Source organism: Sciurus carolinensis, chromosome 17 (assembly GCF_902686445.1).
Source record: "Sciurus carolinensis chromosome 17, mSciCar1.2, whole genome shotgun sequence".
NCBI lineage: Eukaryota > Metazoa > Chordata > Mammalia > Rodentia > Sciuridae > Sciurus > Sciurus carolinensis.
Genome location: NC_062229.1, coordinates 25749719 through 25874947, shown reverse-complemented (window position 1 = coordinate 25874947; position 125229 = coordinate 25749719). Strand labels below are relative to the sequence as shown.

Genomic DNA, 125229 nt, shown 5'->3' with positions numbered 1-125229 from the left:
GCCAGAAGCTTACAGCTACCCTGCCACATGGGCTCATGGAGCCATGGATGCACTTGCAGGCCAGGTGCAGCACAGTTGAGCCTGAGGTGTGAAACAAAGGGAAGGGGAGGGAGGAGGCTGCACCTTGCAGGGGTTGGGGATAGGGTGGGGAGGAGTGTTGGGCCTGAGGCCAGATAGGGGAAGAGTAGAGACATGTGGGTTAAGATGCAGCAGCTTGGAGGAGTGGCTCAGGTGAAGGGAAGGGTAGGAAGGGAAAAGGCAGCTTCCTCTGGGACCCGGGTCCTACCCAGCTGCTCTCTCTGGCCTTGGGTTAGAGGGGTACGAACAAGGCAGTCCTGAGGGCAAGATTGTTCTTCCAGACCTCATGGCAAGGAACAGGGGCGTCTGGGATAGCCCTACTCCTCACCTCCAATCAGGACAAATCCCTAACCTGTTGTCTGACTGGGATGCAATGAGGCCTGCAAACTTTCACGACCATTATAGGGCTACCTGATTGCACAGGCCTGTCATTTTTCTGCTGGAGTCAGGGTAAGCATGGATAAAAGAAACCCAAGCCTTACGTGGTTGATGGGGAGAACATTTTTACTTCCACAGTTCAATGTGAGTGCAGTTCCTGCTGACTGCCTTACACTTGGGCCACCATGTCCTTGAGAGGGACTGCAGAACTGCTGCTCCTTCTAGAGCCTTGTCCTTTGGTGGAAGCTTAAGAGAATAAAAAGCAGAGGCCTTGACTGATGAGGGGATAAGAAAGAGGTCGTGGAGGAGAATGTGAAGGCGTAACTCAGGTCCCGAGGAGTAGCATCTGTTTAGAATCTGGTCTAAGGGGTCGTGGTGCTGAGGAAGGAGAAATGAATCTGTGACCCCTTGGGCTAGAGAGAATGTCTCAGGAAACGGGTAACTCTGGCAAAGTCTAGACCCCTCCTGATAACACTGCCATGATCTTTCTAAGGAGCAGGATGAATGTCCTGTGGGTTTTCCACTTGGCCCAGCCCTACCCTGGGTCCCAGTGCTTACTGAGCCTCCCTTGAGAGGACCCCTCCCTCCCCTCCTGAAACTGGAGGTTGCTATGACTTGAAATGGTACCATACCCACTGCCTTCTATAAAGGAAGGCAGTAGTTTTCTGTGGCTTTATAGGTTCCCCTGCAGTTCCTGGCAGAAGTGCTATTGGACCATGTCTCAGCAGGAAAACAAATTAATAACTGCTATTTTATTTATTTATTTATTTTTGAGACAGGGTCTCATGTTGCCCAGGCTGGCTTCAAATTCCTGGGTTCAAGCATTCTTGCTTCAGCTTCCTGACAAACTGGGACTATAGGTGCATGCTACCACACCCAGCTATAGCTGTTTTATTTCACATGGCAGTTACCAAGCACTTACTGTGTATGACTGATGTGCTTTACTCATTTAACCCACACAACACCCCAAGGTAGATTGTCAGTTTACAGATAGGACCAATAAGGCAGAGGTTAGGAAGATGGCCCACAGGTAGGCATTAAGTGGTGGAAAAGGGGCTGGAACAGGCAGAGTGAGTGACTGCAGAGTCTGGCCTCTGGGCACCCAGTCCACCACAGGGATGGACTTGGCAGTACTTTCAAGAGGGTGAGGAGAGGGTCAGCCCTCAGTGGGAAAGGGGGCAGTAAGTGTCATTGGGGCAACAGTTAAAACATTTAGGTATCCCTGGTTTGGAGAGGGTCCTAGAACAATGTAGCTTAAATAGCTAAGATTTGTCAGAGGGCCTTTCGTCCAGGCCAAAGTATCTTGTCCCCTAGCCACGTGATATAAATAACTGACTGGTCCCCAGCAGTGGGAACAGTGCATCCACTCTCATGGCTTGGAAACCCTCATCACGAACATCAATCACCTATGCTCTCTAGTCTCAGGCTCACCAGTTTGTTTTCTTATGTAGTAGTATTGGTTTAAGATTAAGCTACGAAAGATGGTGGAATGAGACAGACATTACCCTATGTATATGTATGATTACATGAATTGTATGAATCAACATCGTGTGCAACCATAGAAACGAAAAGTTGTACCCCATTTGTGTACAATGGATCAAAATGAAGTCTGTAAAAAATTTTTTTAAAATTTAGTCTGAGAATAAGAAATAACAGTGGCACATGAAGGTAGAAATTTGTAATTCTGAAAAGTTCAAAGGTAACCCGGAGTTGGCCTGGTAGCTCTGCTGCCCAGATTCCTCAGAGAAACAAGCTTCTTCAAGCTCACCACCCTGCCAAACCTTAGATATGACACTTCACATTGTTTGAGATGGTGGGTGCTGGGGACTGAAGTGTCTCTTCCCTCAATTCATGTGTTGAAGCCCTAATCCCCAATGTGATGTTATCTGGAGACAAGGCCTTTGGAATGAATTTTGGGTTAGTTGAGATAATGAGAGAAAGAACCTCATGATGGAAAGAGTGTTTTCATGAGAAAAAACACAGAGAACTTGCTTTCCTCCTTCCTTTGTGTCTCTGTTTCCCTGCCAAGTAAGAACACAGGCAGAAGGTGGCCATCTCCAAGCCCGGAAAGCAAATCAGCCAGCTTCTTTATCTTGGACTCCCAGCCTCCACAACTACGAGAAAATACACTCCCAATATTTAAGTGTTGGGTTAAACGCTAATCAGTGCCTGGAAAGCTTGCAGTGACATAAGAAGGCCTCCAAAAGAATGCGGTAACCAGGGAAATGGGGACGGGGAGCTGGCCACTTCCCTTACTTCCAATCCTTGGGAAAGAAAGAGATTGACCTAGAAATGTAGGAATGTACTCATAAAATGTCTGAAGAAAGTTCACCTGAACAACGGACATGCCACCTATCCTGTATGTATTCCCTCAGCTTATAGGCAGAGTGGCCCTCCGTGGCACCCCAGCCTGCCACCACTAAGGAGTGAGTAAGTAATAAAATGTCTAAAACCTGAGCGGGGGTTGTGGCTCAGTAGTAGAGCACTCACCTAGCAAGTGTGAGGCCATTGGTTTGATCTTCAACACCACATAAAAATAAAGGTATTGTGTCTACCTACAACTAAAAATTGAAAAAAAAAAACCTAAATCCTCTCTGTTGAGTCCTCCATGTCCTTTCTTTGGGATTGGAAAACACTTTGGGGCCTTTGCAGCCCTGGGATTGAACGGTAAGCATCCTAGCCTATTTTGTTGTGACATCCCAGGTTAACTAAGAGAGTGGGCTAGATTTCTGAATTCCTGAAGAGACCACCAAAATTACCACTTTGTTACCAGACAGGGCTCTGAGATACCTCCAAAGACAAGGGGATCGCAACTGGACCCCAGGCAGGTTTGTTTCGTTTTAAGCCTAGGGCCTTGTCCTTGGTAGGCAAGCACTCTACTACTGAATTTGTTTTTGTTTTTTTTTGTTTTTGGCACCAGGGATTGAACTGAGATGCACTCAAGCACTTAGCCACATCCCCAGCCCTTGTTATTTTTTATTTTGAGATGGACTCGCTGAGTTGGTTGAGGCTGACTTTGAACTCAGGATCCTTCTGCCTCAGTCTCCAGTGCTTCTGGAATTAAAGGCATGTGCTACTGCATCTGGCCCCAGGCAGGTTCTTGATGTTTGCCACAGAAAAGAATTTCAGGACATGTCAGTAATCAAGGTGCAAAAGAAGATGTTAAGGACAAAAAAGGGGTATATAAAAATAGAGTGTGGGTATCCTTGAAAGGGAGAGATGCATGATGAGCTCTAAATCCATGTTTGTATGTACTTTTTCACTATACATACTTTTCTACATGGGACCCAAGAGGCATAGTGCCTTTGTGCAGACAAATAGTTCTGACACTTGTTCAGATCATTTACCTTTTACTTGCACCCAGCAGTTAAATTCCTTCCCTCTCTACATGTACCCAGTAGTTAGCAACACATGCACTTACTCTGTAATTTCTTGCCATAGGATGTGTTTGCAGTCTATAGGTTACTTATTTATGCCAGAACTTTGTGAGCTTTTCCTTTCCTGCAGGATTCTAAAGTTTATTATGTATATTTCCCTTTCTTCCCACTTGCCTATTTCAAATTGATCTGGCGAAGTCAAGTATTTTGCTTTCTACTGTGACAGTCTTAGATCTAGAAGGGTAGATCAAAGGCAGGATACTTTTAAGCTTTGGTGGAGAAGTCTGGTTTAAACCAGATTTTTCAGTGAAGAAATCTTGTTACTAAAATCAAATGTCTGTGCTACCCCACCATTTAACGAAAAGATGTAGGAGACAGGTGCTGGCAGAAGAATCAGTTATATTCAAAACTGGCCCTACACAAGGCCCTGGGTTCGATCCCTAGCACCCAAAAAAAAAAAAAAAAAAAAAACTGGCCCTGAAAAAGGGAGGCACCTTTTCACAAAGTCAAATCTCTATCTTAGGACCTTTATAGAAGAGGAAAGGGGTACAGTGAGCAATGGGCAGGAAATCCGAATGCTGGGGAAGGTCTTCCTCTTTAGAGACTCAAGTCTCCTTTTTTGTACTCCCCAGAACATCAAAATGGGCCTCCTGTAATTTTTTTCAGAGAGACATCATGTTTCTTCAATTCATATGCTTTGCATTTTTGTTGTTGTTGGTTGGTTGGTTTTGGTTTTGGTTTTGATACCAGGAATTTGAACTGAGGGGCACTCAACCACTGAGCTACATCCCCAACCCTTGCATTTATTGAGTGGCACAATAAATGCAGTTTACCACAGAACCAAAGAAAAGAAGTGGCATTACAGAAGCCTCCCAGAATTTAGAATACTAGGAGAAAGGAAAGCCTCATTGAAGGATTAGGCAGTGGGTTGTTAAAGGTCTAGGAGGAAGAGACGAAAATAATTCTGTTAAGGACAACTTGTAAGGAGCTGGTCTGTTACATTCTGGTTAGGACTGAAGGATTGATCATGACTGGGATTGGGTAAAAGTTTGTGATACAGTAATTTAGGATTGGTGGATACAACAAGGTAAAGATTTTAAATCATCCCTTAAAAAAACTGATTGATGAGCCCAGTTGAATGAATTACTCTTCTGAGAAGGGACATCTTTATCTTGACTGGATATAGTGGAGTAGTCTCAACTATGAATTTAGGTAAATGAATTTCCAGGAATTTCTTGAATTGAATAATAAAGTGATCTGAAATTTTTCTTCCAATACCAGAATTTGCTGAAACAGTAAAACTGTATTTTTGAATGTTAAGTTTTCAAGTATTAAATGGTAAAATCATATTAATATAGACAAAAGGTTGTGTGACTATAGCCAGGAGGTTGACAGACTTTTTCTGTAAAGAGCCAAATATTTAAATATATTCAATATAATAATACATATAAATTATAAATAATACATGTAAAGGGACTGGGGATAGAACTCACTTGGTAGAGTGCTTGCCTTGCATACATAAGGCCCTGGGTTCAATCCCTAGCACCAAAATACATTTGTGTGCACGAGTGTGTGTGTGTGTGTGTGTGTGTGTGTGTGTGTAAAAATTATAACAACAGAAAAAATTTTCCATAACATGTTGTCGATGAAATTTAAACTGTAATAGCAATTAGTATGCCTTTGTTATACAAGTCTTCCAATAAAAATAATGGAATTCTTTTTTGGAATAACATTTCACTTAATTGGGATTGAAAGCTAATGTTCTAATTTGGCTCTGGAATGCCCCCAAAGACTCATGTGTTGAAGCCTTGGTCTCCAGCTAGTAGTAGAAACTTTAGGAGGAAGTAGGTCACTTAGGGTGTGACCTCAAAGAGTATAGTGGAATCCCAGCCCCTTCTTCTGTCTCTGCTTTGTCTCTCTTTTCCAGCTACCATGATGTAAGCACCCTGTTCTGCCATGTGCACCCCTCCATGATGTTCTGCCTCACCATAGGCAACCATGGACTGAAACCTCTGAAACTGAGTCAAAATAAATTCTTCCTCCTTTAAGTTGTTTTTCTTAGGTGTTTTTGTCACAACAATAGTAAACTTCCTAACACTGCTGGTTATTTACTGTCATCAAAAGCCAATGCAAATATTTTCTGTAAGTTCTGATTTGTAATGAGATTTTTTTTTTACCTAATTCATCTTTGAAAAGATCTTTTTAAAAAGAACATGTAAGGCCAGATACAAATTAAAAATTAATTTTCCCTGTTGAAAATAAGAGATTTTTCTCCCTTCCTTATTCTCAAGGTATTTAACTTAGTAAACCTGTAATTGGAAGTACTTTCTCATTTTTTTGAAATATATATAAATCATATATATATTTATATATATTTTTATATTATATATATATATATACAATATATATATATATATATATATAAATTTGAAGACCAGGTAGAGATTTTGACAGTTGGCCTTTTGTCAGCTCTAAAAACCAGCAATGCTTTTCTCATGAACCTTGGAGCTATCTCTTTGAAATGCAATTATCAAGAGAGATTGTACCTCACTCACCCACTTTCTTCTAGCAGGTGATAGCTTAACTTTGATGGGTGCTTCACTTTGTGTGGCAAAACTATTTCAGTCATAAGAAGATGAGCCTGGGCACTGTGGCACATTCCTGTAATTCCAGGTACTTGGGAGGCTGAGTCAGTAGGATCGCAGGTTCAAGCCAGCCCAGGCAACTTAGCAAGACTCTTTCTTCTTCTTTTGTGGGGGTTGTGGGTACCAGGGATTGAACTCAGGTACAGTTGACCACTGAGCCATATCCCTAGCACTATTTTGTATTTTATTTAGAGACAGGGTTTCACTGAGTTGCTCAGTGCCTCACCATTGCTGAGGCTGGCTTTGAACTTTCAATCCTCCTGCCTCATTTTCCTGAGACACTGAGATTACAGATGTGTGACACCACATCCGACCAAGACTCTTAAAACTAAATTTAAAATGGTCTGGGCATGTAGATCATTGAGAGAGTGCTTGCCTAGCATATGCAAGGCCCTGGGTTCTATCCCTAGTACTGCCAAAATAGAGAAGATTTTTCTTCTGGATAAAGCCAATTAGCTAACATAGATCATAGATCACCTTAATTAGCATGATAAAGTTAGGATGAACTATGTGTGACAAAAGATGCTATAAGTTCTTTGATTTGAAGAATAATTATTTATCTTAAAAACATTTGTTAGACATAATCTCTACTTGGTTATATAAGGGGATGACATTTCTTTGTCTTTGCAATCTCTTAGTGGATTGCCCATGGTGTGCATTACATTTTTGTTTAATGCCTATTCAATAATAAATGTATTTTCTTTCCCTTCTGCTTCTGAGGAGGGAATTTCTGGATTGGGAGAAGGTTTTGTTTTTGATTATATTTCCCCAACAAAGTTTAGGTAGAAGGTCCTCAATTGTCACTTATATGGATTTGGAAATATAATAATTTCCTTTGTTCTTGCATGGAAGTATGGTCTGAAGACCTCGTCTGCAACTGTGGAATTTGGCTTATAAGCTTTGATTTGCCAATCCCCTGATGTAAGCAAATGCTGAATTTATTTATTTTCCAGGCAAGGAAATATATAATAGAGAAATTCTTTGAGCATCCTGAGGAGTTTTTTTGTTAGAAAAGTGGAAGTTCATAATGGTTATGCTAATTAAGCACTGATGCTTATACTCTGGATGAGTCTGAATGAGTTCATAAATCTGTATACAATCTCATTGTTCATTGGTCAGAAAAATTTTTCATTGAGATGGGTGGATTTTTGTGTTGGTATACTGCAATTGCTTTAATATCCTAGTAATTTATCAACTTTGACCAGAAGATGATTACAGGTGATGTTTATCAGTTTCATTCCCAGTGAAGCACAATAGTCAATATTGTGTTAATATGACCTAGGGGAGTACTATTAAAAGTGGAAAGTTTAGAGAAGGTTTTTATCTTCCAAAAATTGAAAGCCCCACTCAAAATAGCATAATCAAGAAGGAAATGTTTGGGCTGGGATTACTGGATAACCAAAGGTGGATTGGCTTCTGAATTGGCTCAGGCTCTGCTTTGCTTTGAATTCTTGGCTTCACCCTCTTATATGTATTCCCTTCATCTCCACAAAAAGAGCAAGATGGTGACAGTGTTCTGGTTCTTATAGCCAATAATAACTTGGTCTGCTACAAGAGAGAACTGCTTTTTGGGTGTTCATTCAGAATGCTGAACATCCTTGCCATAAACCTCCTTTCTCTCTCCCAAGCACAAAATGCGATATATGTTCTGGAAAGATTGCAAAAATGGCTACACATTCTTCACACCTCTGTGTGTACTACTATTCGCAGTGAGACTTGTAGCTCTTTACAGTAAGTAGTTGTTATGGTTTGACTATGAGGTGTCATCCAAAAGCTTCTGTGTTGATGCAGAATTGTTCAGAGGTTCATCCTAGTTTGAATGGACTAACTAGGTGATAACTTTGGGCAGGTGGGATGAAGCTGGAGTAGGTGGGTCACCGGGGACGTGACCGGGAATGGTGCATCTTCCCTGCAACCCCTTCCTGTCTTTGCTTCCTGGCCACCATGAGGTGAACAGCATTTCTCCCCTTGTCCTTCCACCTGCTCTTCTGTCTCACCTTGGGCCCAGAGTAATGGACTCAGCTGACTATGGACTAAATCTCTGAAACAATGAGCCAAAATAAACTTTACTCCTCTAAGTTGCCTTTAGTCACAATTGGTCTTTTGGTCACAGTGACAAAAAGTAACATAGTACTAGACTCTATTTCTCTACCCCTTGAACATAGGCTCAGTATGTGAGTTGTGTTGGTCAGGGAACTCTTCGCAAACTAGTTGCAAGCAGAGGCTGAAAAAATGCCCATTGGGGCTTCCTCTCTTCTGCCACTCTTGGAACTCTGAGGCTACCTACCAAATTACAGAAGCCCAGGATGGATTGCTGGAGGATGAAGGACCACATGAAGCGAGACAAGCCTTCCCAACTGAGGAATCCCCCCAACCAACCAGACTACCAGAGATAAGACATGTGATCCAGGCCATCTCATCCTAAACAACCCATCCTAAGACACCCACCCCAGATTAGAAAACATACCCCTTACATGACTCACTGAATTATTAGAAGCAAAAGTGTTCATTGTTTTAATCCACTAAGTCTTGGAGTGGCTTATCAAAAAGCAAAGCTAACTGTCAAAAACCCATTCCTCAGACAGTCATATGCAAGAGGAGTTGTACTATTCTTATGTGAATCAAGAGATTTTTTTTTTTTTTGGTGTTCTATGGTGTTCATGGCTGAATGGAAGAGGTGCAAATACCAAAACAAATGAGGTTCCAATAGAAAGTAAAAGGGGAGGAAATGTATGCTGAGTTTGGTAACTGAAAACATCTACTAAATATACTGTACATCGAGCTTTATGTTGCTTCTTTTTTTTTTTTTTTTTGGGTGCTGGGGATCAAACCCAGGGCCTTATGCTTACAAGGCAAACACTCTACCGACTGAGCTATTTCCCCAGCCCTATGTTGCTTCTTTATAAATATAACGAGGGGGTGGCGGGGGAAGGGAAGAATGAAGGAACTTTGGGTGGTGTTGAGGAAAATGGGGTGGAAGGGGGCAGGGGACAGAAAGATAGAATGAAACAGACAGTATTACCCTATGTATGTATGATTACATGAATGGTGTGAATCTACATTGTGTACAACCATAGAAATGAAAAGTTGTACCCCATTTGTGTACAATGACTCAAAATGCAGTCTGTAAAAATAAAAAAAAATTTAATCAAAAAAAGGAAAACTAAATTACCTTAGAAAACCCTTTCATAGGAAGTATAATCCTTTTCTTTTTCTTTTTCTTTTTTTTTTTTTTTTTTTTTTTTTGCGGTGCTGGGGATTGAACCCAGGGCCTCGTGCTTGCTATAATACTTTTTTTTTTTTTTTTTAACAATTAGTGTATCATGCAGGCTGCTTTGGGAGGGCAACTGAGTTACCAAAATTTGTATTCCACTACAACAGTGTTGGTAAACCTTTTCTGTAAAGGGTCAGATAATAAATATTTTAGTTTTGGGAAGCCATTTGATTTCTGTAGCAACTACTCACCACTGTCATTGCAGCGTAGGAGTACCATAGACAGAAAGTGAATGCACAGTCATGGTTTATTCCAACAAAATTATATTTTATAAGGCAAGCAGTGGAAAAATAAAATAGAATAAAAGAATTTTTAAAAAGAAGCAGTGGAGCTGGGTGCAGTGGTGCACATCTATAATCCCAGGGGTTTGGGAGGCTGAGGCAGGAGGATTGCGAGTTCAAAGCCAGCCTCAGCAAAAGCGAGGTGCTAAGCACTCAGTGAGACCCTGTCTCTTAATAAAATATAAAATAGGGCTGGGAATGTGGCTCAGTGGTTGAGCCCATATCCGGAACCAAAAAAACCAAAAAACAAAACAAAACAAAAACAAGCAGTGGGCTGGATTTGGCTTCCAGGCCATAATTTTCTAATCCTTCAACTAGAGAGAAGCAACATGTAGTGTTGAATAGTGTGTATTTCATGGAGTCAGGTGTCATTTGATGATGTAGACCTTTGCACTGTACATTGCACATTAACATTGAGTTTCCAGCAGTTGCGTTCCTGGGAGAGAAGAAATGATGTTCTACATTGAACACTACATGTAATCTTATGTGGGAAGACATGGGTATGAATAGCTGCTTAGTTTTTAGAGACAAACTTGTAACGCTTGTTTTATTCAGTTTTTTTCCTAGCTGTGACCAAAACACCTGAAAAGAACAACTTAGATAAAGAGCTTTCTGTGGGCTCAGTTTCAGAGTTCTCAAACCACAGAGTGCCCCCTTCATTGCTTTGGGTCAAAGATGAGGCAGCACATCATGGTGAAAGGATGCCGCAGAGGGACTCTCCCCTGGTGGCAGCAAGGAAGAAGAGAGAGGGGAAAGGGACCACAGAAAGGATTCACCCTTCCAGGGCACACCCCTTGTGACCCACTTCCTCCAGGTACACCCCACCGGCCTACAGTTATCACCCAGTAAATCCACACAAACTAGGGTAAACTGATTAGGTTACAGATCTCCAAAGACAACCATTTCACCTCAGAATATCACTGCATTAACAGGAGCTTTTGGAGGACACCTCATATCCAAACCATAACAACTCAGTGCCCTGTTTTCTTTACATAACCTTCTTAAGGGAGTAAATTTAGGTGCATTTTTGCTTCATATAGAGAAGCAATATGTATCTTTGTGAAGTGTATAGTATTTACAAGTTTTGTGGGAAGAAGGCCAAGTTATCAAGAATTTTATTTCACAGAAGCAATTCTACTCAGTGCATTGTGTTCAGTTTTGCCCAGAAAAGTAGTAGATTAAGCAAATTTTAGGGTAGAAGCAAAAAAAAAAAGTTTCAAAAAATGCATTGAAGTAGTTATGAGATAACTTAAAACTTGACTTAATTCCTTAAATTTCCGTTTATTTTTTAAATTGTGTATTAAGGTTGGGGTGGCTCACCATGTCTTTTATAATGCTTAGGACCTCAAAACATTTTAATCTAACTCTGACTGTATATGGTGTCATTTTTTTGGAGAACAGAGCTGAGTTACTAGCAAGGGTTTATAACTTTAGATGAGTAATATATATTCTCAAATGTATTCTTTATGTAATCTGCTTTGGTGAAAAACTAAGTTTCCAAAAATTGTATCTAACAGAAGAGGGAAACTGACATCAATAATAGCTGGTTAGAGTTTCACAGGGATCAATGGATCTATCACAGTTGTGGTTGGGTGGAATGTTACAGGTGTATATCTTCATAATAATGTACTTATGTATATGTGTGTATTTACCTGGTCATTAGCTAGGAGGATACAGCTGAAATAACTTATAAGGAGTGATAACGGAATGTGAGTACCCGTGAAGGCAACAACCAAGGCGGTCACATCAGGATTAGCATTGGGTTTTAAAGAAGCAATATGTGTTGGATGGCTACGGTGGGGGAGAGTAGGTAGAAGATAGGGAGAACATGCCAGAAGGCAAATCCTGGAAAAAACAAGGGTCAGGAACAGGATAGGGATTTCAGGGGGCCAAGGGAAATTCAATGTTAGAGCAGAATATGTATAATAAATGTATAAAGAAATGTTGCTTTGAGGTCATTTTTTCTAGGTCCAGATTCAGGGTTTGTCTTTTATTCTAACATACCAGGATCATTCACAATTCTTGATTGGGTGTGTGTGTGTGTGTGTGTGTGTGTGTGTGTGTGTGCGCGCGCGCTGGGGTGCTGGTAATTTGAACCTAGCGCCACGCATGCTAGGCCAGCCCTTTGGGAGCGCTATTTTAAGCAGGTAAAGTATGCTGCTTAAAATAGTTCGATGCTGAGATAGCCCATTCCAATTCCTACTCAGCATCATCCTTTCCATCCCTGACACCGTCCTTTGATCTTTTTTTTTTCCCCCCCCGGTGGTGCTGAAGATCAAATCCAGGGTCTCTGCATGCGAGGCAAGCACTTTACCACTGAGCTATATCCCCAGCCCCTTAAAACCGCCCTTTACAATTTTCCTGAGGGATGTGTTCCAGCCCGCCTTAATCTTTGGAGAGACATCACGAACGTGGCTGGGCTTGGAGGGAAACAAGCTGACCTTGCAGGCTAGGCTTTGAGAGCGCACTGGCTACAGGACACCATAGAGATGATCCTCCCAGTTCCTAGAAAGGCAGTCGTCGAGGTGCGAGTCAGCTGCTAACGCACTACCGACCGCGCCACGGCTCTTCCGGTCCCAGAGGGGAAAGCCTGTGTCCTGGACCTCCATGCACCCCTGGGACCGTAGACACCGCCCAGCGGGGAGTCCCGGGATCTCACGGTGAGCGGGATGGGTCCAGAGAGGGGAACGGAGCGGTCCCGGCGCGCCTTGGCTGGGGGCGGCGGGCCGGAGCTTGTGTGGAGAGTCTCTTGCGGCCTCGGCCCCCCTCCCCGGATTGCTGCCTGAGCGTGCCGCCTGGAACCAGGGGCTCCCAGGGCATCTCGGCCGGGCCCCGCCTACAGTCGGACCACTAGCACTACAAACCCTAGAGCCCAACTCAGAGTCCGACACAGAGGATAAACTTAAGAAGATGACAGTGAATGGACGAATGGAGTAAATGAACCCCCAGCCTATCCTATAGCTAAGAAACCTGGGTAGGGACCGTATTAATAGTGTGAAACGCACAAAGTGGGGAATGTCAGGACCTAAGTTCTAATTCTGCAGGGTTCAGAGACTGTCTCTTGATCTCGGAAGTTGAACTGTCTAGTAGTCGGGGCCCTGTTTTCTTTACCAGGTTCAGTTGACAGCACCTTGTGTGACAGTTGTATGCAAATGTTTGTTTTCCAACGAAATGTACTATTCATTATCGCCAAACATTTCACGGAATTCAGGGGCAAGGAATAATCAGATTACTCACAACTGGCATTGTAGCCTCCTCAAAGGAAAGATGCTTCCAACTTAGTACTGGAAGTTATGTATATGAGTGGGATTGAGTAATATTTTATTTTTTGGTTCTTTTTTAAATGGGTGCATTGTAATTACACTTGGATGCTATTTTAAACCACATTTATTTAGCACTGTATACTAGCCACTGTTTGAACCAGTTGTTCTAATTTATTTGATCTTCACAATTGCATATTATCTGTAATTTTTTAAGTAAAGAAAAGAGGTACAGAGAGAAGAGGTTATTTGCTCAAGGAGCAATGTTGCTACTAAGGGACACAAGGTTGAAAAGGCAGATGCAATGTGATGCTACAGCTGTGTGTTATTTAGGGCCAACAGGCAGACCAAAAAGGGTTTCCAAGACTTGTACTTTTCACTGTGGTCTTATTGAAGGAATTGCAGTTTAAAATCCTGCACCTGCCTTTCTTAGACCACTTCAGCTAATTATTGAAGGCTAAGGAGGTGGCAGTGAGGAAGCAGTTTAAAAGGTATGAGGAGGAAGCCACCTCCCTATTAGGTTAGCAAGATGAAGTTATTAAGATCTTTTTCTTTTTGCCCTTTATTATAACACCCATCTCCCTCTAGATCTGCAGACAGATCGTTTTAAAATCTTAAAATCACTAACAATCAGATTACTCCACAATAGGCACTCAGGGTAGCATCTGTACTTTCCTTTATTAGTAATCTTTAGACTGGGTGTAAGCCAACTGTGGGCCATGGGCCAAATTTGACCTGCCATATTTTTTGGTAAAACTTTTATTGAAACACAGCCAAGCTCATTTATTTACATGTGGTCTACTTCTGTTTTAAAATTACAAAGCAATGTTGAAATTGTAACAGAGAGATGGTTTAGTTGATGAAGCCTAATATACTTTATGGCCCTTTACAGAAAAAATTTCCTGCCCCCTTACATGGACAAACTAGTAACAGCCCAGATGATCCATGGTTAGAGAAGAAGGGTCATCACCAAGACATCTTTCCTTCTCTGTAGGTTTTTTAATCAAAATAACATCCAACCCCTTTTGGGTGCATACTGTGTCACAGATATTTTTATGAATGCTTTACATAAATTAATTCCTTTAGTCCATGATTCACAAAATTTTGGAGTTGGAATGACTTAATGGAAATGATACAATTTTTCATTTCTTTTTGGTTAAGAAGCTTATCAGGTAGGCCCACATGGCAGGGTAGTTTCCTGACTCCCAGTCCAGTCCACTTTCATCTTATTCTGAATGGAAGACCACTACCACATCCATTGAATCTGATATATATATATTTTTTAATTTTTTTTTTTTTTGTCCTTTGGTGCTGAAACCCATGTTTTAAAAATAACTTTTCTGACTATAAAAGTAAGACATGTTTATGTTTACTGAAGGAAAAATCAAGTATATACAAGAGTATGAAGTTACAAAGTAAAGTGATTTGTTTACTGTCCTGGAGATAAGTATGTTAATTTTGGTGGATTTTCTTTCTGATTTTTAAATGTGTATATTTTGTTAAGTTGGTCTGTTAATATTAGTTTGTTTATTCAGAGCTTACTTAGAATATGTGTATATATTTTTTGTGTTGGAGTTTTACATTCATTTGTTTCAACAAAATGTGTTTTCTCATGACTATTCTTTGAAAATATGATTTTTTAGTTTAATAATTTATCATTTATATTCTGTCAATGTTTATTTGTTTTTTAAAATTATAGTAACAATATAATCTTTGCACAAAAATCTTGGAGACCTTCTGATTTTATTTTTTTGCTTTTTTTCATTTGATTATAGATATTATTTATTCCTATAGGACAATGTTCAAATATTACAAAAAGATCAACTTTAAAGCAAAAATTTACTGCAAATTTACACCTCAGGAATGATCACAGATAACAATTTGATATAAATTCTCATTTAAGTTAGGATTTTTTTTCAAAAGTAAAGTAAAATATAGACAACCGAGGCATTTGGCAAAATTATTATTTTTTTATTAAAATATTTTTTATTTTTACAGACACATTTTGATTCATCGTACACAAATGGGGTACAATTTTTCATTTCTATGGTTGTACACAATGTTGATTCACACCATTCATGTAATCATACATATATAGGGTAATACTGTGTTTCATTCTGTTTTTCCATCCCCACCCCTTCCCACCCCTTTTTCCTCTTCACCATCCAAAGTTCCTTCATTTTTCTCTTCCCCACATCACCCCCCCTCATTATATATGGTCATTCACTTATCAGAGAAAATATTCGGCCTTTGGTTTTTTGGGCTTGGCCTATTTCACTTAGCATGATATTTTCCAACTTCGTCCATTTACCAGCAAATGCCATAATTTTATTCTTCTTTATGACTGAGTAATATTTCATTGTGTATATATACCACAATTTCTTTATCCAATTGTCAGTTGAAGGGCATCTAGGTTGGTTCCACAATCTATTGTGAATTGAGCTGCTATGAACATTGATGTGGCTGCATCACTGTAGTATGCTGATTTTAAGTCCTTTGGGTATAAACTGAGGAGTGGGATACCTGGATCAAATGGTGGGTCCATTCCAAGTTTTCTGAGGAATCTCCATACTGCTTTCCAAAGTGGCTGCACCAATTTGCAACTCCACCAACAGTGTATGAGTGTGCCTTTTCCCCCACATCCACACCAATACTTATTATTGCTTGTGTTCTTGATAATAGCCATTCTAATTGGAGTTAGATGAAATCTTAGGGTGGTTTTAACTTGCATTTCTCTAATTACTAGGGATGATGAGCACTTTTTCATATATTTGTTGATTACCTGTATATCTTCTTCTGTGAAGTGTCTGCCCTTTTCCTTAACCCATTTATTGATTGGGTTCTTTGTATTTTGGGTGTAAAGTTTTTTAAGTTCTTTATAAACTTTGGAGATGAGTGCTCTGTCTGAAGTGTGTGTGGAAAAGATTATCTTCCACGCCGTAGGCTCTCTTTTCACATTATTGATTGTTTCCTGTGCTGAGAAAAAACTTTTTAGTTTGAATCTATCCTATTTATTGATTCTTGCTTTTATTTCTTGGGCTATGGGGGTCTTGTTAAGGAAGTCTGGTCCTATGCCAAAGTGATGGAGATTCGGGCCTACTTTTTCTTCTATTTGGTGAAGGGTCTCAGGTTGAATTTGTAGATCCTTGATCCATTTCGAGTTGACTTTTGTACAGGGTGAGAGATAGGGGTTTAATTTCATTTTACTGCATATGGATTTCCAGTTTGGGGAAAATTATTTGTAATTCACTATCACCACAGTGCTTGTTTTTCCTTCTTGATCTTATTCATCATTTAACAAACATATTTCATATGTTTACTTCATATATGTTTGTTACTTCATACATGTTAAAATATGAATGTGAATAAAATCAAGAAGAAATTTTAATATCCTGCATTTTAATTTACATATTAACATAAATAGTTTTCCAAATAATCCATATTTTCATTTTAATTATTGCTGTTTCTATAATTTCGACCAAATGGAAGTACCATAATTGCTAAGCTTCAGTGTCTACCAATAGAAAAATTATTTCCAACAACACTGCAGGGGACATTTCTTTACATGCAACAAAAGTCCTTTTTTTTTGTTTCCCTCTGAGAACTTCTCTATGAGAAAATTATAATAGTAGAATTACTAGGTCAGAGAATGTAGGCATTTTTGTGATGTACTTTCATGATTTCAGTTACTCTGTGTCAAGAACTCTAGGAGGTTGGGGGCGTACGGTATTGGAGTGTATGCCTAGTGTGTGCAAGGCCCTGGGTTTGATCCTCAGTACCACCAAATCAAGCAAAAAACACTCTAAATGTTTGTGTTTAGCTTACACATCTCTCCTCTACTCCAAATATGTTTTACTTTTTCTTTGGACAGTTCAAAGCTAAATGTATCTTTTTCTCCTCAGATCAGTGTTCCCACTTCACGATAGGTCACTGTCATCATTTAAGCCACAGACTTGTGAATTATCCTTGACTTCTCTCTCTATCTCACCTCCTCCCCACAGTATTCATCCAGTCCTGGTGATTCTGTCTCATAGTCGGTCTACTACCCTTCTCACACTACCCAGACAGCCTCACTAGCCATGCACTCCCACCCTCTACCCCTTATATGCACTCTCTCTGTGCTGTGGGCAGAGGATGTTTTTATACAACAGTAGATTGAATCATATGTGTTTTCAAATGTTTTATGATTTTTCTGTTCACTTTAGTGTAAAATCCTTAAATGGTTTGCAGGATTCTGTTTGATCTGGCCTTTGCTTGCCCTCAGACTTTATGTCTGATTTCTGGTGCTTAACAGTTTAGCTGTACTATCTCTTTCATTCTTTCCAAGTATTGAGTTTTGTTCCTTTTGTATCTTCTGTTTAGTCTTAGATATAGTTTATCTTTATTCCTGTCTAGTTCCTATTTGTCTCCTTCACAGAGTCTTGGTTTACTATATTCCCTAGTACCCCATACTTCTACTTTTGTAACTCCTGTATTTGAAATTATTGATTTAACTGTCTTTGTTCAGTTATGATATAAGTTGAAGGCTGGCAAGGGCGTTGGTTGACTCTCCCTCCACCCCCCAGTGTCTAGCACTGATTACACCCAAATTCCATTCTGCTGTTTGAGTCTCTGTAGGATTGTGTGACAGCTGATAGGTGCCCTTTTTATGTTCCTCCTGTGAAGGAAAACCAGGAAAGCCTACAGAAGATCTTAAACTTTGAAAACTCAGAACTGGGATTTTTACAATTAAAGTTTTTTTCATTTTAAACTGCAGCCTATGTACTCATATTGAGCTGTGCTTGAAGAAAAATTGTTTAATTGATATGACATCTAGAAGAAAGGACAATCAGCATATTTTTAGTTTGTATCTATTAGAGTTCCCTAGGCATGATTCAGGCTCATTGACATATGGTGGAAATTGATCAGTCAGATTTAATGCATTAGGCCTTGCCATGAGGCTATTTTCCCATGCAGCTTTTGATTGTATTAGTTGACTTTTAATAAAGATTATTGTATAATGGACAAAGTGCACTAAGTGACATGAATATTTATATATTTAATTTTTGTCTTTATAATTTAAGGTAAAAAATAACATTTGGATTATTCATCAAGTTCTTGAACATTGGACAGTTCCTTGTTCTGTCTGGCCTGCCACTTTCTGAACATCTGAGAAATAGTGTTTGTGAACCTAGATGACTGCACACCAACCCTGATTTTTGCTGATGTAGTCACACTGCTATCCTGAGAAGTATTGTGTGTATTATTAGATAGTTTTCCCAAACAACAACTCTTTCTCATTTTTCTGTTTGCTGGGGAAATGATATCTTCCACCCCAACCATTTTTTTTTTTTTTTCCCAATGAGCAGGGCTGGTGGTTTTCCAAACCTGAAGTCTTTTCTAATCAAAGCAAGGAGAAGATTTACAGATATCGAATATGCAAGGAGCTGAAGAGAGAACTACTGAAATAGATACTTGTCCAGGTGAGTAGGTATAGGACAGTGTATGAGACACAGCCACTCTGTAGCAAGGCTTTGAAAATTTTAAAAGAGAAAGTGATTAAGGTTCAGGAGATAAAATTACTGTCTCTCACGGGAATGTTGGGGGTGGGTGTTGATGAGCATCTCTAGGGCCATCTTGTTCTGTGGGACTTATTAAAGCATTTGCCTTTTAAAATTCTCCCATTACCCATTTTTTGAATATACACCATCTGTTTTGCCCATTTTGGTTAATATTAGTCTCTGTGGTGTCTGTTATTTTCCATTTTCTCCCTTGCCTGCGATTGGTTTACTACATGACTGTCTTGCCCCTTCCATGAGGTTCCTCATCAGTGGAAATCATATTGTCCTAATGTAGATCTCTTGCAACTCTGACTTATTTGCCAGACTTGCATTGTTCTATGCTCATAGGCCATTATTCTATGCTCATAGATCACTCCTGAGATCTGTGAAACTTAGGGTTCCATAGCTTCAGTGACCAGCTCTGCTCTACACAAGAGATATTTATTGTGGTGGTTTCTTTTAGGTTGGAAGAACAAGCCTGTTGCAAAGCAGGGTATTTTTCAAATTGATCCACCAGGGAGAATAGCAAAGAGACTGCAAGAGGATGAACAGCAGGGTTCTATGTTGGAAGAAAAATATGCCTGTGAGGGGATAAAGGAAAACTCTTGGGAAAAGGCTCCTGGGTCACACCTTTTCCAGGAAGGAGGTTTTGGAGGAATAACTTTTGTCCACGGAGAAGCATCCCCTGAAATGTTTAGTCAAGAATATAATTTTGAGAAAAGCTTGCTTTTGACCTCTAGCCTTGTTACACATCTCAGGGTTTCTACAGAAGAGAGTCTGCATCAGTGGGAAACAAGTAATGTACACACCAGTGAGATTTCAGACCAAAGTAAGTATTTAACTCTCTCCACACAGAAAAAGTCGTGGCAATGTCAGGAATGTGGAAAAAACTTCACTCAGAGCTCATCCCTTACCCAACATCAGAGAACTCATACTGGAGAGAGACCTTATGCATGCGAAGAGTGTGGGAAAGCTTTTAGTCGCAGCTCATTCCTTGTTCAACATCAAAGAATTCACACTGGAGTGAAACCATATGGGTGTGAGCAATGTGGGAAGGCCTTTCGATGTCGATCATTTCTTACTCAGCATCAGAGAATCCACACCGGAGAGAAACCTTACAAATGTAATGAATGTGGGAATTCTTTTCGCAATCATTCACATCTCACTAAACACCAGAGAATTCACACTGGAGAAAAACCCTATACGTGTAATAGCTGTGGAAAGGCATTCAGTCAGAACATACACCTTATTCATCATCAGAGAATTCACACGGGTGAGAAACCCTACTTATGTAATGAATGTGGCTCTTCTTTTCGTGAACACTCAAATCTTATGCAACATCAGAGAATTCACACGGGGGAAAAACCACATAAGTGTGACGACTGTGGGAAAACCTTTCAAACAAAGGCGAACCTCTCTCAGCATCAGAGAATTCATACTGGAGAGAAACCCTATAAATGTAAGGAATGTGGCAAAGCCTTTTGCCAAAGCCCATCTCTTATTAAACACCAGCGAATCCATACCGGAGAAAAACCATATAAATGTAAGGAATGTGGCAAAGCTTTTACTCAGAGCACCCCACTCACTAAGCATCAGAGAATTCATACAGGGGAAAGACCCTACAAATGCAGTGAATGTGGTAAAGCCTTCATCCAGAGCATTTGCCTTATTCGGCACCAGCGAAGTCACACTGGAGAGAAACCCTATAAATGTAATGAATGTGGAAAGGGCTTTAATCAGAATACCTGCCTCACTCAGCATATGAGAATTCATACTGGGGAGAAGCCCTATAAATGTAAAGAATGTGGGAAGGCCTTTGCTCATAGCTCATCTCTTACGGAACATCATAGAACTCACACTGGCGAGAAACTCTATAAATGTAGTGAATGTGAAAAAACTTTTCGCAAGTATGCACACCTTAGTGAACACTACAGGATTCACACTGGTGAGAAGCCTTATGAATGCATTGAATGTGGAAAATTCTTCAGACACAGTTCAGTCCTTTTCAGACATCAGAAACTTCACAGTGGTGATTAATCCTGGCATTTAGCTTACGAAAGTTTCTCTAGAAATAGTGCCTAAGAACCTGGCTGGGAGGACAGGGGTGGGTAGGGAGATGAGACTGGGCTACTCTCCTCATGTGGAGGTGGGAGCCTGGAGAATGCAGAACTTACTTCAGGTGGACATCTTGGAATGCTGGGTAGAAAGGAGGACCCCATTTTTCAGATGAAGCTGGCAGATTACCACTCCTCTCCATATGACCACACCGCAAGGGCAGACGTTTATTAAACTAGCACTTGTGTTTCCGTTACCGTACCCTTCTGGCTTTGTCACCTAAGTACACTGGCTGGAAGTGGCAGCAGTTCTGAGGTAGTGCTGAGCTTTGAGTGGCTTCCAGATGTTTGTGGCAGCTGTGCATTCCATGGTAGGGAGGCTCCCTGACCTGTGGAAGCCCTATTTTGTCCTATTATGTGAAGGGGATACAGAAACAAGTGGGGGAAAAAAAAAAAGAACCTATATTCATTCATTCAGTAAATAAGGGGACATGTGGCCAGAACTGGACTGATCTGTACAGATGTCCTGGTGAAGATGACATCAGGGTGAGGAAGATCTTCCTGATGCTTTTAAACTTGTGGGTGACATGGAGCTAAGAACGAAATGGGAGATTAAAAGAATGTGTTATCTTGTGAGAAGGCAGATCTGCTCAAGGGGAAGGGCAAGGAAAGCCCAACTTCTGTCACAGATGAATACTAGCTTACTCAGGTGAGAAGTGGTCTGTGGTGGACTGCTGATGATAAGAGGCATCAGAATAGAGACCCTGCATGTGACTGAAGGAGTCATACACATAACCCTGTAGTGACCTAAAGTGTACATCTCCCTTAAAAGTTTGACCAGATCACTGGTTCACAGGGACTAGAGGACAGGGACCCACTAGGACTAACAGAAGGGACTTGGGTGTTGGCCTTAAGGACACAAAACATTAGTGAATTAGGAAGACAGCCTTTTAGGCTGGCTGGAGTTTCAGACTGCTGGCCTATTCCTTAATAGAGTGATGACATTGACATTTGTTGTGGAAATACTTTGGAAAGATATCTGAATCCCTGAAAATTGAAATAGCAGCTTGCTACTGACTCTTATTTTGAGAGATAAGATAGTTTTCCTTTTATTTCCTCGTCCCTTTGATGTTTTTAACTGCCACCCAGAAATTGAGCTCCAGAAGATTGGAGACTTTAAGCAGTATTTGAAATAGTTTCTAAGTTCTGAGGCTTATATAATTTAAAAGATATGAATATGAAAATCACCTAAAGTAAGTGAATGCTTGGTTATTTGTAACTTGGCATTTATTTTTCCAGAACATCTGTCTTGCAAGCATCAGAGCAAACCATTCATAACTGTTAAGAGAAATGTGGTATAAGGAACACATTTGCTTTTCCCTCTGTAGCGTGAAGTTTATGTTCTCAAGACCTACCACAGAGTAATTCATAAGTGAGGAAATTAATACCTTATTTGCAAAAAAAAAAAAACCTATGAAAACTTTCTAAGTATTTTATGCTTATAAATATATATATTTTACTGAAAGTAAATGTCAATGTAAATGTCATTTCTAAATGAGAAATAACACTATAGAAGTAATTGCTGGTACATAGTAAGCGTTCAATAAATATTTGGTAAATTAATATATTTTAATCAACCTTTGCCTACTACAATCTTTTTAGGAACTTTCCTGGCACGTGGATATATATAGTAATATAATAGTTATATATTACTATTTTCCAAATTATGAGTGGATAATACAGACGTGGACAGTTTTCTTCAGAAATAGTAAGACCTTAAGTATGACTAGGTGACACAGTTTCATCTCCCTGCATCTTGTGGCCACACCAGGGCCAAGGTCATGTTCATTGAGTGGAATATCTCAAGTTCTGGTGAGAAAGATTTTTCTCAAATGGAATGGATGTAACCTTGAATATTTAGTCTTTGGACTGGTATAGTCTGGCACATTTTTACTTCATTGAGAAACAGAAAGGAAAAGATCTAAATGTTTTTCTACTGTCCTCAGCCCATATTCTCACATTTACATAACTGCTCCTAATTTTATTTCAGTTGCTGGCCCTTGAATGTGCCTAGACTTTTCAGTGTGTCCCCAAACCTAAAAATTGCCCTCCCTTTCCCTTTTATTCAGTTTTCATATTAATCCAAACTCTGTTGAAATTATCTCTTAAATCTGGAAGCCAACTGCATCACTACTGCTTTGGTCTAGTTCCCTAGTTTATCTTCTAGACTATTTGTTTTTCTAAACATTCTAGCACCACAAATCCATCTTTCATATTTCTTCTGGATGATTTCTGTAGTCCTAATTGCAAGCATTATTGCTTTCTCTTAGAATAAAGTTCTAGCCCTCTAAAGAAACATCTCAGGCCCCTTATTTGGCCCAAGTCTACATCTCCATCTTCAGCTGCCATTTGTTGTCCAGTATGTCTGCTTGGTGGTGCAGATTCCTTTGATTCTGCAGCATCACCACTGGACTGGTATTTTTGCATCTACTATTTCTGTTGCCTCAGTTCCCTTCTTTGCTTTTGCTTGTCTGGAAAGTGCATTTGTCATTCATGAGTGTGCCCAGGCAGCATCTTAAAACTGCCTCTAATCTCACAATATTTATTCTGTATTTTATACTTTTCATCATTTTGTCCTATTACATGGTAATGATTTGTTTACAAATATTTCTCTTCCAACTAAACTGTATACTCTACCAGGGCCAAAGCAATGTGATATTCATTTTTGTATCCACTGTACCTGGCACTTGAAAGTTACTCAGTATCAGCAGAAAGGAGGTAATGTGAATGTATGTGTCTTTGAAGTGTTTGCCATGAGCAAAAATTCTGAACCTTTCTCCAGGATATGTATAGTTGAATTAAGTAGAGGATCCCATAATAAAAATAGTTTACAGCCGAAGAAGTTTATTACAAATGAAGCAAAATTCCATCACAAGAAAAAAATGTATGCAGTTGCAGGGACACCTAGATCAACTAAATCCATGAAATGGAAAGGTAAACAGAAACAAGAGTAAGGTGGGTCTGGCAAGAGAGCACTTGGTACTGAGAAATCCCAAAGTGGAAGTGGTTCTGGAGCTCATGGCTTCTCTAGGTTTCTGAAATGATAAAAAGTCTTGCTTATTCTTAGTGTTTTGAAGTTTAATCACTCCAGAGGATACAATGAGATGGGGCTACATCAGATCCTCTGAACAACAAAAGAAAAAATATGCAATTGGACTTTGCCAAAGCCAGGTAAGTAGTGTCCTCATTTTTTCTTTCACATTTCTCTTTATTTGTTAAACCTCTGTTTCATATACCTCTTTACTTTATCCATTAGGGAATTGGCCACTGAGGGCTCTATCCTTTTCCTTGTCTAGAGGATGGGGGGAACTCACTTTATAAGATAAGAAGTTTTTACCCTCCAAATTTGATTTTGCATTTGACCAGTCCCTACTTGCCACATAAGGCAGAACCCTAGCCTTGACTAGGTGACACAGTTTCATTTCCTTGCATCTTGTGGCCACATAGGGGCCAAGGTCATGTTTGTTAGGTGGAATATTTTTGGTGTCCTTCTCTACCATCCTTTTCCCACCTCATTAAAAGAAGTTCAGCCCAAAATGTCCTGGACTCTCTGGCTTTTGGGAAGTTAGGACTGTGGGGAGGAACCTGCTGTCTGACACCAAAGAAGTGCTGAGACTGTGACACTTGATAAAATACCAGGGGTGCCTGACAGTTCTATAGAGGGCCTTTTACCTGAGAGGATTAGTGATGGCCTCAGTCTGTGGCATCTCCACTCTTACTTGCTTATTTCCACAATCCACAGTGCTGGGGATTCGAACACGGGCCTCCAGCATGAGATTCAGGCACTCTGGGAGGTGGGCTATATGGCCTGCTCCATTCTTACTTTCTAAACGGGCTCTGTTTGGGGAGAACAGTCTGTCTGGAAATTTGAACATCTTTGCTGCATCTCATTCATTTATTCAGGTGTTAAGTACAACACCATATTCTGCACACTAGGGATATAATACAACTCCACTGTCCCGAGCTTGTGGGACTGCCTAGATCAGGTGCTCTGCCACCCATAAATTCCATCACTGGGGTACATGTGAGGATGAACCCATGAGTGCAAATATTTCTTGAATGAACATCAGGATCTGAAGTTTTGCCGAAGTTAGTGGGAATGCTACCTTTGCGGGGCGGAAAGGTCACTGAAGCCAACGCAGAACAACAGGGTCTGGAAAAGGGATTTGAGAATAATGGTAGTTAAATGCCAGGCGATCTTAGTAATTTACATGTATTAATATTACTTAATTCTCGGAACAACCTTATGAATTTTCTGCCATTATTGTTTTATAAGTGAGGAAGCAGGCACAGAAAGGTGACGTAACTAGCCCCTGTTCACACACTGAAAACCTGAGATTTAAACCCAAAGCAAAGCAGAAACCTTGTTCTTTGGCCACTTATTAACGAGCCTAGGCAGTAAGATGTTTGGGGGTTCCTGTGAGATGGCTAACTTTCCGGCGGTTGAGAATACGTCTGAGGAAAACTAGGTGAAAGCCATGAGAATCAACAAACGACAGTGACATAGGCAGATAAATGCGGCAGGACTGTAGGATAAAATGATGCAGTAAGAGCTCCCTGTGTGTCGATCCTCATTCTCTCCTCCGTTCAGCTTTCTTAAACAGGGACGCGACAAGTTGAAGTGGGTTTTCGAGCTGTTCTCCCAGCCGTGATTTCAAAGGCGGGAGAAACCACCGATACGAAACCGCCCTGGACTTCCTAGAGAGGAAATGGCGCGGTATGGTGACGTCACGCCGACGGGGCGTGTTGGAGGTCACTTCCGGCAGCTCGGGAGTGCCGGGGACTCAAGGGCTAAAAGTGCGGCGCCCGGCTGCCAGTGTTGCCCGGTGAGCAGTTTGGGATGTTCGCGCTGCGCGGGCGTCCGACCCGGCGCCTCCCTCTGACCCGGGCCGCTAATCGTAGGCGTCTCCCATCGTGACGGTGGCTGGGACATGCTCGCCGTGAGGAGGGCGGGAGGAGGCCGTTCAGAGCCCGGGGCGGGAAGCCGGATTCTGGCTTCCATCTGTACGTACTTAAGCGTGCCCACTGGAGGCAACTTCCGAGCTCTTACACTTAAAAAAAGAAAAAAAATTCCTTAAGTAAATACGATGACTTGCTTTGCCAGTTCACCGCGTTGTACGTGCGGAGTATTTGGAGTAACGAAATAGGTACTCCATGAAGACAGATTCAGTAGTGGCTTCACAGCAGTTAGCGCGTTCTGAATGCTTACGAACCGTCATTCTTCTAAATATTTCCCATATATTAACTATTCATCCCCAGAACTCTCTGATGTATTGTTATCGTCATCTTCATTTAACAGTTGAAACAAGTGGGGCACAATGCTGCACTTGTCTTCAAGTTTAGTGGAAAAGGTGTAATCAGTATTAGATTAGAAAGTATAGTAGAGACATATAAAATTATTTGAGAATGTAGAGGAGGGAGCATCTTCGAAGAGTTAAATTTTCCACGAGAAGGAATTTTTGTGGTTATTTATTTGAAAATAAAAAGTTTTTGTGTCAGATAAGAAGTGCTAGTGGATTTGAATTGAGTTTTACACTGGAAACCAGGTACCTGTCTTTTAATAGGTTGTTCTATTAGGACTTTCCTTTAGGAGAGGTTCCAACAGACTTCCCTGACTATTGGGAAGAGAGGCGTTTCTCTTTCCACAGATTTCTGCACCTGCAATTGTGGGAGGATTATGGGAAAGGAAGTTTTCCTGCTGTTGAGTCAGGCCACTTGTGTGTGTTTGTGTGTATGTGGTGGTGGGTGGCACTTTGGATTGAACCCCAGGGCACTCTACCACTGAGCTACATCCTCATCCTCAGCCCTTTTTATCTTGCTAAGTTGCTGAGGTTGACCTCCAACTATGGTCCTCCTCCTGCCTTAGCTACCCAAGTTGCTAGGGTTACAGGCATGTGCTACAGCACTGGGCTTATTCCAGCCACTCTTAAGAACTTGCCTCTTCATTGCTTGCTCAATGAGTGTTTTTCAAATAAATGAACAAGCAGCTTCAAAGATGGATTGGACGGGCTTGGTTTTAGGTATTTTTCTCTTTTCCATTTTCTTTTTAGAATCCAAAGAAATTTGGTACTATAAGCAACTTTGGATATTATCAATTTTTTAATTTTGCAGATAAGAAAAAAATCACAAGAGAGACTGAGTGACTTGCATCAGGTCATTGAACAAGTCAGAGGCAGAAGTAAGACTAAAATCCAGACCTCTTAAGCGTCAGTTGCATTCCCACTTCTCTCTACCGTAACCCCACCGTCTCTGACTTTTGAAGTCAGGTGCTTTTCCTTTGTGCTTGAGTAGCCTTTGTTCTCAGGTCTTATCTCCTGTGGAGGGATTTTTATCCAAGGATGCTTAAGTCCTTAGGAGCACCTGCTGCCTTCCTGCATTCTTTGTGCTTCTTTCGAAAGTCTACTCGCTAGCCCAACTTTTATGATTGTGGTGCTCTCCTCAGATAACAATGAAGCAAACTGCACAGAAAACCCTAGAGAACAACTTTATTTATTATGTAGAAAGCATCAATTGCTATTTGCGTGTAGATAAATATGTAGGAAAAGAACTGAAAGAATATACTCCAAATTTGATAATATCAGAGGAAGGGAATGGGTTTGTTTGGGGTAAAAGCTATAAAATGACTTTTATCTTGTACACATGTATTTTTTAAAATATTATTTTAGTTGTTAATGAGCCATTATTTAATTTATTTATATGCAGAGCTGAAAATCGAACCCAATGTCTCACACATGCTAGGCAAGTGCTCTACCACTGAGCCACAACCTCAGCCCAACATACGTATTTTTTAATTGATGCATAACATTGGGATTCGTTGTGACATTCATATATGCACTTAATTTGGTTAGTTTCATTCCTAGTATTACTCTTTTTTTATCCCCTCCCCTGATACTGTTTCTTTGCCCTTCCTTATATTTTCATGGATCCCCTTTCCCCCACTTTTTATTCCGTAGCTTTTACATTTGAGAGAATACATATAACCCTTGAATTTCTGAATCTGGCTTATTTCATTCAATAAGATGCTCTTTGGTTCGATTTTCCTTCTTTATAGCTGAATAAAACTCCAGTGTGTATATATACCACATTTAAAAAATCTGTTCATCTATTGTTAGATATCTAGGCTGATTCTATAACTGCTATAAACATGGGTGTATGTGTATCAGTATAGTATGCTAACTTTAACTCTTCCATAAATACTGGGTAGTGGTGTAGCTGGGTTATATGGTGGTTCCAAAAAATCCTAGTCTTTTGAGGAACTTCCATACTGATCTCCATAATGGTGTACTAATTTGAAGTCCCACCAACAGGGTGTAAGAGTTCCTTTTTCCCCTGCATCCTTCCTGGCATTTATTATTATTTGTATTCTTGATGATTGCCATTCTAATTGAGTGGATTGAGGGGCACCTTACCACTGAGCTGTATCCCCAGCCCATTTTGCTAAGTTGCTGAATCTGACCTTGAACTTGTGATCCTCCTGCCTCAGCTTCCTCAGTCGCTGGGATTACAGGTGTTTGCCACCACACCTGGTCTATTCATGCTATTAATTGTTTCCTTTGCTGTGCAGAAGCTTTTTAACTTAATGCCATCCCATTTACTAATTCTTGGTATTATTTCCTTAGCAGAAGTACTAATGAGGAAGTTATTGTTCTCTGCACCTATATATTAGAGTGTTTCCCAATGTTTTCTTCTAGCCTTTACAAAGTTTCTGATCTAATTCCTAGGTCTTTTATCCATTTTGAGTTGACTTTTGTGTAGGGTGTGAGACAGGGTTCTAGTTTCATTCTTGTACATATGGATATCCAGTTTTCCCAGCACCATTTAATAAAAAGCTGTCTTTTCTCCATGTTTTTGGTGGCTTTGTCAAGGATCAGATGAGTGTAGCTGTGTGGGTTTGTCTCTGTCTTACATACATATATATATATTTTTGTCTCGGTCTATTTTTATGCTAGTGTCATGCTATTTCAGTTATAAGAGCTATGTAGTATAATTTGAAATTGGGTATTGTGATGCCTCCAACATTTTTGCTCAGAATTACTTTGACTATACTGGCTTTTTTTTTTTTTTTTTCCCTTCCATATGAAGGAAACTGCAGGAACTATGGAGAGGACAACATGTGCACATGTTTGTGTGCACACACCATCACACCTCTTTTCCTGGAGAACAGTGCTGCTCTGATGACAACCATCTTAGAGAAGATACCTCCTAAGTATGAATTTGAGAGGTTTCACCTACATCTAAACCTATTTGGATAGAAACCCTTTCAATGTGTTACAGACAGCACGAGTTCCAGCCAGATTTCACACCGAATGAAAAACTGAAGGGTTAACATGCAGAAGAAATCTTCAAAATGTAGTGAGTGTGGAAAATTGTTTACTCAGAGATCTTCTCTTCTCCAGCATCAAAGGATTCACACAGGGGAGAAGCCCTATGTGTGTAGTGAATGTGGAATGTGTTTCCGCAAACAGTCAAATCTCACTCAACATCTGAGAATCCATACGGGAGAGAAGCCTTATAAATGTAATGTATGTGAGAAAGCTTTCCAAGCAAAAGCAGTCCTAGTCCAGCATCTGAGAATTCATACTGGAGAGAAACCCTATAAATGCAATGAATGTGGAAAAGCTTTTTGTCAGAGCCCATCCCTTATTAAACACCAGCGAACTCACACCGGAGAGAAACCGTATAAATGCCTGGAATGTGGCAAAGCCTTCAGTCAGAGCGTATGCCTCGCTCGTCATCAGAGAAGCCATTCTGGAGACAAGCCTTACAAGTGTAATGAATGTGGGAAAGCTTTCAATCAGAGCACGTGCCTCATGCAGCATCAGAGAGTTCATTCAGGGGAGAAGCCCTACGTGTGCACCAAGTGTGGAAAAGCCTTCACTCAGAACTCTTTTCTTGTCGAACATGAAAGAACTCACACTGGAGAGAAACTTTATAAGTGTAGTGAGTGTGAAAAAACTTTTCGCAAACAAGCACATCTCAGTGAGCATTACAGAATTCACACTGGAGAAAGACCTTACGAATGCACCGAATGTGGGAAATCCTTTCGGCACAGGTCAGCGCTTGTTCGACATCAGAGGCTTCATGCTGGAGAGTAAAACTTGGAATACAATGAACACGAAAAGATTTATATGGAAATGCCTTTTTTCTTTCTGAATTCTTGGGAGTTTAAGACTCAGTCAGCAGTTGTTGAGACTATTTTGTATTTTGAACTAGAGGTGTTGTGTCCTAAAAGTTAAGAAAATATACCTCAGAGCAAGTAGTGTGTGTGATGCCATCTCTGCCACTTAATGGATTGTGATCTTATCCTCTCCAAGCCTTAGTTTCCCCATCCTTACCCCCAAAAGAAAAATGGGGATAATTCCTAGGGTTGTCTTAAGAATAAAATGAGTTGTAGATGAGAGTTAACGGCCATTAGTTATTATACAAATGTTCTAAAAGTCTATAAAAATATCTAAGTATGCCTATTAAGAACTAGCAAATTGGCATTAGCTTTTTTTTTTCCTTTTATGTATTTAAATTTTTTTTTTTTTTTTTTTTTTTTGCAGTCCTGGGAATTGAACCCAGGGGTACTGTACCCACTGAGCTACATCCACAACCCTTTAATTTTATTTATAAGAACTTGCTAAATTGACAAGACTGACCTCAAACTAGTAATCCTTCTGCCTCAGCTTCTGAGTCACTGGGATTACAAGCATGTACCATAACACCTAGTTTGTTTATTTTTTTAAGACCATTTTTGTAATGGTCTGTTATTTCCTACTTAATCTACAGAAGTCTATTTAACTATACTAGATTTAAGTATGCCATTTATAATTTAAGACTAGTTTGTCCATGAGTATTTAACTTGTTCAGAATCAAGCAGGTAATGGCAGAATTGAATCTCAAATCTAGATCTTTGTATTCCATGTGTAGTCCTGATTCTTATAGTACCAAACTGACATACAGGTAATTTTTCCATCATTGAACTTTTTCAGTAATATGTGAGAAGTCAAGTTTGTGAAAACCATTTTTTAAAAATATTTATTTTTTTCAATTTAATGCATACTCATTGAAATACATTTATAAAATTAGAAGTGTGGAAAAATTATGTGCTTTTACTCTTGAAATATAGTCATTTTAGAATATTGATTCCAGTCTTCTCTGTTTAGCTTTTTTTCTTCCCCTTTAAAAGTAACAATGATAATTGTACTATATGTCTTGTTATTTGGTTTAACATACAGATTTAGCAATATTACCACAGACTTTATCAACTTCATTTTGATACTGCCCACTAATTCACTGACCTGTTCACAATATATTGACCTGTTCCCCTGCTCTGATACTTACATTAACCATTTTTTCTTATAATTCAGTTAATCCATTTAGTGCAATGTCTGTCACAGAGCATGTGCTCTTTTTAGCCATTAATAGTCATTTAAAAGTGAAACATTTTTGTATTTAACAATTTTCTTCATTTAAAAAAAATTTAGTTAGTTAATTGTTGGTACTGGGAATTGAATCTAGGGTTTTGTTTGTTTGTTTGTTTGTTTTTTAACCCCTGAGTTATATCCCAGCCATTTTAATTTAATTTTAATTTTTTTACTTTCAGCTGAGACTAGTGTCAAAGTTGCAATCCTCCTGCCTTGTCTTCCAAAGTGGCTGTACCATTTTGCATTCCCATTGATACTGAATCAGAGTTCCTCTTGCTCCACATCTTGTCAGCATGTAGTGGTGTATTTTAGTATTCATCTTTTTTTTTTTTTTTTTGTACAAGGGATTGAACCCAGGGGTGCTTAACCTCTGAGCTACATCCCCAGCCCTTTTTTATTTAGAGACTGGGTCTTCCTAAATTGCTTAGGGCCTCGCTAACTAGCAATCCTACCTCAGCCTCCAGAGCCACTGGGATTATAGGCATGTGCCACGGAGCCTGGCTAATCCTTTTGCTATTTCATTTACATCTTAAAGATTGTTCTTTATCAATAAAGATCTTCCCCCACCTCTGCCCAATGTCATGATCTGAATAGACCATTATTTGTTTAATTAGTTCCCTATTGATGGACACTTAACAGCTTCCTTTTATTTTTTTCTTTTTACATAGTGCTGCATATATAATAACATGCTTGTCTCTAGGCACATGGGCATATTTGTAGGATAATTCCCAGAAGTGAAATTGTTGGTTAAAAGAAGTGCGTGCCTTGGTGTTTTATAGAAAATTATGACATTCCATAGAGAATAAATCCTTTAATCATCCCCCAACAATGTGCTGGGATTTCCCAGGCAGTAAATCTGAAACTAATTTTTGGAGGACTGGGGAAGAGGCTAATTGGTAGAGCATTTGCCTGGCCTGTGTGAGGCCCTAGGTTTGATCCCTAACATTGCATTATTTTTGGAGGCCAGTGGAGATTTTTCAATCTTTTCTTTTGGCAAGTAAACACATTAAACTACTATCTGTTTTATTAATAAATCCATAAAAGTATATTTTAGCTCCAGAGAAATGAGAATCTCAGAATAAGGGACTCCTTGAGGAAAGAGGAAAAGCTGGCATCTTTCACTGACACTTCTGCCCACAGACAAGCCCGGCAGTCTGTTGGCATTCATGGGCTGTTGCCACCTCCTAGGATTCTGGCTTCTTCGGTACTGTGTTAACTTCAGTGTTAACTTTAGGAGGCTCTTCTCTCCTCTATCCAATTCCAACTTGAAACTAGGATCTTGATCCTTTCTTTAATTACCGTGGACCAGCTAAATCTTAACTGTCACATTTGACAAGGTTTTATCAGTTTCGGGGCTAAAATAATAAAAGGAAATACCGTACAATAACGTGCCCAGTTCTCATGGAATGTCCTGTGCAGTTGCTTCCCTGCCAAACCTTTGGCTTGCCTACTTGGTTGGGGCATCTTTGCTCTTTAAAACTGAGAGTGCCCTAGGTGCCCTAGATAAGCAAGATGTGGCTTTAGTGAGCAGTTGAGCCAATGTTCCTACCTTAGGCCCTGTTTTGGGTGGCCTAATTGCCTTATTCTCCCCTGGGGTCCTCCTAAGACCCTCTTAAATAGATAGGATGTACAGAAACTTTTGTTCCTCCTCCCAGCAAATGGTTCTGTCAATATTTCCTGCCTTTGCAGCACTGAAAGGCCTCTATGAAGCCCAGAGATAGAAGGAATGTGGTGGGTATTACATGCCAGAACATGGCAGAAATGAAAGGGTGCTGCTTTCTGCCATGTGGCACTTTTACCTTCAGAGTCCTTTGAAGAGGAACTCTAATAGACCTCAAACCCACTGTCCTGGGCATAGACAGGAGTGCATTCCATGTCCCTTCTGAGTTTAGCTTTCTTCTCACACCAACATGTTGTGGCTTAGTGGCCACCAGAGGAAAATCCTTGGGATTTGAAGGCACACTCACAGGAGAAAAGGACGGGCTGCTTGTGAACTTGTTTGGGAGCCAGTATGTGCTGACTGCCTCCACTTACATCTGTGCTGTCACAGGGCCCTATGGACTTGAAGAAGCCAGGGTGGCAAGAGCAACCCCAGGTCATCCTTATCAGCTTCTGAGTCCCTTTAATGTATGTAGCTCCAGGAACCGGAAACTTCTGGATACATGGGGCAATCTGACTCCTACGGAGTGGAGCACAGCTGGTGCACAGGGATGCAACCCCAGGAAACTGGGCTGGGTAAAGTACACTGAGTGAGGAGAGACACTGGATTTGGAGATGAGTCAGAGAAGGGGCCAGGAATCAGGCAAGATGTGTTATGGGTCTGTCTGACCACAGAAGTATTACAGGTAGGATCCAAGGAATGAAACCTGTGCAAGAGGAGAGGGCCAGTTCTACAATTCTTGCCCAGGAATCTGAGAGTCTGAGGGTCTGGTAAACTCATAGCTGTTAAATTTACATTGTTACATGTATCATTTGCAATAAAGGTTTCCTTAATATGATGTATTTTAAGATTTAGGCCTTTTCAACAGTTTTTCACATTTCTTTAATTTTTCATTTTATTTTTTATAGTAGTTCTAATAGTCTTACAGTGGTTCTCAAACTAGAGTGAATATCAAAATCACCTGTCAGACTTGTTGTAGAGCTTCTGATTTAGTAGGTAAAGCCCAAGAATCTGCATTTTTCAGGTTCCTAAGGGGGCTCTGATTCTGCTGGTCCAGGGTCCACTGGTCTATAAAAAGATTAAAGACAACATTCTCATTCATTCTAACTATATTTATTGTGCACCTAATATGCCAGGTATTGTTCTGGGTACTGAGGATACAGTGATGATGAGGACAAGTTCTTGCCTTGAAGATTCCCACCTCCAGGCACTAAGACATATTAAAATGTACAGTAATTACACCAGTGTAGTTATGGTACAAGAATAGAGCAATAATACAAATTAGAAAGAGGAAAGACAAAAACAACACCATGGCTTACATAACAAGTACGCATCAAAGAGAATACCGCACACTGGCTTCAGGACTAGTTGAATGATTCAGAGCAAGCCTATTTCAGGGCTCCCAATCCCACCCACGAGCATCAACTGTGATGGTCTCTCCTCCCTGCTTGTACGTAGTCCTTAGATACTTAAACTGGAGGAGACAGATATGGCACCAGATTCATGACAAGATGCTCTGAAATTCCTAATTTCAGATGGATGTGGCTGGTGAAGATGGGGTTTTAAGCCCCTAGTTTTGGGTGACTTTTACTAATGAGAAAAATTATTAGGATTAAGCAGGTTCTTGAGGAATTACCTGGAAAGCTGTAGGCTCTACAGTGCTTCTCTTCCTTCCCTGTCCCAACACTTGGAAACACCTCTTATTCAGATGGCCTTTCAAATATGAGAAGCAGGCATGGGTCTAAAATTATTGATTATTGGAAAGGAAAAAAAAGTATACCTGTTTTGATTCCAGGTGGGATAAAGTTCAAAATGTAAAAAATGAAAACAACAAGAGAATACAGGTGATTATTTTTTGATACTGGGGACTGAACCCAGGGTGTTCTACCATGGAGCTTTACCACCAGCCCTTTTACTTTTCATTTTGAGACAGGGTCTCGTTAAGTTGCTGAGGCTGGTCTTGAACTTGTGATCCTCCTGCCTTAGCCTCCTGAGTCAGTGGGATTGTGCCTGGTGAGGTGATTCTATCTGAGACAGAACAAAAGGTTCATGAATTACACAATTTACAAATTAATAAGAAAAACATGACTAAACTTATGGAAATGGACAAAAAGCTAATTCCAGAAATAACGAAGGGAAGTTAACATCTTAAAGTTTAGCATCACTGGTAGATCAAAGAAAATGCCAATTAAACTTAACCTATTAAATACCATTTGAAAACATCAAGTTGACAAAAAAATAAAAAAATAAAAAATAAAGCCTGGTGTCAACTCAAAGCTTGTGCACTGTTATTGTGGATGAGGTCAAGTGACCTCTTATGTTTGGTAAATGAATAAAATGGTAAAAAAATTTTATTTAAAAAGCAATTTGAAAGTAAACATCAATAGTTTTAAAAATATTCAAATACTTTTATCCCTTAATAAATATAAAGAAAATTTTTTAAAAAATGCTTTCAGCAATTCATTCCAAAAAAATCATCAGAAATACACTCATGTTTAACCAGTTATTTACTGTATTGCTTAGGGACAGCATTTGATTGCAGAAACCTTTAAGAGAAACCTGACAAAGGCTTAAATCAGCACAGTGTTTACTCTTCTCATGTATCATGAAGTTCGGAGGCCAGCAGTCCAAGTCTAGTGCATACCATCAAGATCCAAGCTCCTTCAGTTTTCCACTTTAATATTCAAAGAAAGTGGCTACCTTCCTTGTGCCAAAAAATTCCAGCTCTGGTACTCATAGATTTCATGTCCTCCAAGCAGCAGGAAGAGATAAGGGCAAAGGCCTGTACTTGTCAAGTCTGTTCTTTTGTATCAAAACACCCAGCATCTTTATTAAGAAGGTTTCCACTTGCATCTCTTAACTTGCCAGAGCAGAGTCACATGGCCACCCTTAGCAGGAGCTGATGTTTTGTTTTGTTTGGTACCAGGGATTGAACCCAGCTACATATCCAATATCCAGATCTTTTTATTTTGAGACAGGTCCTCGCTAAGTTACTTAGGACCTCCCTAAGTTGCTGAGGCTGGTCTTGAACTTGCAATCTTCCTGTCTCAGACCTGAGTTGCTAGGTGTGAGCTCCTGGCACCCAGCTGAGGAAGTATTTTTAACTCGGTGCATTATCATCTCCCTCACTCAAAGTGTTCTGCTAATGAGGAAGATACAATAAGGGAAATCCATTTAATTATGAAATTCATCTTAGATATTAATTATCAGATTTATGAAGTTTGATGACCTGGAAAAATGCTCACAATGTAATGTCAACAGACAGGAGGAGAGAAAACACATATAATACAATCTCAATTTTGTTTATAGAATATAATTTACATATATAAATATATACATATAGCAAGTAATAATGTTAATGCCTATAAAGTTGGCATTTCCAGTCAAAGAAGTATTGATGGATAGACACAGATTTTGTTTTATTAAATTTTTTTCTGTATTTTATAAATTTCCTATAACGAACTTATAGTATAACAGGAAAAAATGTTATTTTAAAAGACATAGGAAAAAATATTTCTTAAAAAATACCTCATATACTTTCAAAGAAGACTTAAGTCCAAAAGGCTTACACTTACTCATTTTCCTCTTCATTGTCAAAAGAAAGGAGGCTGGTGTTTTTGATTTGTTTCTGTGAGTTCTTTTTTACTGAGTCCTGCTTATTTACTTTATCTTCATTTGTCATCTTCTTTTTTGAGCTTGCTGTTAAACCTGAATATTTTTCACTTGAGGGACGCTTGACTGGTTTTCGATAGATGATTCTTCCATCAGCTGAAGCTGGTTCTTCATCTGAAGCAAAAACAAAGTTAAAGAATTTTTTTCTCATTATTTTGCCATTAGCAAAAGTCAAATGGCAAAAAACAATTTCATAATGTATTTGAGGATGTTGTTGAGTAAATTCAGTATGGTCTTCTCTATTGCTTCTAGTTATACACCCCACAAGACCAGCGTTCACTTGCAAATGCTGCACCTCTAGTCCATCAGGTTGTATTTTTCAGTATTTTGAAAAGTGGTTAGAATACAGTATTTTCCCACAAAGCAATGTAATAGATGTTAGGAAATAATAAAAATACATTATATAGCATATCACATTTCAGGCACTAATTATATAGACCTTCATTTACTTGTTTGTAAATCTAACCATTTTTTTCTTTTTTTAATAGGGCTTTTACTTAAACTCACCCCTAATCCTCAAAACAACCCAATAAGTACACTTCTCTCCATTTGACTAAGGAGGATCTTGAGGCTCAGACATGAAATAACTGGCTCAAGATGTCACATCTGGTTAAGTGTCAAAGCCAAGACTTGAACCAAGGACCAGCTCCTTCAAACAAGCCACTCTATTACATAAAATAAAGCAATTTCATACTCCAGGCTCCCTAAATGGTTAGAGAAACTGTATTGCTTTCAGATATACCTGTTTTTGCAGCCTTTATTTCTGCTTTAATTTTCATGACTTCCTCTGCTGTCAGGTCTCCCTTTTTTAAAACCACCACTTGGGGCTTTTCATCTTCTTTGTCACTGTGATCAGCATCTTCATCTGGGAGCTGAGGCTGGATTCTCTAGGAGAAAACAAAATACAACATGTAGGTTGCTGACCTTGAGCCAAATACAACTACTACCTCTGTGATCAAGTGTAATTATTAAAGTGAGAAGGGTAACTAACAACTAGATGAGGTAGGAAATAAATTTTCAAGTAACTATAAAGAGCCTAACTGTACCATACCAGGGAACAGGTTTACCTGCCAGTCACCCTGGGATGCCTATCCAGTGGGATTCATTTCCAAATTGGTAGGACCCCAGTTTGCAGTTACTTGTAACAGGGGCCTTCTGCTTTGGGTAATTCCATCATTCCTAGTCTAATCAGGGCAGTGCTGAGCTACATCAGTTCTCTTTTTTTTTTTTGTACTGGGGATTGAACCCAGGGGCATTCAACCACTGAATTACAGTCCCATCCCGTTTTTATATTTTATGTAAAGACAGAGTCTCCCTCTAAGTTTTATAGTTGCTTAGGGCCTTGCTAAGTTGCTGAGGCTGGCTTTGAACTCATGCTCCTCCTGCCTCAGCCTCCCCAGCCACTGGGATTACAGTGTGCACCCCTGTGCCCAGCCCATCAACACTTTTTACCTCTGTCTTCTCAGATTTAGAAAAAAAATAAACACTATAGAAAGCAGCAAGTAAGAAGTATTCTTTCTCCTACCTCTGCTCATTCCTTATACCATGTATCAGCTTCAGTTTCCAAGTATATACAAATATGTAGGTATATAAAACATTTGCACATACTGCATATGACTTATTTTCTTTTTTATTTAAATTATGAAATTTCTCAAACATAACATGCAGAGAATAACATAACAGGAACCATGGTCTCATTATACACAAATACTAAATGGTAACATTTTGCCAGTTGATTGAGATTTCCAAAAAAATGCCAGACACCGTAAAAGCCCCCTCTCATTTTTTTTAACTCAAAAATATCCTTACTTAATACTATGAGATATATAATTACCTGAGTTTATCAAATCACTGCCTTTGTATTTGATCATAAATGGCCATTCCATGATTTATTTGCCCAGTATCCTATAGAAATTTTTTTGGTTGTGTAGTTTTTCCCCACTATTAGAAAAACCTTGTATACATTTTTGCTCACTTTTAGAAACTTATATGTAGACAAATTCCTGGAAGTGGAAGTGTTGGGTTAAAAGATAAGCACACCGAAAGTGTCTTCAACATATTATTCGAACAGCTGATCATTCCGCTTCTCATTGAGATTTGTGTCCCTAATAGGGCAACAAAGCCATGCATGCCTTGGTCTCAGTCTATAACCACAGCTTTCTCCCATACCACTTGCTCCTGGCATTTAGACTGCAGAAGCAGTCTGCTCTGTTACCTCCTCTGTCTCTGAACAATCCCATGGCCCCTGACCAACTCCTATTCAAGCAGCCTTTAAGACTTAGATCTTTGAGAAGGGCTTACTAATCCCACCTCTTCTTTCATACACTCTGCGTGGGTCATAGGAAGCAAGTACCACACGGTGTTTTCAATGCTTTTCCTCCAGTAGGCAAGTTCTTTTGAGAGGCACTGTGTTTCATCTCTGTATCTAGAGGCACACGGCCTGGAAAAGGACTCAAGACATACTTGCTGATCTACTAATGAATGGCCAATAGATGAGTAATGCTGAACAATCTGAAATCCTGAGACGTTATTCACGAGTACATTCATCCATTTAATGTAGGTCTTAAGTGCCCAAGTCCCATTACTCAATAAGCTCATTCTCTTTAATGTTATTTATGGTAGTTCACTGATTATACATCAGGTGCTGCCTATTTTTCTCTAAAAGTTTCCAATAAGTGATCACAATCAAGTAATTAATAAGCATATTTAGCAAGGAAAGGCAAAAGTAAAATAAAATCATTTCTGATATTCATTTGACTTGAGAATCATTAATTTTGATTCTCTTTTTTAGTTGAGTGACTAGAAAACTATAGAAACAGTGTAAGGAACAGTGGCAGCAACCACTAAAGACTGTTGAAAGCCACTTCTGAATTAACTCTCAAGAAGGTGAATAAGATGATTTATCTTAATTATTACAATGTCCCACAAAAGTAGTTTCTTTTTGTTAACAGTCACTAAAATGCTGATTGCCGAACTCATTTAAGAATTGTTTGGTAATATTGTTACAATATTACTGGGTGCTGTGGCACATGCCTGTAATCCCAAGAGGTTGAGGCAGGAGGATCCCAAGTTCAAAGCCAGCCTCAGCAATGGTGAGGTGCTAAGGAACTCAGTGAGACCCTGTCTCTAAAATAAAAATACAAAATAGGGCTGGGGAATAAAAACACAAAATAGGCTCAGTGGTCGAATTCAATCCCTGGTACCACCGTGCAAAAAGATTGTTACCTTAGAGGTAACAATCAGAGTGATTGATTCTCATGACCAAAAACAAGAGATACATTTCTAGTGCTCATTCAATCCATGTCCCTTTTCTCAAAACTTACTCTGCATTACCATCATTTTTGGTCACGGGGATCAATGACTCTCTGATTGTTACCTGTATGGTTCCTTGCTGCCCATCTCCACCAGTCCTTCCATCACTTCTACATATAAACCATAACTCACCATACTCCACACCTTCACCCAAGTAGTTCCTTCCATCTCTAACTGCTGACCTACCAGTGCTCAAGACTTAATCCAAATACCACTCCTCCATGAAGCCTTGCCTGAAACAGGCAGTCATTCAACCAATATAACTGCCATTCATTAATGCCAACACAGTGCTGGGAGAATAGAGGGATTAAGATACTGATTTAGAGAGTTTGATTTAGTGAAGGAGATACAGAGGAGAGGTGCAAGTTGTTGCAATACAAAATGAGTGTTATAGACGAGATGGATAAAGTGACAAGTGGAAAAAAGGAAGAGTAACTGGGGAGTTTTTGAAAGGCTTCAGAGAGGCAATGGGCTGTGCCCACAGAGATAAGGCAGGGCAGGAAGGTGTCAAAAAAGAAAATGACACTTTAGCAATCCATCTCTTTGTCCTTTCAGAGCCTGGCACAGTGCTGAGTTTAGCGCATACTTAATGTACTGAATAACTTCATGAAAATCAATTTTATCTCCTCTATTAAGCTGCAAGTGACCTTTCTTAGTGCAAGTACTAGAGACACAGTGCTATATAAATTTGTTTTCCCACGCATCCTCTAAGCATAATGATCTGTTACTCTTGAAAGAGGGCAGGTTTGGTGTGAACTAGCTATAGAGCAAAAGCCTAAGAGGGGTCAGCGGTTGATTCCTACTGACATCCCGTCCCATCGTATTTAAGGTTTTGCTTACTTTGTTTTTAAGAATATGCTTAGTTTACAGTAACAACAAAACAAATAGATTCAGGGCGTTCCTCAAAATACGTTCCAGACCCGGGTCTTAGGATATCAAATCATTTGACCGAGGGTCTGTCCGCTTATCTGGAAAACAGGGACGACGCTATCACTCAAGCTGCTCACAGGTTCTGCAATAAGCAGGCGAGAAGAGACAGGAAAGCGATCTTTCTTAAGCGAGGACCAGGAGCTTCACCTACGTCAGGTCATTTTCAAGAAAGCAGCCGCGCTCTAAAAAAGACAGAGCTCCCTAGACGCCAGAGGTGGGAGGACCTATGGTGGGAGGACCACCAAATTGGGGTGAGGAGTCACCCTCCTGCAGGCGCCGGAAGTGGTGGACCCGGAGCGTTTCCGAGGTAAAGCAACTGCAGTGCTCACCTTGGTCTCTACGGTGGGCCCTTCCCTGTACCCGACTCGCTCCTTAAAGCGGGACAAGAACGCGGGCTCGGCGGGCCTAACGTACGACACCTGGTTCCGCTTGCTCATGGCCGATCCGGGTAGAACCCGTTCCCAGCCCCCTTCGCAGTGACCAGAAGTGACGGAACTCGCCGGTGACGTCAGAAGCCACGCCCCGACGGAGAACGAGCAGGGCGGTGTGCGTGCCGACGTCAGCGTCCGGCCGGAGCGCCAAATTCAAATTCACGCCATCTTAGGCCGGCGGGACGGCTGCGCGGCCGGAGGTGGGGTAGTCTGCTGCGCAGGTCCCAGTTCCAGGGCTGAGGGCGCTATGGCGCCGGGCTGCAAAAGTAAGTCGGGAGCCGCGGCTTGGAGACCCAGTTACCGCCCGCGATACAGACGTCGCGAGGCTGCCCGTAGGGTTCCCCGGGGTGAAGGGCAGGATAGGTCAGTGGTCATCTGGAATCTGTCGTGCACAGACAGCGAGCTGGCAGACCACTCTCACGCGCTCCTTCTGCGTATTGGCGCGTGCTGGGAGCTGGCACAGCTCTGGGTGCTCGGAAACAGCAGTGGGGAACCGGAACCCCAAGGCTAGAGCTGGCGCCCAGTTACCCGTCGGTTCTTCCGTTTCCTTCTTTCAATCCTGCTGTTCCCTTGCCGGCCTTCTCCGTGTCCGCCGAGGGCTGCCTCTCTAGGTGGGCTTGCCTGAGGGTCGGCCCTTACTCTCACTACCTTCTGTACTTTTCTGACTTTCTCAAAAGAAAGGATTTATTTATGTCCCAAACACGTCTTTCTCTTGCATGGCTTTTCCCCAGATAAGGGCATTTTAAAGCATAGATTGCAGCAATGTCTTTGCAGTAGTCCCCCTTTGCCCTGTGAATGCCTGAAAACAGGACTGTACCATAGTTCACAGTCTTTTACTATTTTTTCCTACACATGCCTATGATAAAAGTTTAATTTATGAATTAGGCACAGTAAGAGATTAACAATGAGAATAGTTATAACAGTATACTGTAATAATAGTTGTGTGAAATGTGGTCTTTCTAAAAATCTTACTGTGATGTGAGATGGTACAGTGCCTACCTGGTGAGATGAATGATCTATGCAATGTGACAGAGTTAGGCTACAAAGCTTATTTGAACACAAGCACTGTGATACCACTAGAAGGTCTCATGATAACTAAGACGTCTACTTGGGAACAGTTGGGAGGGTAGCATATGCAGTGTGGTTATGTGCTGGCTGGACGTAGTGGGATGGCATGGGATTTCATCCTGCTACGCGGAACAGCAGGCATTTCTTGCGACTTTCAAGACTTTTTCTTGTCTTTGACTCTCAGAATATTTACTATTAATGTGTCTATCTGTACACTCCTTTGGTTTTATCTTATTTGAAATCATTGAAACTCTTGGATGTGTAGGTTCTTTTCCTATGAGAGCACTTTAACTCTGAGGAAAATCAGCTGGTCATCCTGGAGCCAAATGTTAGTTTTCCCTATTGATGCCGCATTCCATATAAACGTCTGTCTCTTCTGTCTCATGGTAAGGAAGGGTTGCTGTAGCCATTAAGAGAACACAAATCATGGCAGACATCAAGTTAAGGGCCCTGGGAATTTGCTGTTTTGATGACTTCTCAACAGTTTTTATCCTTTATGTTGTTTGTCTCTGAAGCTGATAGGTTTTTGAGGGGAATGGTTAAGGCCCACAACAAGCTTTTCATACCTTACAAGCTATGATTTAAGTAAGAGAGCAGAGAAAAATCTTAATATATCTTTTAATGACTGTTAGACCATGATGTAAAGCCCAGGATTGCATTTACCCTTTATCCCTGTGCTTACCTCTGTCTCAGGGGAGTGAGAGAAGCAAGGAGACTGCTGTAATTACTCAAGTAAATGATGTTGCTGGCTTGATTATGCAGTGGTAGCAGTGGATTTGGCAAGAAGTTGTAGGATTGTAGATATGTTTTAAAGTTAAAGTCAGAGATATGCTGATAGATTGGATAGAGTGAGAAAGAATGGGTTTAGGAATGACTCTGTGGTTTTGGCCTGAACAATGGGAAGGATGGACTTGTGATTTACTGAGGTGAAGCAGAACATTTGGTGTGGCGCAGGGGAATCAGGAGCTCAGGATTGGACACATTAAATTTGAGACATTGCCTCCTGTACATGCACTTGGAGATATCAAGTAAGCAATTAGATGTTAAGTCCAGATCTGAGGAGAGCAATCCAGAGAGAACATTTAAATTTGGGAATCACAGCATATTCCCAGCTTTTAAAACTGTGGGACTGAACAGCATCACCAACTGAATGGGTTGAGATAGGATGGGCAAGAGGATCAAGGCCTCAGCCCAGGAGCTCCACACCATGTATCTGAGGAATCTGAGGAGACTGGGGAGTGTTAGCAACAGAGGAACACGTTAGAGAATGAATTTCCATAAAGTAATTGTAATCATCTTTAACGACTTATCTTTTTTCCTAGCTGAGTTACGAAATGTGACAAACTCTCTGTCTAACCAGCCAAGGTAAGAAAAAAGTCTTGTTGATGAACCTCCAAAGAATTAGCAATTTTGTAATTCTAAAAGAGGTATTTAGCATAGTAAGGGATACTTGTTTTAAAATTTAACTTAGTCCTCACCCTGCTGGAAATATGGGAGATCAAATACCTCCCCTGCCCTCTTAATTTCCAAGCTAAAATATGTGATTGATTACATAATTCTCCCTTGAAATGACTATTTTATTTTGCTAGTAAGAGGGAATAAGGGGATGGGGTTGTGGCTCAGGGGTAGAGCGTTTGCCTAGCATGTGTGAGGCAGTGGGTTTGATTCTCAGCACCACATATAAATGAATGAATAAAATAAAGGTCTATCAACATCTAAAAATATATTAAAAATAAAAAGAAGGAATAAGAGACAAGGAGTGTTTACATCCCTTTGAAATGAACTTCCTTTGAATTTATTTCCAGTAAAGGTTTGTAAGGTGCTTTTCATGAATAAACCAATAAAGGGTGTAGGTCATTGAGACTCTTATAAGAGGTAAATTTAAATGGAGTATGTCTTGGACTTTGTTGGGGAAACCCATTATAATAAACATTAGAGGCAACATGAGACTCCGATCCTTCAGTTTTCTTTTCTCCAGTAAACTTAGTTGTTACTTTTTTTTTTTTCCTTTAGTAACGAAGGTGATGCCATCAAAATTTTTGTGCGCATCCGTCCACCCGCCGAGGGCTCTCGGTCAGTTGATGGAGAGCACAGCTTGTGCTTATCTGTGCTTTCCACCACAACTCTCCGGTTGCACTCCAGCCCCGAGCCCAAAACCTTCACATTTGATTATGTTGCAGACATGGACACCACTCAGGTAATGAAAATTGGGAACTTAACTTTTCATTTGAAATGTACGAATCTTTGTTACTTGTAAGGATTTCATTTTTGATCTCATTAGTTTGATTGATTTAAGATAAGTTCAGACATGCCTTGAATTTTTCAACTCGGATTTTACTAAATAGTTTTCTTCTTTATTCATCAAATTTTGCAATAGAGTGACACAATCCTGTTTTACTTTCCTTCTCCCCTCAGTGATGGAGGTTAATGGAGGTGTACTTTTCAGGGCCACTTCAGTGATTGATAAGGATGATTAGGCACCTAGTTTAAAGATTTAGAATTACTATGATGACAATTACTGTTTTTACAGTTAAGTCCAATTTAATTAAGATCTAGTGAGCACTAGCCAATAGAACTTTCTGCATTAATGGAAATCTTTTATATCTGAGCTGTCCATTATAGTAATATCTAGCCACATGACTATTTAAGTTTAATTAAAATTAGATAGAATTTTAAGTTGGTGCCTCATGTACATTAGCTACATGAGGCTGTGTTGAGCACTTGAAATGTACCTAGCGTGTCTGATGAACTAAATTTTATTTAATTTTAATTAATTTAAACTTTAGCCATATATAGGTAATGACTGCTACTATTTTGGACATCACAGGTTTTGATTATTCTCTTATACTTATGAATGTTTTTGGTGAGCTATTTAGAGTTTAGATCTTTTATTTTTTCATCTAGGGCATTGCTAGCCAATAGAAATATAAAAGCCACATATATAATTTTAAAGTTTCTAGTAGACACATTGAAAAGTATAAAGACTCAGATAAAATTGATTTTAGAAATATATCTTATTTAACTCAATATGTCCAAAGTATGATTTCAACATGTAATGAATGTAAATTATTGAAATATTTTCCTTTTTCCCCCCATACTCAGTCTTCAAAATCTAGTGCGTGGCCAGGTGTGGTAGTGCACACATGTAATCCCTCTGACTCAGGAGGCTGAGGCAGGAGTGTTGCAAATTTGAGGCCACCCTCAGCAACTTAACAAGATCCTGTCTCATAATGGAAAATTTTAAAAAGGGCTGGGGATGTAGCTCAGCTCAGTGGTTAAGTGCCCCTGGAGTCAATCCCTAGTACCTCCCCCCACCCCCTGAAAAAAAAAAAAAATCTAGTGTGTGTCTTATACTTTTAACCCATCTCAATTTGGACTAGCAATGTTTCAGGTACTCGCTAGCCACATGTGACTCATGAACAATATAGGTTTAGGAGTTCTTGCATTGTTGATAAGACTGCTTCTACTTATATGCAAAATTCATAATAAAAACCAGATATTATTTAATATAAACTTATAAGAAAATAACTGAAGAAAACTAGGGCTATGTGTCTTATTTTATGTTAATACCAGAATAATATTCGCATGAAAAATACTATGAAAAATTTTACGTGAAATTTAGTTGTGTTTTTGAAAAAAAAATTACAAACTTAACATCACCACTTTTTAAAAATAGTACAAACTCTATTTCATAGAAATAGATGAAGTCAGAGATAGTCAAGTAGGCACTGAGTTAGCTTTCTCAGATACTGGTATTTGACCAGGCTCTGCCCTGCCCTTGATAGATGTGCACTTTATTTTTTATTTATTTATTTATTTATTTATTTATTTATTTATTTATTTATTTATTTATTTTTTGTGGTACTGGGGATTGAACTCAGGGCTTTATGCTTGTGAGGCAAGCAGTCTATCAGCTGAGCTATCTCCCCAGCCCTTAGATGTGCACTTTAAATCTAATTATATGGAAGGTTAATAGATTTTATTATGGTTGAAATGTTATCATCTTGAGATGTTTTAGACATTTCATAGACATTTTTCTACAGTGCATGTAATCTTCATGTTACATAAGTGTTAAAAAATTTAAGCACTCAGTTTTTATTGTGATATCGTAGAATATAGTTTAGGAAAAGGTTTTAATTTTTCTGAAATGTTAACATGTTTGGTACTTATGTTTGTAGGAGTCTGTATTCTCAACTGTAACTAAAAGCATTGTGGAGTCTTGTATGAGCGGCTATAATGGTACCATCTTGGCATAGTAAGTTATCGACTGTGTCCACATATAAGGGTACAATAGTACATGTTTTTACTAGCTTTTTATTAACTTTCTATTGTTGTTTTAATAAATTGCCACAAACTTGGAAGCTTAAAACCACACAAATTTATTAACCTATGTTTCTGTAAGTCAAAAGTTCAACACAGGCCAGGTACAGTGGTGCATATATATAATCCCAGAATCTCTGAGAGGCTCAAGCAGGGGAATTGCAAGTTTGAGGTCAGCCTCAGCAACTTAGAAACCCTGTCTCAAAGTAAAAAGGACTGGGATATGTCAGTGGCACTTGCCCCTACGTTCAATTCCCAGTACCAAAGAAAAAAGAAAGAAAAGTTCAGCATAGGTCTAATTGGACTAAAATCAAGGTGTTGACAAGGCCATATTCCTTCCTAGGAAGCAGTACTAGAAAATTAGTTCCTTTCTTTTCCTAGTTTCTAATACCCAGATTACTTGTCTTATAGCCCCTTTCTTTATTTTCAAAGCCAACAATGTACAATTCCTTAATTCTTTCTTAAGCACCTCTCCCCTTTTTTTTCATTGTTCTCTAGTTTTATTATTTTTCAATTTTTCCAACACATAAACTATAGCTCATTTTGAGATTTTTCAGTGCATTTCACGGCAAAAATGAAAAGGGAATCATTAAAATGGTTGGACACAAACCAATACTTTTTCTTATCATTTACAATTGGTTGAAAAATTTTTGTTATTTTCATCCTACTGATTACCCCAACAGAACACAATTTATCAGAGTACAAGCTTAAACTTCTTTTGATGATGCAACAGACACAGCCATCTACCACGGCTGATGAATAACAGGTACATGTTAGCACACTGATTGGAAGACCACATCAGAAGAATCAGAGTACGGCACCTCTCTTACAAGATTAGCTTATAGTAACAGCTGCTGATCACCATAAGCAGGTACTCAATAAATACTTGAATGAATGATGAAAACCATAATTAGACCTATTCTTTTATTTGCCAGCAATTCTTCAACCTCAATAAAATACTGATTTAAAAAAAGATTTGTACCTGAATACAACTTCCTGATATCTTTTTTCCTGATATCATTTTATTTCATACTTTCCTCAGCGTTTCAGTTTCCTTGAAAAGATAATAAAACCATACCTTACATGTGCTCAGTCACATATACATGTATAACTGAACTACTGACAAATATGAATAGGTATTTGTTTTAATTTTTGAATGAACAGAGGTAAGATAAGCAAACTTATCCAGAGGGATAGTACATAATACTTAATATTAACCTATAATTGAAAAAAAGATAGGGAAAAAAGTAACAGTTTTATTTTTCAATATTGCTATTTTCCTTAATGCCTAGTTCTTGAAAGACCAAAACCTGTAGAATCTGGACAAAATGAATACATTTTAAAAATTGTCTCTCAAGTGTAATATTTAATAAAACTAGGTATTGAAAAATGTTCTGAAATTTTTCAAATCAATGTTGTTTTCAAGTATATTAAAATGCTCAGAAGAAAAAATTCTCCATGGTTATAATTCTAATCAATTTATAAATATACTTTTTAAAAGAGTGCCAACAGAGGTGGATAATGGATAAGTTCCTCCGACACAGGCACACAGTCTTTTGAAGAAAAAGAATCACCACTATAACCTGGTGATTTTTTTTTTTTTTTTTTTTTTAATTTAACACTGATTTCAGGCATAATGGCTGAATCCACTTCTGGGTCATGCTCTTCCTCCTCTTGGTTGGTTTATAAGAGTAGTGAATACTTCAGTTGTGGATAGAAAGCAAAACACAAACTCTGAAAGAGACTTCACTTTTCACTGCAAAGGAACCAAAGTCACTGAGTTCTCACTGTCATGTGTATCCACTGCCCCTGTGCAGAAACAGGTATCCAAACAGCTTTAAGAACCAGGAAGTGGATAAAAGATTAACCATCCTAATAATTCAGGTAAAAGGTTTTCAGATGGTATTGCTCACATCACATGAACAGGTTGGTGGGAGATCCATCGTGTTTCTTTAACACTTTGGTCTTGCTGCAGTATCATAGTGCTCAAGTACGTATGTTCGTGTTTAGTTATTTTCTGTCTGCAGTCAGGAAGCAGGTCACTCAGTGCAGTGCATCCGGTCTGGGAGGGCTGGGGGTAAACAGAAGAACCTCATTTGGTCAACTCTTAAGATAATATGTCATTCTGCTGCTTGTGCTGTTGGAGTCACTTTCCAGAGGGGTTTGTGATAAACCCAGCCATCTCCCTCTTTAATAAAACATGTGGTTTCCCAGGGTGTGCCTGTTTGAGTATGGTGCCTTTCTTCTGTCCTCTGCCATTCTTCCAGTGTTCGTTTATGCTCTGCGGCCTTATCAATTTCAGACTCCCTCAGAGAGTCCATCACATTTTTCCAGTCACCTGGATTCAAATGGATCCTGCTTCTCCAGCAGTCTTAACTCCTTTCTTTGTCACAGCCAGTTTAGTCAGGTTCACGTACTTTGTCTCTCCATTGCTATAAGTGAACTTGAGAACACAATTCCATTCCCCTTGCACTCTGCATACCACAGTGTTGGTGATGTTGTGCTTTACTTCAGCTGTTACCCGATGTGGTTTACCACCATAGAATGGCTTAGTATGAGACGTAATGTGACTGAATACCCAGTTTTTGCACAGTTGACACTGACTTTGCCACCAAGTTCTACCCAAGGAACAGTCAAAATTGACGGCATTTGCACAAGGGAGAGAAAAATTATACTCTTGTCCATGCTCCAGTAGACTGGGGATACCTCCTCCAGCCATTGTCACACCTATTGACATACCTAAGAATTTACTTTTAGTCCAGATGTGCATTTACACACATCTTCCTCTCTGACATTCTACATAAAATCCTGAGACTGGAGGATGATGAGAAACCTGCTCAGCAACAACTCTGACTATGTAACAGTCTGATCCCACCTGACTGAAGGACTCCTGATAGAGAAGCAGATTTGCGACTGCCTGGGTGGAAGAGCTGCTAACGCCACTGGATGCAACCTCGCTTTTCAGCATCCTTCAGGAACAGTGAAATGTTTCTCCAATGATAGGACTGTTTGGTTTCTTAGCAATGGCTCCCTTATGACCCTCGTGAAATGAGGTAAAGTAGTACTCAACAAAGCGAGTCATTCTGTCCTCAGCTGTGTCTGTGTTAGTGATGGCTATAAATAGCTCTGGATGAGACATAAAGTCTGCATACATTTCCAGCAAGGAATGCTTCTCTAGGATAAATGTAGGTAGCACCACTCTCATTGAGTCCCTGCCCAGCTCGAGCTGTGACGAGATAAAGGATAACGCTGTGTTGCTCTTCTACAGCTCCCAGGTCATCCTCTTTGTTGCCATAGGTGGCCTCTACCTAGTCATCTGCATTTACTTCTTCAGGGTCCCTTGCTAATAGTCCAGATTCTGCAACAGACTGCTCTTCTGGGACTGCCACAGGCTTACTGTGCTCACAAGCAAATGGATGATCAGCTCCATTTTTATAGTAGTCTGATAAAGGAACCTTTGGTTCTAACCACTCAGGTGTGGTTCCTGAAGGCAATGAACCCTTCTGATGTGATGCATACTGCAACTGGAGAATATGAAAGCAACCATTGAAGCAGTTCATGGTTGCCATGGAAGTAACTTTGAGCATTAAGAGATCCTGGTCCAAGGAACTAAGAAGACCAGAGTAGGCAGGCATTTAATTTGTCTAAGTCTCTGTTGTCCATCAGCATGAGACATCATTTCTCTGACTTCCACAAGATGATCTGGAGGTAGGTGAGCTCTTTTGCTCACTGATTGCAGTTTGGAGTGTCCAACATTAAAAAAGGAATTATCATTTTGACTTGATCTCCTCTGGGGTATAGGAGAACTACCACTAGGTGCAAGTGAGAAGCTCTGCAACTTCAGAGGAGGATTATTCTTTCCATTGGCTTCAGTGTGGTGTGTACATATCTGAAGTCTGCTAACCCAATGTTGTTGCTCTTTTGCATCTGTGGCTCTCAGTCTATACTGCTCCCTAGTGGCAGCAATAACCATGAAAGTGTGTGAGTCTTCATCACTGGGTGATATAGCACCTGCAAGCTGCAAGGTACCTCTGGGTTTTTGATTTATAGACTGTTCATTCACAAGGTATTCCAATAGCCCAGCTTCATTGTTTAAAACCAAAAAAACCTGTATCGCCACGCAGTGACAAAGTTGGTGTACTTCATTAAATAGCCATGTATATATTTTCCCTTGTACTGCCAGCCTTTTGCACCGCCACCGCGGTGGCTGCTGTTGCTGCTGTTCTTGTTCAGGGTCACTGTAATAGCGGATCCTAACTCCAAAGTTCATTTGCCTTTCTTGAGAGAGAGAACAACTCCATAGAGGAGTTCTGTAGGTGCTTAAAAAATAAAAAACTAAAAAGCCACATATAATCTCAGTTGCTAAATCAGTTGGTGTCCGGAATGGGAACCATCAGCAATCCAGGAAAGCAAGATACGCATCCTCAGCAGGAGGATCCTGTCCAGCATGCTCAGAGGTTCTCGCTGCAGACTCGGGACAGAACAGGGGCTGGCGCAGGCAGCCCCGGAGGAGGGTCACCTCTCCTCGGTCCAGAGGCGAGCAGTTCAGGACCAACTTTGTCTAATGCCCCAGGCCTGGGTCCTCGAATGGGTTTCTAGGGGCAGGGGAGTCCCTCACCCCCTCTCCAGCCCAAACATGAATTCCAGGGCCGCAGCCACCGCCCAACTCACAGCCCCACAGCGGGTCACCCACCCGCTTCCCTTTAACTGTAGTGGACAAGGTTCTTGGATGTTAAGGACTTGTCTGATTAAGTTAACCCCACCTGATAATCAGGGTAGTGGGATTAAGCTCTGCCTTTTGGAGAAGAGAGTATCTATATGTTGTATTTGAAATTCTTCTGTGAGAAAGATTTGTCTCTTTCATATGGACATGTGTGTGTTTATAGTATACTTTAGGTTATAATCCTGCATTATCTTTTTTGCTCACATCGTTCAACTTGGTTTCTGTGTCCCTTTGCCACATTCCACCTTTGTGTACTTTGAGTACTTCTTTGATATGTGATATTACAAGATGTTCTGGGCTCATCTTTTATTTTTCCAGCTCTCGGCCATTATGTGTGGGTTTTTTTGGGGGGAGGATGCAGGGGACACTCATATTTAGAAAACCAAGATCTGGGTGGTAGGTGTGTTTGTTGCTATTGTAGAGTGTCTGGTTCTAGGCCTTCTCAGCAGACAGATCTAAGTAAAAGATGTATATATGCTAAATTATGTACATCTATAATTGTTTCTGTGCCTATCTATTTGTGTGTGGGTGTGTGTGTACAGGAAACATTATTTCATGCTGATGGCTGATCCTAATTCATAACAACTATTTGACTTTCCTTATGGTGAGAAACCTGGCTTCTCCTGTTTACCATTCATTTACTAACTTGTGCAACCTAGTATACAAGTTAAGTGCTTTCAGATTTGTTTGCCTATATCCCTATGAGATGAATATTTACCAAGTATAGTATTTATATACAGTTCATTTTTTATCTTTTTAAGACATAATTTCTAGTCAAAATCCATTTTCTAAACTTTTTTAGGTCAACTCCCTCCTACCCACTCACTTCTGTGCAGTTGTCTTATAATCATTAGATGCATTCCATTCTGGAGTCCTCAATATCCTGGTTAATAAGTTTTATTTGTTTACATACTTTAAAGTTCCACCTTTGTGCTTCATGTTTGCATTGGGTTTGACAAATGCATAGTGCTAGGTATTTACTGCCAGCACCAGAGTTCCTTCACCTTCAAAGTTCCTCATGTGTCCTCCTTGTAGTCAGCCACTCTCCCTCCTCCCAACTATGTCATCCAGGGTATACTCATATATTTCCATTCCTATAGTTTGCTTTTTCCAGAGTGTCCTGAGCTTCCAAAATCCTACAATATCTAACCCTTTCAATCTGGCTTCTTAATCCTAGCAAAATGCACTGAGCGTGTGTCTGTGTTGTCTGCGTTAATGGTTTATCCTTTTTTTGCTGCATAGTATTTTTGTGTATGAGTAGATGCACCAGTCTGTTTATGCATTCACCCTTTAAAGGACATCTTGCTCCTTTCTGTTTTTTAGTGCTTGTGAATAAAACTGCCACAAACATTTGAATTTGGTTTTTGTATGAATATAAGTTTTCAGATCACTTGGGTAAATACTTAGGAATGCCATTTCTGGATCGTATGGTAAGACTATGATTATCTTTATAAAAAACTGCCAAACTATATTTCAAAGTGACTGTAGCATTTTACATCTGCTCAATCATGTATATATTTGAAGTGAGTGATGATCCTGTTTTTCTGAATGTTGGCAGCCTGCAAACGTTGCAGTAGGTTTGATGTTGGAATACTAGCTTAAGCCCAGAAGGCATCATGATAGTGTAATTAGTTTTTTTCCTTTAGCAATAGACTTTCTAAATCTATGTAGAACTGGAAGATTTTAAAAGAACATAGTGATTTTTATATTCATTTTGAGCAGCTGTTAGGCTCAGGGGGGTTTTGTTTTGTTTTCGTTCTGCCTTTGTATCCTGGTTCTTCTATAACTGACTGGAAATACAAGAAAATAAAGAATATATTAAGAATTTAAAAGCCTACCACTCATTTTGCACATATATTCCACTGTGAAAATTTGCCTTTGTTTTTCATGTTCTTTTTTTCATGTAGTCAGCAGAATTAAAGTTCTCTTTTGAGCCCTGAGGCTGAAAACTATGTTCTGATATATCCTCCTCAGAAATTAAAGATTTTTTTCCATAGAATATTTGGAGTGTTGAAGTTCAAATTGAATTTGAAATAGCCATGATTACCAGAGATTATGTATCTTCACAACTCTTTCCTTTTAAGATCCTGTAAGGCACACTACTAATAATATTTAATTCATGATGTACTCATTAATAACTTAATGAAAATTGCTTTGGGTAGTTATGGGTAGAAATAAAAAGCACTTAGAAATGAGTGATTTATTTGTTGTGTGATCATACTTTCTGGTTTGCCTGGGACAGTGCCAGTTCTAGAGTAATTGTTAATAATGGGCCCTTCACTCTCAAGTGCCTTTTTGGACCATAGATTGTAGGGTTACCCTAGTTGTAGAGGCCTCAATAATATCCATTTCTCATTCTGAATTACCAAAGAACTTTACCCACTACTTCTAAAATTAGGAGGTAACAATTAGACCATACTTTTTTCTGGTGGGGGAGGCATCTAACCAAAAAGAAAATTCAATATTTTATTATTTATTCTTTATTTGCAGTACTGAGAATTAAACCCAGAGGCACTATCACTAAGCTATGTCCCCAGCCCCTTTCTTTTTCTTCTTCATCATCTGTTTTCTTCCTCCTCTTCTTCTTCTCCTTCTTCTTCTTCTTCTTCTTCTTCTTCTTCTTCTTCTTCTTCTTCTTCTTCTTCTTCTTCTTTCTTCTTCTTCTTCTTCTTTTTCTATTTCTTTTTCTTTTGCAGTTCTTGGGATTGGATCAGGGTTGTTCTACCACTGAGGTACATTCCCAGCCCTTTTTATATTTTTATTTTTGAGACAGGGTCTTGCTAATTTGCTGAGGTGGGTCTCGAACTTGCAATCCTCCTGTCTCGGCTTCCCAAGTAGCCGAGATTATAGGTTTATACTGTTATGCCTGGCAAAATTTTATATTTTTGCTGTGAATCTGAGCTGAAATCATTTGACACCATGATTGATATTTACTTTTAACATATAAGTTTTTTATTTTTAGTTTTTTGTCACTCTTGTTTCTGTTTAGTGGAATAACAAAGGAGATAGGATACTGTACACAAAATAAAACCTATATTACATAACAGTTTAAAAAATTGCCATAGTTTTAAATAAAGATGTTTAATATCTTCTTAAGACAAAGTGTTTAAGAAAGGAATTGCTACATTGTTTAGAATAGCAAAAATTGAAAATGGTTCAGTTGATTTTGGTTAAATAAATTATAAGAGTTCATATCCATTAAATACTGTGTAGCTATTAAAAACAATGGGTCAGATATCTATTTATTGACTTAGATATGTAAGATAAAATTAAGGGCAAAGCAGATTGCAGAGCGGTATGAATAACATCTCACTTTTTGCAAATGAAAATTTTGAAGGTTATGTTTATATGATCTAGAAGCATTGACCAGAAATTGATACTGGTTAGCTCTTAGTACTGGAATAGGAGGGAACAAAAGTAGATCATTTGTGCTATTTACCTAATATAATTGAGGAATAGAATAACTTTTTATGGTAAAAATTTATATGCTAGTAGGCCATATTAAAATTAGAAGGATAGTCTTCTAAATTTTGTGTGTTAAAATAATACATAAAACCTTTTTTACAGTGGGCAGACTGGCTCAGGGAAGACATTTACCATGATGGGTAAGTAAATATTACAGTCTTAATGTATGCTTTTGGTGATGACAACATGTAATACATTTTGAGGGAAGACATAATTTCTATATCTGATGTCGATCTCATAAAATTAAGGACATTCCCTAGGCCAGATGGTGAGTTCCTGAGTAGCAGAGTCCATGGCTTAATCATGGTCATGGTTATGTTCCCTAGCTCAGTGCCTAGCACAGACTAGGTGCTGGGTAAACAGTGTTTCAGGAGGACTTAATGCTATCTTATGGATTTCTATATCACCAAGATCAAGATTCCCAGTTAGGAACTACTCTGGCCCATGCCTCTGAAGGACTCCTACCCTCATCATTAGATTTGCTTGTTTTTGAAGTTCCAAAATTGAAATTTTACTGTTTGTATTCTTTTGTTTCTGTTTTTTTCCTCATTGTTTCTCTTGTTGGGTGTAGTAGTAGTTTATTTCCATTTCTGTATATTACAGTATGAATATACTACAACTTTTTTATTTGGATTTGGTCCCAGTGTGGGACCATGTAATGCTTCTCTCAACATTCCAAGTTGGGGGTGGGACATGTGTACAATTAAAAGCAAATAAATGTATAGTAATTATCCCAGAGATTATTAGTGCCATGAAGAGAAATAAAGCAGTGTGGGTGGGTAGAGAAGAGCATGGAGTGCTGTTTTAGGTGGATGGGTCAGGAACAACCTCTCAGGTCACAATTGAAATAAGAATGGGCATTGAGACTATCCAGAGAAGAAACTTCCAGGCAGAACCACTGCAAAGGTGCTAAGTTGGGTACACAGATAAGAGTGGAGTTTACCAGGACAAGGGGCTTGAAGTTGGAGCAGTAGCCTGCAACCGATTCACACAGGTGTTTGAGGGGACTTCAGATTTTGTTGTGAGATGAGAAGTCATTGGAAGGTTATTTTAAAACAGGAATTACATAATCCGATGTATAATTGGAAGAATTACTCAGGCATCAATGGAATAAAGAGGAGGAGGGGTTCAAGTGGAAGCAGGATTAGTAACTATTGCCTTGTAGGCAAGTGATGATAAAGGTGCCCAAGGATATGTTGACTATCTTTAACTATTGTTCAAAAGATGGCATAAGATTGTCTGCTCTAGTATTAGTTTCTTTGCTCACTTAATCTTTGTTATGCTTTCTATCTTTGTTATGCTTTATTTTTCTTTCCGCATTTTTATTGGTGCATTAGAGCACATAACAATAGGATGTTATGCATTTCTTAAGGTACAATTTACAAGGACCATTTAAGTATTCCAGGTGTGATTAATAAGGCCTTGCACAAGACAAGATTTTTGAATTGTTCTCTGTATTATTCCTGTGCATAGCTGGATTCCATTAATTCCTTTGGTCGGTAGGGCACACTTAACAATTTTATAGTACCTTCTAGATCTTTTTTTGCTATATGTTTTTTTTCTGGTAAATATCACTATAGCTGTTTTTCCTCTGCTTTCACACCATAACAATCAACACATAAGACTTTGGTGACTTCCAAAGGTTTAAGAATTTCTCCCTCCCAGCAAGTAAGCAATCAGGTCTGCAGCAGACACCAGCTGAGTGTCCTCTAATCCAATTCATTTCTAACACCATCTACTTGAGGATAATATCAGATCCCATAGGTTTAGGGCTCAGTCCCCAAGACTGCCTGCCTGCCTGCCCCAGTTTGTGGATTTTATTTCTGACCAACAAACTATAAACTGGAGTTCCCACAACCCCCTCCTCTGGTTTGATTAATTTCCTAGAATAACTCACAAGACTCAGGGAAACACCTTTAATCAACTTACTCTAAAGAATACTTTTTTTATTTAATTAAAAAAAATATTTTTTAGTTGTCAGTGGACCTTTATTTTACTTATTTATATGCAGTGCTGAGGAAGGTACCCAGTGCCAGGCATATGCTAGGCAAGTGCTCTACCACTGAGCGACAACCTCAGCCTAAGGATACTTTAAAGGATACAAATGATCTGATATATAGTTAGAAGAATTCATAAAGAAATACATAGGATAAAGCCCAGCAGTTCCCCAGAACGGGGGCTTATGTCCCTGTGGAGTTGGGGTGCACCACCCTCCCTGCACTTGAATGTATTCTTATTCACCTTTCTAGAAGATGTGTTGTATTCAGCTATCTGCAAACTCCCTTGAATCCAGTTCCCTTGAATCCAGTCCTCATTACATAGACTTGATTGATTAAAGCATTGGCCATTGGTGAGCAACTTAATCTTCAGCCTTCTCCCCTCTGAGCTTGAGAGGTAGGGCTGAAAGTTCCAGCTCTCTGAGCACATGGCTAGTTGCCCTGGCAACCAACCCCTCATCCTGTAGTTTTCAAAAATCACCTCATTAATGTTATGTTTAAAATTTTTTTTAATATGTATACTTTTTTAGTTGTAGATGGACACAATACCTTCATTTTATTGATTTACTTTTATGTGGTGCTGAGGATTGAACCCAGTGCCTCACACATGCTAGGCAAGCACTCTACCATTGAACTACAACCTAGCCTTCATGTGTTTTTGAAAGAACTTGGAAATAAATTCTCTTTTTACCTTTATTGTTCTAAAGCTGTTCTGGAGCTGCTTCAGGGACCAAAGACAAAGGGCCAATTCTTTGACAAAAGAGATTTTTATTGCTCTAATCACTTAGAAAATAACAAGGACCATAGGACCTGTGAACCCAGACTGTTGAACAAAACCAAGAAATATGTATCACATCTTAGCTGGAATAGTATTCCTTAAAACTCTGCTTAGGCTGGGCGCAGTGGCACATGCCTGTAATCCCAGCAACTCAGGAGGCTGAGGCAAGAGGATGGTGAGTTCAAAGCCAGGTTCAGCAACTTAGCAAGGTGCCAAGCAACTCAGTGAGACCCTATCTCTAAATAAAATACAAAAAGGGCTAGGGATGTGGCTCAGTAGTTGAGTGCCCTTGAGTTCAATCCCCGGTACTAAAACAAAACAGAACAACTGTTTGTAGGCATCCACTCATTTCTCCTCCCTCCCCTGTGTAAGGAAGTAGAGGTAAGACTCTTCACATGTATCTCTCTAATAGAAATCTTGTAAGATAATGTTGTTTGGTATTAACCCTATGTATATGTATTATTACATGAATGGTGTGAATCTACATTGTGTATAGTCATAGAAATGAAAAGTTGTACCCCATTTGTGTACAATGAATCAAAATGCAGTCTGTAAAAAGAAAAAAAATAATTAAAAAATTACAAAAAAAATATTGTTACTTTGTCTTCCTTACCAGCTTGACTCTTACTGCCCAATTTAAACAATAGTAGCTACTCCTAATATTTAGTACTTGGTGGGTTTAAAGCACTGCTCCAAGTGCTTTACTTTTATACTTTTAATTCTAACAGCTCCATGTGGTAGATATTACCATTATTACTTCCATTTTATAGTTGAGAACTCAAGTTTAGGAGAGTCTAATTAGCCTATGCTTATCATGTGGGACTGTGTCCTAGAATATAGGTCAATCTGTGAAACCAAATGTCACATGCAATAAATAAATTAGAATTAGTTGGTATTTTTTTCATATTTTAAAAATTCTTTTTAGATATACATGACAGTAGAGTGTTTTTTTTTTTAAATTTAGTTGTAGATAGACATAATACCTTTATCTTATTTAATTATGTGGTCCTGAGGATCGAACCCAGTGCCTCCCACGTGATAGATAAGCACCATACTACTGAGTCACAGCCCCAGCCCCGTATAATGTATTTTGACATTATACATACAATGGAGTATAACTTCTCACTCTTGTGGTTGTATAAGATTTAGTTGGTATTTCTGATTTTGGCACATAGCAGTTGGAAAAATTTCAAGCTTAGTGCCTAGATGGATATTTGTGTTTGTTTAGCAAACAACAGTTACTTTTAAAAATCAGATGGCAACTGCTGTGGGTCTTCAGTTCCATTGATTGATAGGTTCTAGGACCCTGTCTTTCACAGGCTTAAAAGTAATGTTCGGAGAAGTAGGAGATTGATTGTACATATTCTTATATAAATTGCTTTTCAGTGTTCCCATCTTGAAGGACTCTTGTAATAGAATGAAATTCAAACCTTTCATTTGTTTTACTTTTTTTTTTTTTTTTTAGGACCATCTGAATCTGATAATTTTTCTCACAACCTGAGGGGAGTAATTCCACGAAGTTTTGAATATTTATTTTCCTTAATTGATCGTGAAAAAGAGAAGGTAAAACTTACTTAAAAATAAAATGGTTCAATGATATGTCTAGTTTCAAGTAGTCAGCTGCTAATAATTAGTTCATGATACGTGGAGGCGTATGGATGGTGCTCAGTTCTACAATGTGGATTAGCAGGTGTGGTATTTAAAAAGCTTTCTGAACATAAAAGCCTCACACATGTTAGGCAAGCGCTCTACCACAGAGCTACAACACAGCCACTCTTCTCTTTTTTTCTTTCTTTTTCTCCTGTTTTTGGTGGTACTGTGGATTGAACCCAGGGGTATTCCACCACTGAGCCACATCTCCTGCCATTTTCATGTGTTCTCTCAGCTTTCACCAGCATCAATCTTGCAGTTGTTTGACAAGGTGTAAATTTTCTTTCATAGGCTGGGGCTGGAAAAAGTTTCCTTTGTAAATGTTCCTTTATTGAGATCTACAACGAGCAGATTTATGACCTTCTGGACTCGGCATCAGCTGGACTGCACTTACGGGAACACATCAAGAAGGGAGTGTTTGTTGTTGGTGCGGTGGAGCAGGTGGTAACTTCCGCCGCTGAAGCCTATCAGGTACCCTCCCATAGTACTTACTTGATGCTTAGTCAACAAACATGCTGTGAAAGCACCCCAATCTCAAAACAGTAAGGATGAGGTGCCAAAAATGTTTCATGCAGGTGTGATGCAAAATCTCATGAGAAGCAAAAAGAATATGGCAGTAATTAGCTAAAACAGAACTTTGAGCCACTTGATTGAGCATTATTTTGATACTCTTTATTCTAATCAAGTACTCTTTAAAAACACCCTGCAGGTGACAACTCCTTGGTGTCCCTGTTTCTTAAGTTACTCTTCCTGGGAGATGCCTGTTTAAGCTCATGGGAATGCTGGCCTTTAAGCAGCTGGCTCTTCACTTCTTACTTTCTACTTTTGCTTGCAAGTTGGGTGTCAAAAGCCAACTTCTAAACATTTGGGTCAGGTCTAACCAGCAATGGAAATTTATAAAAATCTTCTTATATTTTACAGATTTTAAGTAATTTTTATTCTGTAATATTTAAGGCATATAAAATATTGCCACATGCATGTAGTTATTAAGTTTAATTTAAAGTGAACTTGCAGGACAATTTAATACTCATATAGCACCAATATTATTCAGTTTATTTGTGTATTTCTCCCTATTCCATGACTGCTCCCCCAAATATTGTTGACTATTATTATCATTTTCTTCTGCTTTTAAACCACAAATGTATGTATGTATTAATATGTTGGTTTTGCTTCGAGTTTTAAAAAATGGTATATGGTCAACCTCCTATGAATTTTTAACTCCACATGGTTTAAGAAATGCATGTATGTTGCATTGCATTTATTTTCACTGATGTATAATATTACTAGTTTGTTCTTCCATCTTCAACAAGTCTCCTGATTCAAACTTTTTAAACTTGAGAATCGCCAGTAAAAGATAGGTTTTACATGTGACTCAGTATGTATATGGACACATACTCAAGAAATCGTGTTGGGTTTTTGATTGAATTACATTGGAGTTGTAGACCAGCTTGGAGTAATTGATACCTTTACAATATTCAGTCCATAATCAACTTTATTTCTTCTTTTACTTAGATCTTTAATGTCTTGTGATTTTAATTTTAATAATTTTCACCATAAAAGCCATATGTTCTTTATTAACTTTGTTACAGTATACCTTGGCATGATCATGTGCTTTCTTTTTCTTTTAACATGTTAACATAATATAAGTACTAGATTCAATTTTTCAACTTTTTTTTTAGTATTTTTTTCATCAACTTGAAAGAATGGGATCAATCTCTAATTTCCCTTTCCATAGGTGATTATATGCATGTTGAACTTAGATTTTCTGCCCTGAGGGGTAGGCACCCATATTCTTAAAAATATAAAGGCTGAGACTTGAAAAGGTTTAACTGACTCCAGACCACACTGCAGTAGAGCCAGAGTTGAACTCATCATGTTCATCTGACTCCGAAGTCTGCCGTTCGAACCTTCATGTATTCCTGCTTGCCAGAGGGAATAGAAAGGGAAAATAGATACTTTATTTATTTATTTATTTTTAAATATATTTTTTAGTTGTAGATGGACACAATATCTTTATTTTATTTTTATGTGGTGCTGAGGTTCGAACCCAGGGCCTCATGCGTGCCAGGCGAGCACTCTACCACTGAGCCACAACCCCAGCCCGAAAATAGATACTTTATAGGCAAAAAGAAAGAAAGAAAAGGCTGGACAACTCCTTGGGTTTAAAGGTAATTCAGAATTTTTTTACCCGCTTTGGTTCAACTTTCTTATTATCTAGGGGAAAAAAAGGGTTCAGAGAGATTTTTGTGATTTATATTAAGATAGTACAAATAGACTAGGCAAAACCCATTCTAGAAGCTATGCCTTTTGACTTCCTGTTTCTTCTTTTTCTGTGACATGGAGAAGGAAAGAAAATAACTTGACTATGTTCTTTGGTGGGCCAGTAACACTTCTCATCACACTTTACAGATTTCCCATCAATTTTGGAGACTAATGTGTATCACTTGGAATTTGTGAAAATATAATTTCTCATACAAAATTTGATAATGGAAAGACCATAGGTGTTCCCCACCTCTGTTCTAGAGGGAAAATACCTTTTGTGTAAATGTAGTGAAAGTAAATAACTAATAAATTAGTATTTTTCTTGTTAAATCACTGGTTCTCAAGTGCTCATTTTAAGTTTGTCTTAAGTGTACCTGCTGTGGCTTCTTGTAATACATTTTCCTTTTACCTAGGTGTTGTCTGGAGGATGGAGGAACAGACGTGTGGCATCGACATCAATGAACAGAGAATCCTCTAGGTCTCACGCAGTCTTTACAATCACAATAGAGTCAATGGAGAAAAGCAATGAGACCGTGAACATACGAACCTCCCTACTCAACCTGGTGGATTTAGCAGGATCCGAAAGGCAAAAGGATACCCATGCAGAAGGAATGAGGTTGAAGGTAAGAATGAAATTATGGTCTTCAATCTACATGTGAATTCTTTTTTTTAAAAATATTTATTTAGTTGTAGATGGACATAATACCTTTATTTTATTTATTTATTTTATGTGGTGCTGAGGATTGAACCCAATGCCTCACATGTGCTAGGCAAGCAGTCCACCACCGAGCAGCAACCCCAGACCATGTAAATTCTTACTGGAAGTCAGTACCACACCAAGTATTGTGAGGACTGCAAAGAAATAAGAAATTGCTCTTATCTAAAAGGAGCAGAGTTTTGTTAGATAGGGAAAGTGAATGGGAGAGGGCAAGTGACAAGAATGTTTTGATTCTTGCTAGAGGAGATAATGGTATAAGAGGTATTGTGTGCATGTACAAATACATAACAACAAATCCCACCATTATGTGTATAATGCACCAGTAAAAAATATGGAAAATATATCTGGAGAGAGAGAAGAAAAAAAAGGAGGTATTGCTTTGCTGCCATTCTAAAGTTGAAGTGTACGTCAGCAGAGGACAGAAAGAAGGGTGTGGAATGAACTGCTTGGGGAAATGTAAAAAAGAAATAGTTCTTAAGTTGTCATCTCAAACAGGGACAGGATTTGGGTAAGGAGGAAGGACCAGGGAATAATGCTGTGTGGTGTACACGCAAAATGAGTATGGCATTTGGCATTGTGGCATGGGTCAGTGGAGGGGTGGGTTAGAGAGGCAAGCAGGCCGATCACTGAGGACAGGAGTGCCAGGCCAAGTTTGTACTTGACTTTCCAAACACTGGAAATACTTAAAAGTTGTGAACGAATGAGTGATTTCATGAAGAAAGCCTATTTTATAAAAAACTTGGACCCTCTGACTTACCACTGCCAGGATAAAGAGGGGAGAGCCTAAAGAGAAAGGAGACCAGTTATATTGTTTAATATTTCAGGTGTACAGGATTGAGGACCTAGGCCTAGGCTAAGGTCTATCAATCATGCCAGAGGTTCTATGTAGTATGTATTGTCAACATGTATATAAGAATTGTAATGTGAGTATCATTAAAATATGTGTGAATTCTGTAGTTTAGGATATATATGAGCTGGGGGAGAGGTGTCATAAATGGCAGAGAAGAGATCTACTTTTTGCATTAAAAGTGAGGCTTGAGCCTCCTGAGCTCTCAGGTAGTTTCTGGCAACCTAACATGATGCATAATAAAATAACATGTTTATACAGGTGCTGCTTATAGTAGGGTTACATTGCAGTACATCTGCTGTAAGTCGAAAGTATCTTAAGTTTAAAATGCACTGACTATATCTACCTACTGAACATCCTGTTTCAGCAATAGAGTACTTGGTAGTGTGTTAGTTGTTCCTCCTCACGATCTTGAGGCCGACTGGGAGCTGTGACTTGCTGCTGGCTCCCACCGTCCTGAGAATGTTGGCTAACCTGCCAAAAGATCAAAAATTAAAAGCTTAAGTGCAGTTTCTACTGAACATGTAATGCTTTTATACCATTCTAATGCTGCAGCATGCATCAAATAGAAAACTGTGAGGGGATAATTGAGCATATTATTTTTTAGCTGAAAAGTTAGTTGTTATTAATAGTCCCCGACTTGCCTTTCCATCCAAAATTGTCACCGTACTAGATCTATTTTAATTCAGAAAGTCACTTGCATCTAAATTTTTCTTATTTTTCCCCAACACCTTAGGAAGCAGGTAACATAAACCGATCCTTGAGCTGCCTAGGCCAAGTGATTACCGCACTTGTTGATGTGGGTAATGGAAAACAGAGACATGTGTGCTACAGAGACTCCAAACTTACCTTCTTACTGCGGGTAAAGTAGATCGTTGGGTACCTGGACTCTTTTGGCTGTGCTCACTAAGATTTATAGTGGGACATCTTTCAATCTTGATGGAAAGAGTGTACCTTTTTGTTTTTATTTTTTTATTTATTTTGCTTAAAAAGATCTTGTGATTTCTCACATAAAAACATGTACCATTTATATCATTGAACAGGATTCTCTTGGTGGTAATGCCAAAACAGCCATAATTGTAAATGTTCATCCTGGATCCAGGTGTTTTGGGGAAACCCTGTCAACACTTAATTTTGCTCAAAGAGCAAAGCTGATTAAAAACAAGGTAAAATACTTGTGTGTTAAGTAAATTAGAAAAATACTTAAGTTTGAAATGTTTTTGTGATTGCCCTAATATTACTGTTGACTTTGATCTAGTTCTCTGTGAACTGTATGCAAGATTTGTTTCCTCATTTTCTTTTCCCTTTTTTTTTTTTTTTTTGTGGGGGGTGGTGGTAGTGCTGGGGATTGAACCCAGGACCTCGCACCTGCTGGGCAAGCGCTCTACCACTCAACTATGCCCCCAGCTCTTCCACTTTATTTTCTATAGCCTTACATGTCATTCAAGACATAGATCTTATGTTTGTTAATTGTTTTGGTAGTTTTTTCTTTAGGCAAAGTTTTTCCTTCGTAATTGAGTAAGAGACTAAATTTATTTGCCTAAGCAATGATGGCAGATCTGGTTACGTACGTGTGATGTATGTCATAGGCGAAAGTACGCTGTGAAAGAAATTTTTAACCTTGATAAACTTGGTCCTTCAAGTTGTCTCTACTTTCAGGGCATCTCCATTTTATTTTATATACAAGAAGTTTCTTTGATGTTGATGTTACACCTGGGGTCAGAAATCTTTTCTTGCAAAGGGTCCGATAGTCACTATTTGATGCTTTTAGACCATATGAACTCTGTTCCAACTACTCATCTTTGCCTTTGTGGTGAGAAAGCAGCCATAGATAGTGTGTAAGCAAATGGGAGCAACTAAGCTCCAGTCCAACTTCATCTACTGAAGACTCTGAACCTTGCCAGCCCCTTTTGTAGACCATTAAAAGACCAAGGAGTCCCCCACTTATTTTGAAGAAGTTGAAGACCTCTTTGGTTTCAGACAAAAGAATTGTGCTATAAATTGGTAGACTAATTTTCTTTCTCCTTCAGGGAAGGAACTGTTCATGCTAACCCCCCAAGAAGATTCCCTGATCATCTGATCATGCTTAGTCTAAATTCGTTCCCCCAGGTAGATCAGAAGAGTATAGATCTACTCCTTTGTTATATTTCTTTGGATTATGACTCCCTACTAATATGAATATTAGCAGTATGAGGAGGAAAAACTATTACAGCTTCCCGGCCCTATCTCTTGGGACTTCTAGAAGTCTGGAGAAAATAGAATCGCAGTGATAATTGAAATTATGGTGTCATTGATGTGGTGGTGATGTCAGAAGTGCCTCATAAAGAAGCTGGTCATTACAGTCAGGTGCAAATGAAAATGGCTTCTTAACACAAAAAACAACAAAACCAGGAGCTTTATATTAGTCACTATCGATGGTAAGTCCCTGACCTAGCCTACTGGTGGAAAGTGCTAGGGTATCAGCAACTTGTTTACAAATGAGCTATTTAAATCTTTCCAAATGGGTGAACTGGTCCTACATCAAGAGCAGGGGGAGCCTTGGGACTGGCAGAGTTTTTCTTCCCTGGGATATTGGGCATTTTACAACTGAGCCCTTTGACCTGGTTGGTACTCAGTTGTTGGCACTTATCACTCTGTTGGTTTTATGGGCCTTTTCTAAAATTTATTTTTTTTTTAATTAAGAAAAATTATTTTTATGGCAATTCTAGGTTCTCAGCAAAATTGAACAGAAAGTACAGAAACATCCCTGTCCCCACACACGTACCACCTTCCTCACTATTGACATCCTACATCACAGTGGGGCATTTGTTTGTGAACATTTTTAACTTTTTAGTGTCTGTCTTAAACAAGAATTTCATTAAGAAAATGAAGATACTGGGCTAGGGATGTAGCACAGTCGTAGAGTGCTTCCTCAGCATGCACGAGGCCCTCGGTTCCATCCCTGGATACACACACACAGAGGTAGAAAAGGAGGATACCATTTTTGTGGTGAGAACACAGACCTGTGAGACCAACTCTTCCTTCCAGTAGGGCTGTTAGAAAATGCAGCGTGGGGTTGCTCTGCAGAGGGTTGCTTCTGCCAAGCCAGGGGAGCTCAGGCCAGCCCTGGGGTTCATCACGTGCTTACAGGCTAGGTTTCTTCACCGTAGGGAGCTAGGACAGGGAGGGAATGGCACCAATTGAGGCATTTGCTCTTCTCTACTGGGAAGGGGCAGGTAGTCTGTCCTCCTCCAGGGGCAGGAAGTATTAGGGGAACACCTGGATCTGAAGGATGATCCAGACAGAGCCCCAGGCTGGTCAAAGAGCAGTAGTAAGTGGAAGCCTGGAGCAGAGTGGTGGGGGCAGGGGAAGACAGCCTGGCTGGTGCTGGTCCATCTCTAGCTCAAGGCATAAAGGCACAGGGAAGGATGTTTCCCACTCTGGTACACTTTGATTCTGGTGGCCTTCTGATCATTCAGATCAGATGGAAGCACAGTGTTTTCTTTTCAGTTGTCAATGAATTTTTTTTTTTTTTTTTTTTTTTTTTTTTTTTTTTTTGCGGTGCTGGGTATTGAACCCAGGGCCTTGTGCTTACGAGGCAAGCACTCTACCAACTGACCTATCTCCCCAGCCCGAACCTTTTATGTATTATATGTGGTGCTAATAATCTCACCCAGTGCTTCCCACATGCTAGGCAAGTGCCCCTCCACTGAGCCACAACCCCAGCCCCGAAGCACAGTTTTGTTTGATGTTTATTAATCCTTACCAAACAAATGTAAACACAGGACTGTACAACTCAAAACAGTGATCTCTTAACTCTTGAACAGGCAGTGGTAAATGAAGACACTCAAGGAAATGTGAGTCAGCTCCAAGCTGAAGTGAAGAGGCTCAAAGAACAACTGGCCCTGCTTACTTCTGGGCAGACACTTCCAGAAAGCCTTCTGACCAGAGGTAGGATGAATACTGCAGGACCGCAGGACCTTCCTGGGAAAGACATGTGTGGATATTAGTTCAAGAGCACCCCCCCCAGATGGGCTTCCCAGAAGTTCCCATGACTATCTTCTCTGTTCATTTAACCCTTTCCTATAGGAGCATAGTACCTTGTAATCAGATATAGGAGCCAAAGACACTGAGTTCTGTGAGATGTGGGAAGAAGGAATTAAAATAATTTTGAATAATTCATCCTTAATATGTCGAAAAAGGAGAGACTTTCATTTAGATCATTTCCAATATTCTGTCATAGCAAATGTAATCTACACATGTTTATTAAATACCATAGGAGACACTTCTTCAAAGATTACTTAGTAGAAAGTGAATTCATTTGAAATCCATAAAACAAGAGGGCAAATTAAATCTCAGTAGACACACAGCACCCTGGTACTCCCCCCAAATTTTTTAGGTCCGTTTCTAATTCTACATATCATATGTAATCTATATATTTCGACTATATAAAGAAAAACTCATTCTTCTTCAAAGAACAGCTAATATAGTAAGTAGTTTAATTTGAAATTCAGGATCCAGTGACAACAGTCTGGTTCTTTTAGATTAGTTGAGAGCATTCAAAGACTGCTAAGCTCATGTTTTGGTTCCAAAAATTTGAGAAATTCTTTTTTTGTTTTCCTTTTGTCAATTACAGATAAAGAGAAGACTGATTACATGAAGTATTTCCAGGAGGCAATGCTATTCTTTAAGAAATCTGAACAGGAAAAGAAGGTAAGAAATTGAATTAGAATAAAAGGGATTTAAGATATTTCAGGTTTTCACAACATGGTTTTTATTACCTTATTGAGTGAAACAAATAATACCAGATTAATAAAGGAAGTAAATGAAGGCTATGAAAATCTAGATTTGCCTTTAGGATTAAATTCAAATTTAGTATTCATTTCTGGGTTTATGAAAATTTAGGGGGACTGAATTCTTTTTTGTGTTTAACCAAACAATGAATTTCTTTAAGTCTCTGGTAGAAAAAATTACCCAATTAGAAGACCTCACCCTCAAAAAGGAAAAATTTATTCAATCGAATAAAATGATTGTGAAATTCCGAGAGGATCAGATCATGCGCCTGGAGAAGCTCCATAAGGAATCCCGGGGAAGTTTTCTGCCTGAGGAGCAGTCTCGCTTGCTCTCAGAATTAAGGGATGAGATCCAGACTCTGCGAGAACAAGTGAGTGCATGGCCCATTAGTATTTGCAAGAATAAAGGAAGTTCAAAGCAAATATGAGTTTGTCACCAAATACTTGTTCTTTAATACAATGGAAATTGTTTTAAATGAATTCAACGGTTTGTTTGATTTGCATAACTCCTTTTCTTTTCTTTCCCAAAATAGTTATGTCCAAAGGGAAGGGGGAAGACTTTAGTGATGTTGCTCCCCTAGCACTCAACACTAGCAGGCCAAGCAGATTTTCACCCCGTGGGCCATTGTGCTTATCCGAATCCGAAGTCTCTTTAGAGTTGAGCCTTTTGAAGTTTAGTTGTTTTTCCCCTCTCCCTTAGGAAGCAACAAAGGCATCTAGTGAAAAAACCACAGTAGTCTGTTATCAGCTCTTTGTGGCGCTTTCCAGAGGTTTTGTTTTTCTGGAATATTGAGTGTGGGACCCAGGGCCTTAGGTGAGCACCCTGCCACTGAACTGAATCCCCAGCCCTTTTCATTTTTTATTTTAAGTCAGGGACTCACTAAGTTGCCCAAACTGCCTTCAAATTTGGGATCCTCCTGCCTTAGTCTCCTGAGTTGCTGGAATTACAGGGGTGTGCCCCTGCACCTGGCCACTTTCCAGAGTTTTCAGTGTTTAAATTCATGGGTAGTTTTACTTTCATTTCTTTCACATACTTTTCTGCCCTTTGCCTTTTTCAGTTAATGTGTCTTGGTCAACAAAAGTTCTCTTTATTTTTCTGGTGTGTTGATTTAACCATTTTCTTTTGTGGAAGAGTCTGCCACATTGTATACGCCTGTGTGTATCTCCCTAGGGGCGTGGGTGAGAGTTTTAAGGAACTTAGCAGGAACAGAGGGTAGGTCATGCATATTTCAGTGTGGTCACAAATGCCCAGTAGCTTTCCATGGTGGTTGCATTAGAGTTACAACCAATATTGCATCAGTGTTCCTAAATTTTCTAATGGCTTTTTAGAGAAACGAGTTTAGTAAGAAAATGTTAAAATAAATATTGTGTTTGATTCTTCTGTGACAGATAGAGCACCATCCTGGAGTGGCAAAATATGCTATGGAAAATCATTCCCTCAGGGAAGAGAATAGAAAACTGAGATTATTAGAGCCTGTGAAAAGAGCCCAAGACATGGATGCCCAGACCATTGCAAAACTAGAGAAAGCTTTCTCTGAAATATCTGGCATAGAGAAAAATAACAAAGGTAAGAAATTATAATTGTAAGAAGGGGCTGTTTTTCTTTGTTTGGGTACTGAAGATGGAACCCTGGTGTGCTCTTCCACTGAGCGGCATCCCCAGTCCTTTCCTACTTTTTATTTTGAAACAGGGTCTCACTAAGTTGCTTGGGGCCTATCTAAGTTGCTGAGGCTGGGATTCTCCTGCCTTAGCCTCTTGAGTTGCTGGGATTACAGGTGTACGCCACCATGCCCCGCTTTAAGAGGTTGTTTTAAAGAGCATTTTTAGTGCCTTGCAGTTAGGATCTTCATTTTTAACCTCAAGACCTGATAGGCTAATTTCTCATTCACATGCTTTTTTTCTTTAATGTTATAAAAAGGAATTTACTAAACTTTTTTTTTCCCTCAAAGATCATAGTAATTTACATAGACTAATAGACATAGCAAGGAAACACTCGTTGTATTTATCTTGTCTTATTGATAAAAAAACTATTTGAATATCACTTTTTATTAAATAGAATTTTCCTGTTTAAAGTATTTGAAATTGTAACTATTTGAAATTGTAACTAATCAAACTTGAATGAATAGAGTTGAAATGTTTGTCAGTCTGGCTAAGGTTTATACAGTGTAGGTGGGTGTCAGACTCATGATCTACTAAGCAGTGTTTTGGTCCTGATATTGTGGTAACAATGAATGTATTATGAGTGACACTTTATTCCCAGGAGTTTTCTTGTACTCTATGAAAAGTGGTTTATTTGGTACTAAATCTAACAGGTTTGGCAGCTCTCGATGTGTTTGTCCTGGAATTTGATAATAAAGTTTATCTGTCCCTTTAGAATTGGTATTTTCATGGCCTTTTTAACTCAGTCTCTACCTTCCTTTTTTTAGGTTGAGGAAGTACTAATCTTTTTTATTCTGCATTCATGTAGAAGATTGTTTCCTTGCTTTTCTTTTTTAATACTTTAGTTGTAGATGAACGCAATACCTTTATTTTATTTATTTGTATGTGATGCCAAGGATGGAACCCAGTGCCTCACACGTGCTAGGCAAGCGCTGTACCACTGAGCCACAACCCCAGCCCTGTTGCCTTGCTTTTTTTTTTTTTTTAACATTTTTTTTAGATGTTGATAGACCTTTATTTTTTATTCATTTATTTATATGTGGTGCTGAGAATCAAACCCAGTGCCTCACACATGCTAGGCAAGTGCTGTACCGCTGAGCCACCACCCCAGCCCTCTCATTGCTTTTCCCTGTCTTTTGGTGCTGGGGATTGAACCCAGGACCTCATGAATGCTAAGCGTGCACTTCCACTGAGCTGCAACCACAGCCCCTTCTCTCTCTCTCTTTTTTTTTATTTTTTATTTTTTTATTTTCCTTTCCTAAGCTGTCTTCTATTCCATTATGACTTCACAGAAGAGTCACAGTATTTGAGTGGGTGGAGAAACTTAAAATCTTAGATGTAAAGTTAAGTTTTTTTTTTCACTAATTTTTCCTACAATGCCCTGTATTTTGTTGGCAACTTTGGCCTGACTTTCTACATTTGACAGATACTAATGGTGATTTCTGGGACAACTAGTGTTTTGTTGTTGTTGTTGTTTTTTGTTTTTCACATAAGAGAGTTTATTAAGCAAACAGGCAGAGTGTTTCTCTGCAGGGTAAGAGAGAAAATGAGAGGAAAAGAGAAAAAGAGAGAGAGAGGATGCACAAGAGAGTGAAAGCCAGAAGGAGAGCGGGGACCACTAGTTTATAAGCAGTTACGATTCTGCAAGCAAATTCTATACAGTATTTTCCCATGCTGGAACTCAGTGAACTCTCTAATCAGTTTTCTAAGCAGTTTTTGAAAACTCATATTTTCTACCTGGTAGATGATTTCAGGTTTTCAGCTTGCCACCCTTACTATTCATTTTTTTTCTAAATAATGCATTGACCGTTTTCAGACTGGCTACTAGCACTGATTGCTCTAAGTTCAACCGTGTGATTCTCCATCCAGTATTAACGTGCTGCATGTCAGTCATCATTAGCTCTTCTCATGGAAAAGATGTTCCCCTAGCTGTGCTTCTCCATCCTGGGGGCCTCTCTGCTGCTTGAACAGTCCCCCTCATAATTCTTTTTGACACACTGTCCCATCGTGTATCTCCTGTAGAGGTATAGACTCATATATTTGAGGGCCCACCTCCCAACCCGCTTATTTATCTATCCTCCTTGTGCCTCAGAATTGGTATGTGGCCAAGTACTTAGTAAATGTATTCTGTTATTTTTGTCTTTCAAAGACTAAGATTGTTTCTTTATTATCAGGTCAGCAAGGATTTTCTCCCAAAGCTCCAAAAGAACCATGTTCATTCACAAACACCGAGAAACTAAAAGCACAACTCCTGCAAATTCAGACAGAGCTGAATAATTCAAAGCAAGAATATGAAGAATTCAAAGAACTAACTCGGTAAAGTGTGACTACACATGTGTACTCACCTATTATAGTGTTTATTTGTGGTAGTGTTAATATCGACAATTTAATTGGGTATTTTACTTTAAATATTAAACTCATATTAGCAACTGACTTGTTTTGACACAAAGAAAAAGGGCTTTTTGTCTTTTTGTTCTTTATATCATATTTAATGAGCTAATGATATGTTTTAAGCGAAATGTTGTCAATTGAACTTGCTGAGTAAATTCTTTATTTTGTAACCAAATTTATAGTTATTAACTGAATCAAGATTTTTAGAACTTATGGGTTTGTTCGTATTCTTGATGCTCATTGTATAAAAGAAAGAGACAATCCACATTGATACGATAGCTAAGATTAATCCTATCCTAAACTATAAAGAACAGTTGTTTTCAAAATGACATATCACATATGGTATCATCATCATCATGGACTTTTTAGGCCCTTGAATTTGAGCTCTACTATTTAGTAGTCAAGTTCCTTAAATACTTGTGAGTCACTGAGCTGTATATTACCCAGCTGGAAAATGAAGGTAATCATCTGAGAGAATATTTCTCATTTAAAGAGGTAACTTACATAAAGGTATGTGAATATATAAACTGTAAAGTACTTTACAAATGTTTGACATTGCTTATTACCTAAAATACTGTTTTACAATGTCTATTAGGAAAAGGCAGCTAGAATTGGAATCAGAGCTTCAGGCTTTGCAAAAAGCAAACCTTAATCTTGAAAGCCTTTTGGATGCAACAAAAGCTTGCAAGCGTCAAGAAGTTTCTCAGCTGAATAAAATTCATGCTGAAACACTTAAGGTAGGTTATCTGAAGCAGTGGTCCCATGTTAGGTTAGTGCTTATCTCTTCTGTATTAATAATGGAGTGTGTCTGCATGGTCTATCTGCAGACACAGGTGGCATCCCTCACAAGTGATTAACCTCAGGGTCACCTTGACTGGTGTCTGATGTATACCTCCAGTGGTAGGGCCAGGGAGCAAAAAATACATTTGGAATCAGATTCTCACCTGCCATTAACCTTAGGTAGGGTTTCCTGACTTCTCAGCCTCATCTTTCTTTTCACTGAACTGAGGAGGAAGGGTTTTCTGAGTAGGAACAGATTATTGATAAAGAGTCTGGTACTTGGTAGATCTCAATAAATGGCAGCCATTGCTTAACATAACATGTGCTCACAATGTGCTGTAGAACAGATATCCGAAAGGCAAAGAACCCTGAACCGGGAGGCTGTGTTCACAAAGTACTCGTATAATTAGCACAGATGGTACTTGGAAATGATGAGGGGGAGGTTCTCTAATAACCCATTCTCATAAAAGAAAAAATGTGTGTGCATCTATGAGTAAAGAGTGAGGCAGGGATTACATAAGGAAAGTGACAATTTGATGGTGATGCTGTTGATGATAATGTTACTTTAACATATTTTAGACTTCATCCCATTTCAGAAGGGAAAAAAGAACTTTCTGTCATTTTTGGTTTTGTTTGCCTTTTTAGCTTTTGGTTTGTTTGGGTAGCTGCAAAAGAACCTATTGTATGGATATATCATGATTTTTTTAAATATAGAAAGTTCTATTTTATAGAGTTCGAATATTTTTTTCTTTAAAAAAAAAAGGTGACCTTTGAAATCTTTGCAGGAAATTAAAATACTTAAAGAATATCGTCAAGTGTTTTATAATCCTTGGTGTGGCCCCTTAGCTCAGTAGAACTGTGGAGGCAAGAGGGGCACAGCGATTCAGGTCTTTGGTGGTTGTCTGATTTTACTTTCATGAGTACTTTATGAATACAGTCTCATGGTTTGAAAGTACAAGTTAAGGTTCAAGTTCTTTGGTAGCACCATTGCCAGTCTAGTTCCAATCTGGTCCTTCACCCCATACTCCTGGAGGTAATTCAATCCTTTTTCTTGACTTTCATGTACAGCAAATATTCATGGACTGAGAAAATATGTAGAGTTGTTTTATAGTTTGTTTGTTTTGCTTTTTTCAAAAAAATCAAAGTCAGCTTGCATATGTTGTTCTACAATAGACTTTAGTTAAGTCAAAGGTATGCCCTGGATCTTTCTGTGTTAACGTGTCCAGAGTGCTACCTCACTTTAACCCTAGGCTTCCATGCTTGGGTTGTCTCAGGATGCTAGGTGGTTTCCAGGGGCGCACGTTCTCTGGGACCAGAGAAGCGTTTGTGTGGGCAGTGAGCCAGGCCTGCTGCGGCTGTCTCTGTGGGTATCACCTGTGCTCCTGGTAGAGGACCACCATCCCCCTAATCATCAGGCTATTTAACTTTTACAATCTCATGCATGAAAATCAGGATCTTGTTAAGGTTTTATTTCTCACTTCATTTCTTGTGAGGATGAATGTCTTTTCAGATGTTCATGTCCATTTGTATATCCTTTTCTGTAGGGAAAAAACTCATTTTCTATTGGTTTATCTTTTTCTTGGAATTCCTTGTAGTTTTTATATATTAATCTTTGATTTCTTACATATGCTGTCAACATATTTGGCCCTCATGTTGTCCTTCATCTTTGCATATGACTTTTTTGTTACACAGTAGCTTTACATTTTTGATGTAGCCAGGCTTATTGACCTTCTGTCTTTTGTACCTTTAATTTTGTTTTTACATTGAGATGTTTGTGTACCTGCTATATTATTTTTGAATGGGAGTAGAAAGGTTTAACTTTTTGAATAATCCATGTTTTTCTCACTAATTTGAAATTTCAACACAAATCATTCTGTTTCTGGACTTTGTATTTTTTCTCTAATTTTTTGACTATAATGTAGTCAAATGTAGCTAAAGTACTGTTTTAACAATCATACCCTATTAATAATGTAATTATGGGAAGTGTGTCTTATACATTGATTCTTTATACAAAGTTAGATATCAATTTACCAAGTTTCTTTTTTTTTTTTTTTTGTGGTGTTGGGATTGAACCCAGGCTTTGTGCTTACACGGCTAGCACTCTACCAACTGAGCTATCTCCCCAGCCCCCCAAGTTTCCTTTTTTAAAACTTTATTAGAATTGTACTTGGGACAGTATTGAATTGATTAGAATTATTTCTATTTGGTCATGTCTCTGCTGTTTCTTCATGGATACTTTTTCCTTTCTTTTGAATAGATTGCATTTTTTTCTTGATATTGGAGATTGAACCTAGTACACTTTTTTCACTCAGCTATATTTCCAGCCCTTCTTATTTTTTCATCTTGCGACAGGGTCTCACTAAGTTGCCCAGCCTAGCTTTGAACTTGCAGAGGTTCCTGCATTAACCTCTGAGTACCTGAAATTACAGGCTTTAATTTTTATCTTCTCTCTTCATAAAATTACTAAATATGCTATTTTTTTTCATGTGTGCTAATATTATTTTCCATTATCAATTTTTTTGCAGGTTATAACTACACCAACCAAGGCTTATCAACTTCGTTCTCGAACAGTACCCAAATTAAGCCCTGAAATGGGGAGCTTTGGGTGTAATTCTAGCATATTAGATAATGATATATTAAATGAGCCAGTTCCACCTGAGATGAATGAACAAGCTTTTGAGGCCATTTCTGAAGAGCTTAGAGCAGTGCAGGTAATGTTCTAGTTTTAGAAAAAGTAAGTAATTAGACATTCAGCTAAATAATTTTGTCTATCATTTTAACTCCCTATAGTTTGTAGTGTTAGTGTGGATGTGTAAAGGACACTAGCTTAGAAATCAGTCTACTCTCGTCCTTTTAATTCATTTTGCAAACTTCAGAAAATCACTCTCCATTCTCTGTGGACTTTGATTCCCTTGTATAGAATGACTGTAATTGCTAGCTTCAAGTTTCAAAACTGGTTTATGTGGCACAGAGGTTTATCTGCTAAAGAAAGTTCAGACATTTGACACAGAATCTTAGTATAGATCAAATTTTAGATAGCTTTTAATATTATTTGAAAGAACTTGTGAAATTTGATCATTTCAGAATTCTGGTTTGATAAATTAAAAAAAAATAGATTTTTTTTCCTGTTCAGTAAAACCTGGAGTGGGGCAGATCACCTTGAATCCCAATAATTTGCTCCTTTCAAGTCATTGAGGCCTTTCTAATGAGGTGCCCCCATGCAGCTCTGAGGAAGGTTTTAGAAGTCTCAAGATGGCTCTAGGTTTTAATTCTCATCACTTGATTTCTTTGGGTTTACATTATCTACTTTGATGAACCACAAGAGTAATTCTGAAACATCAGAAATCTTCAGGATAGGCTTTTGAAGTTTTCTGACTTTAAACAGATGTTTGCTATCTTTATTCCTACGAGGTTTTGAGTTTGTTCGGTTCTGGTTTCTTGTCTTTCTAACTAAAAAGAAATGGGGATGGTTTATGAATTCCATTAAAGGAGTTTTGACTGCAGTTTGTGTATTGCAGGAACAAATGAATGCTCTTCAAGTCAAGCTAGACGAGGAAGAGCATAAAAACCTAAAGCTTCAGCAGCATGTTGACAAACTGGAGCACCATTCTACACAAATGCAGGAGGTGAGCGTGGGAGCCTGGCCTCAGTCAGTGTGTGAAACAAGTGCTCAGAGTAGAGCATTATGGGACAAAAATGCCCTCACAGAGCCTTGGTCAACTTTAACTTCAAAGACTACTCAGGAACTAAGGCAGACATTCATGGTCTGAATTTGTCAGTTCCATTCTGTTTATTGAGAAGAAAACAAGATGGCCCATCCATATTTTTATAGTGATTCTGTACCTTTGTTGTCATCTTCGCTGTGGTTCCTAGAATAGCCAAAATTTTTCTGGTCAGAGACTTTAAAAAATTAGACATTAAAAAAAAAAAAAAAACAGCCTTGCAGGCTGGGGAGATAGCTCAGTTGGTAGAGTGCCTGCCTTGCAAGCACAAGGCCCTGGGTTTAATCCCCAGCACCGCAAAAAAAAAAAAAAAAAAAAAAAAAAAGCCTTTGCCAGGCATAGTGGCACACTCCTGTACTCCCAGCAACTTGGGAGTCTGGGGCAGGAGGTTTGCAAGTTTGAGGCCATCCTCCGCAATTTAGTGAGACCCTATCTCAAAATAAAAATTAATTGCTCAGTACACCCCTACTACTGTGTTCAGTCTCCAGTATCACACACAGAAACAAACAAAGCAACGAAGCTTGGTACATCCCTATAATCCAACTACTCAGGAGGATGAGGCAAGAGGATTGCAAGTTCAAGACCAGCCTGGGCAACTTAGAAGACCATGTCTCAAAATAAAAATCAGAAGGCATATGTTAAAGTGTCCCTGGGTTCAATCCCTAGTACCAAAATAATATGAATAAAAAGGAAAAGGTCTGGGGATGCTTGCCTAGCATGTGTGAGACTCTGGGTTCAATTCCAAATACTGGGACTGGGGAGCAGGGGCAAAACCAAAAACAAATTGATGATTTAGATTATGTCTTAGCTCACCAGTATTCCTTTTCCAGTAACTATATCTCTTTCCCAAAGCTTTTCTCATCAGAAAGAACTGATTGGACCAAACAGCAGGAAGAGCATCTCTCACAGTTGAATGTCCTTGAGAAGCTGCTTCAAGATACTCAGACTGAGAATGATTGTAAGTTTGAACAATTAGGAACTTTGCGATCTGAAGGAATACTGTAACCTTGTCATCTTTTTACTCATTTAAATAAATGTTGTCCTGTGTTTTGGGGTTTGGTTGTTTTATTGTTAGACAACCAGGTTTGAGTTTGCATGATAGTGGTAACAGTAATATGTCATAAAAGACCATTTTTATTACCTTTGACAAACAAATGATGCAGATATTTGCTTAGCATCTTAATTAAATCACTTAGAAAATAAAGTGTCTTGAATTTATAAGATGAATGTTTTAATATTGACAAAGCTTTATTTTTTAATTTTGGGAGTATCATTTGATTCCCAGTTATTTCACTTTACCTCTCCCTTTATTAAAGTTTACGCAGGTAGTTTCCAGTAAAGTTAACACAACAACAAAAATAGCTATTCTGGTTTTTTTGTTTGTTTGTTTGTTTTAATTTAAAAAGTTACCTAATTCATTTTTCAGTTGGAGTTTCCCTGGAAGACCAGAAGTATTTAGCCCATATTGAAAAGTTCTGGTATATCACCAAAGGATTTTCAATACTAAGATTAAGTGACTTGAAATTCGTTAGACCTCATGATGTTTCTTTCTTACCTTAAGAGATTTGATGCACATTTTACAGGATAAATCTAGAAAAGTCAAGTGACCTGCAAGTGAGGGACAGATGTTAACTCTGCTTTTTTAAAGTAGAAGTGTAGGAAGACAATGCAGTAGGGAGACAATGAAACAGAAATCTCAGGTCTCTTGGGTACCACCACTTGGTTCAATATCTGTCCTTAAAATGGTGGCATCAAATTTATTTGTGTACTTTATAAAAAATATTTGTGATGAAACCTGTTGAGGACTTGTTTTGTTTTTTAGTTTTAAAAAGTGAGGTGCATGACCTGCGAGTAGTTCTTCATTCTGCTGACAAGGAGCTTTCTTCAGTAAAACTGGAGTATAGTTCATTCAAAGAGAGTCAGGAAAAAGAATTCAACCAGCTTTCTGAAAGACATGTGCACGTACAACTTCAGCTGGACAACGTCAGGTAGAGTTGTCATGTGATGGTTTCAAGGTGCCTGATTGGCTGTCACTCAAGATGACGGGAAGTGCAGGTGTTATAGACCCAATTGAAACTGCTTCAACAAAGTAGTAATTTTTAGGAATTTATTGTAGGTGCACTGTCTTTTCTTAGACCTGGCATTTGTTCTAACCTCTGATTCACTGAATCTAATCTTGGCTTTGTTACAAACTAGTTTTGTGTAATTTTTTTCTTAAGTCACTCTACTAGTCTCATTGTCCTTTATATTTACTTATTAGAGTGGACCTACATCAAAAATGTAAAGAATACACAATATTTACCTAGGTTCTTAAATTTACCTTAAAAGTATTAAATATTTCCTAACTTTTTAAACATACTGGATACAATTTATTCCTTCTCATTGTCTCTGGTTTAACATTGAATAATTTCCCTAATTGGACTGCTTTTTCTCTATTGTGGCACTCTGACTGAAACAACACAACAGCGCTATTGTTTCTTGAATTATTTTGCTTACTTCATATATACTATTTACACCACAGACACCTATATCTATGTGTATGTTTGTGTTCATTAGTCTAGGCTTGTGTAAGTTGGCAGTGGTTTGATGATAGAATAAATTTAAGTGCAGGTAATCTGACTCATGGAAATACTGAATGTTGATATTTACCATTGCAAAAATGTTTTCCTGGTAAAGATTAGAAAATGAAAAGTTTCTTGAGAGCCAAGCCTGCCTACAGGATTCCTACGACAACCTACAAGAAGTAATGAGATTTGAAATTGACCAATTTTCAAAAAATCTCCAAAACTGCAAAAAAGAAAATGAAACTCTGAAATCTGACCTCAACGTAAGTGAAGAAGGGTGTTGGGAATTTGTGAGTGTGACCTGGGTCTGTGGCTGCTCCCTTGTGTGAAAGGCAAGGACTGTGCTGACCTCCCACTTTTTCCCTAGACCAACCTCAGGGCCTACTGCATGGAAGGTGTGCCACATGTTTGCTGGGTACACATTGCTTGTAGCAGTGTCTACAAGTCTAATGTTGTTTGTCTTCTAGAACTTGATGGAGCTTTTTGAGGCAGAAAAAGAACGCAACAACAAATTATCATTACAGTTTGAAGAAGATAAAGAAAACAGTTCTAAGTGAGTGCTGTCACTACCACATTCTTTGTCTTGTTTTTTTGTGCATGTTTGGTTGATTGCACAGAGTCGTTATGCTGGGAATGTGGCTCAGTGGTGGAACACTTGCCTAGCCTGTGTGTGGCCCTGGATTTCATCCCCAGCACCACAAAAAAAGAAAAAGACGAAAAGCTTTTTCTATTAAAATTTTCCAAAATGAATATCAGATTCTCTTGTTAAATGGCTGTATAATGAAACTTAGCAATAACTAACCATGGTGCTTTTAAATGAATTGAGACAGGTGGTAATCAGAACTCAGGACCTTTTGTAAGTAAATCACAGTATATATAATATAACTTCCAGCCATTCCCTTAATTATTGGGAGGGTGGGGGCTGGTTTTTATTTCTGTTTCTACTATTCTTTTTCTGGCTGTTCTTTTTCTTCCTGGTCTCTTACCAGAAATGCCAGTGTCTTTCTTTTTTCTCTCTAAGTTCTTTTCCTTGATAGCCTTTAGTCAGTCTCTTGGCCTCAGCCAGTGGTCTCATGATCATTCTAAGGCAGATTTGTTTCTTCAGTCAATACTTACAAAGTTCTTTTTATGAGACAGAATCTCACATGTTGGTGTACAATGGTAAATGTAGAACTTACATCTAGATAGGAGATAGACAGTTAACTTTTTCTCATTCATGCAAACATTTAGTGATATCCATTAAGCCAGGCACCATTCTGGTAGATGCCACAATGTATAGAGAGTAAAACAGTGAACAGAACATCCCTGTCCTCCTGAACTTTAGCATAGAAGAGACAGGTAATTAACAAATACTATATGTTATGTTGAGGAGTACTGAAGTAAAATAGTCATAAAACAAAAGTAAAATGGTCATAAAACAAAAATGGGCTCTTATTCAATAGTCATTGGAATGGTTCAACTTTCTGACTTCCACTGGAATATAATGACAAAGCCAAGGATGTGTTTAATAAACTACATTTGCATTGCATTTAATCTCTTCCAAACTAACAGACTCAGTTCCTGTTTCCATTGAATGAAATTGGTTAAAAAATACTTCTTCTCTTCCAGAGAAATCTTAAAAGTTCTTGAGGCTGTACGTCAGGAGAAACAGAAAGAGATGAACAAGTGTGAGCAGCAGGTAAATTTTGTGTTATTCTGACTCTAGTATTTGAAATTTGTAAGTTCCTGATATCTAAAGAAGTTTACTATAAAAATTATTTCAGCTTTAAGTATTGGAAATCAGTTAATTTTTTAGCTCTTACTTTTCTAACTCCTAAATGACTATAATCATAGATCATTTTTGTCCTCCTGATGGAGACCACAAAATCACTGCCTTTCAACACAATTTATCACTTTCATGTATTACTCTTAGTATAGACTCTATAGTATGAAAAGCAGGTATCAGATTGGTTGATTGGTTTGTATTTTAATGTATGTGTGGTTGTGATTTAATTCTTTTTTTTAAGTATTTTTTTTTCCCCCATAGATGGCAAAAGTACAGAAATTAGAAGAAAGCTTGCTTGCTACTGAAAAAGTGATCGAATCTCTGGAAAAGTCTAGAGATTCTGACAAGGTAGGTAGAGTTTATAAATGCTGACTTGACATTCCACCTTCAGAGAAGGTGGAAGCTTCGATGTCCATGTTCATTTAGGCCTTGTGTATCTTCCAAGGGTGCTTACAGAATGAGGTCTCCCATTTAAGTTAATTTTTCAAGTAATTTCAAGAGCAAACTACTCTGTTGCTTTGAATAGAGCATGTGTTTGTAAAACACATTCTGCTGATATAATTGTGACCCTTTCTCATTAATTCTAAGTTCCAGGATACAAATTCTCAAATCCCTTGGTGCTGACCTTAATTTAGAATGATGAAAATAAGGGCTGGGGTTCTGGCTCAGTGGTAAGAGTGCTCACCTAGCACATGTGCGGCATTGGGTTCGATCCTCAGCACCACATAAAAATAAGTAAAATAAAGGTATTGCATCCACATACAACTAAAAAAAATTTTTTTTAAATAATAATATGTTTCTCCAAGTATAAAAATAGGTATAAGGTCAGTGTGGTGGCATATACCTGTAATTCCAGTTGCTTGGGTAGTTGAGGCAGTAGGATCCTGAGCTTGAGGCTAGCCTAGGCAACAAAGACCCCCATCTCAAAAACAAAAGCACAAGACTTATTAACAGGTCTAGAAAAATCCTTATTTTCTAGCTCTTATTCATTCATAAAACCAATGCAATTAATTAACGTAGACTAAAGCCAGTAAAATATAAATCAATATTAATAATGGAATGTGATATATTTTGTTAAAATAAAATTGACCTCTTATGTTGCCATTAGGAACGATAAATGGTTTATCACTTTAAAATGATGTCCTTAACATCAATGGGTATGAAGATACTATTTCTGTCCTCATCAGGAAGTTGTAGCTGAACTCATGAACCAGATCCAGGAACTAAGAACATTAATCTGTGAGAAAACAGAAACTATAGACACCCTGAAACAAGAACTGAAGGACATAAACGTAAGTTCAGTCCCCAAGAAGATATTAAATTTGTGCATGAGACACACTTCCTAGACTCCCCAAAGGGTTAAAAATGTTCCACCAGAAAAAAAGATTCTGTGATCAAATAATATGGAAATACTAATTAAAGCTCAGTGAATTCCTGTGTCTCCTGCACTTGCAAAGTCTTTATTGTGCAGCGTACACATCTTTGGGAGGCAATGCAGTTGGCAGCATTTCTCACATTTCACTGTCCTAGAACAATGTTCTCTGCACAGCACTTGGGAATTGCTGATCCAAATCAGATAAGAATAAATTGGGCGTTACCTGTGACAGTGAAGGCCAAAGTGGTGCTCATTAGTTGCTTTGGGAAAAAAATAACACTTTAATGAAGTTCAGAAACATTAATCATGCTTTGTTTCCCCAGTTTTAGACTTAATAATGTTTCCTAAAGTAACTACTTTTTCTTCTTCATGTATCCAAATTGAATGTTGATGCTTCCTCCTCTGCTTTTGGGTCAAGGCGAAGGTTTTGTTCACCTAGTGTTGTTCCAAGAGGAGCTTGCCACACACCATGCTTTTTTCCAAAGGCAGTGTCCTGGTGAAGAAGAAGACAAAATCAGAAGTATTTTTCACCAACCTATGGGACTTTTCTACTTCTTTTGCCACATACATCAATTCTTCTCTTCCTTTACTAAAAAGTATTTGTAGAATTAGCTTGTGTTAATCTGGTCATCACCCTGGAACTCTTAAATTATTTTAATCTGTAAATAAACAGCTAATAAAGTAGGCAGCTCTTATATCATGACCTTCTTTTCTGCAGTGCAAATACAACTCTGCTTTGGTTGAGAAAGAAGAGAGCAGAGCATTGATCAAGAGACAGGAAGTGGATATTCAGGATCTGAAAGAAACCCTTAGACTGAGAATACTCTCTGAGGACATTGAGGTAGATGTTAACACAGCATGATTTTTTTTGTCTTATTACTTATCGATATGTATATTTGTGCATGGAGGGTTTTAATGAAAAAAATAGGAGTTTTTTTAAAGTCACAATTAAAATCAGAGCCACTTTTCTCATGGGAGGTTGGGCAATTCAGAGATAACCCTAAAATTGTTGTCTTAGGTAGTTGATCTGTTTTCATTCATTTGTAATGATACCCTGGTAACTTCCTAAAACTGGCTTCCTCATGTAAGGAGAGTTAGCATGGAGACCGCCTCTACCTGGATGCAGTGGTAGCAGCAAGAGCAAAGAAAGGCTGGTTAACAGTTTAATTTCAGGGTTTCCTCTTATGTTTTAGCTAAAGTAGGTCTTTCCTCTTGTTGTTGTTCTTATTGTTGGTATAAATCTATCTTTTCAAAAATTAAGTGGTATCGGGCTGGGGTTACAGCTTGGTGGTACAGCGCTTGCCTAGCCAGTGTGAGGCTCTGGGTTTGATCCTCAGCACCACATATAAATAAATAAAGGAATTGTGTCCATTTACAACTAAAAATATATATTTAAAAAAAATTAAGTGGTACTAGCCAGGCATGGTGGCATGCACCTATAATCCTAGTGATTCAGGAGTCTGAGGCAGAAAGATTGTGAGTCTAAGGCCAGACTCAGCAATTTAGCAAGACTCTCTCAGAATTTAAAAATAAATAAATAAATAGGACTGAGAAGGAAGCTCAGTGGTAAAGAACCCTATCCAGTGTTACCAGTTTCTTATATATCTTTCTAGAAATATTTTAGGCTAGTCCTAAATACTTTCACATAGATGGTAATCTGCTGTGTATATTGGTCTTCATTTGCTTTAGAAATAAGGTTTTCTTGGGAAACTGTGTTATCAGTGAAATAACTTCAACAAACATTTATTGAATCTACCTGCTGTACAACCTAGGTCTGGCCTGGCATTTGGGATTGGAGGAAGGATTGAAACATTGTTAGGCCAAAGCATGCATTCCAGTTTAAGCATATTACTATATAATAAATGACTTGGAGCATAGGGAAAGGGAGGGAGGGGAATAATTCTGTCTGGAGAAATTCCAAAGAACTTTCCAAAAGAAGTAGTGTTTGTCCAAGACTCTGCCTAGGCTGTCCTTGAACTTGCAGTCCTCTGCCTCAGCCTCCTGAGTTGCTGGGACTATAAGCCTGCACCACTTGTCTGGCTAAGTGTAAAAATAGCTTTACTATACATCAGCAATAACCAGTTTTAAAACAAAATAATGTTTTTAAAGTTCCATTCAAAAAAATATAATATATCAAAATCTTAGGGAGAAGGTTTAATGGGTGTCAAGGACATAAAACTTGCTGAGACTTGGATAAAGGGACCTACAGGGAGACTTGGATAGGAAGGCACGTTGTTACTTTAGAAATAGAAATTTACATATTCTAGTTCAAATCTCAATTTTTAAAAATTTGAAAAGAGGATTTTAAAATTCCTTTAAATAAATACACAAAATTTCTCAACAAAACTTAGAAAAAAAATAATGCAGAGAAATTTGTAAACTAGACATTATAATGAAGTCTCAGTGTTGGATTGATGGTAGATCTTTACAACAATTTGGAACATCTGCAGATAGACCAAAATATTAGGAAAAGATCCACTTGAAAAGATAAGGTTAGATTCGTACTAATGCAAATTCTTTTTTTTTTTTTTGTAGTTGTAGATGGTCAGAATGCCTTTATTTGTTTATTTTTATGTGGTGCTAAGGTTCGAACCCAGTACCTCACACATGCTAAGCAAATACTCTACCACTGAGCTACAACCCCAGCCCAGCCAATGCAAATTCTTAGATTAAACAGATAGTATTACAAAAGTATTAGAAAATACAAAGACATGACAAATCCTGAAGATGGTTTTTAAAAGTGGCTCTTTGAAAAAATGTTGATACTATGATTAGAAACCAAAAGGGAATATCATATAGATTAAAGAGAAAAATAAGACTGAACGATAGACTGGGGGAAGCTACAACTGATGACATCGGGTTAATCAGCTGAGTACACAGATGAGCTCTTACAACTCATGAGGAGAAGAGAACATCCCTGGTGGAAAGTGGACATGAATGAGCACTCCCCCAGAGAAGGAATGTAGCAGCACACAAACCTCTTTGGAATCAAAGAGATGCAAATTAAAATATGTTGTAAAATGTAAGTTTCAGGGAAGATGTGCAGAGGGGGCGATTCCTTAGACATAGACATGTAGAGGTTTTGAAGTTCAGCCCTTGGAGAGGTAATCTGGTAATAGGGACCTTAAGTTTTTTGCATATAATTTGAGTTTGTACTTGTAGAAAATTACCCTAAAGAAGTAAATGTAGACATGAGAATGAAGTATATGTAATTGTGAAAAATTCAAGTTAACCAAAATATTCAGTGATGGGTTAAACTGTGGTGTATCTATAAGATGAAATGGAACCCACCCAAAGAAAATTATACAGGAAAAGAATGAGTAGATGGAAAAATGTTTGCAATATATCAAGTATTTTCTGTTAAATAGCAGATGAATACATACACACATGGATTTGGAAAGGAAGAATAAGCAGGTTCTTCATAGTTTGGTAGTGATTACATACACTGCATACATAGGAGTTATGTATACAGCCTTCAGGATTTCCGATTCTCTCTGTTACTTTCCATCATCTTACACTCTGAAATTGATGGCCTGTGCAGTGGTGAACTTATGGAGCCCCTTCCCAACTGACTTGGGGGTAAGGTGTCTTCATAGCTATTTACCTTTTCATATATAAAAAACTAAAATCAATTGGCGAGACATCAGGTAAGCTCTGTACCTCAAGTTCTCCCCAGGAAAGAGAGTTCAGCTTTAAGATCCTAAAGGTTGGGGGAGAGTGCAATTCAACTTCAACTGGGATATCTCTATGAATTTACTGTGTCATACCTTCCTGTAGGTCTGTTCACCTAAATATTAACTGATTAGTTTATCTTGGAATGATTAGTGCACAAAAAGTTTTTTTTTTTTTTTTTTTTTTTTTACATAAAAATTCAACCTTTAAAAATTCAGTAGTGTCTTGTGGACCTTTATTGGAGTATCACAATTAAATCTTTTCTGTGTGGGGATATTGTCCCCTAACAGAGGGATATGCTCTGTGAGGATCTGGCTCATGCCACTGAGCAACTGAACATGCTCACAGAAGCCTCGAAGAAGCACTCAGAGCTGCTACAGTCAGCCCAGGAAGAACTGACCAGGAAGGAGGCCCTGATCCAGGAACTTCAGTATAAGGTGAGCTGCCCAGTGGTGTCACTCGGGATGGTGTCGGGAGGAATCCACAGAGGAAGTTGTCAGGACATTCCTTCCTTGGCTGATTTCTCCACACCCAACAGGTGAAGACTGAAGAAGAGCTTAGGTGATCTAGCAGGTGCACTGTGTGTGGAGTGTGGATTCGGGTTAGCTCACGTGAATTGACACTTGCATGGCCATATCCCTCCCTGCCCTGGGTCCTTGGCCACCACTCCTAACCACTCTGGTGAGGGCATGGCTGACCATCATTTCTTTGGCTGCTGCTGTTATTTTACAGTTTGTATTTTTCTAAAATGAACCTTTTATTATAAAATTGAGAACATAAAACCCAGGGCAAATTGTGGGAGAAAAAGAGATTACTAGTCCCAGATTTCACAATTTTACTGTGAAAAAATGCTATCATTCTGTTTTAGTATCTTAATTACTTTTCAAATGATTAATCTCAACCTCTAGAATATATTGTAAAAAGCATATTTCTACATACCTTGGAGTTTGGATTTATATACACAAATATAGACAGGATGGGTATGTATACATGTATGTCATATATACATAGCGTTCTAAGAAACATTTTTATTGTATTTTATTTTCATGGCATTAGGGATTGAACACAAGGATAATCTACCACTGAGCCACATCCCCAGCCTGCTGTACTTTATTTTTTGAGACATAATCTCATTAAGTTTCCCAGGATGAATTGGACTCGCAGCCAGCCCCCTGCCTCAGCTTCCCGAGTTGGTGGGATTACCTACCGGCAGGTGCTACTGCACCTGACTGGAACGTCTTTTTTTTTTTTTTGTATCGGGGATTGAACCCAGGAACACTTTACCACTGCATTACATCCCCAGTCTTTTTTATATTTTATTTTGAGAAAAGGTCTCACTCAGTTGCTTAGGGCCTTGCTAAAGTGCCAAGGCTGACCTTGAACTTGGGATCCTCCTCCCTCAGCCTTCTTATTACAGGCATGCCATCACACCCAGCAAGAAGTGTCTTTTTTAAATTGATAGATGTAAGATGTATTTATGGGGTACATTGTGATTTTATACAAACACACATCATGGGATGATTACACTAATTGACTATTTTTATTGTACTCACCATACATTGCAGTAGATCTCAAAACTCCTTTTTCTTGTGCACCTGAAACTTTGTACCCCTTAACCAACATGTCCCATCCATGTTGCCTCCTCTGCTCCCACTATTTTCTACTTCAATAAATTTGGCTTTTTTAGATTCCACACATAAGTGAGATCACGTATGCGTGGCTTTCTGTATCTGGCTTATTTTATTTTTTTTTATTTTTATTTTTTTTGTGGTACTGGGGATCAAACTCAGGGCCTTGTGCTTGTGAGGCAAGCACTCTACCAGCTGAGCTATCTCCCCAACCCTGGCTGATTTTAATTAGCACAACATCTTCCCTGTTTACCCTTGCTGTTGTTGCAAAGAACAGAATCTGCTTCTTTTCGAGGCTGAACAGTATTTGGCTGCGTGTAGTATGCTGATTTTATGAAGTATGCACGTTTTCTCACCTGTTGGCCTGCTGATGGACATTTAGGTCTACTCCATAATCGGGCTACTGTGAATGAGGCTGCGTGGACCTGGGAGTGCAGCATTCCCTTCAGCCTGTTGTTTCCATTCCTTTGGGTACAAACCCCAGAAGTGAGACTGCTGGCCACATGGAACTTCTAGTTTCAGTTTTTTGGCAAAAATCTCCATACTGTTTTCCAAAAGGACTGTACTAATTTACATTCTCACCAACAGTATGCAGAGAGTCCCTTTTGTCCACATTCTTACCAATGTGTGTGTGTGTGTGTCTCAAGCCATTCTAACAGGTACGAGGTGATACCTTGTTGTGATTTTGATTTGAATCTCCCTGATGATTGGTGATGGGAAAGCTTGTCTTTTCTAATTCAACCCTGTGCTTCATATTATTTTCTAACTTGTAACCTTTCATCTGTTCAATTTTTCCAGCTAACCCAAAAGAAAGAGGAAGTAGAACAGAAGAAGAATGAATATAACTTCAAAATGAGGCAACTAGAACACGTGATGGATTCTGCTGCTGAGTATCCCCAGGTACTTCTCAAGAAAATGTGCAATGCAGGAGGAATAAACAGCTTGTTTTGTGAATGATAAAAGTGTAGAACCAGGACCATAGCTTTGTCTTTTTTTTTTTTTTTATTTGTCCTTTTTAGATGTACATGACAGTAGAGTGTATTTTGACATATTGACATACATGGAGTATAACTTATTCTAATTAGTATCTCATTCTTGCAGTTGAACATGATGTGGAGTTTCACTGGTTATGTATTCATATGTGAACATAGGAGAGTTATGTCTGATTCATTCTACTACTGTCTTCTATTCCCACCCCCGCTCCCTTCTCTTCATTCCCCTTTGTCTAATCCAATGAACTTCTGTTCTTCCCTTCCTGCCTTGTTATGTGTTAGCATCCGCATATCAGAAAGAACATTCAGCCTTTGGTTTTTGGGGGATTGGCTTATTTCACTTAGCATGATATTCTCCAGTTCCATCCATTTACTGGCAAATGCCATAATTTCATTCTTCTTTATGACTGAATAATATTCCATTGTGTATATATACCACATTTTCTTTATTTGTTCATCTGTTGAAGGTTCCATAGCTTAGCTATTGTGAATTGAGATGCTATAAACATTGATGTGGCTGTATCACTGTAGTATGCTGATTTTAAGTCCTTTGGATATATGCCAAGGAGTGGGATAGCTTTGTCTTTTTAAAGGAAGAGATTTTCACTGACATCCTCTGTCTGCTTTCTCCTTGATAAAAGTACCAGTCTTAGGTGTGTTTTATTTGGACATGAATGAGAATAAGTTAAACTGGTTTATGTTGTGGCATGAACTGTGTGCTAGCTGCTTGGCATATACATTTAAAATGCACATTCTGTGTGTTAGCTCTGTAGATTTAAAAATGAAATCCTTATAGCATCACTTAATCAGGTATTTGGATGAGATGTGATTTTATTTTAGAGTCCTAAAACACCACCACCTCACTTTCAAACACATTTGGCAAAACTCCTGGAAACACAAGAACAAGAGATAGAAGATGGAAGAGCCTCTAAAACGTCTTTGCAACATCTTGTAACAAAGCTGAATGAAGACAGAGAAGTCAAAAATGCTGAAATACTCAGAATGAAGGTACCTGAGGATACCACCCCACCCCAGTAAATTTAATTTTAAAAAATAAGCAGGATCCTCAAAGCTGCTAAGGATAAGCAGTCAAAGAGCACAGAACTGAAGGGTAACCAGAGAGAAGTCTTCCTCCCGCCTCTGATCCCCTGGCTGCCTAGCGTACAGTCCCAGGGTCGCCAGTCTTTTTTCTTGTTCGTTAGAGCTTTTCAGGGCATACAAGCCAAGTCTGTAAGCATCCTTTCCCTGCCCTGTGTGACTTTTACACAGTGGTCTCATATCGTACAACTTGTACCAACTACACCGTCATCGGGAGAGAGCCTGTACCCTTAAACTTCACCTCATAGTACTGTGCAACTTCGGGGGCCTTTGCCACCTTATGAGCATGTTATCTGTGTCATTTTAATTTTTCTTATTTGAAGTAACATCAAGCATCTTGTATTTTTCTTTTGTGGTGAACTCTATCCTTCACCATTTTTCTGTTATTGGATTTTTTTCCCTTCTATATGAGGGAGATTTACTTTTGTCTGTGATAACTTTAAAATAATTTCTTCTGTGAGTGGCAGGGTGTTTGTATGATCTGGGGTGAAGGCGTGTGGAGAAGTATATGGGTAGATTTAAGTGGGGTGTGGATGCCCACAGAAGAGACCATTTAGCCTGTTCATTGCTCTGCAGTGAGTTTTTGTTTAAGAACCCAATTAGGTCACTTTAACCAAAGTGACATAACGTATGTAAAGACAGTGTTACTCTTGGATTTTGTTTCTCATGGGGAGGATCATTCCTTCCCTTTGAATTCAGGGCAGTTCATGCTGTCTCAGGAATGGGGCTGTTACCCAGGTTGGCATGATCTTGAAACTTAGAAGAAACTGGGTCAGGTTAACAGAGATCACAGAGTAGACGAGTAGAATTAAATTTAAAAAAAAATACTCCTTGCAGGTGAGTGTTTTTCTTCTGGATGGTTAAAGTCGTGGTTTTTAAGTTAGGATCTGATTAAGTATTTTGAGGGATCAACTCTGGCATCAGTTTTTTTCTTTGCTTGCTTTATTTAGAATCTATTTTTTAAAAAAAATTGAGAACATTTACCAGAGTAGAGACTTCTATCATCTTTTCCTCATAAAGGAGTTATGAGAATTACACCCACATAAAGAAATAAACTATGTGATATTGATAAGAAACTCTTCAAAGCCCTGTGGATATGGTCATGAGTCATAGTTCTAGGCCTCCAAGAACTTGTCACAATCTGTGTTTTATCCAGCAATACCCCTTGCCCTGTTCTGTGCAGAGGAGGGGCTTAAAAGAGGAATACCTGCCTCAATCATGGACTTGGGTGCAATATAACACTGTCTTGTGTTTTCTGAATAGACATGATTTTGGTATGTTCTTAGGAGCAGCTGTGTGCAATGGAAAACCTCCGCCTGGAATCCCAGCAGTTAAGAGAGAAAAACTGGCTCCTGCAAAGTCAGCTGGATGATATTAAAAGACAGAAGGACAACAGGTGAGAAAAAGCCACCAGAATTCTGTGGGCTGGAGCTTGGCCTGCCTGACGGTAGTTAAGGGTGTGAGGTCGGATTGATTTCTCGGTGTATAGGACGTTCCCACGGGCCCGGGAGGGGCTCCCTTTGCTGATTTGAAGCAGGTCTGAAGATGTTGCTTTTTCCAGAGTGGGCAGATGAGGCATTCATGATCTCCACTACTGTTAACCTTTTGCTCTGTAAAGTTACTGGAATTAATCTAAAATGTGTGAAATATTTGAATCAAATTACTTCTATTTTAAAAAGTTTTTTGTTTTTTGTTTTTTTAAATAGTAAATAAATTCAATAAGACAGAGTTCAAGAAGCCCTGCTGAAAAAGGGAGGATTCCTGCCATGTGTCTTTGCTTCATAACTCATGGTCCAGGAACACTCCTGGGCTGGGCTGGGCTGGGCCAGAACATCCCGAGCATTATACAGAGAGGGTTCCCCTGCCATAACCATGTCTGCATGTGTGATTTGGCCTCAGCTAAAGCACTTATTTAGTTGTATTTGCTACTAGCACAGCATAGTGCCACGGGAAGCCACATCCAGACCTACGTCCTATCTCTAGCACTTAAAAGTCTCGTGATTTTGAACACATTCTTAACCTCTTAGTACCTAAGTTTCCTTAACAAGAAAGTGAGGAAAGTTGTAACTTCTTCCCAAGATTTTTTTTTTTTTTTTTTTTTTTTTTTTTGCAGTGCTGGGGATTTGAACCCAGGGCCTTGTCCTTGCAAGGCAAGCACTCTACCAACTGAGCTACATCCCCAGCCCCTCTTCCCAAGATTTTTAAAAAATATTTTTAGTTGTAGGTGGACACAATACCTTTATTTTATGTATTTATTTTTATGTGGTGCTGAGGATGGAACCCAGTGCCTCACACGTGCTAGGTGAGCACTCTACCACTGAGCCACAACCCCAGCCCCCCAAGATGTTTTAAAGATTGAAAATAACACATAGAGGATTGGGGATGTGGTTCAGTGTTAGAGCACTTGCCAAGCCTGCCTGAGGCTCTGGATTCCTTCCCCAGCACCTAAACAACATAAAGCTTATGAAAAGTGCCAGTTATAGAGCTTGAGTAACAGTGTCACTCAATAAAAGGTAATTATTAAGTACACAAGGTAGAATTATGATCCAACCTATTGTTGATTTTCTTCTTGAAAGGACTAAAGATGAGAGTGGACTATAAACTTATGTGGCAAGTTGAATGGAACCAAAGTTGGTTGGGGGCTGTCTCTGGGGTAGAGGACCTTACTGAATTTAGCTTCCCAGATCTACCTGTCCTATCCCTGCTGTTGCCAGAAAGTCTTTGACAGAAGTCTGCCAGCTCCCCAGCCCAACCCATCTGAGACAAGAGATTTGAGGGTGGTGATGGTGGTGTGCTAATGATCTTTTCTTAAATGGTTCTTTCCCAGTTTTAATAAGCATCAGAGATCAGATTTTGTAGGGCTAGATTTTAAGCCTGAAATCTGCATTTTTGATTAGCAACTTCCTCCCCTTCTAGATAATTGATGACCATACCATAGTTTGCATACCTAGTTTCCATAGGCTCTACCGCCATATCCAGATCTTTATCTAGAGTTGGTAGAAACATGGAACATAGAACATCCCCAGATCATTTATTTAACCATGATACTTCATTTCATAGTCTCATGTCCCTTGTATGAGGAGCCACACCAAACCTTTGAAAACTCAGAAAAGGGGTGAACTACAATCCAGGGGCCAAGTCCAGCCCACAGCCTGTTTTGCAGAGTTTTACTGGGACATAGTCACCTCCTTTCATTTAAATATTGTTCTGGCTGCTTTAGCACTGCAGTAGACAGATGAGTAGCCAGGACAGAGATGATATGGCTACTAAAGCCTAAAATAGTGACTGACTAGTTCCTGACAGGAAGTTTGCCTTTGCCAGGCTCAGCGAGGTACACCTGTAATCCTAGCAACTCAGAGGCTGAGGCAGGAGGATTGCAAGTTCACTGCCAGCCTGGGCAACTTGGTGAGACCCTGTCTCAAAATCAAAAACAAAAAGGGCCAAGCATGCTGCTCCCTGGTAGAGCACCCCTGGGTTCAATCCCTAGTACTGCCAAAGAAAGAAAAAAAAAAGAAAAGGTTTGCCTGTCCTGGACTAGCACACAGAGAACACCTCCCATGATGCAGAGTCCTTCCTCACTGGAGTTTCATTGCCATTTTTGTCTAGGCTGCCAGATTCGTTAAGGGCAAGAGACCTTACTGTAGCTTCTGTTTTCCTTCAAGAAATGGTCTTGTACTCACCCGTCAGAAAGAGAGTCCTAGAGAAGCCCACGGCGCTCAGGCAGGTTTTCTGAGGGGGAGGTCTTGCCATGCCCGCAGAACTCAGCTCCCAGAGGGGGCCAGCCACCCAGAGTGCAGTCGTCCGTCTGTATTTAGGGAGCGTTCCTTCCTCAGGAAGAGATGTATGCGTGGTGCCCAGGGAACCTGCTTCCCTCCTATTTGCAATACATGGGAAGCCAGAATGATCATCAGAAACTGCCAGCAGACTAGAGAATCCAAACAAAGGGGAAGTCAGGGGCTCCCAGGGGCCAAGCCACCCCAAGGCCTGAGAAGCCCTCCCCCTCTTAAAAAGGCCCCCTCCCACCTGATCATGCTCATACCAGGCCCCAGCCCTCCTTTTGTCCCGGTCCTCTTTTGCCCCCATTTGATCTTCAGATGTTACCACTCTTCGTTAGTTTCTACATTTACTTTCATCCAGGCCTTGATTAGATGTCCCGGTTCTGCTTGTCCCGTTTTTGTCCTGGGAAGAATGAGTCCTAAGTTCTGGGGAGCAGCCTCACTTCATCCCATGTGTTGATCACATCTATCAATTGTCCTAACTTGACCCAGTCACCAAAGAGTTGGCTTTTCTTGGCATAACTTTCATTGCTACATATAATGAATTTGAAACTGACACTTGGATATACTTGACAATGTTTCCCTGTCCGCTCCTCTAACCTCTGCAGTGATCAGAATCATCCAGACAATCAACAGCTGAAGGATGAAGAAGAAGAAATTATCAAAGAAAGACTTGCTAAAGTATGATTTATGTTACACAATAGTATCTTTTCCTCTGAGGAATGTTTTCATAATTATGCTTTGGAAACTGTTTTGCTACTGAGATTCCTGTCTCTTCTGCATTCCCACTGTGTGGCATGACGTTTACCATCAGCACTTAGACAGCTGAGAAGTAGAGTGGAGTTGTCTTTGTGCCTGGGTGGGAAGCCGCCGGCTGGGCATACCCCGTGCAGCCCTTCATTTAGAAGCCCGTGTGGAGGCCCTGGAAGGCACTCTGCATGAAGTCTTGTGAATGTGTACCCCCCCCATGCAGTGCGGCTGGGATTGCGGAGGAGGACGTTGGTTTGATTTTATTAGGGATGGATTGCTTCCTTTCAGTCTTTTCTTTTTAATGTTATTAACATTTTTAATATGATGTTATTAAGGAACCTAAGTCATCTTTTTTATGTCTTATAGAGTAAAATAGTCGAAGAAATGATGCAAATGAAGACAGAGTAAGTAGACTATTTTGTAGTTCAAAATCTTGATCATCTTTTCTTTATTCTCCTCTAAAGAGAAATTTTAGAAAATGAGCACATGGAAAAGCCTAACTTCCCCTGAAGAATTGAATTTTCTCCTCATTGGCATGAGAACAGTATAACTGACCAGGTTTCCCTTTTTATGTCTGCTCTGCTTCCCTTGAGGGCCTCTGAGACCCGTAGATCAGTGCTCTGATTCCTTCGTGTCTTGACCCTGGTTCTTTTTGTATTTTTTCTGAAGCTGTGATTTTAATTTATTTATGTAGTTTCCATATTTATTTCTTATAAATTGCCTCATCCTTTGATGAACAAGACATACTGTATTCTCTGTCAAGTTCAAACTAAGTAACCAATAAAATGATAAAATACCATTCAAAAGATATTGGAGTAATTACCAATCCAGAGTCCTCAAATATTTTTACTTGTTATACCTCCTAAGAGAATTTTGAAATACCATATACCCTCTTACATATTTTTAAGTTGGCCTTATGTCTAAAACTTCTCATTAGAAGTTTAAACTATTGCAAAGGATGGATGGTCCAGCCTGTTGAAAATGATGACATTTGAAATTAAAGCTCTTGTCATTCTTTTAAAGGTTTCCAACCAATTTGCTACGTTCTATTCATTTAAAAATACATGAACAGGGGTTGGGGATTTAGCTTAGCGGCAGAGTGCTTGCCTAGCACACTCAAGGCCCTGAGTTTGGTCCTCAACCCTGAAAAAAAAAAAAAAACTAAATAAAAATACATGAAGAGCTAGGCATGGTGGCATACACCTATAGTCCCAGCAACTTGGGAGATTGAGACAGGAAGTTCTCAAATTTGAGGCCAGCTTGGGCATTTTAGTAAGATTCTCTCTCAAAATAAAATAAAAAATAAAAAAGGGCTAGCGATGTAACTCAGTGGTGTAGCACCGTTGAGTCTAATCCCCAGTACCACAAAAAGGGAAAGGGGAAAAAAGGCAAGGTATGAGGGCTGGGGTGGAGCTCAGGGGTAGAGTGCTTGCCTAGCATGAATGAGGCCCTGGGTTTGATTCCTCAGCACTGAAAAAAAAAAAAAAAAAAAAAAAAAATATATATATATATATATATATATATATATATATATATATATAGACACACACATACATGAGCAAGCTGGGTGTGATGGTACACACCTGTAATCCCAGGGACTTGGGAGGCTGAGGGAGGAAGATCCCAAGTCCAATCCCAAGTTCCTAGCCTCAGCAATTTAGTGAGGCTCTAAGCAACTTAGCAAGACCCTGTCTCAAAATGTGGGAGATATAGCTCAGTGAATAAGCAACTCTGGGTTCAATCCCAATACAAAAAAAAAAAAAAGCAAATTTCAAAGTCTAAAATTATACATTATTCCCTTTTCAATTGAGTTTCCATTCTATATACTCTGCAGAATTTTATCCTAATTAATTACATTTTGGGTAATATTTTATTGATTAATCATACTACCACACACAAACTGAAAGTAATCTATTACCCTTTTTTGGATTTTTTGTTTGTTTGTTTTTGTTTTTGTGGTGCTGGGGATTGAACCCAGGGCCTTGTGCTTGACAGGCAAGCACTCTACCAACTGAGCTACATCATCATCCCCTTTTTTTGGATTTTTGTTTCTTTTTCTTGTGCTGGGAATCAAACTGGCAGCCTGTGCAGACTGGAGGCATTGTGTGTGCAGGGCTGAGCATGTCCTCTACCACTGAGCCACATTCCCAGCCTCAAAAATGTATTTTAATCTTATGGTTACAAGTGTTATATTTCTTCCCAGTTGGGTTCTTATTGTAATTGTCAAAGTGTCCTAAATTTACTATAAATTTTTTAAAAATTACTAAGTAAAAAAAAAAAAAAAAAAGTTTTTTCTTTAGTGCTGGGGATTGAACCCTGGGACTCACACATACTGAATAAGAGCTCTATCACTGAGCAGTATCTCCAGCCACCCCACCTTTTATTTTTTTAGCCAGAGTCTAAGCTGCCCAGGCTGGCCTCAAAGTTGTGATCCTTTTACCTCAGCCTCTTGAGCAGCTGGAATTCCAGGCATGCACCACCATATCCTGGCTATACTTAGTAAGATTTTAGTGAAAATGCATCTCTTAATGCATTTTATTCTAATGCTCTTTGTCTTCGGATGACTCACTGTTGTTACACTTAATTCTAAAATGAGACAGGAATTCATTATCATTTCTATTCATGTTTTCATAGATATAAATGTTGAGAAATCTTTTTTCACATACTAGTAAATAGCAGTGGAAGAAGTTAGAGAGTACTGTCATCCAGTTATCTGAATTCTTTCCAAGTTAATATGCCAAAACTTAACATGGTGGGCAAGGAATCTAGCTCATAGGCAGAGTACTTGCCCGGCATGTGTGCAGCCTTGAGGTCTAACCCAGCACTACCCCCACCACCAAAAAAATTATGGTGCTCTCTCATCAAAAATGCTGTTTTAATGATCTTTGATCAGTGGTCAAAGACCACCCAAACTGAAAGATTCATTACTTGATCATTGAATCATTTGCATTCATAGACTCAAAGTGTATACACATGCTGCCATGTGTAAACAACCTTTTCATTTGCATATGGGTAGTTCAGAGACTGGCTTCCAATCAGTTAGTGATACAACTAAGCCAGAAACCCAGATCTTTTACAGAATCTTTGAGAATCCAGATATGTGGTTTGTAGAATCGCAGCCATTTTAGAAATAATATATTCTCATTTGAGACCTTTTAGCAAAAGATTAAAGCTATCCATCTTGACCTATAACTTATTGCATAGTCTAATGATAAGGAGTCCTTGAATGTATAGGAGCCTACACTTCACTGGGCATGGGAATTGTACCCCAGCAAGTGGTAGACATTGTCTTATCAGTTCCAACCCACAGAAAACTGACCTATAGCAGTATAGTACATTCTGCATACTGCATCATTTCAGTAATCGAGATTACATTTCATCTGCACTGTATAATAAAAAGCATTGGTTCCTTTTGGGAAAGTGTATTCAAACAATTTTATTTAAAACAATATTGTTTAAGAAACAATACTAACCTTACTTCTTATGTTTCTTTTCAGTTGGTAGTTATATAAAATATATAAATTCTAAATTGCACATCCTTGAAGAAATGACTGGTGTCCCACTGCGGACCAGTTTTCAAAATTAGAAGTGATTACTGAGAAGGGGGACAATGAATTAACCATGCAGACTGTGATGATACCTAGATTATTTCTGCTCCCAGTGGGCTGAATAATTTCATCGTAAATCTTTATTTAAAAAAAAAAAAGTGTTTTGAAGTTTTCCAAAATAAAAGAGAAGATGAAGGTCTTGGGTAACTGAACTAAAAAAAGCATATCTGCTCTGCATCCCTGGCTTTCTTCTCTGTGCGGGCCAGGAAAGCACTTGCCCCAGAGCCATGCCCCAAGCCTGGCTTTCTTCTTTTACTGACTGAAGAGGAGAGCTCAAGATCAGGGATACTTCCACATTATAATTTGGGACTTAGAGGGGAAGTATCTAACTTGAGTGCTGTTTTTCAAATACATTCTTTTGGAATATCATGAAATACTTATTCTTACAGTCTAGAAGAAGTCCAGGGTGCTCTTCACATCAAGGAGATGGACTGCCTCAGGATGACTGAGGAAATTGTTCGAACCAGAGCATTAGAGTCTAAAGCCTTCCAGGAAAAAGAGCAACTGAGATCAAAACTGGAAGAGATGTATGAAGAGAGAGAGAGAAGGTCCCAGGTGTGTTAGTGTGGGGGACTTTTCACGGTTCTTAGAACACTTAAATAAATACAACTAATCCATGCAAGCCCATTTCTGTGATTGCATGTCCTGGCTTCCACGTTTCTCTAGTATTCACAGAGGTATGTGGCCACAGAAACTGGGGTTCTGGTCTCTTGCTTCCTGTGCTCTTGGAGGGCAAGAAATAATGTAATTTTGAAAGAGTAAGTCTTGCTTCTCATTTACCCTCCTTGGGATGATTTGCCTGCAGGAGATGATGATGCTAAGGAAGCAGGTGGAGTTTCTCACCGAGGAGAATGGGAAACTGGTGGGCCACCAAAACCTGCATCAGAAGATTCAATACGTAGTACGACTGAAGAAGGAAAATGTCCGGCTTCTTGAGGTACACTCTGAAAAGCATTCTGAATAAACTCACTCTGATCTCAAAGTGATTCTCTTAGTAAAATAAATTAAAATTTAATGACTGAGTCAATTAACAGCTTCAGGGAACTTCCTAAATCCAAAACAATTCTGTTCATTACAAATCTGACATAATCTAATCAGTTAAAATTCCCATAGATGCCAATTTTTGTTTGTTAGGTAACAAATCAGACATTCTAATCTTCATTTGAAATAAATACTTAATGAATGGCAAGTACTCCTCCTGTACTCCTGAAAGAATTAGGGCTTTAATTTTTTTTTCCTTTTTTCTTTTTTAAAATAACTTATAGGAGTCAGAAAAGTTGCGTGCCGAAAATATATTTTTAAAGGAAAAGAAAAAGAGTGAATCATAAGGACCCTGGTCAACTCCCAAAGCATCATCTTGTTTGGAGATTTTTTTCTTTTTTTTTTTTTTTTCTCAAAAGTAAGACCTACTCTTGCAGAGCTGAATTTAAGGATCTTACTTATGAGATGTGTATGTGGTGGTGGTAAATGACCCTCGAGTTTTCTAATGAACATTCTGCATCCATGTACACCTGTGACGGTCAGCAGCATGCTATTGAGGGACTACCCTCCATTTCCAGACTTGAAATCAGTTGTAAATATTGGAAACCCTTTTGCCTTTTTAAAATAAAAGCCTGTATCTAAGATCCACAGTGGATATTAGATTGTTTTCTTCCTAGATAATCTCCCTTGATTCTTGTGGCAGCTCTAACAATATATGGTGGTTCCATAACTTACAGTGAGTTTGATGACTGAAACTAGTGAACTTGTTAATATAGATCATTTTTGTATTCTTTATTCTCATGAGCATTTTCTATGGTTGTAAATATTGACTGTTTTTCAAATAAAGTCTTCAAAAAATAATACAGTGACTCTCATTGTTCATTCCCTGTTTATCAGTGTATACTTAGTGGGGTGCCTACTGGATGGCACTTTCTGCTCATCAGTGAACAAAGCAAATGCAGACTCCTGCTTTTAAGGAGCTTCTGTGTATTGGAATTTCATTCTTTTTAATTGAGAATAATACTTCGTATATGGATTTGTCACATTTTATTTATCTCTTCATCAGGTGGTGGACATTTGACCTGTTTCCAACTTGGAAATAATATCACTATAAACATACATGTGTAAATCTTGGTGTGGACAGAGGGTTCCTATCTAGGAATGGGGTCACTAGGTCATCTGTGAAGGAAGTATCTAACTTTCTAAGACATTGCTTTCCTTTTCCAAACGGACTCTTTGGCTATACCATTTTGCAGTCCACAGCTGTTTGTTCCAGTTTCTCCACGTCTTCAATACTCACTATTGTCAGGTTTTCTTACTGCAGCTGTCCTTGTGGGTCTGTACTGGTATATCACTTGAATTTCCCTGGTGTCTAAGACTGTTAAACATTTTTTCATACTATGGAATACTATTGCTGAAAATTGATACATGCTATGACGTGGACGAACCTCAAAAAACATGCCAAGTGAGATGCCAGACCCAAAGGACTACATGAATAATATCACATGCTTTCATTTATGTGAAATGTTCAAAAAATGCAAAACGATAGGAAGCAGACCATTGGTTGCTTGGTTTGGAGTATAAAGACTGTATAGCACGAGGGAACTTTTTCAAGTGGCAGAAATGTAGTTTGTGGACATGGCTACACAACTCTAAATTTACTAAAAATTGAGTTGTACACTCCAGTGAATTTTGCCAGGCATGGTGGCCTACACCTATAATGCCAGCTACTTGAGAAGCTGAGGCACGAGGATTGTGAATTCATAGCCAGCCTGGACAACTTATGAAGACCCTGTCTCTAAATAAAAAATGGGCTGAAGAACCCCTAGGTTCATCCAAAGTACCAACAAACAAATATATACACATATAAAAACTCTTTACAGAACTGGGGATAAAGCTCAAAGAACACTTGCCTAGCATGCAGGAGGCCCTGGGTTCAATCACCAGTATTGAAAAAAAAAAAAATCAGTGAATTTTACGGTTTTTAAGTTCTCTTAATAAAGCTGTAGAAAGAAGTTTAAATTTTGAACTCTCAAGGAATAGTAGTAAGTCCCTAAGGGCCGGGAATGTAAAAGGAACATAAAAGGCAGCAAACAGACACTTGTCACTGCCTTGGAGGTAGAAGGTAGAGTAAAACTGGTAAAGAACCAGCTTGGGTCGTATCACCTGTATTAGCCTCAGGCTGCCATAACATATGACACAGACTGGGTGACTTAAAACAACAACTCAGTTCTGGGGCCAGAAGTACAAAATCAAGGTGTGTTAGCAGCCATACTCAGGGCCCAGGGGAGCATATGTTCCATGCCCGACTCGCAGCTCCTGGTGTTGCCAACGATCCTTAGTGTTCCTTCACTTGTAGATGTGACACTGAAGTCACTGACTCCAGTCACAGCGTCACATACATCATATGATGTTCTCCCTACTGCTCCCCCCACCCTTTTATCAGTGCTGAGGATCAAACCCAAGGCCTTATGCGTACTAGATGATCACCCTTTCACCGAGCTGCACAGGCCCCTGAACTGCTTTTCTTACGAGGACCCAATCATGTTGGATTAGGTCACACCCTAATTACCTAATCTTAATTTGGTCACATCTGCAATTTCCAAATAAAGTCAGATTTACAAGTACCAGCAGTTAAGACCTCAAGCTATCATTTTAGAGGACACAATTTAACTTGTAACATCACTCACAGCAGGGAAAGACGACAAGGTCGTCCTCAGGACATGAGAGTTAGAACTGAGATTTCTGCAAAAAGCCAGAACCCAAGGAGTTCAGGGGTCTTAAGCATCCAGGTTACTATGCCACTTGGAACAGGTAAGGCCCGGTTGTCCAGATTATGTGCTCATTTGGACTGAACAGAACAAAAGAGAGGCACTCAGGCAAGGGTGGAGGAAAAAGGGTAACAGAAGGTACTCATTGCTTAGGTCACCAGAGCCCGCACTGTCTCACACCAAGGGCTTCCCACTTTAAAATTCCCTCTTTGCCCCTTTTAGATTGTCTGACTCTTCTAGGTGAGGAGGAGTTTAGGGTTTCCTAGTATTCAGTGGGTCATTTTTTGTTCATAAGCCAACTTTGAGGTTTGTTTAATAGATTTTTTTAAATTAAATGTGGAGTGTGATGTTCCCCTCCACATTGTTGAGGCAGTTCTGGTTTGCATTGTTAGTAAGTTTCTCCACAGTGTATTCAAACATCTGCAGAAAGGACATGAGCTGGTCACACTATCTGGCACTGTGGCAGGAACAAAATGGCAATATGGCTCTGCTCTGACAGAGGACACGTATGCTGCAGGACACCCAACTGCACTCAGGGCAACCGTCACTTAAAGCTTTGCTACTCAGTGTGGTCCTTTACCCTGTAGCATTGGCACTGGCTGCAGGAGCTTGTTACAGCCTCAGTCCAGCTCCAGACCTCATCTGAGCCTTCATTTTAACAAGACCCCTAGATGATTTGTGTGCCCAGGGGAGCTGCGAGGAGCAGAAACCACTTCCCAGTAGGTTGACTGAGGATGGCTTCAATGCAACTATCATCCAAGCACAAGGCCCCGCACTAGGCAAAGGGCACCTGAAGACAAATGAATATGTAGTTATCTGCCCTCAAGGAGCTGGCAGGCTAGTACAGAGTCAGACAACCAGAGGATTCACCACAAGACTGGTGAGTAGGTAAAAGAGTATGGGAATTTTCAGAGCAGGTGACTTGAAGATGCTCAACTGCTGGTGCTAGAAAAGCCATTGCTTGTTCCAAGAGAACCCCTTGCACATTATGCGGTCTTGATCAGGGAGACACCACTTGCTTTCCTGAAGATTCAAAGGAAGGTAAGAGTTTTGAGGAGACCATTTTTGAGCTGGGGTTTATTTTATGGAATGGTGGAGGACTCTCTGAGCCTCAATTTTCTCATCTGCAAAATGGGACAGTCTGTACCACATAGGAGTTGTGGGGGTCAGCCATGCTTTTATCTGAGCCACAAACCACCCTATAATCAAAGCAAGGTGGCGTACAAAGACGTCCACGAACACTTCCTTAACAGGGAATAGAGTGCTGCTGAATATTTTGTGTGCTGTGAAATCATTTGTGTTTTAGAAAAGCCCAGGCTGGGGATGTAGCTCAGCCGTAGAGTGCCTGCTGAGCATGCGCGGAGGCTCGGGATTCAATTCCCAGCACGGAAGCGGGCGGGGGGAATCCTATATATAAAATACTTTAGCATTTGTACTCTATATAACTAAATACGCATAAAGAAAAGGTGTTAACTAATTTTTCTGGAGAGTGGAACTATACATTTAAACAGCTCTATGATTTCAAGGAAATGCAATTTTTAAATGACATTATAAATACACATAAGTGCCTAGGAGATCAGTGGTGCTGTCAACCATCTGAGCCGAGTGACCACGGACGACTTCTCACCGCCTACCACATGTTAATTTCCCAAACAGCGCGTACCATCCTCTCCCTCCCAGCCTCCTTTCTGAGTCTGGAGGTGTCCAGCGCCCTTCACTGCACGCGTCAGGAACTGGAAAGAACAGGTGAGTGGGCTGGGAAGGCGTAAGCGACCGCGGTCTGGGCGGGTCGGGACTGGGCATTAGCTCGCTACTGGGGTCGGTGCTGGGTGGCGTCGTGCGGCCGGGGTGGTGGTCGCCGGGCTGCAAGTGGCTGACGTTCCGCACCCACAGCCGCCGCGCGGGCCCGGAACTGGGAGTCCCCACGGCAGGCAGCCGCGCCCTCCGCCTGGCACCACCCTACGTAACCAGGGAGCCGCGCAGGCCCGGCTCCCGTCGGCCCGTCACGTGGCCGCCTCCGTCGCGCGGGCCGTCACGTGGGCACGTCCCCTGCGCTCCGGCTCCGGCGGGCGCGCGGCGGACCGCGGGCGGCGGGCGGCGGGCCGCGGGTGGCGGGCGCAATGGCTGCGCGGTTGCAGCCGCAGCCCCCGGGAGGCGCCGTGTCGGCCGCCGCCTACCCCGACACGCCCGCCGAGCTGCCCCCGCACCTGCAGGCCGGCGCGATGCGGCGCCGCTTCTGGGGCGCGTTCAACTGCCTGTGCGCCGGCGCGTTCGGGGCCCTGGCCGCCGCCGCCGCCAAGCTGGCCTTCGGCAGCGAGGTGCAGCCCGGGGCGGGCGGCGAGGGGCGGCGGGCGGGCGCCGCGGGCTCCGGGGCGGGCGGGGGCCGTGCAGCCGGCGCCGCAGTGAGCCGGGCGGGCGGGAGCGGCCTCCTCCCGCATCGCGCCGGCCCGGCTCCTGCGCGGGCGGTGAGAGACGGCGGACGAGGCCTCCTCCCGACAGGTCTAAAACCTTCCCTGCGGTTGGGCTAGTTCGCTCTCGGGAGACCGCCACCCCCCACCTCTCATTTTAAGTCCCCTGTGCCTCAGCCTTTCTCTGCACGCGATTCCAAGGTGAGAAACCTGCTGCCCATCGCTCTTCTGTCATTATGGGTGGTCTGACCGGTCTACTCTATTGCCAGGAAAATTGGGCGTGTGGGGTACCCTAGGCATAAGGGGATACTGGAAAGAACCGTCTGGAAGTTCCCCTGAGCTGAGGACCCGAGCAGCCCCCCACCAGGGCTCAGGTGCACCCCTTCGCCTCCCATCCCCAGTCGCTGTTTGATAGAGGAGTTTCATTGCATCTGCGACCCAGAACTGGTCTCTGACCTGGACCGTCTATTTAGGGCTAAATCAGTGGGAGCTGCCACATAAGAAATTACTGTACTGTTGGGTGTGATTCTTGGGGTAAGTGGTCCAAAGTTAAACAAGTACCTCTCTGGGCTGTGAAGTTTTGTAGTCTTTATCAGTTGCCACCCAGCCGCCATATCAGCAGGCTGCCACTGGTCCATAAGATGCCTTGTGTAAATGACAAAGAAGCACCCTCTTGTCAAGACACTAGATATTTAGCTTTTGGTAAATATGAGAAATATGTATGCTGTCTGGATGGGCCCAACCCTAGGAAGAAGCATCCATGTCTACAGGCAGGTTCCTTGTTCTCAACCAAACAAGAAGGTCTACATAGGTCTTGTGTAGGAGATTTCTAAAGTTCCTTTTTTCTCTCAAGGTTTTCTTTTTTTACAAAAGGAAAGAAGAAGAAAAAAAACAAAACAAAAAAAACTCTTCAGGTTCTTGAAGTGATGCCTGGCATGACTCAGATCACTTCAGATGTCCCCAGTAGGGCTCTGTCCTGGTTAAGAGCATGGAGCCAGAGTGTCTAGGGGTGAATCCTCTTGGCTCTCATCACTGTGGTACTTGAGGCCAGTTATGCAATGCCCCTGGTTCTTTATCTGTAACATGAAGTTAAGGAATAAGTAAGAATGCACTGAAAACACTTGCACAGGTGAAGTCCTAGCAGAGAAGAGGCTCAGGAATGCCCTAAGGAGCTGGCGTGAGTGACCTGTAACTCACAGGGATTGGGGTACTAGGTGGAGGGAGATGTGGCTAGTTTGTGCCTTACCTGATCCTGGGAAATAAGGACTCTGCCCCAACCTACTCCTAGTACATCCCAAGTAATAACTCCCAGGCCCTGTGGGCCGCAAGCACTGGTCCCTGTCGGGCCAGTAAGAGATCTGTGTTCACTGGAAAATACTGGTTCCGGATTAGTGGTTTACTTCTGCTCCCAGTTGCAGTCAGTGAGGGTCTTCTCTGACTGTTTCATCTGTAAAATGGGTCTGCTGCCCACTGGGAGTTAAGTCAAATCCTGCTCTGGAAAGTTTTGAGTCCCTCTGGGCTGTGGTGCCAGTCCCTCTGGGTCTGGCTGCTGCAGTGAACGTCCCTGCATGAGCCAAAAGGGGGGCTGCAGGTGGCACTGCCTTGGTGGGCATGGCGGCAGCAACACCTTCTCCCACAGGTGAGCATGGTCTTCTGCGTCTTGGGCATTATTGTGATGGCAAGCACCAATTCCCTGATGTGGACCTTCTTCAGTCGGGGCCTCAGTTTCTCCATGTCTTCGGCCATTGCATCGGTCACAGTGACTTTTTCGAATATTCTCAGTTCGGTGAGTATCCTGAGGGTCTGGTGCCCTGTCCTAAACTTGGGTTCCCGGTGAGTTGTCCATGAAGGACCCCTGCTTTCCCAGGGGAAAGGACAGGAAGTGAAGCAGAGGTTGGGCTCTGGCTTGACCCCCCACTTTGCTCTCCCTCTCGTCATGGAGCCATTAAATACGGTGGACTTCTCAAGTTAGACAAGAAGGAAGCCTGCTTAAAAGGCCTACCTGCTTAATGCCCCTGCAGGCTGGGGCCTTCTTTCTGAAGTTCCTCTGTAGCCTCGCTGTCTCCGAGGGGTCTGTGAATTTGAGCCCAAGCCATGGAGGGTCCAGGCTCCAGGCTCCTTCTAAGGCAGAGCTGAGCCCAGTCATTCCTAAAGTGCAGGGAGGAAGACTGGGGTGGCTTAGCCTGGGTCAGTGATGCAGGAACCATCCATATGCTGGGCCCACCTGCCAGCCTGAGCTGGGTGTTTCTCTTGTTCCCTGCTAGGGCCTAATGCAGTGAGCGAGGTCACAGCCCACTTCTGTTGGTGGCCCAGTGAAGGTGATGGCTGTGTGTGCCGCCCCAGGCTGCTGGCTCCAGACCTTTGCCTCTGGCCCCTCAGGGAGGAGGTCAGCCACAGGAGAGTGTATTGTGCCCACCCCCGGAGGCCGGGTCCCTGACGGCTGTCTCTTCCGCGCAGGCCTTCCTGGGCTACGTGCTGTACGGAGAGTGCCAGGAGGTCCTGTGGTGGGGAGGAGTGTTCCTCATCCTCTGTGGGCTCACCCTCATCCACAGGAAGCTCCCGCCCACCTGGAAAGCCCCACCACACAAGCAGCAGTGACACCAACTGGCTGGACGCACTGGACACACGGCTGATAAGGCCACCATGGTGCCCAGCCTTGGGCTGGTGTGCAGGATTGCTTCCAGAGTGACCTGGGTAGGGCCACAGGGAGATGCCAGGACCAGGCAGGCCTTCGGGCCAGCCTTGCTCCCAAGGGAACAAGCCTCGGATCTCCAGGCCCTGCGGGCAGAAGCTCTGGCTTCTGTGAGGGGAGGTGGTGTGGCAGTACTGTGCCCGAGGTGTCCTCGGTCATCTGCGTAAAGCTTTGATTCTCACATCAGAGCCCGGGCCGATGCTGTGACTCTGGGTTGCTCAGCTCCATGTAGGTGCCTGAGACCACACTGTAACTGTAGTCCTACGTCTGTCCAAGGCCATCGCAAACCTCTAGTGTCGGTGACTGATGGGGCTTTCTGATGACCCCATGCTGACTTATAGGCCATCTACGTCACGCTTGTGTATTATGGCAAGAAAAAGGAAACCTGAGTTAATAAATAACTTTTTTGTAAGTTAAAACTACCAGGTATGGAGTCTAAATTCTTTCCTTCTGGAGTTGGAGGGAGCAGCCAGGGTGAGCTGAACTTCCAGCGTGGGGCAGGTGGAGAGGGGCAAGCATGGAGGTTCTGCCCGATGGTGCCCGGCTGCTCCGCTGGAGTCACCCAGGCCAGGGCTCTGCACGTGGGGCACATCTGGCCATCCTCTCAAGGAGGCAGGCTGGCTCTCACTTTGGAGCCGTCATTTATTCTCCTTATCAGGAAAGGAACCTGGGCCAGAGCTCGCCCCCACCCTTCGGTCTCCTCTGTTCTTTTTGCTAACTTGAACCTCGGGACATAATTCCCGCTCAGAATGGTCTGGTCCTGCCCTTTTTCTCCCAGTGCACAGCGTTAACCTGCTCTCACCTGCTTCGGCTCTTTGCTGGGGCACCTCCTGGCCCCTCGCCCCCCTGAGCTGCTCCTGGCAGATGAGAAGGCCCTGCTGTCTGTCCAGGACAGAGGAGGCCGGTCGCGGCTCCTCCTCTGGCTCAGTACCTCCGCGGCTCTCCTCTCCTTCCCAGTCTCGTGGCTCTGGCTAACTGGGGTCTGGCCCTCTCCTGCCGCTCCGACAAGGTTCCCTCTGTTGACAGCTCCTCAGTCCTCGCTGCCCCGCCTGCCCCCCACGTGCCGGAGTCACCCTCAACATCTGGTCGCAGACCTGACAAATTTCAGTTCCCTCTCATGATAAAAACTGTAGCTAGAGATAGAAGGAAAGAGTCTGTTGGGCACTATGGACAGTCGTGATGATCACACAGCCTCGCGAAGGTACTTGATGTCACTGAACTGCACACTCAGACGTGGTTAAAATGGGCACTTTTATGTACATTAACTGTGGTTTGGATGTGGCTTGTCCCTCAAAGGTGCATGTGTTGGGAACTTGGTCCCCAGCGTAGCAGTTTTGAGGAGCAGTGGAACCTTTAAGCAGTGGGCCCCAGGGGACGGTAGGTCTTGGCAGCACACCCCACCCTGGGGATGAGTGGCCGTCCGTGGGAGTGGCTTAGTCCTGTGGGACTGGAGTAGTTACCTTTCTCTCAGAGTTCTTCAGATATTATAGATTATTAAGGAAAAGGCAAAACACCTCAAAAGAAAATTGATCAAAGCATTCTGCTTGGTAACTATTAGAATTCATATTGGTTGATAATTCACAGAAGAGGAAACTTAAAGAGCCAATGGAATATGAAGCGGTGAAACCTCACTAGTGATAACCTGCATCCCCAGCCTTTTTTTTTGGGGGGTGCTGGGGATCGAACCCAGGTCCTCGTGCTTACAAGGCAAGCACTCTACCGACTGAGCTATCTCCCCAGCCCCCAGCCCCCAGCCCCATCCTTTTTAACACCTTTACTTTGAGACAGATCTCGCTACGTTGCCCAGGTTGGCCTCAAACTTGCCATCCTCCTGCCTCAACCTGCCACCCCAACTCATAGTTTCATGAATTTTTAAGACAGCTGTTTGCTGATAAATTGGAATATTTACATTTTACACTGTTAGACATGAAATTATTGTTGCTATGGTGGTTTAGCAAGGAAACCCCAAGCTTCTCCTTGCCAGCCCGGCTCAGCCCGGGTTCTTGGGCCTGGCTAGAGAGCATAAGGAGTGGCTGGGTCCAGCCCAGGGAAGGGAGTGTGGCGAATCGGGAGGGCTGGCGGCGGGGCACCAGTTGCAATGGGATCGCTTCCAGGGCCGGCTGCCAGAGAACTGTTACTCCAAATCCTGGAACCATCCTAGAATTTTCCTAGATGCTAGGAAACGGGCTTAGAGGGCTCAGCTTCCCCCACATCCACTCAACTGGTCATAAAACTGAGGCAGGAACCCAGAGAGCCTGACTGAGCACCTGTCCCCTCTGCCCTGCTCCGTGTCCCCCTTGCTGGCCTTCAGCGGGGTCCCCCATCATCTGACCTGAAGGCCTGTGGCAGAGGCACTGCTTATCCTCAGCACAGACCTTCATGGGAGTTAAAAAGACCCTCTGGGGGAACAACAGAAAGAAAAAGCACAGAGCTTGGGCAGCAGGGCTCCTGGTTGCCTCGCTGCTGATACCAGCTAGTTGCCCGACAGTCACGTGGTTAAGCAAATACACTAGAATGTCATATACCCCTGAGCAGGAGTATCGAGACAGGTGACACAGGCAGCCGCCCCCGGGACAGGCTTCCACCGCGGGCGCCCTGGTCAACACTCACGTACTCTGGCAAGCCCTAAGGGCGGCTTCGTGGGAAGAGACTGCAGGGCTTTTTGGAATCTTTTATTTTCTGCTATAAAGTTGTTTACATATAGAAGAAGGAAAAAAAGGGTCAGATTTGGGATAAACTTATAACTTCTGATACAAAGAAGAAAAGATGTTCTTCCTACTGATCTGTGAATGGTATTTTCCAATTGCTCCCTGTCTGCACCAAAAAGGAGGTAAAAAGTGTCAGCGTGGACTTCATGATTTTAGCTGGGCACTGTGGGCGGTTCCCCTGGTGCCTGGGATGGCCCCCAGGGTGGTAGCTGCTCAGAAATGGGGAGTGGGGTGCAGAGGCTGGTGGGTGAGCAGACTTGAATCCCCCAAAGTAGGGCTTGCCAGGATTCCTTTGAGAAGGGGCTCCCAGCTCTGGGCAGAGAGGACGGTCTCCCCGACCTTTGCCCGAGGCATCTCCCTGAAGGTACCTGTGTTGGGCATCCCTGGGCTCCCCACAGTGTCCATCCCTTGCGCGCCAGACTGCCTTCCTTTAACTGGTGTGAATGAGGACCCTCTGTGCCCTGGTCAGGCCTGGCAGAGCCACAGGATCCCCTCACTTTTCAAGTAAGGAACCTAACACAGATGATTTCCCAGTGACACAGAGCAGGTGACTGTGGTGTGGAACTCAAAGTCAGACCTCACTCCTCCTCAGGAACATGTGCTGCTGTGCCAGAAGAGTTAACATCATTACAAAAATACAGATGTCCCTGGGGAGAGAAGAGCATTATTGTCCACCAGAGTCACAACTGCAGATGTTCTTCAGTCCAGCATTTCCACTCGAAAGCATTCAGTTCTCCAGGTACACCATGTGAGGAGAAATAATCTCTGTATAAGATTTTTCTTTGCAGCACTGAGAAAGTGGAAGCAACCCAAATGCCTATAGAAAGGCATTTGTTAATTAAATAAATCATGGGTCATCTGAACAAATGAACTACTATGCAGTCATGAAAATGGGCCAACTCATCATGTGCTGCTGGAAGAATCTCCAACATCTCCAAGGTCCATTATTTCATGAAAAACTTGAAATGCAGAACACATTGATATGCTCCCATTTGTATAAGCAAGAGGGGAAATCGTGCATAAGTGTGTTATCGTAGTGCATACAGCATCTCTGGAAAGTTCTAAAAGAAACTAGTAACTAGGATGCATCAAGGTGACTGGCACTTGAGAGCTCTTGAACCGTGTGGATGCGCTGTGTATTTAAAATATAGAACAAAATTTAAAACCACAAGCAATTACTACTTTTTTTAAACTTAAATAAGAAAACCATGAAGTCAGTAAAGATCTGCTTATTTCCTTTAGAATTGTTCTAGAGGAAGTTCCATTAACTGTACAACAAATCTCATTAACCTTAAAAAACCCTTCTATCTTAGCCAGATGGTTCCTCCTTTAGTTTCTTTTTTAAAATTTTTATTTATTTTTTTCATTAACTTTTTTGACACTGATAAATATCAAAAATTTTTTCATACATATATATAGAGTAATAACGTCTGTCTCATTCTACCATCCTTCCCATCCCCACCCGCCCCCCCTCTCCCCTAACTCCCCTCTGCACAATCCACAGTTCCTTCATTCTTCCCTACCCACCCCTCACTATGGATCAGCATTGGCTTATCAAAAAAAAATTCGGCCTTTGGTTATTTGGGATTGGCTTATTTCACTTAGCATGACATTCTCCAGTTCTATCCATTTACCTGCAAATGCCATCATTTCATTCTTTAAGGGTGAGTAATATTCTTTAAGGGTGAGTAATATTCCATTGTGTATATGTACCAGTTTCTTTCATTCTGACGGACCCGGGAGGGACTCAAACCGGGGTCCTTCTGATTGCTAGGCAAGCGCTGTCCAAGAGGAGCCAACGCTTCAGCTCTGCAACTTTTTTTTTTTTTTTTTTTTTTTTTTTTTGCGGTGCTGGGGATCAAACCCAGGGCCTTGTGCTTGCAAGGCAAGTACGCTACCAACTGAGCTATCTCCCCAGCCCACCAGTTTCTTTATCCATTCATCTGTTGAGGGCATCTAAGTTGGTTCCATGGTTTTGCTAATGTGAATTGAGCTGCTATAAACACTAATGTGGCTGCGTCACTGTAGTATACTGATTTAAGTCCTTTGGACGTAAACCGAGGTCGTGCTTTAGTTTCTGTAGGAAACTTTGTGTGTGTGTGTGTGTGTTGGCTATTGAACACAGTGGCACCCTACCACTAAGCTACACCACCAGCCCTTTTTTGTTTTAAAACAGGGTCTCCGTGGGTTGCTTAGGGCCTCAGTCAGGTGCTGAAGCTGGCCTTGAACTTGTGGTCCTGCCTCAGCCTCCCAGTAGCTGGTATCACAGGTGTGTGCCATCACACCTGGCCGTATGAACCGTTTTTTTGTTGTTGTTGTTGACCTGGCCTGAATGACCAAGGGAGGCCCAACTCAACTCTGGCCAGCACGTTGAAGCAGACCTGAAGTCTTTTAGGGGCAGGGCAGCGTCATGAGTGTCAGGCACACACAGGAAGTCCGTCCCGAAGGAGCATGTCGTACCCCTGGACTCAGACTTCCCAGTGGTAGGGCACCCCTCGGAGAACGCGCGCCAGGCCTCCAGGTCAACAGGGCTCCTGTGTGGCCTCCGCTGCTGGAACTTTTCCTTCCGGTGGAAGAATTCAGCTCAGTCCTGGGTTCCCGGGGACGCGTCTGAGGTGGCGAGTTCCAGTGTGGGTCGTCTGTGACACAACTGTTCATCCATTTCCTAGGTATGCTGACACCTGTAAATGTTCTGCAAGGAAAGTGGCAGCGGGAACAAGTCAGAGCGTAGCGGGGCCTTGCCTCTCTCTCCCCACCCCGCTGAGACCTGGGGCTGTGGCCAGCTGTGACTTAACAAGCCCTCGGGAGATTCCAGTGGCCTCAAGACGGGGCCCTGCCTGGTTCGTATTAGTCATGAGACCAGTTCCGAAAGTCGGCTGCTCCCTTAGAACCATCAGAGCTGTGAGGGTGCAGCGGCTCGGGTGAGGGGATTGACTGCAGTCAGTCACACCAGTCTCAGGTGCACATCAGGCCCGACAGAGTCCCGGTGACTCCAGTGCGCTCAGCAGGGAACTGAGGACCAGGCTTGGGCCTTTTTTTTTTTTTTCCCCCTTTTCTTTCTTTAAGTGATTGACAGCTCATCTGCCAGCAGGCATTTTGCCGGGGAGTGGGGTCCCTGCCCTTTCTAGATTGTGAACCTGTGAGTAGCTTAATTCTAACTAGTAGGGGGATCTGCTCCTAAACGGAGGGTGATGCAAGGAAGTGTCATTCCAGTGGGGCGCGTGGTGAGTCAAAGGTGTGGATGGACACACGTGCCAAGCGGATCTGTTCCCACTTCAGCACTGGGGGAGATCTCATTTATAGTGAGATAGCCGGGATCACGGAGCTCCCTGGCGCTTCCTCCTCTCTGGATAAAGGAGCCCTGGCCACTTTCCACCCCCACCTCTCTCTTCAGGGCGTGCGCTCCCACCTCACGCTGGTGTCTGATCTGCAGCCAGCCAAAGTCTGGGCTGACCAGGAGGCAGGAGCAATCCCAGGGGTTGTGGGTTCCCTCCTAGATAGATTCGCCCACTCTCCTCTTTCTCTGCATCTACCAGTTAAAGGACAGCACACAGCACCAGGGCTTTGTTCCTAGCCTTGTCTGCAGAGAGGAGGCAGGTGGTGGGGTGGAGACCCCATTTTTAAAAAATTGTTCCAGGAAGTGCTGGGTTTTACCTTATTTTTAAAAAATTCTTCATTGACTTTTGTTATTTAAAAAACAATTTTTTTAGTTGTAGATGGACCCAACATCTTTATTTATTTTTATGTGGTGCTGAGGATCGAACCCAGTGCTTGCACGGGCGAGGCAGGTGCTCTACCACTGAGCCCCAGCCCAGGCCCTACCATTATTTTTCATGTGGTGCTAAGGGTGGAACCTACTGCCTCATTTGTGAGGTAAGCCTCTACCATTGTGCTACAACTGCAGTCCTGGGGTCCCCCACTTTTAAAACTATTAACCAGAAATGTCTAAGTGCTCATTTCTGCTGGTCTCAGTTCAACAGCACACAACCCCCAAGGTTGGTATGCGCATGCCCATCTTACAGGTGGGAAACCAAGTCTCATCTCAGACCCATAGCCAGCTCCACCTCGCCACACTGTCAGAATTTGAATCCACAAAGAGGTACTTGGGCCATAAGTGTCCCCTTTTCCCTCTTTTATCATGGGCTGTTGCTAACCAAGCTGAAGCTTCTGTACTTTGACCTCTTGCAATGGGAGAACATTGCTTCTCACTGCATGGGGAGTTCCAGGGACAGGTACCTCATCTGTGGTTGGTGCTGAATGGGCCTCTATAATCCCAGGACCAGCGGAAGCTGCAGGCGTGTGGAAGCCTCAGGTCCTGCTCGTGAGGCTTGAGGGCTGTCCCCTGGGCTCTGAATCTGCAGTGACCCTTTCCAATCAGTCCAAGTCTTCGTCTCTCTGAGCCTGTTTCCGCATCTGTGAAATGGTAATAATGAAGGTCGTTATGTAACGAGGACAGGACAGAGCCTGGCTGGGCCTTGGCAATAGTGGGCACACTATCCCCAGGTGGTCCAGTTCTTCGCCAAACGGGAGATGGCTTGGGAGTGGCCAGCACAGGGAGAGGCAGCCACTCAGTGGGACAGCTACTCTAGAGGGATCTAGAACATTCTCTAGGGATGAATCTCAGGGCTGAGGTTTGCTTACACCAAGCTGTGTGGGCTGGAGGCGAGCCAGTAACAGTGATTAAAAATATCACACCTTCCGTGCAAAGATAACAGGAAAGGCTCATTCGTCCGTCCGCCAGGTTACTTACCTGCACCTAAGTACAGTTAGGAGAAGAGGAAAGAATTAGATCTGTGGCAGGTGGTGGAGGTGGGGTTCTTGCCGCCTTCATGTTGTTTTTAAGTTTTAAAAATGATGCAGCAGGGCTGGGATGTGGCTCGGTGGTAGAGCACTTGGCTGGTACGCGTGAGGCCCTGGCTTGGATCCCAGCACCAAAAAAAAAAGGACACGTTCCAGCCCTTCCTAGAGAGGGGCTCCTGGGCTCCTGCGGGACCGGCAGGCGGAGCGTGTCCTCCAGCGAGCTGATGGGGTAGTGGCCGGAAGCACCTCCCCCGCCCTCAGCCAGGTGAGGGTTACGCACTGACTCAGCAGAAGGGGAGCGCGCAGACGCCTGGAGGCCTGGCGTGGCCGGGAGCCTCCAGCTCCAGCGGGCAACGCAGGCTGCACAGTCAGGCAGAAGTGGCCTCGAGGCCCGGGGGGGGGAGATTGTGGGCCAGGCTTGGAGACCAGGGGACAAACAGGAACCAGAGAGGACGGTGGTGGCCAAGTGAGTGGGCAGGAGATGTCCCTAAGGCAGGGGAGCATCTCTTGGGGAATGTGTCTGGCCAATATCAAGACTCTCTTTCTTTGGGGTGTTTTCTGGGCTGAACCCTCACACCTGTAAACCCTGGTGGTGCTGGTCCCAAGGCCATCCTGCAGCTGTCACCGCCGACAGGCGTAGAGCTGGGGCCCCAGGGCCAGGGTGCTGGCTGGCTTCAGCAGGTTCCTTGCCTAATCTGAAGAGCAGTTATCCCCTCCCCTGCCAACCAGTTGGTAACGCTGCTTAAAACCGCCATGGCGGTGGTACGGCAGGGCCGTGTCTCCCCGCGACTCCGTTTCCCTCCTCACACTTCCCAGAGCACGCAGTTCTGACGGTGGCCAAGCTACCCAGATTTCACTGCTTTCCCTTTTAGTTTCAAAAGGGACCAAACTCCCTGGAGAAGTGGACAGAGACAAGTAAATAAACACAACCCTCATTCCACCAGTTAAGTTGTCCATCCTTCCAGGCTTTTTTCTACATAATCTTACTTTTGTTGCAGTGCTGGGATGGAATCCAAGGCCTCACACACACTGAACACGCATTCTGCCACTGAGCTACATCTCCAAGTCCTCTTAGTCTTTGTGGACAATGACATTGTAGAGGGATAGAGTGTCTCCCTTAGCAACGGAATGCTATAGTATGGTTTGGATACGAGGTGTCCCCTCAAAAGCTCACATGGCAGTGCAGGGGTGGTCAGAGGTGAAATGATTGAAGTATGAGAGCTGTAATCTAATCAGTGGATTAATCCATTTAATGGATTAATAATTTGAATGGATTACTGGGTGGTGACTGTAGGCAGGGGGGGCATGGCCAGAGGAAGTTGGTTACTGGGGGTGCGTCCTCGGGTGTTGTTTTAAAAATTGTTTTAGATGTTGCAGGATCTTTATTTTATTCATTTATTTATATGCGGTGCTGAGAATCGAACCCAGTGCCTCACACATGCCAGGCAGGCCCTTTACCACTGAGCCACCACCCCAGCGCCCGGGAGTGTTTAGTTTCCAGCTTCTAGATTGCTCTGTCTGCTTCCCGGCTGCCATGAGCTACGCGCTTCCTATGCCAGGACTTTCTGCCTCACCTCAGGCCCAGAGCAATGGAGTCAGCAGGTCATGGACTGAGACCTCTGAAGTCACGAGCCCAAAATGAACTTTTCCTCCTCTAAGCTGTTCTTGTCAGATGTTTTGGTCACAAGGATGAAATGCTGACTAACATACAGAACATCCCTCATTTTCTGCTTGTCTGGTGACTCATCGTCTTTAATTTGAGGTTATGCGTTCCTGGCTGCAATGTTACGTGATGTTGAATGTCCTCAGAAAGTCTTACGTGATGTCTGTCTGCCGCTCACTAGGGATGTTGAAGTTGATCATTTGGTTAAGGTGTTGGCCACTTTCTTTGCTATACAATTACTATTTTTTTCCATTGTAAATAATAAGCAGTCTGTGTGGAAACACTTCAAGACCACGCAAATACCCTGCTCCTCATCAGAATTCCCCACCTCTAGGTTTGGCAGCCATTGACGGTTCCTGCCTGAAGCAGTCAGCCTTGGCTGTGCTGGTCACGCAGGGACTTTCCAACTCCAGCTCTACCCACACTCACCTGCTGGCCTGGCATTCTCCTGAGAGCAGAGCCCTCTGTTCACATCCCTCCATCATCTCTGTGGACTTAATGGATCCTTTTGAAACATGGTCTATGATTCATACTTGCTCTTCATTCTGTTCATGCTCAAAATATCCCAGATTTTCCAGTGAAAGTTCCTTACAGCTGACTCAATGTTGTTTTGGAACCTCTTTGTATTCACAATACAAAATGTACTGCCACAGTCCTCCCTCCTGGGCCTCATACTTGCTGTCCCGAACCCCCCACCAAGACCGCGCAGACCTTCAACCTAGGCTGGCTCCGTGGCAGCCCTGCCTCTGTCCCTGTGCAGACAGAAACCCTCATGTACATGTGGTCTTGCTCCGGAGGACACCGTTTTCATGCCTGTTGAGGAAGAGTTAATGGACTACTGTCCTCAATGACATGGCTTTATTTTTAAATATATGAGAGAAAACCCCTGGGGCTGGGGCTGGGGCTCAGCAGGGGAGCATTTGCCTCATACGTGTGGGGCACTGGGTTCGATCCTCAGCACCACATAAAAATAAATAAAGGTATTGTGTCCGTCTACAACTAAAAATATTTTTAAAAAAAACCTGGGACTTTGGTCAGGTGATGGAGTTGCCATCCTGAATGGAACAGGTCCACCCCATAGACACCCTTTTTAGTTAAGGAGGAGCTGGTAAAGCTTGTGGGGAAGGCGAGTGAGCTCAGGTCAGTCGCCAGCCTCGGGCACATGCAACTGGCCCAGAGAGTGGGCTAGCTCCCAGGTCTGCGGCGGAAGCCAAGAGGCCCTTCTGCAGGCCCGCCATGGGCCTCTCCCAGCTTCCCTTACCCTCTCCCACCCCCACCACTGGGGGTATTTATCAAAGAACTGAGCACTTGACAATTATTTAAAAGTTCTGTTGGTGCAAAGTGTTTCTAAAACTGGAGGGACATTTTTCAGAAGGTCGGGTGGGGTGACCTCTGCTGAGTGGAGGGAAAATATCTTCATACAGTGTGAAGACTCACGGCACCAGAAGCAACCAACCTCCCTTCTCACCAGACTTTCAGCGGAAGACTCTGGAAAACGCCAAGTCCTATACCACTGCTTGATGTTTCCCCTCTTCTCCCCGAGTCTGGACAACAGGGCAGGTTGGATATGGGCGCAGTGGAGGAGGGCTCCCTAGTCAGGGCCGCCAGGTGCACCGGACAGGGTGTGTCATGTCCGCCCCCTTCTCCACCCTCACCATCCTGGAGGGCATTTACCATACCACCTTACAGGTGAGGACATAGCAGAAAGGAAGTGAGAATGATTGGCAGGGAAGGAAACAGCCCAAATGAAGACCACAGGAGGGATGGGGACCAAGGACCCCGGAGCTGAGGTAGTTGCCCCTCTGGGAAAGTTAAGGGGTGACTCTAAGGACTCCAAAGAATCGGAAGCACACACTCCCCACTCTGGAGAATGAACATTATCGTCTATTCCTTTTCTTTTGATATCTTTCCCCTCAGATAACAAAATAATACGTGTACTTCAACTCTAAACAGACTCAATGCCAAATTGTACACTTTTAAGTGGTAGAGATGTGAATCATATCTTGATAAGATGGTTTAAAATAAATGGAACTTAAAAAATAACATGCACTTATTACAAAAGAGGGAATCCAGAAATGTGGACAGAAAACGAAATAAGTGTCCTCCCAGGAATAAGGACTCAACATGTTGGTGTCCCTCATTCTTTTCGATCACTGATGCTGACATATCTGAGGTGGCGAGCTTCATTTATTTAACTCAATTACAGACACATTCCCCCGTGGGATTGGAAGCTCTGTGTACTTAATTTTAATGGCTGGGTCCCACAATCGATGGATGTACTTAACCTTTGCTCTGTATCTGGACATTTAAGAGGCTTCTAATTTTCGGTGCTGTGGAGTCTCTGGGAGACTGTACGCAGGTTTCCTGGCCAGGAAAATGGGTCACCGCACAGGGTGACGATGAAGTGCCCCATAGATGGCGTGCGTTAAGTTTCTGATACACCAGGCAAATCCTTAACTGCCTCTCCTTCATTTCCCAGAATAGTTTGAGGAAGACATCCCAAACTGCTGCATTTCCCTAAGGAACCAGAGCTGTCTCAAGACCAGAGATGGAGGGCTCCACGCTGGTGTGCAGAAGCACGTGCAGGGAGTCTGGGCCAAGTGCGCATGTGTCAGCAAAATCATTTTACCCCCAGTTTGATGCTGCCACATTCCATTTGTCCATTGCTCAGCAGTTTTTAGGTGTCCCCAGCTGGACTGTGGGCTCTGTGGAGGATGCTAAGGGGCCATGGCCAAGCGGCCAGGCAAAGTTATCAAGGAATACACCTTTGCCAACAGCCTCGCCACTGGCTGCTTCTCTCCCATGCTTTGTGACTCTGGGCAAGACTCTGAGCCTCTCTGGGCTTCTGTTAGCTCATCTCCTGGATTATAATGAGTACTCAGTAACACATAACGACCACCCAGCCCCATGCCCGCCACATATGGCCTATTCCCTGGTGATCCTTAGGAGTGTTGGAGTTGGGGAAGCGTGGGCTAGGTTACTGCTTATTTCAGAGACGAGGAAACCAGCCCAGAGAGCAGGGGTAGCTGGTCCAAGGCTGCACAGTGGGTGGTTGGGTCAACTTTACTGACTCCTGGTGCAGTTCTCAACAGCCTCCCCTCCAAGCCCCTGTTGAGGCCACAAGCCAAGTGTAAGCACCCTGGGACTCTCATGCATTGCAGGCGTCACTTCCAAAACCAGGTTACCAGAGAGAAGGTTCTGTGTCAAGAATCTCAGAGCAGGCTGGGGAGATGGCTCGGTAGGTAGAGTGCTTGCCTTGCAAGCACGAGGCCCTGGGTTTGATCCCCAGCACCACAAAAAAAAAAAAAAAAAAGAATCTCAGAGCCCTTGCCATCTTCAGAGGCTTTTGCCTTTTGGCTGGATAACTTTCCCTCCCAGGTCCACTGTTTATTTTCAGTACTCGGGGTTAAAGGCATGACCTCATATGTGCTAGGCAACTGCTGTACCACTGGGCTATACCCCCGCCCCCCAGGTTCCTCCTTTTTTTTGTTGGGGGTGGTACCAGGGATTGAACTCAGGGTACTTGACCACTGAGCCACATCCCCAGCCCTATTTTGTATTTTATTTAGAGACAGAGACTCACTGAGCTGTTTAACACCTTGCCATTGCTGAGGCTGGCTATGAACTCATGATCCTCCTGCTTCAGCCTCCCAGGCTGCTGGGATTACAGGTGTGCGCCACTACTCCTGGCTAGGTTCCCTCTTAATATTGCTCCTTCACCCTGAGATACGTGGGGCCACCAGTGGGCCTGCTTGATCTGCATATTTCTGACCAGCAGGCAGAGCTGCCTAATAAGGGCTTCCACCCCAGGCAAGGAAACGAGACCAGGGAGCCCATTTGTTAACTATCGCTGCGTAACAAGTTGCCCCAAGATGTAGCGCTTACACAACACTTACCAGCTCACGTGTGGGGGTAGGAATCCGGGTGCAGTCTAGCCGGATCCTCTGGGTCAGGGTCTCACCCCTGCAGGCCTCTCAAAGCTCCTCTGGGGGAGGATTCCCCTCCAGGCTCCTTACCTGGTTGCTGGCAGCCTCAGGTCCTGGTCACAAGCCACTGCCTCTGTCACCTCAACTCAGAAGAGAGAGTCCCTCGCTTTTGCCACATTGTTGGTTAGAAGTAAGCAGCTTGGTTCAGCCCGTCTACTCACTAGGTGTGGGAGAGGGGTTCTTCCAGGGCAGGAGGTGGCGACTACAGAGGCCATCTTAGGTAGGGAGGGCCATGCGCTGCGCTCCGAGAAAACTCCAGCAGTGCGCCCTGGAGCCTGAAGCCTGAGTGTCCTTGGAGCCCCACGTAGCGCCGCCTTCTCTACTCTCTCTGCTGCCCACTCTGCTCTAGCCATGGCCTGGATCCAGCAGGCAAGGACAGCCTGGGGCCTCCTGAGGGGCAGGAGGAAACCTGCAGCCAAAAGCAGAAAGGTGTCCTGGTGACAGTTCGGGAGGGGTTTGTGTCCCTGTTTGGATCAGGCCCCTTTGCCAGCCTCTTCTGCCGGTTTCTATTCCTGCTCATCACTCTGGGTGTGGGGTGGCTTTTGCCATCTCTCTGATTTTGATAAGTGAAGAGGTTTGTTTAGCCATGTGATCTGAGAGGTCATGAGAGGATTGGGCCACACCATTTTGGGGGAGCTCCTTGTAAATGGAAGCTGAACAAACCCCAAAACAGGGTTTAGAAATGATGGCTTATCGTAAGAGTTTCAGTTTAACACACTTTAACAGCGAGGGAAACATGAGGCAATGAAATGTGTGCTTTTTGCAAAGAGTAGTGGAGTTTGCAAAGAATGTTAAGGTAACGTGCAGGCTGGGGGTGTGGGGTGGGTGGGTATGGTCCAACCCGAGCTGCCAGTTCAAAGGTTGGTGGCTGTCACTTGCAGTGTTTTCAGAGGGCTCCTCTGTGCCTGTTTACACGTACAGTCATTTTTAGAGATCGCATTAAAAATCTAAATTAGGGTCCTTGCTAATTTTTTCCAGTACTGGGGATTGAACCTAGAGCCTTATGCATGCAAGGCACGCACATCCCAGCCCATTTATTGATTTTTAATTATAGAGCACTTACCATGCACCAAGGGACTATTGTGCTTTAAGAGATGAATTCATGTGGCTTTGCTTCTCCCTGGCTTTAATGAAATGGAAAGGGTCATCTAGCCAGGGTTCTTCAGAGTTTGAGAGAGATGCAGGCCACTGGCAATTAATTTAAAGTGGAAGCTGCCAGAACCAACGTAGGCTTTACTCAGGTCATCCTATAGCTTAAGGGAGGTGTCGTGATCATCAATTTACAAAGGCAGAAATAGGCAAAGCAAAGAGCATCTGCCCCAGGCCACATGGTTGGTATGCTCCTTGGTCCTTTTGGGCACATTGCCTGCCCTGGACAGACGAGGTCCTGAAAATGTTCTGAGGTGCTTGGGGTGTCTACACTGGGGGCTGGGTGGCCAGGCTGGGTTGGCCACACCTTGTTCTGCTGAGGGATGAACAATGACCCCACCTCCTCGTGTGCATCAGATGAGCTGAGATGCCTACGGCAAGTTGATCAGGACACTACTGGATGGATGGCCCCCTTCCTTTGAACCTGTAGCAGGGCTCCCTTGGCCGGTGCTGGGTGTTCTCTGGGATCTGACCACAGCTAGGTGGGAGGCAGGGGAGAGATACCAAGAGGGACTTCTGGCCTTCACAATGACTGACATCCCTACACAGGTCATTTCAGTGCTGAGAGCATTGGGCACCTTCGAATCAGTCTGCAACACTGAAAAGAACCTCAGGGTGGACATCAGGGTGAACGAGATGGGCAAGACAGACAGCAGTAGGACCACGGCTGGATCTGGTAGGGTCCTCTTTATCCTGGCTTGTCCCTTTCCCAGGAAGTTTCTAGTCCAGGTCCAACCTCCAGACCCTCCCCACCCAAAAGTTTCCACTCTCTTGTTGGGCTACTCAAACTCTTTCAGAGACTGGTTCAGGTTTTAGACAGGTGCCCACGGCTTTGGAAAATCAGTAGTTTTCAAAAGTTGGTCCTATACAATCTGTACCAGCAACTCCCGGGAGCGGGAGGGGAGTTAAAAATGCCCCTGGGGTGAAGGCCAGGAATTGGCGTGTAATTCTAGCACCTGGCCCGGGAGATCTGGTACACCCTGCTGAGTGAGAACTTTCAGCGTAACTGGTACTGTGGACGTTTTCCTTTGCTCTCTGAACACAGGCCACTGGCAAGCTAAGAGTGACCAGAGAGAGACAAGGGAGAATGAGAAGCTGCAGAGGAAGTGGGAGAGGTGGGCAGGTCAGGGCGTGATAACAAAGCCCAAGGCGTTCTAGTTGGAGCTGGGCAGGGATGCCAGTTCTCACAGCTTTCGTTCATATGTGGCTGTCAAGTTCTAGTTCATGTATCAAGACATAAGAAAAAGTTAAAACAAAAGGAGGGGTCTGAAACTATTGGAAAGGAGGCAGCCAAACTGCATTGTTATAACTTATATAATTGTTTATTTAGAAAACCCAGGCTGAAATCAGCTTCAAAATACCAAGAATCGTGCAGGCCATATAGCGCGCCTGGTAGAGTGCCTGCCTCTCATGCTGGAGGCCCAGGTTCGAGACCCCAGCACTGTGGGATTGTGGAAATAAACAAACGAAACCAAAATACCAAGAATCAGTAAGAGAGGTCAGTTACAAAATTATTGATCATCAAATCAGATTCCTAGAGAGTGGCAGTCTCCGACCCAGGAAAAGATGACAACTGTTCTTTCATGCATTCAGCACGTAGGTGTCTGTTGTGCTGAGACACTGGAGACTTCCAGGTCCTGCCTTGAGCTCACTGTCTAGTGGTGAAAATCCCCAGGTTCTCTGGTGACCCTGTTTACTAGCACCCAGAGCTGTGTCACAAGCCTTTCCAGGAGAGGCAGCTGGGACTCAGCGTTGGCCCCCTTCCTTTGGTGATAAAAGCTTCCCAACCCCAGAGAACAACCTTAGTGGGTCCCTGGTGATGGAAAGGTCCCTGGCGATTCTGGCATGTTTGTTTCTACCTGTGTGTTTGGGCTGGGGCTGGGCCAGTTCCCACAAGTCGCAGGAATTTCCTTCTACCTGTGGATGGACGCCTGGATGCAGCTACTGATCTGCCCGAGGGTAAGGGGGACCGGCAGGCAGCGACAGCTGGAAGCAGCTCAGCCAGAGAAAGTGGGCGGTGGGAGGTGCTGGCATCCGGGGGCTCTCCTGACCGGCCTGTTTATGTGGGTCTTTGATATACAGACAACAGATGGGGATCCCAAAATGAAGGGCATGCCAATCATTCCTGCCATTTCTAGCAGGCAGAGCAGTCTTTGGTTTGCCAGATGGCTTTTGTTTTATTTTATTTATTTTTATTTTTGGTGGCGCTGGGGATGGAACCCAGGACCTTGTGCATTGCCAAGCAAGTGCTCTACCACTGGGCTGTATCCCCAGCCCTTTTTAAAATTTCCTTTTGAGACAGGGTCTAAGTGGTCAGGCTGGCCTTGAACTTGTGATCCTCCTGCCTTAGCCTCCTGAGTAACTGGGATTGTAGGCGTGTGCCACCATGCCCAGCATTGCCCGATGTTTTTATAAACATGACGCTAATAATCTGTTAATGGTATTGATATGGTAGCTCTTACAGGGTTCCTGCCATGTGCCATAGGCTCTACCAACATGATCTGTGACTCTCAACTTTCAGAAGAAGTTTTATCATTTTCCCCATTTTGCAAATGAGGCTCACGGAGGTCAAGTGCATTGCCTCAGGTCACATCATGGGGATTGCTAACATTGGGGTATGAAATACCCAGACCTGGATAAGACTGTAGTCCCCTTGTAGCTGGAAGAACTTGGGGGTGGGTGTCTTTGCACAGATGGGGAAACAGGCTTGGGGCTGGTTTGAGGTCACTTGGAAAGTCTATGGAAGCTGGGTGCCGTGGAGCATGTCTGGGATCCCAGCTACTCAGAAGGCTGAGGCAGGAGGATCCCCAATTCAAGGCCAACCTCAGCAACTTAGCGAGGCCCTATGCAACTTAGCAAGACTGTCTCAAAGAAAAATGAATGGGGTTGGTGGGCTGGGAATGTAGCTCATTGGTAGAATGCCCCTGGGTTCCATAATCAAGTTCTCTTTATTTTAAATTGTGAGTCTGAATATTTTTTAAAAAGTTTACCCAGTTGGGCTGGGGTTGTGGCTCAGTGGTAGAACACTTGCCTAGCATGTGTGAGGCACTGGGTTCGATCCTCAGCACCACATAAAATAGAGGTATTTTGTCCATCTACAACTAAAAATATTTTTTAAAAAAGTTTACCCAATAAAGGGAAATAGAGCAATATTTTTTTTAAATGGTTAAACCATTCAGAAGGAAACTGCATGGCACCTCATTTTGTAAAAGCAGAATATTTCTAATTCAAGTGTGACAGGAGGTCAGCCTGCCCTCCTCCCACAGCCGTTGGGTACCTGGCCTCCCAGAGGAAGCTGTGTGTATCCCTGATGCAGATGCCTTTGAAGGTCCTTCTAGAACAAGACTGCTTGGTTGGAACCTTGTCCCAGGGACAGCACATTCATTGCCCTAAAGGGCCAGGAAATGAGCAGGGGTGTGCAACTGGGAAGGAAGGGTCCCAGAGATGGGAGCACGCAGGTCCCCAAGGTGTTCAAATTAAAACTTAAAAATACTTTGCTAGCATAAATCCAAGAAACTGCCACCTAGCACTCTGACAACTGGAGCTCGTTATTACAGAGCCCGTCATCTCTGAAGCCTGGGCCTGTCTGAGTTTGTCCCTTGTGTCTAGGTGTGCCACATGTGGAACTGTGCAGGCTAAGGCCCAGAAGGGTGGAGAGCCAGTCACAGCCTCACCTGTGTTGGCTGAAGCACATGCCCAGACACCACGTGTGCTTTCCCCTCGGCGACATGGGATCCCCAGGCTTCATGGGGCCCACACTCCTTTGAGAGGCAGTTAGGGGTCCATGTGTCATTACTTAAGCATCAAGAGTTTCTCTGGTTTTACCCCCACCCTCACCCAAGTGGCTGAGCTAAGTTTTCTTCCCAGCTCCTGAGAGGAGTCAGGGAGAACGTGGTCCCTGTGGCCGTCGTCTCGGGATGTGCGAAGTGCCTGTAAGCAGGTTCGCTGGCTTTGCGGGACAGCCCATTCCTTAGGCTGCTGACTGGATTTCAGGAGTGAGAGTGTTTAGTTAATGAGTGTGTGACCAGGGGGATGGAGAAACAGGAGATGGGAGTGAGCATTCTGTTAGGAGAGCTTCATGTCTGGATGAAAATCACAGGATGCGAACAAGCCTGAAACATGCAGGGAAGATGCCCTGGGTGGCAAAGGCCACCAGGCTTGAGGTGGGGGTCTGAGAAAGAAGATGCAGTGAGGGCCAGCGGGGGCGAGAAGGGATGGACGGAGGAGGGGCGGTGGTGTTCTGAGGGAGGAGGAGCAGAGCCTGGCTTCAGTTCTTGTCCAGGGGAACAGAAGATATGGTGGGACGGAGCCTGCGGCATGTGGAGCACAC

At 41.4% G+C, this 125229-nt stretch overlaps 5 protein-coding genes, 2 non-coding genes and 1 pseudogene across 10 annotated transcripts; 4 read left to right on the top strand and 4 right to left on the bottom strand.

The window, feature by feature from the left end:
• Positions 1-12597: 12597 nt before the first annotated feature.
• Positions 12598-22429, top strand: Znf502 (zinc finger protein 502). 2 transcript variants are annotated; one of them, XM_047531286.1, is made up of 4 exons: positions 12598-12693; positions 18357-18528; positions 18642-18755; positions 19297-22429. In XM_047531286.1, the coding sequence occupies exons 3-4, from the start codon at positions 18710-18712 to the stop codon at positions 20868-20870; spliced, it is 1620 nt and encodes a 539-aa protein (XP_047387242.1). In that variant the 5' UTR covers positions 12598-12693; positions 18357-18528; positions 18642-18709; the 3' UTR covers positions 20871-22429. The 2 variants fall into 2 exon arrangements, with proteins under 2 accessions (XP_047387242.1, XP_047387243.1); XM_047531287.1 differs by lacking the exon at positions 18357-18528.
• Positions 18642-30425, top strand: Znf501 (zinc finger protein 501). Of its 2 annotated transcripts, XM_047531289.1 has the most exons (5): positions 18642-18755; positions 19592-19662; positions 24015-24118; positions 25539-25773; positions 29030-30425. In XM_047531289.1, exon 5 carries the CDS (start codon positions 29275-29277, stop codon positions 30040-30042), a length of 768 nt encoding a protein of 255 aa, XP_047387245.1. In that variant the 5' UTR covers positions 18642-18755; positions 19592-19662; positions 24015-24118; positions 25539-25773; positions 29030-29274; the 3' UTR covers positions 30043-30425. The 2 variants fall into 2 exon arrangements, with proteins under 2 accessions (XP_047387245.1, XP_047387246.1); XM_047531290.1 differs by lacking the exons at positions 18642-18755; positions 19592-19662; positions 24015-24118; positions 25539-25773 and adding an exon at positions 25980-26094.
• Positions 30426-34110: 3685 nt separating this feature from the next.
• Kiaa1143 (KIAA1143 ortholog) lies at positions 34111-41415 on the bottom strand. Its single transcript, XM_047531435.1, has 3 exons — positions 41260-41415; positions 37431-37575; positions 34111-36802 (listed from the first exon to the last, which is right to left on the bottom strand). Exons 1-3 carry the CDS (start codon positions 41365-41367, stop codon positions 36588-36590), a joined length of 468 nt encoding a protein of 155 aa, XP_047387391.1. The 5' UTR covers positions 41368-41415; the 3' UTR covers positions 34111-36587.
• A 130-nt stretch (positions 41416-41545) lies between these two features.
• Positions 41546-99571, top strand: Kif15 (kinesin family member 15). Its single transcript, XM_047531493.1, has 35 exons — positions 41546-41627; positions 43752-43794; positions 44443-44626; positions 46608-46684; positions 55040-55077; positions 59178-59275; positions 59654-59833; positions 62038-62247; positions 63926-64051; positions 64233-64355; positions 66996-67119; positions 67805-67881; positions 68123-68332; positions 69351-69528; positions 71795-71936; positions 72607-72748; positions 75317-75502; positions 76310-76417; positions 77366-77471; positions 78336-78501; positions 79190-79340; positions 79545-79630; positions 80686-80755; positions 81104-81190; positions 82030-82134; positions 82936-83058; positions 86180-86326; positions 88316-88417; positions 89350-89517; positions 90894-91003; positions 93992-94064; positions 94500-94537; positions 98131-98296; positions 98547-98678; positions 99007-99571. Exons 1-35 carry the CDS (start codon positions 41609-41611, stop codon positions 99067-99069), a joined length of 4158 nt encoding a protein of 1385 aa, XP_047387449.1. The 5' UTR covers positions 41546-41608; the 3' UTR covers positions 99070-99571.
• Positions 48870-53913, bottom strand: LOC124968889 (oxysterol-binding protein-related protein 11-like; annotated as a pseudogene).
• On the bottom strand, positions 96087-96160 carry Trnad-guc (transfer RNA aspartic acid (anticodon GUC)). Its single transcript has one exon. It is a non-coding gene; the product is annotated as a tRNA-Asp (tRNA).
• Positions 99572-103522: 3951 nt separating the features above from the next.
• Tmem42 (transmembrane protein 42) lies at positions 103523-107015 on the top strand. Of its 2 annotated transcripts, XM_047532257.1 has the most exons (4): positions 103523-103811; positions 104079-104102; positions 105541-105687; positions 106359-107015. In XM_047532257.1, the coding sequence occupies exons 1-4, from the start codon at positions 103614-103616 to the stop codon at positions 106497-106499; spliced, it is 510 nt and encodes a 169-aa protein (XP_047388213.1). In that variant the 5' UTR covers positions 103523-103613; the 3' UTR covers positions 106500-107015. The 2 variants fall into 2 exon arrangements, with proteins under 2 accessions (XP_047388213.1, XP_047388214.1); XM_047532258.1 differs by lacking the exon at positions 104079-104102.
• A 1242-nt stretch (positions 107016-108257) lies between these two features.
• On the bottom strand, positions 108258-108331 carry Trnat-ugu (transfer RNA threonine (anticodon UGU)). The gene has a single exon. It is a non-coding gene; the product is annotated as a tRNA-Thr (tRNA).
• Between the last annotated feature and the right edge of the window lie 16898 nt (positions 108332-125229).

Coding starts and splice junctions, on each gene's coding strand:
- Kif15 (XM_047531493.1), top strand. Junction 69,529..71,794: donor CATAGAGAAAAATAACAAAG/GTAAGAAATTAT, acceptor CTTTATTATCAG/GTCAGCAAGGATTTTCTCCC. Junction 98,297..98,546: donor AGAGAGAGAGAAGGTCCCAG/GTGTGTTAGTGT, acceptor ATTTGCCTGCAG/GAGATGATGATGCTAAGGAA.
- Znf502 (XM_047531287.1), top strand. CDS start 18,710: ATGCAAGGAGCTGAAGAGAGAACTACTGAAATAGATACTTGTCCAG. Junction 18,756..19,296: donor TGAAATAGATACTTGTCCAG/GTGAGTAGGTAT, acceptor GGTTTCTTTTAG/GTTGGAAGAACAAGCCTGTT.
- Tmem42 (XM_047532257.1), top strand. CDS start 103,614: ATGGCTGCGCGGTTGCAGCCGCAGCCCCCGGGAGGCGCCGTGTCGGCC. Junction 103,812..104,078: donor AGCTGGCCTTCGGCAGCGAG/GTGCAGCCCGGG, acceptor CCTGTGCCTCAG/CCTTTCTCTGCACGCGATTC. Junction 105,688..106,358: donor TTTCGAATATTCTCAGTTCG/GTGAGTATCCTG, acceptor TCTTCCGCGCAG/GCCTTCCTGGGCTACGTGCT.
- Kiaa1143 (XM_047531435.1), bottom strand. CDS start 41,367: ATGAGCAAGCGGAACCAGGTGTCGTACGTTAGGCCCGCCGAGCCCGCG. Junction 37,576..41,259: donor GGCCCACCGTAGAGACCAAG/GTGAGCACTGCA, acceptor GTTTTCTCCTAG/AGAATCCAGCCTCAGCTCCC. Junction 36,803..37,430: donor AATAAAGGCTGCAAAAACAG/GTATATCTGAAA, acceptor TTTTTGCTTCAG/ATGAAGAACCAGCTTCAGCT.
- Znf501 (XM_047531289.1), top strand. CDS start 29,275: ATGCAGAAGAAATCTTCAAAATGTAGTGAGTGTGGAAAATTGTTTACT.